Source organism: Alligator mississippiensis, chromosome 2 (genome assembly GCF_030867095.1).
Source record: "Alligator mississippiensis isolate rAllMis1 chromosome 2, rAllMis1, whole genome shotgun sequence".
NCBI classification, from domain to species: Eukaryota; Metazoa; Chordata; order Crocodylia; family Alligatoridae; genus Alligator; species Alligator mississippiensis.
In genome coordinates, this window is record NC_081825.1 from 238979298 (window position 1) to 239117239 (window position 137942).

Consider the following 137942-nt stretch of genomic DNA (forward strand, 5'->3'; position numbering starts at 1 on the left):
TAAGGAGTGCTTACTGCATCTACTGTGTTATTTGGAGTAAGACAGGGATTATCCGGGATCCAGAGGAGGCCTCCATACAATAGGGGATTGAAAGAAGCTGTTATAATTATGGCTCTCAACATATATTAGGGCTGCTATGAGTTCCTTCAGGAAGATATTTCCCTTATAGGGAAGGGCAGGAGAACTCTCTTTCAGTTTCCATACTTGGACTCCACACCAATATCCCTCTTCTGGAGGACCCAAACATACAGATTCCTATTCAGAAAGCAGTTTTTTCACCTTACTGTTGGAACAAAAACATTAACTGAAGTTGCTACTGCCCAGTTTCAGAAAATTATGTCATTGACAGAAAACACCTTTGATTTCACTAGCAAACCACCCTAGTGAAACACCTCAGACTCAGCTCAGTAACATGCGGCTATAAAGAGTATGTACAGTGATTAGACCACAGTTAAAGAGCAGACTTCTATTCCTGGCAGTGCCGTAGTAAATGGGGGGGCAAGCGTGCCAACCACCCCGGGCGCCGAAGCGAAGGGACGCCAACAGGCACTACCCAGCCAGGGCAGAGCATGGGACGGAGCCGCAAGCAGATCGTTTGGGGGGCGCGGGGATGGGGGGTGGGCAGCTCCTGCCACTACGTGCACTCCTGGGCAAGCATGGGGGGAGAGGGGGCATGTGCATGGGGTGAGGGTGAGCTGCCGCTGCAGGCTTTGCCCCAGGCACCAAACTTTGTTGCTAGGGCACTGCCTATGACTTGGCTCCATAACCTTAAGTAGCATCGTCTTTTCATACCTCCTTCCTTACCTGTACATTAGGCATCATTATCTCTACCTCACATGGGTTGTGTAAAACCTAATCTTTGTAAAGCCGTGTGACGTCCCTAAAGTACATGGTAGGTGTAAATTGTTAAGCATTATAAAGTAGTTACAATTAAAGGACAGGATCCTTTTTATGCCTGCACCTCCAACCAAGTGAGCCATACAGAATCAATTGAGAAGTATTTTAGCTTTAGGGTAATTTATTTACATGGGTTTGATGGGGTGGTTATAATCAGGAACAAAAAATATGAGGGAAATTCAGATTCCACTAAAGTCAAGCACAAAACTCTTACTGACTCAGTGGGGCTAGGACTGCATCCATGCCCTATCTCTGGCCACATGGATGAGCACACCATGCCTGAAACAAGTGTGCTTGAATAAGCTTAACTGAAGACTAGATACCCTTCCAAAATAATGGACTAACTCAACCATAAGGCATTAGTGTGGCACAGACATTACTGGATAAAATTCCTTGTCCTATGTTATGCATGAGGTCAGACTAGAGGGTCACAGTGGTCTTTACTGGCCTTAAAATCTACAGCAAACAGAGAAAAGGATTCAATCTTACTGGCACATGGTCATCTAGCACATTAGGTTTTTAGCATGGATGAAGCCAACTGCAGACGAAGCCTAACTTATTGTTAATGCAGAACTCGTTGCAGAAGGACCTCCAGTTTTATGCAGTTATTTCTAGGCAAGTTAGTATCCATTTGTTTTCAAATGATTTAAAGATAGTATTTGCCTCCTATCGGTTGTTTCAGCAGCTGGCTTCCTTTGCAGTTGCTGTCCTCACAGAAAATACTTTGGGTCTGACAGATATTTCTCTACTGATACTTTTTTTTTATTCCAATAACACCCATAAGGGGATGTGCTGTCTCAGAGCAGTTTGGCGAGTGCCTAACTCTGGAGACATAAGCTCAAGCCTTGCTTTAGACTTGTGCCACAGGCTATTCTCATTTGGACCCAGCTGTAAATGGGTGTCTGGTCAGTCATTCAGCCAGAGTCAAAGGCAGATGGACATGATTCCCTTGAGTGCAATTACCTACAGGAATTGGAGCTCCTGAGGCCTGCTAGCCCAGTGGGCTGCAAGATTGAGGTGGAGCTTCAAGCAGTTTGCCCAAAAGCCTCAGCTAAGCCCGAGTTCCCTGGGGAGTGGCACCACTCCCCTGCTGCCAAATGTCCAGACTCATGGGAAGCCCTGGGCTCTGCGCGCTAGTTCTGGTGCATAGAGCTGGGAGGGAGCAGCCAGCCCCAGGGATCAATCCGGGACTGGAAGAGAGCCCTGCTGGACCCCAGGATCCAATCCCAGCATGTAGAGGCAGTGCCAAGCCCCAGGGCCCAATCCAAGCATGTGGGGCTAGGAGGTGGCAATGCTAGACCTGGGACCCAATCCCAGTGTGTAAGGGGGTGCTGGCCCCTGGACCCAACACAGACATGTAAGGCTTGATCCAGGCTGTCCCCATACTGCCCACAAGGCCAAAAGCTTGAGCACACTGCACTAGATCAGTGGTTCTCAACCTTTTTAGACTCAAGCCCCCTCCCCCACTTGGAAGGCACCAAAAGTTCCTTTTCACTTATTTTTTGACCATGCAAAAATAAGAGAGCAATTTCTGTTGCAAAGAGCCCAGAAAGACCACACCAGGTCAGGTTCCTTTTAACACAGTGGATTCCTATTTGAAATCCCTGGGTTTAGTTTTAACTTGAGAATCGTGTTTGCACACCTAACATTGTAGTGCCCCACAGCACCCTTGAAAAGATCTCCCTACACCCCAGGGAGAATCACTATATTAGATACTGTACAAACACATATGAATGGGGCCCTTGGACAAAGGATGACAAGTGGCATACAATCGAGTAGACAGGGAGTGTCTACATGTTGCCCTACAGTGACGTTGTTACTGCACTGTGCTTTAGTACTACTTTTTGGAAGTACTAAAGCACAGTGCAGTAACTGCCTGTACTGTGCCGTACGTGTGCTGCAAAATTATTTTTAGCAGCTACTTCACTATGATGACCTAGCATCACATGTAGATGCACCCACAGTCAGTTATATGGACTTCTTACCACAGATATAATCCATCTAGATATCCCTGGAGCAACCACTCTAACCTGTCCTGCCTTCTGGAGGTTGAAACAATTAATTGACTACAGATTGGTCCAGGGAACTTGTTGCATGCACAAGGAGCAAAGTGGGAGAAGGAACAAAGACACTGGAGTGAGGTATTGAATACATGCATCTGTGCACCTTTTATAAAATCCAATATGATTGTTTTTAATTTAAAACCGGAAGCCCTGGCACACACGGCCTCGGTGCTTGCTGGTGGCCTCCACCTTGTGGTAGATTTTTAGAACTACAGGAACAAACATCAGCCTTTCTACTGCTTTGTTGCCTTGACCAGCCCATCCTGTATTTGTTCAAGAGGCAGTGCGAACACACAAGATAGACAATGCCTACATGCTTGATTGAAACTGGAGTTCTACGCTCCCTTTCCCTTTGTTTTGTGTAAAGTTGTTTTGGTTTTTTTAATTTCTCTACACCCTGCAGACACACTAAAACAGCTCCAGCCTTGTTCTTGAGTCTATTTGTAATTTCCCTTATTTGCAAAGGTGTATATGCAACCTAGAAAGTTTATTCAACAGTGGAAGCAGCAATCAAAGAAAGCTTGCTAGGGTGCGGTGCATTGGGCAAGATAAACTATGATGGAAACTCAACCCATATGGATTCAGCTTCCTGATTGTTTGGAATCAGGTTTTACACAAGTCAATAGCACCCCTTTCTTCCCAGGTCCCCGAGTCTTGCCAAGATCTTTCTCTATTTCTGTCTCCCCATGTTTCCATGCAAATTGTTTATCCCCAAGGGCTTGCCTACAAAAATTGAGGTCTGGCACTCTTTGGCCTTGTTGACACTTACCTGCATTTGCCAGCAGACATTCTGGCAACAGACAGCAGCTGCCAAAAAGGGTGCATGTCCACACAATCCTGGGGGCTCCATAGGACTTGAGACAGCAGCTGCATCCACAGAACATCCTGGAAAGGCACCAGACTGCTGAAGGAACCGCTGAAGTTGGCAGAAGGCGTAGGCATATCTACATGAATCTTCTGCCAGGTGCCAGATGGCAGCAAAGGCATTACTTTGCTCAGTATGCCCCGCATAACTGCTCCCAGGCGAGCGTGAGGGTGGTTACATTTTAAGTTTTGTGAGAACTGAATGTAGACTAGGCTGCAGTGCTAGGCTAACTGCCTGGTGTAATGGCTCCTTCACAAAAAAAGCACAGAAACCTAGGACATTAACAGCCAGACTTTTAAAAACTTTGGCTATTTAGATTCCTACATGAGGTGGCCTCAAGCTCAAAATTACTTGGCGCTAAGCGTATCCCAGCTTCTTTAATGGAAGCCACAGGGGCAAGCTCTCTAGATGCTCTAATCCAGAGGTAGGCAACCCCTGGCACAGCTGCCAGTGTGGCATTTTGCTTGGCATTTGTGACTCAGGGTGGATGACAGGAAAAGGGTTGGGGCTGTGCTGCCCCAACAAGAATTGGGCCACTCCTGACTCCCCTACCGTCTGCCCCTGGTACACCAACATCTTACAAATTGAAGTTGTGGGTGTTTTTGGCACTCTGCCCAAAAACATTGCCGAGCCCTGCTGTAGTCCCTTAATTCTGGTGCCTAAATGGGAACTGAGCTCTTTTAATTAAGCCAAAGTATCACAACCTTGCAGTAGGAGATAAAACTGAGCCAGTCCCCAAATACAAGGGCCTTCCAGCTTCACAGTGTGCATCAGTTTCTGAACTCTATCCTCAGCACCCTTGTCCTTCCCAGAAGCAGCTAGCCATTTCCCTTAGAGTGGAAGTGATCGCATTTCATAAAAAAGAGGATGTTCAGAACAACTGGGTTGGTGCGGCAGGAAGAGAAGGAATGAGGGATGTAATGTTACGGGAAAATTTCTTCTAGTGCTGTGCCCTGAATTTTTTAAATTAAGCCTCTCTGCCCCCACCTGCTCCCCAATTTTAATCACAGTTTAAATCATCTCTACACTATAATACTAAGTCAGGGATCAGATGCTAGCAAAGTGGCTCACTAGAGAACCCATGTATAAATTAGATCAGCCTGAAAAGGAACCACAACTCAAGAGCAAAATATACCTACCACAGGGGGAAGTTGTGGGTCACACTTTGTTTTTTAACGGACTGTCCAAGAATTTACAGATAGTTGGCAACCCTGTCTTGGATCATCTTCGTCTGCTCTGTGGACTTAAGGGAGCATAAATACTAACAAGATGCGGGCTCTAAGCATGTAAGTGGAGTTATGACATTCATCTCATTCCTCCAATCTCCTGACCTAGCAAAAAACTACCAAACCATCAAACTATCTGGTTTGCAGAGATGGAACTGAGGAACAGTCAGTGTTCACACTGTGTTTTGAGGACCTAACGGTTTTGTAGTGCTTTTTCAACTATAATTAGATGCCATCTCCTGTCCAATCAGATTTTTCCATGAAGAGCCAAGGTTAGTGCTGTTTAGAGCATTCTGCTACAGGGATGGAAAAGAAATGGGTCTCCAGTGACAGTGCAACTTGAATAAACCACACACTACCATCACACCGTAGACCAGAGAAGGTAGTGTTTCATGCAAGTGCCAGAGAATCCATACCACTGAGTCTAGTATTTGCAACTAACACTTGAGATCTGCAAGGATACCTTTACTGCCATTTCAATTAACTGCTTTCTCAAGATCTTCCCTTCTGCACAGAAATGGATTTTTAAAAAGGGAGACCTCTAAAGCAGTAGTTCCATATTAACGAGCAGTAACCATGTGGTAGATAATACTAGCAAGCTTTTACAGAACATTTTTTGTCAGGGGTCTCTCAAAAAAACCCCTGCTTTTGGCTTTATCTATATGTCAGGATGTCAGGAGAACGAAGATGGAATTTTCACGCACAATTTGTTGCCCAAATTAAAGGGAAGACTGTACAAGGAAGCCTCACAGGTAGCACTCAGCATAGAGGGTTTAATACAGGACCACTGTTGAACTGGCAATAGGCAATCAAGAGGCATGAATGCACTGAACAAAAACACAGCTTCTGGAATATTTTCCATCCAAGTTTCTTGACTGAAAATAGCGCTGTCCATACTGCAGAAGTCTTCACAAAATAATGGCTATTTTGAGGGGAAACTCCACCCTTCTCCTAAAAAAACCCAACCATTTTCAGAAAAATCAAATGTTTCAAAGACCTTTTCTCCCCACATGAAAATGATTTCCCAACCAGTTCTAATAAATAATATGGAGAATAAAAACTGACCTTCCCATATTTTGGGATGGTAGCTCCCCAAATACCTTTTAAGCAATGTCTGCTCCAGTAGTGTTTAAAAGGTGACAAATGTGTAATTAGATTATGTATGAAACAATGAATTCTAGAATATTACTAAATAACTTATTTGCATTATGTTTAGTCAAACTTGATTTTCATTTTTTGTACAGAATGAGTTTTTTCTTCTTTTAGAAGTTATTAAAACCTTCTTTTAGAAAAATAAGGTATTAAAACCTTCTTAAGATGACTAGAGAGACCTTTAAATCTCAACCACCAATATTTGAACTTTTGGAAAGGATCTATCAAGAACTGCTCAGCTGTTTCTATGGGCTTCTTCATCAGTCACCTTGAGATCCATGTCTGAGTTATATAACGCTTATTCTGCAGAGCAGAGGTGTCTGCCAAAATCTCCTACAGAGTCTTTAATCTGTTGGTCCTGGATAAACTATCATAATAGAAGAAGAATCTGAAGTTTCTCCTCCAGGGTCACTCCAAAAGAATACCTCACTTGAACCCTGGAAGGCACTGAAGGACACCCCATCACAACAGCAAAGTTAAGTGGCATTTGCCTGTGCTCAGTTATCATGGGTCTGAATTCTAGATAAGCATGAGACAAGATGCCCTGCTCTGCCAGTATGGCAAGTCACAGAGCCAATGACTGACCAAACCAACCCCCCCACCCTTGGCAAGAGAAGGAAGACTTGTCCTAGCCTTTGCAAAGGAAGGGATGGGAAAACAAGAGACAATAGGAAAAAGAAAACGATGCTAAGGTTAAAAAGTAGTACATGACAATAAGAATTGCTAACAAAGTATAAGGAAAAAATCTCTCTCCATGTTTTAGTATCCTGTGTTTTATCACATTTTGCAGGTGGGGGGGAATTAGAACTGTTTAAAGGGGCAGGGAGGCTCCCCCTGTAAGACTGAAATCAGTCTAAACCAGCCCCTTTCAATTCCAACTTAGGTTTCACTGTGTGTATATATAACACACACCATATAAAATATATTGGGGGGGGAGGGGGGGGAAGGAAATCCTGAGGACAGAGCACAATTCATTCTACTGCCTGGCATCTGCTGAAATGGAAAGCTATCTGTCCATGTCAGCAAGAAAAACACAGTCAGAAAGGTATAAAAAAGATCCTAAAAAGTCTCTCTCTAACCCCAAACTATTTCTGTTTTCAACATAAAGCTTTCCAAGCAGGTCCAAACCTCCCCCTCCTCCCACCATATATACTTAGATCACAGGTAGGTACACCCCAGCATGGACGCCAAAGTGTGGCACACAAAGGCAATTTGCTTGGCATGCACACCATGGAACGGATGGCAGGGAAGGGGATGAGGCCCCTTGCAGCTCCTCTGTTCACCCCTGGCACGCCAACATCTTACAACCCAAGTCTGCAGGTGTTTTTGGCATTCTGTCCAAAAATGTTGCTGACCCCTGACTTAGATGATTGTTCTCCTGGGTTAAGACCTGATGGTAGATGAAGCAAAGCCTGAAAGCAAACCTGATCCAATAATTAAGGCTCACACTAAGGAAGGACACTCCCTTCCCCCCCCATTATACATGAAAACCAGATTTTTATTTGGAAACCCATATCAAATGAAGAGTTGCAAGCTCTTTGGGAAATGGACTGGCTTGTGTTCTAGCTGTAGGCAGTGACTAAATCAATTGGGTTCTGGGCCATTACTGGCAACAGTACAATACATGTACGTACAGAGTATAAAATGTTATTCATTCAAAGTATAGATAGACACTGAAATCCTTCATTGTGCTATGCGTCACCACTAAGACAATTCTGTACTATACATCCCTCCTTCCATCCTTCGTGCCCAGTAATGAGCTTCCAAAGTCAGTTTCTGGTTGAATTTGATTGGTTTATTTTAGTTTTACACTTTCTCCCTCACATACAGTCATTGAATAGTCTGTATTGTTAGATTTCTACAAAAATATCCATTTTTCAAAAGCAGAAAAGAGGGAAAGATATTTCAATATATAAAAAGGGGGGAAAAAAGCTAAATCTGACATTTCATTATATTCTTAAAAACATTCCAGGCTATTTACAGATGTATAAAAAACAAAACCAAATCTCCAGGGCTCTTGGTCTAGTGAGAATATGCTCCTTGCTGGGGTTTCCATTGTTCTCCCGATTCCAAACCCTCTTGCTACACAAGTCACACATCCTTGCATTACTGTCTCTTAAAATTGTGTACATGATTTCCGAAAGATTTGTTTCAAACCAACAGTGGCAGGGGTGGCGTCAGCATTCAAATTCATAACTAAACAAAGCTGCAGAGATGGGAGGTGAGGACTACAAAAAGCAAAAGACTGATGATCATTTCAAACAGGCTTTGTTGCTAAGCAGAACCTGCCAAACACCTCTCCTGGAGCTGTGCCAAGTGGTTCTTTCCACAGTTCAAGTCGGGGTTTGTTCCCAGTTGATTCTGTGACACCTTTGTGAAATAAGGCATGTCACCTTTTATCTCAACTGTATGCCTTTGATACAGCAGGAATTCCTGACTGCCTGCTGCCAAATCATAAACATATCCAGGCATTTTCCACCACCTTGATGATTGGCAAGAGGTCCCTCAAGGCAGGGAGGGCAATTCTAAAATGAGTGTATGACTTTAATATACCTGTCTTACGAAATGCAAAACTTTTTTTTTTTTTGTGTACAGAAAATCATTAATGCACCTTTCTGTAGTTAAAATTAGCCACTTTGAATCATGAAGGGGGTGGGGTGCAAAGAAGGAGCAGCAGAAAGGAAACGGGGTACTGCACATTAGATAGGTTTTTCAGCGTGCTGTCAGCTGCTGTTTCATGCAAAGCAAAAGTGGAATTTACTGGCAAATCAAACCGTCTTAGGCAGAACAACAAGTAACTTCAGCCTGTTAAAAGATGCCCCAAACCAGGTTCCCAGGTAAATCAATTCAAGTCTGGAGTAACTCCACTAAGGTCAGTATCATTACTCCAGATGATGTCGTGGGGTTAATTTTCTTCCCTTAATATCTATGCACTGGGTATAAAATGTATTTAGGTACTATTTCCCTTTTCTAAGGCATTGCATGACAGCTGTACACAGCTTTGCATGACTCTCATGCCAACCCAAGTCATCTTCTCAAAACCCTCTAACGCAGGAAGGAGATTAAGCATTTATGACACAAAATGAAGTTAAACCATTAAATAAGCAAAGGCAACAGAAGTGATATCCAACTGTCCGACTGCTTTACAACATGCCAGTTAGCATACTGAGGTGAGGAAACCTCCATTATTAGGCAGACTTTGGAGTAACTTTATGTATACATGTTTTACAAACTCTCTATTTGCTCTGCAGCCTAACAGAAAATTGTAATAAAGGAAATAAACCACAAGGTATCCATATCCCCTGACAAAGCCATTCTAGACACAGATCCAAAGGATTTAGCTTACTGAATACGGCATACAGTTCTGCTAAATGTACACCGCTTGACACTACTCCCTAACAGTGGAAGAATCTCACAGCCCCGGCAGGTAAGTGTCGCACACACACACAGGCACAACCTTGGTGCTGGGAGAGAGGAAAGCTTTTGTATTAGTGCATCACAAAGGGGAGGGGAAGAAATCCCAACTGCTGCTGTTGGGATATCGGGAATATGGAATTACATTCCTAAATACAATTCTGCAAGAAAGGCAAAATGCATCAACTATTTCCCAGATTCTATTCCATGTTCACAGCAATGATTTTCACCTCATAGGAGCATCTAAGAAGCCCCTCGAGTGCACCATAATTCCTAGTATTTACAAACTAGATAGGAAAATTAATTTATACACTCATTAACAAATCTTCTCTCCTAGGCTGAAAATGTAATTCTTCAAAGAAGCTATGAAAACAAAATTTGTGTACAAAAATATAAATATCTTTACAATCTGCAGGCCCTTCACATCCAACGGCTTAACAGTGAAGAGTATCTACAGGTTATTGAGTAAATGGTGGCAGAGGAGAATAAAAAATACATCTTGTGACTCAAATACTGCCCTATTTCCCTGGTAATGAACATATCTGGGGGGGGGTTTTGCTATACACATCTTGTGCAAATGCAGTGAGAAACCTCTGAGTACCTTTCCTGAATTCATACAGAAATGGAAGGTTTGGAAGGATATATTTACATAAACACATACATATACACCTCACTTATCTTCATTTTTGGGTTATAATAGGCCTAAAAAAAGTGTAACTTTCTTTAAAAAGTAACATTTCCTGTAAATGTATCAGAAATCTCTACATTTGTGAGAACTAAGGGGAAGGGAGGGAAAGGAAAAAGAGAAATGAGAGAAATTAACACAAGTTACTTAAGCAATACCTTTTAGATGTTTGGACTCGGGTACTCAAATGCATTTCTCCTGTCTGAAGAGAACTTATCTCCCTTTCTCCCATCTGAAGAGTTTTTTTTCTCATCCTGGATGCTTACTCAAGGAAGAATATCATGTGGTTTTATTTTATTTTTTAATTTGGAAAAATGTTCTTCTTTATGTAAGCTTTAAGATTTATTGTGGAAATATTCTAGAGAAGAGTTTTGGCAGGAGACTAACTCTCTCAGCAAATGGGAAAATTCTCACTTCAGCCTTCTGGATAACCTACGCCAGCTTTTCCTTCCTTCATTTAGGGCAACTTGTGTGAACAAGGTTATTTCCATCTCCTTTCCACAGGTTCACCACAGGCTGTGGGCTCTTCAAAAACTAAACAGGTGAACAACCCTACTTCTGCATAGATAATTTGACTGGTATAAAAACTAGCACCCCTGATTCCCTTCATCTAGAAGCAGCCTAGTCTGTTCAGAAACAAACATCTCAACTGTCTGTGCCCATCAAATCTCTGCTTTCCTAGACAACATTGGAAGGATACCACACGTCCATCAACAGTTATAGATCAGCTTCCTTCTTTTCATTGGGGGGGGGACGGGGGGGGAAAGCAGGGTTAATACCCCAAACACAATACTGAGGTAAAATATGTTAATGCAATTAAAGTTTCATAGCACTGATGTTTTAGTCTGGGACCTGCCCTCATTCAGAACAGAATGCTGATGCCATACTTCCTCTGCAGAACAACAAGAACAAGTTGTGGTGACACGGGAAGTGGTAAAACTCAGACACCAAATTCCTGTTAAAGGCCTAACTGCTCCAGATTTCCCTTTCTGTCTCTGAAAAATCCAAGCAGTCATTTGCTTGCAGTATTTGGAGGCAAGGTCCCAGTACTGTTCACTTTTGCAACCACAGGTGCCAAAATGGGCATTGCTTTGTTGTCTTGTCCTTCTGGAACACCCGTAGGTAATGCAGTTTTTAACCCAACTGGTGTCAGTTTTGCAACCACTGGAGCCAATAAAGGCATCACTTTAGTTCCCTGTCCCTCTGAGTCTAATGGAAGATTTGCTGCTTTTAATCCAAGTGGTGCCAGCTTTGGCATGGGCCTCCACAAAGTGTCAGTACCAGCTTCTGAATTAGTCTTCATCTGCAGGACTGGAGGAGTCACACTGGGAGGCTCTGCCATAGGTTTTAAGGTTTTACCACTTCTACCACCAGCCACTGAGAGGTTAGGAAGTGCATCCTTCATTCCAGAGCCTATCACTATTTTCAAAATGTCTGCTTCACTTGAAGGTTCTCCAGAGTTCTTCTCACCATCAGTTATGTCATCATCTTCCAAGTGAAGCAGCAGAGGACTGATGGAGCCACTACCCCCTCGAACTTCAGAAAGGTCCGAAGGTCTGAAACTGCCACCCAAGTGGCCGAACTGGAAGGATGTGCCATCTGCAGCGACTAGATCACTGGCTGCTCCTCTTCGAGTTTCTAAGTCTCCTGGAGAAAAGTCTGTGGTCAGGGTGCTAGGCAACTCTGACATGCTCGAATTGTCATCATTAAGCTGCTGATTGAGAAAGGCAATTTCATTGAGAAGTGAAGTGAGAGTTTCATCAGTGTCATCACTCTCCTCAATGCCACCCAGTATCTCACTTGGGTCCAGTTCTGCTTCCTCTATTGCAGAGGCGACTTTTCTCAACTCCATTTCTATCCTGGAGTCTTTGAACTCTTTAATCTGCAGTTTACGGAATGGAGAATCCTTTGCCTTCAACCTTTCTCCTCCCTGATCAGCATTCTTCCTTCTCCCTTGGCATCCAATGAACTCTCCAAGGCAGAGTTTTGTGGTAAAGGGCTCTTGAGAGTCCTTTGCAGAAGATGCATTCCGTAGCTGTGAAATGCTGCTGTCTTTATTTTCAAGAAAAACTGGTGTGGGTCCTTTGGCACTTTTCCCATCTCCAGCGCTACTGCCAGAAGATGCCTTGGCTTTCTCTTCAGAAAGAATGCCTTCACTCTGCTTGCTTTCACGAAGTCCTGTTTTCAAGGGCTGCTCAGAAGTTTGGGCACTTGCACCAGGGGTTATTTGAGAACTCTTGTTTCTATTGAGGTTTAAACTCATGCCTCCTTCACCAGCCAATGATGTCACATTAACAATTTTTGGCATCATGAACAAATCTTCACTCTCTATGAAATCAAAGAAGCAAAACCCATCAGGATCAGGGTGACTCCAGATAATTTGTCCTTTCCCATATCATCTGCCCCAAACAGTCTCTGCCATCCTACAAGGTTTAAGGCATCTGACCAAACAGAGTTTTGAATTTTTACCTTATTTTACTTTTTTCTACAAATCTGGAGTTCAGTTCTATGCTGAAAACCAAGTTGGTATAAACAACATGGAACCCCAGTATGTTGGCAACTACCTTTCATAATTATTTCTCTATTAAATGTGTTCATGTGAAAAAGCTGCTCTCCCCACTCCCAGCTGTGGCCAGACCTGCAGTTAGCTTGGCACTCTCTCTCACATTGTCATCAATAAGGGTTCTTTTAGAGCAGTTAAGCCCTCAGTTACACCTCTGGAAGCCCAATAGCTTCTGGCTATGCTCTGTGGCTCTTCTACAAACTTTTGCTCTCAAGTTCTCTGCTCTGGACGGCAGCAGGAAGTACTACTAGTGTAAACATCCACTGCCTTCTGCCTAGATCCTATGCAAAAAATCTTTTGTTAAGCCTTTCAGCAATAATCTGACACTGTAGTTCCAAATCAAACTAAACTTCGAACTATGACTTAATCAACAATAGGATGCATTCCTATTTTTGTATGTCCCCCTCACAGCTAAGAACTGTGAAAGTAAAACTCAATGTTAGTTACCACCCTGAAGAACACCAGAACCAAGTTTTGTCTCAAAAGTATTTCACATGCCCAAACATGAGGGTCCCTGAGTATAAAACTTACCTGAACTGGGCTCTACAGCTGTTACTACAGCTGGTGGTACTGCGTTTCCAGCAACAGCTGACAGAGCAATGGGAATGGTGGAGTTAGTAAAGATTCCTTTCACTTGAACAGGAACTGGTGAGCCAGGTAGCTGAATCATCACAGAAGTAATACCTTATCCAGGAAGAAAAGCAATCTTTTTTAATGCTGGCACATGAATGGGAAGTAAAACATTACAGCTCCTAAAGCAGTGGGGGCCAATCTTTTTTTTGGCAGGCATGCCACAAAATAGCATCTCCCCCCCACCAAGTAACACACTGATCCTCCCTCCTCTGCCTGATGTGCTCCTTGCCCAATCTTTTGCTCTGCTTTATTTCCTGTTTCCTCCCTGATCTGTCATGTGCCACACAAAGGCTGCCCATGACACTTATGGCCACCCTTCCCTTAAGTTATGGCATCATTTGAAAACAGTAGAAATATTAACAATAAGATAACCTATTTCTTAATAAGATCATCCCTATATTCTCCCGTTTACACTCAGTTTCACGGATTTTCTTGCCTCTCTTATTTGGGATAATTAAACAGATTCTACATTCCTGATGATAAAATGGTAAATGGTTTATATTGCATTGCTTAATATTTTGGTTATGTCCTCAGGTGTTTTTGTCATTTGTATCAGATTATATATACACTGCAGTCAGATCCAATCCCATTCATCAATTACAAACAGGCAAATGAATATAAGGATCCTACTGCTGAGGACAAGTGTTATTTTATAAGCCAAAACATACAGATCATAGCATCATAGTACTTGGGGTCAGAAGGGACCTAAACAGATCATCAGGTCTGACCTCCTGCCCCGGGCAGGAATGGGTGCTGGGATCATATCAACCCAGCCAAATATCTGTTCAGCCTCCTCTTGAAGACCCCCAAGGTAGGAGAGAGTACCACCTCACTTGGGAGCCCATTCCAGAGCCTGGCAGCCCTAACCGCAAAGTAATGTCTCCTGATATCCAGCCTGAACCTTCTCTCTAATAATTTGTGATCATTATTCCTAGTAACCCCAGGTGGTGCCCGGGGGAACAGAGCCTCCCCCAATTCCCACTGGTCCCCCCTGATGAGTTTGTAAACAGCCACCAGATCTCCTCTCGGCCTTCTCTTGTGGAGGAGGCTGAGTAAGTTCAGGCCCTTTAGCCTCTCTTCATAAGGCCTGCCCTGCTGCCCCTTGACCATGCAAGTGGCCCTCCTCTGGACCCTCTCAATGCTAGTCACATCCCTCTTGAAGTGTGGTGCCCAGAACTGGACGCAGTACTCCAACTGCGGCCTGACCAATGCCGCACAGAAGGGAAGGATCACCTCCCTGGACCTGCTTGTGATGCATCTGTAGATGCACAACAAGGCGTAGTTAGCCTTACTGACCGCTTCTTCGTATTGGCGGCTCATGTTCATCCTGGAGTCAACAATGACTCCAAGATCCCTTTCTGCCACCACATTGACAAGAAGGGTGTTACTCAGCCTATAGGCATGTTACTGGTTCCTTCTCCCTAGATGCAGTACCTTGCACTTGTCTGCATTGAATTCCATCCTATTCTCATCTGCCCACCTCTGTAACCTATCTAGATCTAGCTGGATTCTGTCCCTCCCCTCCAGCATGCCCACCTCGCCCCACAACTTGGTGTCGTCAGTGAATCTGGACAGTGTGCTTTCCACACCCACATCCAGATCACTGATAAAGATGTTGAACAGTACAGGCCCCAGGACCGAACCCTGGGGGACTCCACTGCCCACATCCCTCCAGGTCGAAAACGACCCGTCCGCCACCATTCTCTGGGTTTCACAGTTGATAGGGTCGGAAGGGACCCGAGCAGATCATCAAGTCTGACCCCTGCCATGGCAGGAAAGAGTACTGGTGTCAAATGACCCCGGCAAGGTGTTCATCTAGCCTCCTTTTAAAGTCCCCCAGGGTAGGAGCCAGCACCACTTCCCTTGGAAGTTGGTTCCAGATCCTAGCCGCCCTGACTGTGAAGTAGCGCCTCCTGATATCTAGCCTGAATATACCCTCTGCCAGCTTGTCACCGTTATTTCTAGTCACTCCTGGTAGTGCTCGGGGGAACAGGGCCTCCCCCAATGCCTGCTGGTCCCCCCTGACTAGTTTGTAAATGGCCACTAGATCCCCCCTCAGCCTTCTCTTGTGGAGGCTGAACAGGTTCAGGTCCCTTAGCCTCTCCTCATAGGGCCTGCCCTGCTGGCCCCTGATCATGCAGATGGCCCTCCTCTGGATCCTCTCCATGCTGTCCACATCCCTCCTGAAGTGCGGCGCCCAGAACTGGATGCAGTACTCCAAACGTGGCCTGACCAATGTTGCATAGAGGGAGAGGATCACCTCCTTGGACCTGCTTGAGATGCATCTGTGGATGCATGACAAGGTATGGTTGGCCTTCTTGACCGCGCCCCCACACTGTTGGCCCATGTTCATTTTGGCATCAATAATGACACCAAGATCCTTTTCTGCCTCTGAACTGATGAGAAGGGAGTTCCCCAGCCTGTAGGTATGCTGCTGGTTCTTCCTCCCCAGGTGCAGCACCTTGCACTTGTCAGTGTTGAAACCCATCCTGTTCTCATCCACCCGCCCCTGTAACCTGTCTAGGTCCAATTGCAGCCTATTCCTCCCTTACAGTGAGCCCGCTTCTCCCCACATCTTAGTGTCGTCTGCAAATTTGAACACGGTGCTTTTTACCCCCTCGTACAAGTCGCTGATGAAGACGTTGAACAGTGCAGGCCAGAGGACCAAGCCCTGCGGAATCCCACTGCCCACCATCCCTCCAGGTTGAATAAGACCCGTCCACCATCACTCTCTGGGTGCGGCACTCCAGCCAACTAGTGACCCATTTGACTGTGTAGGTGTCGACACCAGAGTCTCCTAGTTTTTTAATGAGAATGGGGTGAGAGACAGTGTCGAAGGCCTTCCTAAAGTCCAGAAAGACTACGTCCACTGCTACCCCTGTGTCTAAGGATTTTGTGACCTGGTCATAGAAAGACCCCAGGTTGGTCTGACAGGACCTGCCTCTAATGAACCCATGTTGGTTGCCCCTAAGCATAACCTCCCCTGCTGGCTCCTCGCAGACATGCACCAGAATAATTCTCTCATGGGTGCAACCATCTAGCCAATTTGCCACCCATCTGACTGTGTAGGCCTTACCTGGTTGTGCTGTCACAGTGTTGCTGGCAGTTTGAGGCTTTAGCTCAGCTTGCAAGAGTGTGGAAGGAACAGCTGCCATCTGCCCCGGCATTAGGGGGCTCTTCAATGTGAGTACTTGCCCTTGTGGAGTCATCACTAGGCTGGCAGTAGTTAGTGTCAGAGGAGGGGATGTGGTTTCCTCTGCATATAAATAATGAAAATAAGTCATTTGTGACACTGAATTCTTGAAGACCTTCAACCAGTCTACTAATGCGAGCTGAAAGCTGATCTCTTTTGGATGGATGGTACTATCAGTATAGGTGGACACAATCCACTTTCTTAATTGATGACCAATTTTCTTGGATCGAATGTGTTAATAACTGACAACAATGATTATGCTCTAGAGTACCTGTACTTCCTTTGAGATTTGGTGGCCAAGTAGGGCAGGCCTATACCATAATTTAAGGCTGACAGTAAAGGTTGCCTCTATTAGCCTGACTCACAAGCCACCCCACCTTCTGTATTAGCAAATGCTGCACCCAAAGCATAAGTAGGAAGAGAACTGATTCCTAGTAGGGTGTCTTTCTAGGAATCTGCTTATTGTCTACCTCTCTTTCTGTGCTGTGGGATGTAAAGGGACAGATGTCAGACACAAGTTGTAGGATTACTGTGGGTAAACGTCTTGTTTTTTTGTGGCTGAGAATACCCAGGAACGTTCTGAACACACACTGAGGAGAGCCGAGCAGGAAAGCTCAGCCACATGAGACCTTCTGGGGGCAGGCTGGGCTGCCGCCAGGGAGCATCCTTAGCACAGATGAGGGCTAGTTTGAGCTAAGGGGCAGGACAAAGTAGCATTAAGTGGTAGATAAACCCATATATTCCATTTTTGGTGTGCCTGTGCCCCACCGGTGACCTGATTCATCTGAAAGGCAGTGTCTGTCAAGGCCATGCCTGTGCCTTGCAGCCAAGTGCATGAAGGAGCATGGCACCTACAACTATCCTTCAGTTCCTTCAAAACCGAATCCAGGAATTTATGGGGAAAGGATGACAGATTGTGAAGTACATCTGGACAAACTTCTAGAAAAAAAACCAAACAATTACAGCAGGATGAGTGAACACTCCTTCAAATGATTCTACTTATGGTACCTCACCTGCAGTAACTTAGGTCCTGAAGCATTTGCTCTGGATTTACCATAGCAAGGTATTTTGCACTCCAATGAATGACGACAGAATGTGAACTGAATACCTCCTAGCCTCTATGAACTGGAGGGACTGAAACACCTTTCAGTGAAGTTGCAGACCCTGCCTGAGCTGCAGTGAAGTGGGGTCCAAATATATGAGATACTTCAATTTGTCCTACCTGAGCGCATATTCTAATCCAAACCAAAATCTATTTATGTACACTCTGCGTGGGAGCAGGCTAACTTTTCATATTATCAAAAGATGAAAAGCAGTCTAACTGAATTTCTGAATGGTTTCATTAGGTTCAAGTAGTGTAAGTGTACTCCCTACGCACAGAGCATGGAGTCTAGCGTCACCCAATTGAAATGCAGCTTGGGGTAGAAAACCAAGAGGTGGATCACTCAATTTAAGTGCAAATCCAGGACCACATCAGACAAAAGGTAAGAACTTCTGTTGACATCATAATGTCACTCTGTCCTAAAGGGATACTGGATATGGTGAATCTGCAAGGAGGGTGCATATTTCTTTTATGTTTTTGCCTGCACATCTTTGTTACACTCGTTCCTGACAAGCACATCTCTTCATCAATGCAGACTTCTTCCTAACAAGCTAGTCTCAGCTAAGTGTGGTCACTGTTTGTCTGGCGACTGCAGAAAAGTACTGGATTTGACAGCAGCGAAGGTCTACCTACCTCAAGACAGGCTCCCCACCATGCTGTGCCTTACTGATTGATGTCAAACTTACTCAAATACATCAATTAGTATATATTCCATGTGGGGGACACAGCAGTTTGCTAGACTTACCCTGTGCTCCAAACAGGATTGTCTGAGATCAGTATATAAACAAGATAGATACCAAAAGGATATAGCCCCTCCTGAAGTATTTTCTTTGTTAGATTGGTGGAAGAACTCTGTAAGGATGCAGCAGACTACCATTCTCACCTCCTCCTTCTATCAAGATATCTATAATGGATCCATCCACCCTCTCTAGCAGAGTGCATTGCATTTCGGCCACCTGCAGTTGCAATCTTAACTATTTTAAGAACTGTAGCTGCACCTAACTGAAAATTAGATTCAGGTAAGTGTACAATTCACAGAAAGCAGAAACTAAAAGGGTTGCAGCTTGCTGCAATAGGCTATAGGAAGGAACTGACAGGCAGCTGTGGACATCCTGCCCTCTACATCCCTGGCTCTGGGGCACTAAAGGGATTACAGGAACAAGCACAACAAACACAGCTTTTCAAAAGAACATAATCTTGCATGCATGGAGTACATAACCAGGAGATATGCAAGTCACTTGGACAATCACACACTCAAAGAAGAACCCAAAATCACCTTAATTTTCCCGTGCTGAGGGCTCATACCCAATATAGCTACTTCAATAAGAAGTGACTGTCATTTATGTAAGTTGCCCAAATGTGACAGAATTTATTTATGAAGGTACACCATATACCTTCTTGTTCTAACAATTTCACCTTTATTCTGTGGGATACTCATGAATTTACAGCACCGAGAAAGCTACATAAGCAAGACGCACCCCTTCCCCCGACTCAGTATTATCCAGTAACACTTTTTTCCTTTTCTTTCTTTTTTTCGCAAGTAGATCATACATGCATATTTCCCAGCTTACCTGTTGCCTGGTTTCCTTTTCTAGCAAGTATCAGCGGCTTCCCTCGCCGATTTGTTACAATCATTTGTCCCAGCTCTCTGGAGGAAGTAATGGATCCTTCTTGCTGTCTATTGGGCATGGTGGTGACAGAAGACTCCTTTGGTTCTACTTGTTTCTTCTTTTGCGCTTCTACTGCTTTTTGTTTGGCATAAATATATTCTAGCTTCTTCAGGACCACCTCCTCTGTTTTACCTACAGACAAGTTAATGGACAAATAGCACCAAACAGGCTTCAAATACTGTTTGCTCTCAAAACCAAGACTTGGAAATGGAATCAACTAGGACCCAGCAACTTACATGCTGACTGCTGGGCCTGAGAACATCATTTACCTGTGACTGAGAATGCCTTATTTTACACAAGGTGTGTTATAAACTAACCTTATTTGAAGAAAGGCAATTTTGGAGTAAACTAGTAATTTTCAAGCAGCACAGAGCCACAGACTAAACTATGAGACCAATATGTAGCTATAAAGAGGAATCATTTATATTATATCTGAAGAAAAATGAACTGCGTTCAAAAGCTTGACTAAATCTATCCCAAAAATGCAGCTGGCCCAATAAAATACATTACCCACAAAAATCTTTGTCTCTCATGTAAAATATAACCAAAACTAAAAAAAAATTGCATTAAGGCTCTTTCTTGATTGAATAAGTCTCAGTTAACAGCAGCCTTCCAACTGAAATTTTCAGGAGGATTACCAGTTTTAATGTATTTCTAGAAGAATGGAAAGTACCATATTTACCTTGATCCCACGATGAGATTTCCCCCCTGCATTTAACTGGGGGGGGGGGGGGGAGAAGAGAGAATCCCTCATCTTGGAATCGAGCATGAGGTGGTAGGAGGAGAGGTAAGCTGCAGCTGTGGCTGCCCTTCGCCTCTGCACCCCCTGCTTCTCTCATCAGCTTCATAGCTGGCACTACTGTTACAGGGCTGGGCTATGGCCATGCTCCAGTGCAGATGGTGCCTACCAGTGCAAGAGCCTAAGCAAAGGTAAGGCAGGTGAGGGGCACAGAGGCAGACCCTACCACTGTTTTCCCTGCTGCAGTGGTGGTAGGGATTAATTTGAGACAATCCTCCAATAATTATAATGATTGTATACATGGAAAACTATAGTAAATTTATACATTTTCCATTTTCTAATTGTTGGGGGGTTGTCTTAGGTTCAGGTAAAATATGATAGTCTTTTTACCCAGGCTTAACAGAACATAGAACTGACTTTGCATAACTACATGAATACTAGGATCATCCTAAGAACAAGTTATTCAGCATGGAATATAACAAACTTGTGTTTGCTGGACAGAGCTAAATTAATTTTCTGGCTGATGCAGCTACTCTCAAAGTTATGGGGTTAAGAATATAAAAGTTCCTCAGGAAGTTGAAAGCGTGTAATGGAAGGCAACAACATCAGACTTGTGTCCAAAGAGAATCACAGTTTTTGAAGACTTAACAGGCTATCTGAAGATGGCTCTATGCCTAGATGAAATGAAATATTCTTCCTTCTAGATGTTCTCAGTACATCAGACACTACAGTCCTAGAGCTCTCTAGCACGGAGACTTGTGTCGCCCTCTCCTTTACCTGTGTAGGCAGAACAAATGGGGAAGACTTCAGAAGGATGACTGTATTCCTATAACCTGATGACCAACAGGTCTGAGTTCTGTCGTCAGTCCACTCCACTACAGAATTCATAGACTTCAGTTTGAAGCATCTCCTCACCCTTTTTATTATGTAAACACTGAATCCGTTTTCCCAAATACATTTCAATCCTATCTCTGCCTTCTAAACTCTAAATCTAAGATGACCAGTCTCCCACTCAGTTGAATGTCTACTGAGGTCCTTTCTTTTTAGTATTTCAGCCACTTTATCCCTAAAATGATCTTACCTGAAAGAGTGGATACTTTGCGGATCAACGCATCCTGTTTGCGAGTCAGTAAGTTCTTCTGTCCAATCAGTTTATCTGCCTGATCAGTCAACCCTTGAATTTCTTCATAGGCCTAGAAGAATACCGAAGCACCAATTTAGAGACTAACCTTATGCATAATGCAAAAAAAAGGCAGTTCTCCTGTCCTCCAAACCAGGGATTCTCAACCCTTTTAAGACTTGGGGCATCTCCTGGTAGACTGAAGGCACCCTTGTTAGACTCAAGGCACCCCTCAGCAAATGCCAGCTCTTTTACTTGTTTTTTGACAACAGAAAAATAGAGCAGTTTTTCTGCTGCAGGAAACACCACAACAGGTCTGAATGTTTTTAACACTATGGATTCCTATCTGAAGTCTGTGGGTTTATTTTGCGAATCATGTTTGCACACCTAACAGAGTTAACATTGTGTGGTACCTGCGGCACCCTTGAAAAAACTCAAGATACCCCAGGGAGCCATAGCCCCCTGGTTAAGAATCACCGCTCTAAACAACAGCATTTAAAAAAAAAAATCTCCCTGCACACATTTTTTACCGATATTATTTTGAGAAACTAGGACACAGTTGAATGCAAGCAATGCTTTTACTTCAAATCTGTGCACTTCTGTAAAGAAAACAGCAAAGTCCTATGATTCTAATGTAGGGATATACATAATTATCTATCCATGCAATTAGGCTGGAAACCGTTATGTCTGTGTGCCACCATAAAAATTATGGTGGCACACAGCACAAGCAAGACAACGTCCATACCCCTTGTTAAGCTACAAATGCTGAAAAATAATTGCGGGTGCAACATATGCCGTATAAGCGTGTGTTATTATTTTGCAGTGGACCTCTGCTTTACACCAGAATGCAGGCAGCCCAGGACTGCCCACACCCTCCAGCTGCCCTGTGCACACGCCCGGTCCTGCATGCCCTGGGAATGGGAATACCATTTGCAGACATGGAAAGGGAATTTCAGGGGTGTATAGGTTCAGGCCCTAAAGCCTCAGGGTGCCTGCCCAGGCTCCTGTTGGCAGAAGCATAGCTTGGGAACCACCTGGCAGGGGAGTCTGAGCACATATTGTGCTGCTGCATCCAGATTTGGAGTGCCCCTGTGTAAACTGGGGAACCGTGGGTCCCCTGCTTGCAGACATATGCCCTGAGATTCCCCAGGTATATAACATGCTGTCGCACCTCAATTTGGGGTGTACCTCTGCAAACAGGGAAACCCGGAGTTTCCCCATTTGCAGAAGCACACCCCAAGTCAGATTCTCTGGACACACATCTGGACAAATGGAGAAACCCAGGGTTCCCGTTTGTAGAGGTGCACCCTTAACACTGTCTCACAGGATCAGGCCCCAGCCACTCCCAGAAGGATCCTGGCCATGCAGGATAATGGACATCTGTTTTACCCAGTGAAGTAGAATATCTGTGCCAGGACACATCCCCACACAGCTGTTCTGCTTTATTTGGTATCTGTTTATAGCCTTATGGTCCATTTGTTTCTTGCCATGTATGCTGTTCTAATAAAATCCTATGCTGAAATATAACATTTAATGAAGGGAAATCTCTTCCAACATCAAACAGGGATAATTCTCTTTAGTATACGTTAAAATGTCCTGGTTGTAGAAGTTAAAACTTTTATCAACTTTATTTATTGTATTGAAATCATGAAAGGAGTAATGAAGAAGGAAGCTAAATTCTTCATACTTTTATCGTGCGAACTGATCTAGAGAAGACATACATTCACCATTACCAAAGGATTCTTATATCCTTAAAGTGCTTCTAAAAGACAATGCCACCTTGCCTACTACCCCAAACTACAGGGGTTTTTTCTCCATTTGCGTTCTCACTTGTAAAATACTTACTTGTTTGAGGATGTAGCACTTGGAGACCTTTGGAATGTTGTGCAGTCCCAAAGCTCCCTTCAGCTTCTCAAAAAGATCCCTCATTTCATTGCGGCGTCGACGTTCATTTGCTGTGTGCGTCTGGCGGTAATGAGCAAAAGCCTCTGCCTCACTCTTTTGCTTTCTGTTCCAAAATTGAGGTTTCTGTTGGAACAGAAACTATGTGATGAGATCAAATAAAACACGAATTCAAGAGCAAATGAATACACACCAAACTTACAGTCGCTACAGACACGTTTCTAGGGTGTCTGTGCACAAAAGCTTGCAATTAAAGAAATTTTTTTGCAAAAATCTTGTTAGAAGTTATATCTTTTATTAGACCATCACGAGCCCCAATTGCTTTTTCCTCTAGACCAATACAGCTACAACTTGGATACCTAGATAACCGAACACACAGCAAGTCACAACATTGCTAAATAAAATCATAACATTTAGCTACCAGCTCTTTACAAATGCTGATGCATCCTGAGAATATGACATCCTGTAGTAATTGTGTAATACAGTTGAAGAAACCAAACCTACATCCTTCATGGAGACAAAGTTAAGAACCTGAGCAGCCATTACTATTTACAGCAGGGGCGGGCAATTATTTTGGGTGGAGGGCTGCTTACAGAGTTTTGGCAAGCCATTGACGCCTGCATGACAGCAGCCAGGAGCAGATAAATATTAATTTTCTTAATTTTTTAGGGGCCCCGCAGGCTGGATAGAATGGCCTGGTAGGCCGCATCTGGCCCGTGGGCCACATTTTGCCCACCCCTGATTTATAGGCACTCAGTATATTAAAGAACCTCTGTAATTTACAGACACTGCAATACAAGGCAATATGCCATGGTTTTAATAAATACCAGCCAGCATGCGCTTGTAACTTATCCCTTTTACTTTTTTTTTTAAACTCCCCCCACGCAAAAAACCACAATGAATACTGAAGCTACCAAATCAAACTTTGGACAACTGAACTTCTAACTGTTAAACCAATTTAATTTATATATAGTTGCAGGAGTATGGAGGGAATGGGGGGCAAACAGACAGCTCCCATAAAAATAAGGGAGCTCAGAGAACATATTAATTTAAGGTACAGATAATTTAATTAAAATTGTTAAAAAGCAGGCTCCGATTAATTTAGCTGCCATGAAGTAAATATATGGCTAGCTATATTTATGCTAGTAAATTTGTTGGTTTTATTGTTATTTTGAAAGCTTTTGTATGCAAACTTTTTCATTCTGCAATACAGCATTGCATCTCCTTACAGACCTCTTCAAGCCAATTATGGAAGTCATTTTGAGTCTGTTCCAAAGCCCATGAAAAGAGTCACACTGATTTAAAGGCCTTTTGATTTAAAGCCCAATTAAGAGTTCTCTACCTTAACACAGTATAAGCTATTTAAGATATCATTTTCAGGAATCCAGATTCCCTTTGCCACTTCAGTAGTCTTGTCGATAAACCATAAATCCCTTTTACCAAACAAAGGAAAACCTAATTCCAAAATGTATTACATTACACACACAGCAAATTATATATGCTATGAAGAGAAAATCTGTGACATCTTAAGAGTTAAAAGATATAAGAGCAGTAATTTCCTACTATATATTTAAACTTAGATCCAAAGCCCTCAAAAGTTAAGGTCAGGCTTTTCACTTGAATGGGATTTTAATTGAAGGATCAACCCTTACCTGGCTTCCAGCCTTGTTAATTGTAAGTTTACATATCACATTTATGTTTCCCTGGTTATAGAAGTCTATGTTTAAAATGGGAGATGTGATATTAGAAGGGAAAAAAAGGAGTAACTGTATACCTTAGTAGACTTTTCTGTTGTTTTCTCATCTGAAGAGCTGCGCATATGGTATCTGGAAGACAGCCAAAAAGTTTTTCCCAACGCTAATCATCTCATATGCTCTTTTGTCATTAACTACCCTCCCAACAGACTCAGAGTTACCTGCATTTATTCCCTGAAAATATGAGACAAATGTTTACCGCTAAGATCTTTTTCAAGAAAATAGGCTACATTTTGGATATTGTCATACTTACAAAAATCCAGCTTTCTAAAAAGTGTAAAATAACCAACCATGCAATGCAAACAGACAAGCTTCTATTTCTCCATATTAAGAGATTGAGCAATAAGTGTCTGTCAGCAACATCTTCAAATACGTTAAATGTGAACTGCAAAGCCAAAACAAATGGTTTGTACTAAAGAAAAAAACAAATTCATGAGCAATTGAATACACACCAAAGTTACTGTGTTATTATAGTCTCAATCCTAGATATTAAAATAAAAATACCCACACAGTTCCCCAATATTTTCTGAGAATCTTTTTGCTTTTAATGTATTCACATCTAGTAATAAATCATATCTTGACTTCCCTGTTTTTACTGAAATATACTTCTCAGAACGGGGAGATAAAGTATATTTTCAGATACGCCAAGTGATCACCAAGATTCTTTACAGATTTTGCAAAAATCTTTCATCAAAAAAAGGATGAGCTACTGCCAACATAGCACATAAAAAGGGGAAAAATATAACTATTTGGTCAACTAGTTCATTTTCAAGCACCTCGCTAGGAAAAAAACTGCGTTAATGCTTTCCATTAGTAAAGAAAAAAGTGTACTTCTGCTTGGAAGGTCGAATATTAGCAGCAGTGGCCTTCAGACGAGCAATATTAATCTTCTCTGACAGTTCTTCCACAGTTTCAATGTCCACCTGCTCTTCATCCTCGCTGTACTCGCACGAATTCTGGAATAGTCATTTAACAAAATAAGTATCTAATTCTGGAACAAGAGTTCAAGTCAAACACTTTTTTCACTTTAGACTCAAGAGATTATAATATTACAATAGGAAACAAGGCTGGTTTCTGCCAAGAAACAGAGGTTAGACAGGGTTTTTTTTAAATAATCTTAACCATGACTTTCAAGGAAAACAGCTCCCTCCCACCATTTCAGAGCAGACTGGGAGTGATGGCAAGGCCAATTTTTGCTCTTTATTCATTTAGTATAAATTACACAAAGCCTGCACGGAGGTAGTCTTCTAATTTACACTTTCAGATACAAAATCAGACTGTCCTTAAGATGAAGCCTTATTCATTTTGGACCTTTCCCACTGACTTATTCTTGCTCCAATTAAAATTAATGCCAATTTGGAAATCTATGGAACTAGCAAAAATTACTATAACAGAAAAAGAAAAAAAGTCATTTTTTACACTGTGAATTTAACTTTTCTTAATGCTTAGATTCAGTTTTACTGTTTTTTTGGAGGCCCATGACATCTTTCTCATGTCTCTAATTCTCCTACACTATGTGAGGAACTCATGCACAAGCTTTCTTCAGTTCATGCAAAAATGAGTGCTTGACCAGTCACTCTGGTGCTCTTAAGAACACTGCCCCTACAGTTATTTTTAAATAAAACCAACTCCAAGGCAGATATGCTTTAAGATTATCCCAACACAGTGACCTAAAAAATCCTATCCCAGTTGTCACTATAGAGATTAAAAAACTGTGTGCCAGTGCTTAGAATGCTAGAATAGCAAAGTCTTATTCAGTGTCATACATAAACCTCAAACTCTAACAATTTACAAAAACAGTCTTTATTCTTTTACATTTTCATCACTAATTTAATTATACACTAATATTTCCTTCCTTTTTTGTGAGAAATATAATTATGCCTCCATTCTAAACTTCATTTCACCGAAGTACCCTGAACCACTCTCATCTTGCTCTCTTCCTGGTCTTCTCTTATCTCTCTCTCTTTTTTTCTTTCTTTCTATCCCTTCCTTCCTTATAGGGAGCTGCTTCCTCTCTTCTTTGAATTGTATACTTACCTAAAACCAATACAAACATTTAATTACAGAAAATAAAATAAAAATTAAGTAAAAAGACAACATGCATTGATAACAGCAGAGAAAAGCGAGAGGTTTGCAAAAGATACTGCTTTATTTCAATTGGCAACTTATTCTGCCTATTACTGTGAATACACAGAGCAGTACTGCTATTTTAACCAAGTCTTCCAGCTGAAAAGGAAAAAAATGATGTTGGATTACATACTCGAGATATTGGTAACTGGCTGTAGCTCAAGGTTGGCTGGGGCAGCAGAGGACAGTCAATATGAATACAGAACCATCTATAACTCCATAACCACTTGGTGCCTGCTAATATAGTATTTCCAATTATCAGTAAACCATAAACTAAATATAAACCAATGGTATGCTCTTGTTGGAAAATAAATAAATAAATAAAAAAGCCAACAGCATCCTGGGTTATATTAACAGGAGTACCATTTGCAAATCAAGGGAAGCGATTCTTCCACTCCATTCAGAACTGGTGGGGCCTCACCTGGAGTACAGTGCCCAGTTTTGGACCCCACACTTCAAGAAGAATATGGACCACGTGGAAAGAGCCCAACATGGATCAACAAAGATGATTAGGGGCCTTGGACAAGCAAAGACTGAAGGGGAATTTGACAGCATTCTTCAAATACCTGAAGGGAGATTGATTACAGAAAGATGTAGATGGGCTTTTCTCAGTGACTGTAGGGGAGGGGACTAGGAGCAACAGCCTCCAGCTTCAGCAGGGAAACTGAAGTTAGAGACTAGGAGGAACTTTCTGACTATGAGGGTGGTCAAGAACTGGAATAGTTTACCTAGAGAAGTTGTGGAAACTCCATCCTTGAGAGTTTTCAAGAACAAGTTGGACAGAGTTGTCTGGGATGATTTAGTTAGGGATGATCCCGCCCTGAGCAGGTGGCCAGACTAGCTGACCTTGTAAGGACCCTTCCAGCCCTACTTTTGTATGATTCTATGAACTTACGCTAGGGGAACATGGCACTTAAAGTGATCTAACTTAGAACAGGCAAGGGGAAATAAAAATAATGTTTCTTAGGTGGTAAAGTCCTTTCTTTTAGCAGCATCTCCCACAGTAGTGTACTACACAGGTTGTGCTTCTGCAGATTGCAATACAAATTCAGCACCACTGCTAGTTTACTGTATACTTGACTCCCCCATGCTGCTCTACCACATGAGTTAATGCAAAGATTTTTATACATAAAACTCTCAACAGGATATTATTCAAATTAAGTAGCTAGAAACTCTTGCAACTATGCACAGAAACACTTCTGCCATCTCATTTACTGACAGTAAGTTTCCCTTTGTTACTGAGATCTTATATTGATGGCAAAATTGTGGGATACATCGCTAGCAGAAAGGAAACCAGCAGTATATGTACTTCAAACCATTACAAAGCACAGCATCTCCCTTAATTTCATAGATTTCATAGACATTAGGGCTGGAAGGGACCTTGGAAGATCGAGTCCAGCCCCCCGCCCAAAGGGCAGGACGTCAGCTGGGGTCATAGGATCCCAGCAAGATAAGCATCCAGTTTCATCTTGAAGGTGTTCAATGAAGGCGCTTGAACAACCTCCGGTGGCAGGCTGTTCCAGACCTTGGGGGCTCGGACAGTAAAGAAATTCTTCCTTATGTCCAGCCTGAAACGATCTTGTAGCAGTTTGTGACCATTCGTCCTCGTCATCCCTTGGGGCGCTCTGGTGAACAAACGTTCCCCCAGATACTGGTGGTCACCCCTGATAAACTTCTAGGTGGCCATCAGATCACCCCTGAGCCTGCGCTTTTCCAGGCTAAAGAGCCCAGGGCTCTCAGCCTGTCATCGTAGGGTCTGCTTCCCTGACCTCTGATCATGCGCGTGGCTCTTCTCTGGACTCTCTCAAGCTTCTCCACATCCATTTTGAATTGTGGAGCCCAAAACTGGACGCAGTACTCCAGCTGCGACCTCACTAAGGCCGAGTACAGGGGGAGAATGACGTCCCGGGATTTGCTTGAGAAGCATCTATGGATGCAAGCCAGCGTTTTGGTCGCTTTACTAGCCACAGCATCGCATTGCAGGCTCATGTTCATCTTGTGGTCAATGATGACCCCCAAGTCTCTTTCTTCCATAGTGCTAACCAACATAGCACTGCCGAGCCTATAAGGATGCTGCGGGTTTTTTTTCCCCAAGGTGGAGAACCTTGCATTTATCGGCGTTGAACACCATCAGATTCTCATCCGCCCACTTGCTGAGCCTGTCCAGGTCAGCCTGGATCATCCGCCTGTCTTCTGGTGTGGATGTTTTGCCCCAAAGTTTGGTGTCATCGGCGAACTTGGCCAGTCCGCTTCTGACTCCAGTGTCCACATCATTAATGAAGATGTTGAAGAGTATGGGTCCAAGGACAGAGCCCTGGGGGACCCCACTGGTCACAGGACACCACGATGAGTGACTTCCATCAATTACTACCCTCTGGGTCCGACCCCGGAGCCAATTTTCCAGCCAGTGGATCGTGGGGGACCCAAGGCGACAATTGGCCAGTTTCTCCAAGAGACGATCATGGGACACCAGATTGAAGGCTTTTTTGAAGTCAAGATATATGACATCAATCTCATCTCCCTTGTCCAGGTGATAGGTCACCTGGTCGTAGAAGGAAATTATGTACCCCCAACACGAAAGACAATAAGCAGAGATATTATAAGGGACAGGAAGAAACTGAAGAGAGATGGTCCCTCTTCCTAGAAAAAATGAGAAACAAAGTTTAATTCTCCATTACGGGACACAATCACACAGAACAACTGGAAGAAGAGCTGTAGTTTGATTAAGGGGAGCCAGAATGAAGCTACATGAGGAGATCCTCCACTGCTTTCTGCACCTCCTTTGGTCATCTCAATCTCTGTACCCAGGCAAAGTGCCTCACAACCACTATTATAACCATAGGGCACAGTGCCTGGTCTGGCATGTCTATGACTGCTTGGAGCAAAGTCCCTGCCACTGTCTGCCCTTCAGAAGCAAGGGCTGAGAAGGCATCTCTAACTTCGGCTGATTGGTTAGCTGTCAAAGTTATTTATATGTTTCTAAGCCAGAGCCTAGTAAATTGATAATTTAGCTTAGAGGCTTGTAGGAAAATAAGATTTTCTTTGTAACAGGTTCAGCCACTTCTCTTGAAGGGTGGACCTAAATAGCTTTGGTTTTTTATTTATTCAGTAACAACCACCGAGGCAAGTGGAAGGTGGATATAAAAATATTATGGCCCTTTAGGAGCAACTGAGCACTTTCTATTAATCTTCCATTGTGGCCTCATTCAAGGGCAGAGACAGCTTGGTACAGCCAGATTGTTGCAGGATGCCAACTTCAACCTTCTGCCCAGGCTGAAGTGGAATATTTTGTTTACAGAAGAATAGAGGAGCCTGGTTTCTTGAGGCTCATCCAGTCTCTAACCTGAATATGGAGAATCCTCTTAATTGAGTCAGAAGAGCAGGACCACTTGGCAGAGCAAACTATCTACTGCATGCAGAGTATGGCTAGAAAGGCTAGATAAGAACCATGTAGTTACTCAGCTGTGAAACAAGGGGTCTGAAGACCAGAAAAAGTCTTTGAGAGGAACCTTTAGCCCTACAATGCAGTTTCACAGGCAGAACTGTGCTTCATATCAAAACCAGATGAGTACCTCAGCCAAGCCAACTTTTGCAAGCAACATTGCGAGGGCTAGATCTGAAACTGAGGCTATGGGCTGAATGACAGACAGAGGGTAGAGTACTGGCAAGCCTACACATTAGTGGTGAAGGGATGAATAAGGTGCAAAGATAGTGCTTGCAAAGAAAGCACCAGATCACTCGGAGCCATAAAAGTTACTGAGGTTAACTGGAAAGGAAGTGATGCTGAAAAAAAGATTCTGTGTGCAGCATCCCAGGATCACTTCCTCAGGAAGCCTGGACTGAAGATCCAGAATGAGCAAAGAAGCTGACATCAGAACTGCAGAGGCACTCCCTGTTGGAAATAATAGGCAATGCCATTCAGTGCTTAGGGTGCTTGTCCTGGTACCTTTTCTGAGCTGACAGAAGATGGCCAGTGGAAGATGGTGCTGAAACGTCACTGCCAGATTCTTGATGAGTTTAAGCTGGATCCATTTAGAGCAATGAAGACTTGGAGCAGGAAGGATGAGACAATGGAGAAGCACATCTCCTCATGAAGCCCCATGAGGACAGCCTACTGCAGAAAGTAGCCTTAGTTTCACAACCTTCTGTAGACTTGACAAGACAGAGGGACTGCATGGAATCTGCTCAAGGGACACCTGGGAAAGTCCTAAAATGAGAGGATTTTGACCTCCTCTTGACCCAAATAAGGGGAAGATTGCAGTGCCTCATGACACAAACAAAGATGGGGGAGGGGATGGTGACTGTGACAAGGCCCCGTTAAATTCAGGGATGTGTTGTAGACACAGAGAAATCTCTCCCTCTACCCATTTTTTGGAAGAAAAACAAGGAAGAAAAAAAAAGGCAACAATAATAGTTTCTCAAAAGAAGAGCTCCAAGTGATCTGCGAGTCACAAACAGCATGAGACAACAGGAGAGCACTGTTTCAAGCCAAGGAGATTGAGAGAAAATGTTACCATTTTTTTTGCTTTTGGTGCAGAGCACAAGGAAAGATGGGGCTAGATGGGGCTACATGGGTACTGCAACAGCTAAAAGTTTTCAAGTTTGAGGCACATATGTACCTGCAATGAGGACAGGCACATGGGCAAACAACTGAAGGAGAGTGCTTATGGCTGAACAGCAGCATTCTGCATCCTTTTCAACTAAGACATTGCCTGTCCCTCTCCATCACTAAACTAACTACAACAGAGCCCTAGCCCTCTAGAAGGGATCTCTTTAGCAGTCACCTTGGATGTTAATGATAATAACTGGGTTCTCAGGTTCCTGAGAGTTCATCATGAACTCAGAGAGCAACTCAACCAAGCAAAGCCATGTGCAGAGTACCTAAAAGCGTTTGAGAAACCATGTGAACTTCACCAAACCAAACAGAGCAACAGAGTCAAACTGCTGTAAACTACAGGAGGTTCACAGGCTGAAGAAAGGAAAGGGTAGCTATTAATGCTCCTTACTTGCTCCTCAGCCCTTCCCCACCTACAAGTCAGATCTGACTGGTCACACAAGTTTTTGACCTGTACGGAAGAACATTATTTAATACAGGAGGTGAATGGGCCAACAAGGGGGAAGGCTTTGATGGATCCGGTTCTAGCCAAAGAGGATGTCCTAGTGGAAGATCTGAGGACTGGGGGTAATCTGGGACTATCTGTCACAGAGCAGGGAAATTAGCCAGTAGGGGAGAGATGCTTGACTTCATGAAGGCTAACTTCAATGAGTTTAGAGAAATAGTAGGAAACACTCTATGGGAACAGGGACTGGATGGGAAGGGAGTTCAGGAAGAGTGGTCGTTCCTCAAAGGAATGATCCTCAGAGCACAGAAAAGGTCCAATCCTGTATGCAGGAATGGGAGTAAAGGGGCCAGGAAGCCCTCTTAGCTTACCAGAGGAGTCAAGGAGTGCTTTAAAAAGAAAAAGAAGGCTTACAGACAGTGGAAACAAGGGGTAGTCAGCCAAGGAGAAATATAGGGCTAACCGGACCATATTGTGCATCCACAGGTGCATCTCAAGTAGGGCCAAGGAGGTGATCCTCCCCCTCTACGCGACACTGGTCAGGCCACAGCTGGAATACTGTGTCCAGTTCTGGGCACCCCACTTCAAGAGGGATGTGGACAACATTGAGAGAGTCCAGAGGAGGGCTACCCGCATGATCCGAGGACAGCAGGGCAGACCCCACAATGAGAGGCTACGGGACCTGAACCTGTTCAGCCTTCACAAGAGAAGGCTGAGGAGGGGACCTGGTAACCATCTATAAACTCACTAGGGGGGACCAGAAGGGTTTGGGGGAGACCTTGTTTCCCCTAGCGCCCCCTGGGATAACAAGGAATAACAGCCACAAGTTGTTGAAGAGTAGGTTTAGATTAGACATCCGTAAGAATTACTTCACAGTCAGGGCGGCTAGGATCTGGAACCAATTTCCAAGGGAAGTGGTGCTGGCTCCTACCCTGGGGGTCTTCAAGAAGCTGCTCGATGCCTACCTGGCTGGGGTCATTTGAGCCCAGTTTTCCTCCTGCCCAGGCAGGGGGTTGGACTTGAAGATCTACAAGGTCCCTTCCGACCCTACTTCTAGGATTCTATGATAAACATACATCCCATATTTGTAGGGAGAGGATAAGGAAGGTAAAGGCTGCACCTACGAGATCAGGTTGGCAACTGAAATCAAGGACAATAAGAAGTCCTTCTTTAGGTATATAGGGAGCAGGAGGAAGACCAAGGGGAAATGTGAAGCCCTTGCAGAATGGGACGGGACAGCTGATAACCAACAGTTAGGAGAAAGCTGAAGTCTTTAATGAATACTTTCCATCAGTGTTCCTGCATGCAAATGGTGGTCACCCGCCTGGTGGCAGCCAACGGTCAGCGTCAAACTGGTGAGGGAGCACTTGGAGCGGATGAAAATCGGTAGGACTGGATGGACTACACCTGGGAATGCTGAGGGAATTGGCTGGAGTCATTGCGGGACTATTGGTGAAGGTATCTGAAGACTCCTGGTGCTCAGGAGAGGTCCCGGAAGACTGGAAGAAGGCCAACGTGGTGCCAGTCTTTAAGAAGGGGAGAAGGGAGGATCTAGGAAACTATAGGCTGGTCAGTTTGACCTCAATATTGGGTAAAATTTTGGAAAAAATTATCAAGAAGTCCATTTGTAAGAGACTGGCAGAAGGCATGATGCTGAAGAATAACCAACATGTTTTTGTTGCAGGCAGGTCATGTCTGACCAGCCTCGTCTCCCATGACCAAGTAACAAACTGCCTCGATGTGGAAGACGCATTTGACGTCATCTACTTGGAATTTTAAAAGATCTTTGATATGGTCTCCCATGACACTCTTATAAAAAAACGGGGGTTGTGGGCTGGCAGAGTCTGCAGTTAGGTGGGTTGGGAACTGGTTAAGGGGTCAAACCCAGAAAAGTGTTAGTGTTAGTGGACGGGTCTGTACTGTCTTGACGGAAAGTAGCCAGGGGTGTCTTGCAGGGTTCAGTTCTTGGCCCCATGCTGCTCAACATCTTTATCCATGATTTAGATAAGGATGTGAAAAGCACGCTGGCCAAGCTTGTGGATGATACTAAGTTATAGGGGAAAGTGCTCACACTAGGACTGGGGTGGCCAGTCAGTGGCTCTGGAGCCACATGTGGTTCTTCAGAAGTTAATATGCATGTCCTTGAATCTTTGCACAAGTACACGGTAACCAGCTTCCCTAGCCGTTATGTCACGTCATTACATATTACTGGGGCTCTTTGGCAATGTACACTGCTAAATTCTGGTTCCTTCTCAGATTTAGGTTGGCCACCCCTGCGCTAGGGGACAGGATGCAGATCCAAGCTGGAAAGGTGGTTGGAGCAGAACCAGATGCAGTTCAATAAGGATAAATGCAGAGCATTTCATCTGGGGAAAAGTAACTAGCAACATGAATATAGTTTAGGAGATGTACTGGGCCAGCACAATGGCTGAAAAGGACCTTGGGGTTATGGTTGATCACAGGATAAACATGAGCCGCCAATGTGATGCTGTAGTCAACAGAGCTAATAGCATACTGGGATGCATTAGCTGATGCATTGAGAGTAGGGCTAAGGAAATGATACTTCCTCTCTACTTGGTGTTGGTGAGGCCCCCAGCTGGAGTACTATGTCCAGTTCTAGGCGCTGCACTTCACAAAAGACATGGAGAATCTTGAAAGGGACCAGAGAAGGGCCAGAAGAATGATTAAGGGCCTGAAAGACAAACTTTTTGAGGAAAAACTAATGGATCTGAAACTGTCCAGCCTGGGGAAGAAAAGACTCAGAGTGGGGCTTGGTGGCCATCTGTAAGTATGAAAGGGATGAATATCAGAAGCTGGGAGAAAAAAAGAGTGTTCACTAGGGTGCCCCAAGGGAGGACAAACAGCAGTGGCCATAAATTGTTAGAGGATGGTTTCAAGTTGGATGTAAGGAAGAACTTCTTTACAGTAAGGGTGACCAGAATCTAGAAGAGACTTCCCAAGGAGGTCATGCAGTCCACAACCTTGGAAGTCTTCAAGAGGAGACTGGACGGACACCTCACTGGGATCACAGAACTCATAAGGTCCCTTCCAGCTCTTAATTTCTATGTTTCTATGACAAGCCATTAGATATGTGATGTGGGGATCACGGGAGAAGAGTACAAAGCTACGGAAGGGCATGTCACCATGGGGAGCATAAGTTGCAACGTTGCAGAAAGGAGTGAGGCATTCAGGTACAGTTTAGAGCACTGGTAATCGACCTAAGCTATGGGGAGATGACACAAAGCTATGGGGAGAAGTGGACACGCCGGAGGGCAGGGAACAGCTGCAGGCAGACCTGGATAGGTTGGACAAGTGAGCAGAAAACAACAGGATGCAGTTCAACAAGGAGAAATGCAAAGTGCTGCACCTAGGGAGGAAAAATGTCCAGCACACCTACAGCCTAGGGAATGACCTCCTGGGTGGCACAGAGGTGGAAAGGGATCTTGGAGTCCTACTGGACTCCAAGATGAACATGAGCCGGCAGTGTGACGAAGCCATCAGAAAAGCCAATGGCACTTTATCGTGCATCAGCAGATGCATGACGAATAGGTCCAAGGAGGTGATACTTCCCCTCTATAGGGCGCTGGTCAGAACGCAGTTGGAGTACTGCATGCAATTCTGGGTGCCACACTTCAAGAAGGATGCGGATAACCTGGAGAGGGTCCAGAGAAGGGCAACTCGTATGGTCAAGGGCCTGCAGACCAAGCCCTACGAGGAGAGACTAGAGAAACTGGACCTTTTCAGCCTCCGCAAGAGAAGGTTGAGAGGCGACCTTGTGGCTGCCTTTAAGTTCATCACGGGGGCACAGAAGGGAATTGGTGAGGATTTATTCACCAAGGCGCCCCCGGGGGTTACAAGAAACAATGGCCACAAGCTAGCAGAGAGCAGATTTAGATTGGACATTAGGAAGAACTTCTTCACAGTTCGAGCGGCCAAGGTCTGGAACGGGCTCCCAAGGAAGGTGGTGCTCTCCCCTACCTTGGGGGTCTTCAAGAGGAGGTTAGATGAGTATCTAGCTGGGGTCATCTAGACCCAGCACTCTTTCCTGCTTATGCAGGGGGTCGGACTCGATGATCTATTGAGGTCCCTTCCGACCCTAACATCTACGAATCTATTTAGACTCCAGGCACCCTTCAGAAAAATTAGTTTTCACTTATTTTCTGACTACTAAAAAAACAGTAGAGCAGTTTTTCTGTTGCAAGGAACTCAGAAAGGCCACAACAGGTCTGAATGCTTTTGACACATGGTTTTCACCTTTGAAATCTCTGGGTTTAATCTTGTGAATCACGTGTTTACAACAGTGCTAACATTGTATGGCACCCAGTGACACCCCTGAAAGGATCTAAAGGCACCCTAGGGTACCTAAACACTTTAGTTGAGAATCACTGTTTTAAAGATATTGGATGGGAAAACAGAAAGGAAACACTCACAGTTCTTCCCTCCTTCTTCTTCAGCCAATATACATCATGTCTAACAGCAGTGGGGCTTCTCTCTGATGAGCTAAAGGAGACCTGAGCCAGTCATGAGGGAAGAGAAAACTGAATGAGATGTGGATTCTGTAGAAAGGAAGAATTCTCAGGTAGAGTTTTCCCTCTTTCTCTGGGCCTCCTTATTTCTACAGTAGAAGACAACCCCCATTTCACACCATCTTTAAAGCCTCAGGTTTTCTGGTTCCCTCATAAGCCTTTGATGAAAAATATTATCTTTTTTCCCCCCACTGAGAAGTACTTCTCTCTAGTGACTGGGTTACACTTTAGGCTTTTTTTTTCTTTTTTGAGAAGTAGATAGAGATGTACTTATTTAAAATTTAAGCTTAGTTCTCTATATATCATGCTAAACTAAGCTCGCCCAGGCAGACTTTTCCCATCAGCACTATTAACAAAAAATTGCACAGCTTTTGTAATTCTACGTTAAACTAAAACTTGGTTACACATACCAGACCTTAGGTAGAAATGTGAAGCAAGCAAGTCCTTCTTATAAAAAGGACAAGAAATGTCCTTTGAAATTTGGGTTAAATACGGCTTGCTTTCTGGGTACTGTTTTTCACGATTTTATTTCCCAAACAATTTCAAAATTTGAAGAAAAGTTATATGGTTTATATGAAAGTAAAATAGTAATCTTGAAGCAGATATTACTTTTCTGTGATTTGAAGAAAGCAGGAAGAAAAACAAAATATTTTTTATTTGAAAATGAATCCTGAAGGAATGATAATGACTATCCCAGACTTCAGCAAAGGATCTCATAATAGTATAATAAGGAAAGTAAAACCAAAAAAGGCTATATTCCAAAAGACAAGATAATTAAAACTAAAAACTTGTTCCTGCTCCACCTCGTATACCAGTACATCTGCAGTAAAAAACAGCAAGTACAGTTTTGATTGCAGAGATCCTTTCAAAATATACACAATTCAAATGAGTACTTAAAAATCTTTAACTTTCTAGAATGAACTAAAACTCAGGGGGGAGGGAAGAGGGAAAAAACAAATAGCTTATGTGACTAGGAGCAAAGTACCAAACTAGGTAACACATGCCAAAGAGCCACTGAACTTACCAACATATAAGGATTTACAGGTCTATGGGCAAATCATAGGAGAAAAAGGCCTGGAAGGGACCTCAGGAGGTCCCTAGTTCAACCCTTTGCTCAAGGCAGAATCATCCGTATCTAAACCATCCTAGACATGCGTTTGTCTAACAGGGGAGTCAAACTCATTTGCCCCCCAGGAACCAGTCCACAGGCCAGATGAAAGGCATGGGGCTGGCCCCAGGGGCTGAATCCAGCCCTGTGCCACACTCTGGCTGGTCTAAGATGCACATGACCGATCTAGTACCTGCAGCACACTCCAACCAGTCAGGGACATGAAGTGATTGTGGCACCCATTTTGGCTAGTCCAGGAGAGGTGCAGTGCGGATTCCAGCCTAGCCAAAGCAGGCACTGAATCTGGCATGCTAGAGATGCAGGGACATTCCTCCCCCTCCTGACATGCCAAATCCAGCACCCAACTCTAGCTTGTCTGGAACTGCGCTTCAGGAAGTGCTGCATGCAGTGTCTGCCTTGGACTGGCTGGAGTGGGCACCACACGTGGCATTCTCAGACTGGCTGGAGCAGGAGTTGGATCCAGCATGCAGGGGGAGTCCAGGACTAGCCCTACATGAGTGCCACGTACAGCACGCATTGTGAAAAACGCTGTGTGTGGCATGTATCCCAGGGCCCTGCATGCAGGGCTGGTCCAGTGCCTACTGCATATGGCACGTGGATCAACCCAAGACCCAAAACCAGCACTGGGGGCCAGATGACTATGGGCTGCATCTTTGGCATCCCTGGTCTAACCTGTAAAACTGCATGAACAACCCAATCGCACAACTACCAGGCATCATACCCAAAACAACCTCTGCCACAACTTGCTAAAGGTGAAGCAGAGGAAAAAGGCACTATCAATGTCCAGCCACAGCAAAGAGTTAAAAACATGCTCAAGAGATCCAAGGAAGAAGACTATAGCCCCCACTACAGAGGATAGCTAGTGCTGTGGGGTTTTATTGCTTATCTGGCTGAAGGGTAAAATCCCTTCCTGATCCCAAATGTGGTGGTCAATCTGACCCTGAGCAGAGAAGCAAAACCCTTTTGATCAGAACCTCTAGGTTTTTTAAGTCTCAGCAGAAGCATTGGCAAACCAGTCTTAAATCCCAGCCTTGGCAGCAGCCAACAATCAATGCTTCCATGGAAGACAAGCAAAACCCTGGCTTCTGCAGCAACAGAAAAGGAAAAATTCCTTTGTGGCAATCAGCAAAGCTCAGAAACAAAAAAACCAAATGCCCTCCACTCTGTAACCTGGGGACCTTGAGCACAAATTCACACCCTGATGGACAGCCAGAATTTCCCCTTCTATCGCCCTATGTCCTCCATAAACTTATCCCAGATCCTTTAACCTTCTTTAATAACCAAGCTGATTGTAAAGGTCTGCTTTATTCTCCTGTGCTGAGTACACTCCTCTCCAGCTTCTGCTTTGGACTGTAGAGCTCTTCCCATGATCTCTGGGCAATGCATATAGAGGTATTTTTAGTTTCCACCTACTGCTCTTCACAGCACACTCCAGGCATTGCTACTTCTAAAATATCCCTGACTATGGCTATTTAACCTCTTCTTGAAAACATCCAATGAAGGAGACTCCGTGAACACCCATAAGCAGCCTGTGCCTCACTTTTCTAACCTCTCTCATCTTCCCTTGATATCCAATCTAAACCTACTCTGCTGCATTTTTAAACCACTGCTACACATCCTACAGTCCTTCAAATATCATGTCCCAGCACATAATGGCAGTAAAAAATGAATCAACAGGTACTCAAGTAGGTTAACAATCTGAGTGATGTTGTTACTGGCACAATGAACAGACAACCTTCAGGAAGTACTTCTCTGTATTTTTACAGAGAGGACAACAGATATCAAAAAAAATACTAGGCCTGAAAAAAAATAAAAACAAAATTTATCTCATGCAGGCTTTCTAGGGGTTTTCAGAACTATGAAAACATGTTTGATGAATGACAGCAATGCATTTCATACAATTTAAAAGGTTTACAAAAGTAGCAAGCCATCTAATGATAGGACTTCACTTAAGTACCTACAGTGGTAATTAATTAAATATGCTTGACTACTACTAGTTATATTGAAAGCTCAGCACATAATTTATTGTTTACTCAGGTAGGGTTTTCAGCCTATGCTGAGCTCTGTGTTGCTGCAGCTTCTCTGTTAACAGTAGCTAAAGCTAGTTATATCTAGAGGAGCAGCAGTGTGGATATACAGATAAAGTATTTCACAACTCAAGCCTGTGAAAGAATTTTGCTCAAGATACTTAGGCAAACAGACACTAAAGAGGGAGTTCAAAGATCCTTCATATTTGCTTCTAGAAATGAGGAAGGGTCACCATGAGAAGGCAGGAAGATGGAAATTGATCAAAATACCTTTTTCATGGTCCTAAAAATTGTTATGTTCTAAAGTGAAAAACTGACTTGTTTGAACCAATATCAAAGGGAAGGAACGTACTGTGTTTCTATCACTAATCTGTCAATGTATCCCATTTCCTTAACAGTGAAACAGACAACTCTGCCTACAATCCTGTCTTTCAAACAGAAGCCAAGTACTGTCCAGAGTTTGTGTAACTAGCCTGAAACCAAGAACTTTTTGACCTGTATTCACATCTCCCAAAGTAATAAATGTCTAGCCCATTAAGAGCTTATTGAATTTCTAGGCTTGCGTACCTTGACACATCATTAGCATGTTGTTTTTCAGGGGGAAAAAATATTTCACAAATCAAGATGTGGCAGTTTACAGTTAGGTACCCACCAGTTTTTCAACATCCACTTCCTCTTCACTCTGGAAGTCAGAAGCTCCATCCAGCATCTCATCAGCGGAATCATCAGTTTTTTCATCATCCTCATCCTCATCATCCTCTTCCAGGTAATCAAGAGCAGTATCAGCAGTGGGTATATAACCCTTTTTGTGATGTTTGAGTTCTTGTGCTCTCTCTTCTGCTGTTAGGAGATAATCTTTAGCAGATTTCTCAGTTTTATCATCACTCTCTGCACTACTTTTATTTTTGGAAGTGGTTGCATGATTAGATATTTTGTTCCCAGAATCACTGACACGTTTTGAATCAACCTTACCAGTTCTTCCTTCTTCCTGAAAATCAGCAGTGCCTTGCCCTTGGTTAGGTGTGCCATGGCTTTCTTGGATTACCAAACTTTTACAGCCCTCATTACTTTGTACATGTTTCTCTCCTGAGGTCGTATTCTTCTCCCCTGTGTGACTGATCTCAGATTTATTTCCTTGTTCTTCCCTGATACTCTCTGCCTCTGTAGATCCCTCACATTCTTTTTTGACCTCTGGCTCTGCAGCATTGTCTTCAGGTTCTTTCTGGTTGTCAGGAGGCTGAGTCTTCTGCTCCTCTTTACTCTCCAACTCTGCATAATGCTCTTGCTTCTCCTGTGGACTCTGTGGCTGTGCAGCATCCACGGTGTCCTTCCCTTTGTTCTGTGACTGTGCATTTTCCTCCTGATTAGTATCCGGGCTCTCTGCCTGTTCAGAGTTCATTTGTTCCACCCCACAGCTCTTTAATTCCATAGCCTCTGCAGCCTCTTCCTGCTTCCTGAAACTCAGTGGATATGTAGTATTTGTAGGCTCATCTGCTATCAGACTGGTTTGATCTGATACTTGCAAAACAGTTTCAGCATTATCTGAAACCTCCCTTGATGCCTCTTCAGAATCTACAGGTATCTCTTTCTTCTCAGTCACAACTTTATTTTTCTCACTGATGTACGAGTGGTCTGATGATATCACATCAGCAGACACATCATGTTGGAAGGTGGAAGTGTCATTTGAGTAATCCTCCAGCATCTCTGAATCCCTGTCAGCTGTTTCAGATGCAACAGAGTTTCTGTCAGATAACATCATACTAGCTGCTGACTCCCCAGTACTAGTTAACTGATCTACTGACAATTCATTTTCCTCTGGTTTGCTGTCTGAAACGGTGACCTCCGATTCCATGACTTCAACCTCTTCTGGCTGTGAGGTCTTCTCATCCTCTTGCTGCTTAGTAGGAATTAGCTCCTCTTCTTTCTGGCTTACATTCTTGGAATCCTTCTTTACCTGAAGGGATGCCACATGATGTAGAATGGAGTTAGGAACAGACTTCTGTCCTGGGAGCTGAAGCACAGCAAAACTGCCAGACTGAAGTGGTATGAGATTGGCAGCACTAGTTGGCTGACCACCTGAGCTTTGGGTTACTTTAGTTTCAGAGCACGTTTGACCTGCCATGGTGCTGGAAGCTGGAGGTGAGATCCTCAGAGTCAGAGTGCTTGCTTGTGATACAAAACAGGGCACTGGTGGTAGGATGGATGATGCTTGAGTAACCAGATTAGCTGCTTGTGGAGACATGGATCCCATAGTCTGTACTACTGGGCTTGTTACAGGGGAAACAGAAGACACAGGAGTGGAGAGAGTAGGAGATACAGGCGTCTCAGGAGGCTTAGAAGGTCCAGGCAACCGAATTCCTACAACAGATCCTATGTGAGAGATATTAAATATTAATTACTATTTCCAGAAATCATTCTGTCTTTGTGGTTCCAGCACATGGTGCTATATAGTAAAACAAACAATTATGGACCATAAACTTGGGTATAAGAAACCTGGTGCTGCAGAAGTGGTACACTGCTATACAATTTCTGTACTAGGTTTCCTTTTCACAATTTTTTTGAATCAATACACAATACAATCATAAACACAACTCAAAAAAATGACATAATGAAAATATTTTTTTAAATCTTAGAGTTTCTTTTAAATCAGAAATTTCAAATTAAAAGTTCAAATTTTTAATTTCATGTTGGTAAGAAAAACTCCTTCCTCCCTACAATTGTTAGGAGAAGAAAAGTGGAATTCCACACCCCCCATGTTCCCCCCAAACAGACAAAAGGGAAGTTATGGACAATCTCATTTTGAAATGTTATAAAAATATGTAATTTTTATGAAAATGTGTTCAATTTAAGTTAGTATATGAAATAGTTTTGAAATAAATTATAACCAGACTAAGAGATTACATTAATTTTTTTTCACCTTACTCAACCTTAGTAACCTGTGCACTTATAGGACCCCAAAGAGACATTTTTAAAAGAGAGATGCCACCATAAGCACCAATTTTCTCTTGCTGTTGTTGGTGGTATGAGGAGTCAGCAAATGCAAAACACTTTAAAAAACCTCCCCCTTGCAGTATTTTTGCATTTCATCCCTTGCCCAGAATCTTTTGAGGGGCCAAGGCCTATCCTTCCGTGCAAGTAACTTTCTGGCTAATTACAGTAAAAGCTTTGTTATACAGAATGTGTGGGGTAAGGCGAGTACCAGTTATATAAAAATTCTGGTTCCCTGAAGGCAGGGGGTTTTTGGCCAGAAGTGGAGGGGGGGGGGGGGGGGGGGGGCGGCGGCTGTACATGGAGCGGAGGGCAAATGGAGCAGCAGCAGTGCAGGGTGGTGGGTGGCAGCGAGCTTTCCCAGCCATGTGCAAGCTTCTCCCCCCAAACCCCCATGTCTGGCTGGCTGGCCAGAAGTTCTGATTAATACAGTGTTCCGGTTACTTAAATGTTAGTTAACACACTTTTACTGTACTGCCCCTCCCCAACCAATTTTACCAGGGCTTGTGCTTGCTGTTCCTACTTTGACCGGTAGATTTTGTTTCTCAGTTTGCCCACCAAAGCTGCATTTGCAGAAAAGGGGGCAGAAAAGGAGAAATCATGTTGTGCATAAACAGCATTCTTGAGAAGCAGCAGGACACTGCTTCCTGTCATTTGTCTGTCTAGTCTCAATTTCCAAGTTGTTAAGAGAGAACTCTTATTTATAAAAGTGAGAAACAGACAGACCTGTAAGATTTACCCTCTGAAAAATACACTTAAATCAGTCAAGAACAGCTTGGGCTTTTTACCTGGATTACGGACCATTACTGGCTGAACATTGGGTTGGGTGCCAGCAGCTCGGAGCTGATGCAGTGGGACAAGCTGGATGATCTGCCCATTAGGATGTCTGAACAGGTTTACCCCACCAGGGCTCCTGAGAGGCTGCAAGACCATCCTCTGCCCCTGAGCAAGCTGCACATTATGGAGGGGTCGCAAAGGAGGAGCGCCTTGAACTGGAATCAGTAGCAATCGAGGTCCCACACGCTTTTCTGTTCCAGAAGGCAGCCCCTGGGGATTTGCAGTTGTAGTAAGAGGAGCAGCATCTTCTAAAAAGTTATGTAACAATAATAATAAAAAGACTGCAAGTTACAACACTCTTTCACAGAAGGAAGGCATTAGGCATTGGTTATTACAGATGTAGGCAAACAAAAATTTCAGGGACAAGAGTCACTTTTAAAGTCAATGTCCCTCCAAAACTACTTTGTAAGTAATGTCATTAAGTTTATCCACAAAACATGTAACAACATGAAATTCATACAGTACAATTTTCTCCACACTGTTCTAGTAACACTATTCAACCGTGATGCAGAAATATCAACCCTAGGAATGGTAGTTGGGGTGACATTCTAGCTGTGGTGGCCCTGGAAAAATGCAAAAGGCAAGGGTTTTTGTGGATTTCTTTTTTTTGGACCAAATATATAGTTGATAGGGACACAGGCAAGCTTTTTGTGTTTGACGTACCCTTCTTCTGAGATTTAATATAAAGATACCACCCACAAAAATCTAATCCTAGGAATAACATTTAATTATTTCCATGCCAACTTTATCCTTTTTGCCAAGACTGCCAATGAGCACACCAGTTCGTGGGAACTGTGGTGGTGATGGTTTTGTGATATGGACATTTATCAGCTGGGAAAACATCTTGTAATGTCTAAGCTCATTTCACCTTAGCTGCTGAAAAATCATGAGATAGCTATTTTTTGTTCACTATAAGCCTTGCCTGGAATAATACCACCAACTTACAAGTGAAGCTCTATATCCTACTACTGTGCTCTTTATTTTTTCCTCAGACTGAACTGGTTAGTTGCAGATTTATTCCACCTAGGAAGACAGAAACAATAAGTCTTTATACTAAGCATCAACCCATAGAGCCCAAGACTTACCCGGTCTTGGATTCAGTGAAGGACCTGTATTAATCCCCGAGAGTATAATAGGAACAGAACCAATAGATGAAGTTGGCGTGGTCACCGTGGATGTCACTACTGCAGTTGTCGTCACAACTGTGGAAGTGGAGGTGGTGGGAACAGGATGAGTAACTGTTGGTGATGTTACTACAGATTTAGGAAATGATACTGTTGCTACTGGTGTAGCCATCTCAGTTGTTTTTGCTACGTTCACAGTGTCAGTAGGTGTGCTGGGTGAGGCAGTAGTACAGGCGGTGGTTCCAGATGTTCCAGGAGCACCTGTAATGGCAATGCCGGGAGGAGAGTAGGTAGATTCATTAGCTCCTGTAGGGCCAGTTGTGGTCACAGTAGTTGTTGCCACAGTAGATGGTGCCACAGTGGTAACACTTTCTAACGTAACTGGAGAGGTGGTGGTAGCTGCAGTGACCCCAGAAGAGAGTGTGCAGTATACCGGAGATGGCCTTGAGGGAACCACGGGACTGACGACCATTAATGGTGTAGGCCTGATATTGAACTTCTGTGGCCCTGTCAGGGGCTGTGGTGTGCTCACTCCAGGAATCTTCTGTTGCAGAGCTCCAACTTTACTCATCACAAACTGTGTGAACACACCACCAGGTGAGGGTCGAGCAGCTGCAAATAAAAACTTGCAGGTCAAAATTGCAACAGGCTCCCTCTGCCCTCCATAAGATGCCACAACAGCCATTTAGCAAGAATTTAGCCCCTAGTTTTCTTAAAGACACCTTGTATATAGATTGAAACTTGAACAGAATTTGCATTACATAAAAATGTATATATATCTTGGCCACGCAAAAGAATCCAGCCTTAAGGGATTGCTCTTTATTGTGAAAATACTAAGAGAGAATTGCACTTTCAGGACACAAAAGTATAAACTAAATGGTACGGTGTACTCAAAAGGAATTTCCTAAGTTTTAAATCCATCTTATAAAAGCTTGTTTTTGTCCTATCACTGCTTCCTGGTCTCCTTCCCCTTTCTATTGCATCCAGTCTTTTTAAAAGGTAGACGCTGTTTGTTTTTTAATTTGGAATAGGGTCCAGCATAGTCCCTTCAAACTGCAATCACCTGCCTACAGTTGAGGGCAAATGGGATAATTTTTAACCAACTGGAATGTGTCACTTTTGAGAAGCTTCTTCCACGTACATTTCACTCTTCACAGATCAGAACACTGATTCCATAGTACTCTAGACCCTATAAACTGGAGAATAAAACCTGGATATGCAGGAAAACAGTGCACGTGCATTACTATTAGGCAAACTCAGTGGTACCATCTTAATTACTTATTGACGTACATGTGCGCATGCACACATACCTGCCATTCTTTAATTCAGCATGTCAAAACACTTTGCAAAATTAGATATGCACAAATTATTTCACCCACCAAAAAAAATGCAGCCATCTCTTTAATGTTGCACAGATATACAGTACAAATGTTAATTACAAGAAAAGGAAAACAATATATCCTGTTTATACTGTAGAGAAAATTTAGATAGGAAGAACTTTAACCAAAAAATCAGAATTTTGCCAGGACACAGGTTGACATCCCCTTCTCTTGCAAAAGAGTTTCTTGGAATCTTTAATAACCACGTGGTTGGGCCTCTTTGTTTTTCATATCCAAAAGATAGCACTTCTAACAAGCAGTTTGCTCATGCCATGCTGGGGCAACCATTTCATTACCAATTCAGATGAAAGAGCAACACACTTCTTTTAGCACCCGCTGTTTACCTTAGAAGGTCTCCCATCCAACTACTCACAACTCTGCTCAGCTTGTGAAACCCAATGAGATTACAGGCTGGGGTGGTATGGCTGCACATCTGTAATTTTCTTAATTCGGATTTTGCACCTCTTGAATTCCATGGTTTCTCTTTATGCTTCTTTGTTATTTTATACCTCCCAGTTACGTGACACCAGAGGTTCAAGCGTAATGCCAACATTAGAAAAATAACAATGCCTCAAAGAACCACAAACTAGACTAATCCCATTTCTTTCAACTCTTTGGTTTGAGAAGTTCTCACCATAAAGGCTGATGACAAACAATATTAAAGGTTCACAATCAGAAAAAAATCCCTGTAACAACAAAAGCCCAAGCATAACACCGAATCAGTATTTTTCCATCCAGTTTTTGTCTCTACTGTTTGTTTGTTTTTTTTAAATCAATATACTAGGGTATAGTTTCAACATTTGTAAAACAAAATACTAACCTAAAATAAGGCTGCATGTTTTAGGTAAAGAGGTTATTTATTGCAGAGGCAGTTTAGGTAGGCAACTCCGAGAGCCAAACGCAGCATGCACTGTTGGAGAGAAATCAACAGCAATGCTGTACACTCAACTCTGCATTTTAGCGTCAGGCAATTTAAAAATATAGCAAGTAAGTTCCAACCTACCTATCTGTCTCTGTGCTGGGACATGAGCTTTCAGAGTCGTCACAGTGGGGGTTGAAGTAGTGCTGGTGGAGGATGTAGTTTTGGGAGCTGATGTTGTGGGCACCTGGACTGATGGTGTCCTGGAAGCAGCTGCCTTAGCATTGGATGCTACCTTGGAGATCACAGTACTGAGAGTTGAGATATCAAGTACTGTGGGTCGCAGCCTGCCTGTGATATAAGCAGCTAGCCGATTGGCTGGATGCAATGCCCCCATCTGTCCCAAAAGCAGTTTGGCCTGAGGGTAACTTTTACCATTAACCTGAAAAAAGTGGAAAAGGGAAATTCTGTGAAAAAAGTTGCTAAATTCACCACCTTTGGACAAGGTGTTTCATTCCCTGGGATCTTCAAAAGTGCTTCTGAGTGTAACCTTGTTATTCAGAATGGGAAGGGTTCATTCGCTTTCTGTTCAGGATAATTCCAAGCAATTTTTTCACATATTACCCAGACTTTAGATGTCACTCAGACTCTAGGAGACGGGACATTCACCAAAGGCCTTGGAGTCCAGGGGGGCACCAGGAGATAGAAAAGGAAGTGCCAACTTCACTCAACATGTCATCCCTGAACTCTGGATTTTGCTTCAGACTTCTCTACAGAGGATTTTTCAAACTCGATGGCAAGGGAAGTTTGGAATATATTCACTCTTTAAATCCAATTACTTTTGGTGGCTGTCAAGAGCCACAGAAGAAAGAATACCTGTTGTCATGCACAATGGGACAAGTCTTTTAAAGAGAGATAACCACCAATTTATTTTCATAACATTTTCCCTTATCATCCCTAGTACCATCTGATACAGTTATAGGGAAGGGACCTACTGAAACTGCAAAATTCAGCATTGCTCACAAAAACAAAACAAAGCAAAAAACAACTTACTGAAAATAAAATGCTGGCTCCGTACAGGGAGCCAGCCATCCTTATGGTGCTACGGCCCTGTCACACAGCCCACTGATAAGAGGGGCTGCTGGTGCAAAGGGGACCCCAAGATGGCTGCCCCCTCCCCCACTGTTGACTGGTTGCAAGGGCCGTCATGTAGCCCTCAGCCAATCAGCAATGGGGGGGTGAAGCCATTGGCCCCTTCAGCCAGAGGCATGGGGGCCCCCCACTGCAATCAGTGTGTGAAAGAACCAGCCAGCCCTGCAAAAACATCAGCTAGCTGCCTCCTCTCTAGCTATAGGTGCCATGCCATGGGAATTAGCTTGTACTCTGTATGCATAGGATTAAAAGAATGGATTATAACAGCAGCTGCCTGAGAAAGAGAAGGGATAAAATGTCTTGAAGAAGGTTACAGTAAATGCTTGTGGTCAATGGATTCTGTCAAACTTCAAGCTGCTAAGTTTTACTGGTTACTTTCATACAACATCAACCTCTACAGTTCCAGGATAAAGTTTAACTTAAGTAGGGTTTGTTCAATATTTTAAATAAATGATTGGCAATCTTGGGTGCACAACCTGAGACACCTTAAAAAGGCACTGATCTGCAAAATAAACAGAGTACTTATCCTCTTAAAAAAAACAAACAAACCAGGTATCAGAGTGGGTCCCCAAAGCTGAGGCACCAAAGATTGCTTGCCACACTTGAAAAGTCTGGTCTAAACAGCTTTCACTGATGACCAATATTTTTGGTCATCAGTGAAACTAGATATTTTTGTCCAGCTTCTCCTTCGTCTGGTACTGCATTTTTAAGTCTCCTGAAATTCTCACCTTCCTTTCATCCCAGCCCTGCCTTGACTAGCCTTTTCTAAAAATGTTCTCACAGCTTTCTGTATCAAATAAATATATATATTTATTAAGGGGCATCACCCCACACAACTACTTCTTACAATTAGCAGAGGGAATCCGCATCCTACAGCTAATTCATAACACTGAATTTATAATATCAGTTTCCATGGAATAGAGGGATTTCAAATTTAGGTTTATGAAATCTTAAGATCAAATACCTGATCTGAAAGGGATGAACAAACAAACTGATGGTATGTATTAATGATAAGGCATTTAAAAAAAAAAAAAAAAAAAAGGTTAATTTCTACATAGTCTCTTTTAAAAGATCTGCCCCAGTATACATCTTCCTCTAAGCTGGTTTCTCCTGTGGTCCCTGGCAGCCATCAATTAGCAAGAGAACCAACCTCTCTAACAAATCTTCTAGAATGTGAGAAAGACCTTAATAAAAATCTGGCCCCTCCCCCCAATTACTTAATCCCAAACACAACCAACAGGACTTTCTAAAACTATTATGTTTCAGATTTTCAATCACCATACCAGACTTTCTGCTATTTATTGACTCTTAACTAGCAACCTCCCCAATACCAAGAATGCATGTGACAGATAGTCAAATTTAAAAATTTCTGGTTTTGCTCCTTGAAGGAATTCAGGGACCTCAGAGGAAATGGAATCTACTCTCCACAGTAAAGGCAGAGGGACCCACCTGAATCAAGCCTGAGGGGCTCATATTAGCTTTGCGTTTGTAGGCGACCAGCTTTCCTGCAGGAGAAAGCCCTGTATAAAAAGGCAAACCTTTGCCCCCATGCAACTTCTCTTGTTGTTTGTCCAAGGTGTCTGCCTGCAAGAACTTTAGATTCTCTGTTTTTTTGCATGATGACACTTCACTATCAGGAGTCTCCAAGACAGGTGTCTCGGGCTTCTCTCCCTTGTCCTGGTAGGATGGCATTGAGATTTTCACTCTGGAGGAGTAGCTGGGAGGACTCTTCTCATCCTGGGGTTTGTGTTCTGAAGCCAACTCAATAATGAAGCTACCCACTTTGATTGACTGTGGCATGTTATTGTTGATATGCTGTGAAAGGATGCTCAATATCTTATTGCGATCCTCCTCCCAGTTGCAGTCAGAGATAATCTCGATAAGTTTGGTTGGCCCACCTGGAGTGGTTTGATGAACATAGGAGGTGGAGGAGGATTCCCCCTCACTACAGGAAGACCACCAGCTTTTCTCTGAGAAAGAATTGAAACAGGTTTCTGCAATACTATGGCATTTTATCACCAGGACATTCAACATAGTTTTATTCTCCCCACCTCCACCCTTGTGTTAGCAGAAGGGAAACTGAAGTCAAAACACGGCTCAGAGCACCACTCCCTCCCTGCAGTGATACAAAAAACCCAAACCCCAAACAAACAGTACAGACACACCTTCAGTACAAAACTAACAATGACAAAGTTCTTATGGTTTATCCCTTGCAGCCATACCACCGTTTATTACAATCCCATCATGTTCCACAACAAAGCTGGGTTGCTTCAGTACAACATGGATGCAAGACCTCCAGGCAAACACCAACATGCAGCAGGAAGTGGTGATTCAACAGGTAGCACTTTTCCCTTACAGTCAAAAAAGAACTTATGTCCCATAATGGCTTTAGGGGGCAAAGTACTGCTAATGGTGCTGGCTTCAGCAGTCTTTAATCTTCTGTTGTCATTAGAGATCCAATGGCACTCTTTGCAAACTTTATGGATGTTGAGCCCTGTGTCCTGGCCGAGTTTTAATTCTGGTAATTATTTCTGGCCTATCCAAACTCAACATAATTTTCAACCGGATATATTATTTTTCACTTGCCATCCTTAAATGTAGATTAATGCTGTAAAAAGATGCCACATTTCACTTCAAAGGTAGCTCTATTTTCGTGGTAAATGACATGGTCCCTCTAGTTCATTGCACCCTTTGGGACACTTTGGGTTGAATGATAACACATGAATACAATATACTATACCAGGTATCTATTTAATCTAATTCTTTATGAACTTGAAAAACCAAAATGCAATAAATACAGTACACCAAGAAAGCTTAGTTTATTTTAACCTTTCAATCTGAACTAAGAGGTTGCTGTGAAATAGCTCCAAATATGCAGATACAGGTTACCCATAACTGTAGTTGGAGTATTGTAAGGGATCTCACCAGCCTGACATTATAACTTGGGTACCTGGGAGTGTAATTTAAAAAACCCTACATGTGTCCCATTGTCACTGGTGCACAATATATGTGTGTTCAAAAAAGCCTTAGGATGCTAACCATGCCACTATAATAAACTGCCATTTTAATTTTAGAGCAGCACTCAGTCTGAAGTAGATACTTAACCTGTTTCGTTTCCCATGATACATTTCATGCTGCTTGGCAAATCAGAAGACAGCAAACACATTATAAGATTATTTTATTAAGAGCTGAAGTGTTGAACATTACAGCTGAAGTACCCTGGCATCCCTTTTAAATGTACCATACCAGATAAAGTGGATTTCAGATGGCCTTATAAAAGTTCTAGGCATATCACCTCCTTTGACTCACCCTGCAAAGCAGCCTTCTTTTTCCATCAATATCTACAGGGGGGGTTTTTAAACCAGAATTGTATATGCAACAGATGGTTAAAACTCAAGACTTGACTCTTACCTTCTGACTTATTAGTATCTTTCTCCATTTCACAAGTTTCTCTTTTAGGAGACTGATGCTCAGAATCATTTCCTAAGCTTTCCTAGGAGTTGGGGTGGGAGGAAGGAAAATTAAGATTTTAAAATTAGACATTTTCTTCATCATTAACAATATGCTCTACATAAATTTAGTTCCCAACATTTCAGTTCTAAACTCAGGATGACTCTATTAATGAATATTTAAAGCATAACAAATTTCACACCTGGCTGCAGGAAGACAGAAAATTCTTACTGGTACTTCAGAAACAAAATTCAAAAAAATATTTAAGTGACTTAGGAATGCAAATCCTACCTATACAAGTAAGTTGGGTCTTTGAGACCACACATACTTTAGAAAAACATGTTAACATGAAATGAGGAGGCAGGATTGTTTGCAGACACCAACCTTTACACTACAATTCTTCAAATTACTGATGTTCTGGTTCTTCTGTTGTTTTTTCTCCTCCACCTTGTGTTCATATGCTCTGACCCGAGCACAAGTCATCATACTCTCAAAGTACAAGTAGACAGGATCCTTGTCCTCCTCTCGAATCTACAAGCCAAACAGAAGGGAACAACTTCATTTAAGACAAACATCAGAGCTGCAAAACTGCACATTCTAACAGTACTCCTCTCCTCAATATCCATGTCTCACTGAAAATGGCAAAGAAAGCTCCTCCTTTTAAAAGCCAACTTTCCTTCCTAGTACCATACCACAACCTGTTTTGCTTCTGAATGAGGTTTTCATCTGAATGAAAAATGTAAATGCTGTCAGTTATTCAGCTTGGCCAAGTAAGTGATGAAAAGCATTCTGCTTTAAGAAAACCTACTGAATTCTGATCACAGCTGAAAAAACTTGTCCACCTGTGTATCTGTAGAATGCTTAACTTTTCTCCATTTTATAGTTTAAAAACCACAAAACAGGCTCTCAATACTTGAACACTAAAAAGCAAGTTTTTTTCTGACAGGCTAGGAAAAAAGCCCCCAAAAACCCAAAATTAAAAAGTTATATCCTAGTCTGGCAAGTCATTAATTAGATGAACTACATTAAGTAGCTAGCAAATGGCTTCAATATTTATGTGACCAGCATTCTTTTTATTTTACAAAATGATGGATTTATGTGATTTTATACACAAGGTTTAAAATGAAAAAACAAACACCAACAGCCCTTTCCATCTCTCTTTCCACTGCTGAATTAGTCTCAATACTGAACTGACACCAATTTTAAAACTGAAAAAACTTGTTTAAATTACCTCACCATATGAAAATTGTGTGTGCAAAAGCATCTCTTTATGGACCTAAATATCACATGATCTATTTCAAATACCGAGTATTGCTGTTTGCAGTTTTTTGAGAAGAGATGGCTTGTTCCATTTAGAAAGAAAGAAAGAAAGAAAGAAAGAAAGAAAGAAAGAAAGAAAGAAAGAAAGAAAGAAAGAAAGAAAGAAAGAAAGAAAGAAAGAAAGAAAGAAAGAAAGAAAGAAAGAAAAAGAAAAAGAAAGAACGCTTCACGAATTTGCGTGTCATCCTTGCGCAAGAAAAAAAGAAAGAGAAAGAGAGAAAAGTTTTGCTCGTTTACTTTGAAGGTAGAGCATTTTCCTTTCTTACCACTGGGTTGGGTTTGGGAGTGTACACTCGTCCTGGTTTGACCGTACTGGAAGATCTGCTTCGACTGCAGGGCAAAACTTCTGGGTTAGGCAGCACCATAGGTTTTGCTGGTTCAATGACAGATGGTGTTGGGATGTAAATAGGTTCTGGATCTACCTCACCTTCAACTTTTACCCACAGTGGGCAGTTCCTAACAGGCTGCTCTGGTTCTGTATCACAAATAGCTGAACAAAGAAAGAAAAAGTGTTTGAAAACAGCATGTTTTTAAATGAGGAATCTAATTCAATTTTACAGCTATTAGTTCACACTGGTTGTTTTTTAGAGCTCACTCTTGCCTAGAGTGACTGTAGCTTGTCCACACCAAGTAGAACAGGGACAAAAGTAAGAGTTATGTTTAACTACATCTTTATTTACCAAAAGTCAAAAGCAGGAGACTGCTATCACTATCTAAAAGGTGAAACAAAGTAAAAACATGACAGAAAAAAAGAAAGTTCTACACACTGTATAATTTTCCTTGGTGCTGTGTAACAGAACTTAGATATCTAAGACTCCAAGACATTTCTTTGAAGCTGGAGAATCAAAAGTGTTCCATAAACTAAGGTAAGTGGGATATTACACAACACTGCCATCAAGTTTTAAGAACAGGAACATAATTAAGACGCATCACTTCCATGCCATTTTTTAGTGCTTAAGGAACAGCCAATTTCTTGATCTCTTATTTTTTATTGAGTATACCTTAGGAGCCAGATCATCAGCTAGTGTAAATATCAGCACAGAACTACTGATTTGAATGGAACTACACAAATCTAAATCAGCTGAAAATATGGCTGCCGACATTCAATTATTCAGGGGAAGAATGCAGGAATATGGAGCAAAGTAAACAGGACAGCAAGTAAGTACTGATTTCAGCAGTGACAAATCAGTATGCCATGACATCACAACCTGGGTCTTTCAACAGGTAAAGTAGGCAAGTGAATGACTTTCTTCAAGTGCTTTGAATAATGCCTTGCTCTATTACATTTCAGACAAACAAAAAAGCCAACAAAAAATTGACCATAAATAAAAGACTGACATATTTCTAAGATCGACATAGTCAAAAGTAGGACTTATTTCTGGTTGGTGTCAAGGTAGGTGAAAGTTGCATAAGTCTACTGAAACTCTCTGTAGTATTTGGACTCATCAATCTATTTAATACTAATATAAAATCCTGCAAACATGCACAAAGTTGGTACTCACTGTATTCCACTTTCTTTCTCTTCTTCCTGTCTTTCTGTTTCAGCTCATCTTCCCCATCACGCTCCCCTTCCACCTCCTCTTCTTCTTGATGGTCTTCCCCTTGTGTTCCATAGAAGACAAGGCTTCCACGCACAGCCCTCTTCAAGATTCTCTTGTGTTTGGAACCACCTTTTACCAGCAACACTTTTCTTTTCAAACATATGCAGCCAAACATGCAGTCTGGCCTGCGGCAATGGGTAGGCTGACGCTTCTCCAGGGCAAGACTAGCACAGATGCAACCCAGACGGCAGAAATCATTGTTGCAAGGAGGTGCTCGCCTTCTGATTATTTTGTGGATAGGCTTATTTTTAAGAGAAGCCTAAAGATTAAAAATACATCTGAAATGTTAATGAGACAAACATATGCATGCACACCAAATCTGCTTACATAACATTTATTTAGACCAGTCTTGCAACCACACGATAGAATGTTTGCAGTTTATATAGAATGACAGGACAGAGAATAGCTGCATTAAAGTCTGTTGAGAGACAGTACCCGATACTATATGCAAGACACAAGATGCAGAATAACTTAAGTTCATACTTAATGGTATATCAAGGAAATGACAAGATCAGGGCTTATTTTCACTTGACTGAATTAAAGCAAAACTCATCATTCATTCAACCAAAGCAGAAAAGTTGACTTCAACCACAATGAAGAGGACATATTGTCTTATAACAGCATCATGGCTACACATCCAATGCCATTATGGGCTCTGTACCTTCAAAGACAGCTAAAATATTATAATAGTGTATTACAGGTCAGAATTTCCTTCAGCAGACATAAGGGTAACATTAGGAAACCCTGATTTAAAAAAAAAAATTGTATGTACACCTGACACTCTCCATCGTAACTATTAAAATAATATTATTCTAATTTAAATTAATTAAAACTATTTCTAATTTTAATTATAGGTCTCATTTTAATCATACCCCTGAAAGTCATTGTAGGGTGTACCAATAAACTTGTAAGTTTTCCCTGTGAATCTTTTTTTCCTGAAATGGCAAACTTTTTCAATAGAGTCTGAATGAGTGAATTTAAAATCAAAGTCTCAAATTACACTGCCTCCAAGGACAAAATGAGAATATTCTCTAAAAAAGAGGCCAAGAAAAGTTGAACTAAAGAATGTAAATGCTACAAAAAAGCTATTGCTTACCCAGGAAGTTATTAGCACCAAAACCTTACTGTTTAACTTTAAGCATCAGGGGACAGAACAAGTTGGTATAATGGAAGTAATGGAAAGAATGAGAGCAGCTTGCCTGAGCAGTGAGCAGAGTTGCCAGAGATATGTCCGCTCTTTCTTCTGTGATATAGGTCCGTGGTTTTCCATCCCAAAGTGCACAGTCCTCCAAGTCCATCAGCTTCACTTGAGATTTGGACAAACCTGGTAGACGAGCAGCCTGTTGCTGCTGTGCCTGACGCAGACTAATCTGCTTTGGCAACATGTTTTCATCTAGAGCTGGCACCATAAAATTATCTCCTTGATTAGCAGCACTGCTACTCGCTGCAGACTTAGTGACCCTCTCCCCTGACCCTGAAAAGCCATGTTTCTGCTTCACAACAACAGGTGAAGGCAGTATAGGTTTGTAAGATGGTTTTGAGCGGCTGTTTGAAGCAGCCTGTTTATTCTGAGTCTTTGTCCTCCTAGAGGTAGAAGACACTGATAAAGGCTTGAAAGTATAAGATGTTGATGGAGTTATGTTGGATTGCTTCTTTAGAACACTGTCCAGAGTTCGTACATAGCTAGTACTCTTAGTTGGAAGTTGATAAACCACAGGAGAGGTGGGAGCACTAGCAGAGAATCCCAGGCTTGTTTCCATCAGTTTCCCTTCGTTTTCCAGGTATTCATCCAGTTTGTCACTATAAAATGCAGAGCGGTTCTTCAAAGAGCCCTCTGAGCTACTACCTATATTAATACAGAATTCAAATACATATGAAATAATCCCAAAGAAAGTGTATCACCAATTCTCCTAATAAATAAAGTAAATTAGGCAGCTAACAGATATTAAAGGCACAATGGGATCTGACATGCAATCCCAACTAATCAAATCTCTTACCATGCCACACATGCACAGCAGGAAACGAGACTGTGGGATCAAGGATCAGATCTCAACTAGGTCACACTGCCAGTGGAGAAGGACCCCAGAATCATGATCCCAGGACTACCCCCGCACTGGCAAGTAGTAAGCTTGGCTCCCATGCGTTTCCCCAGCTTGGAGCACAGTGTGACTGGGGCTCCCAACCAAGGAAGCACATAGGAACCCTCCTGAAGCTAGGAGCACTGGCCATACATTCAAATTTAAGGCACAATGGGAACCAGCCACAAAGTTATTATACACATTTTGTGTAATAACTTGGTGGCTTAATCCCAGTTTTATCACACCATTAATTGAATGACTGTGTTAACCAGTCAACCACATTTTAAGCATAAAATCTGCCTGGGGCCTCAGGGTCATATTCCTTTATTCCTGTTCTAAAATTTTTATACAACCTTAAGGTAAGAAATGGATAATCACAGTCTAACATGCATAAAAAATAAGGCATAATGAGTCCTACAATGCAGCTAGCAATCAGTAGAATCTTTGATATGAATGTGTGTGGTTTTTGGAAGCTTCAGACCTTGGCATACAAAATGTTACTTCACACTCTGAGAAGATAGCTAAGACAAGCTATCTGGAGTACCACACACAGATATGCAGTCTCCCTAAGCTACATGTTTACATTGAAGATGATGGGTGGTGGTTCCAATCCATTATAAATTGATACAAATTCAGTGGTAGCCCTGTGGTTTCTAGCAGGTTTCCAAATATGACCACTTGTTAGCCAAACTGTCAGGGTTCCCAGTTTATGAAGTCTCTTGCTCAACTAAGGATGTAAAAGAACAATCCAGAAAAGAATTGCAACTTGTTCCCTCAAAGCATAACACAAGGTATTATTCAGGTAAGGGCTTCCTCTCTTTCAGGCTATTTATTCAGAACTTAAAACAACAACGAGCCTATTATACTATTGGTTTTAGCCTGCCTCAGTCATTCACAAAAAATAATATACTTTTTTATCCTATCCCCAAGTGATTTACTCTACACTGGAAAGTAATTCTCTATTCAGACCACAGCAGTACGATCCAAATGTGTTATGGATGTACCAGTGATATCGCTACAAAATAGTGAATTCTCTGAACACAAGTTTCTTTTCCAAAAATTTCCACTAAAAATTAAGATAAAGCAGTTAGAATACAAATGCTTTTATCAGGACACAAAGAGAGCCATAATTACTACAGATCTACAAACTAATGTATTCCTTACCTTCATTTCTAGAAGCACCATGAAACTTCCCTCGCCAACCCTTGATCTTGGTGAAATCGTTTGTCTTCCCTGTCCTGGAAACAAAGGGAAACGCACCATCTGGAAAAGAAGAAAGTCAACCTCATCTTACAGAAGTCAAACAAGTCATAGAGAAGTAGAGCTGGAAGGGACTTCAGAGGTCATACAGTCCAACCTCCAGCATGATGCAGGACCATCCCTATCCCAGTCATGCCATACAACCATAATTTCAACTACATAAGACTATCCTCAACCCTGACACGACACAGACCTAACATCCTAACCAGCCACAGATAAAAGCAGGGGAACCACAGCAACCGATGTCCTGGTTTTATAAAATGTTGTAAATATCCACCAGGCTTGAAAAGGAGGGAACTTTTCTTGAAAAGTTACTTACTTGCTATGGCAGATCTTCAAATATAAAGAATGCTGGATTCTGCATATTCATATTTGTGGGATGTGTACCTGGGGTTGACACTTTGGAACCTTAAATTAGCAGTTTTAATTTATGTCCCTCTTATGATTAAAAACAAGAACCTTGCCCCAACTAATAACAACTGACATCCAACTTGATTTTAAAATCCTTACCATAGGTATACAGTTCCCCTCCATCATTTCAACTATCAATAATACAATTTAAAAATCATACATTACCCACCTGGAGAACTTGGATTGACTCCTGGGTAGTTCCACAAAGAACAGTTTGAATAGGAAAGTGGCAGCTGCACACCCAAGTATTTTAGGTCAATGCTCAGTGTTGGGTCCACAGAGTTCAACTTCAGTCCCACTACATGAAGCAAATAGCAGTGAAAAAAATCTCTATACAGCCACATAAATCAGGTGTTAGTTCAAGTTAAGAAATTTAAGAGATTCACTGTCTTTAAGTAATAAAAACGTTGCAGGTTTGAATAGCCCACATTCATTCTAGGTTTTACCAGTTTTAGAAATAGAGACAAGACCAGGAACAGAGGTATAGTTTGTGCTGCAGGTGGCGGCTGTGGTGCAACAGCACCGGCCAGATCACTGGCTCTGGCTTGACAGCAGCCATTATTTTTGTACACCACTCTCCCCCTTTTTTCCCCTGCATCCAGGAAGGCATCCAGGGTTGGTGCCCTGCTCAACCCCCTTAGTTACACCACTGATCAGGGGTTTCAGGTTTCCCAGACTTCAACTCGTTTACAGTCTGGATGCTGCATATCCAAAAGCATGCTACACTATTAAAAAGTTAATTGTTTAGGATGAAACAAAAAGAGAAACAGATGGAAGCAACTTCTATTAGCTGTGCCCAACAGCACTTGAAAGTTCCCAAGGCAACTTAAAAAGACAAAAGAATTAACATCTCTTTTTCCGGCCAACATTCCTCATCTTAAAAACTGACAGGTGCCAATAACCAAGGGTGCATGTAAGACATTGATAATTTTCCTGCTGGACAGTATAGTGCTTATTTCCAAGATACACTGCTATGCACCACCGCACCGCACACTTGTGTAAACAGTGACAGTGGGAGATATATATACCCATAAATTCTAATGCACTTTTTATGAGAAGTACTGTAAAATGTAAGACAATTTGTTATTATGGCCAATACATTTATAGTCACTACACTATCGGTGTCTTACTGCTGCCTTGCTCATTCCATGGTAAAGCATTACAGATACCTCCAATATGAGAAACACACATTAATTTATTTTGTAGTAGTTAAACAGCAAAAGAAATTTAAAGGAGTTAATTATACAGAAGAACAAAGAATCTCCTCCAAGAATCTTGCCTTACCAGATATAATGTTGGGCAATAAAATAAAAAGTATTCCATATACTTTCACTGAACTGTAAACAAATTAAATCAACTGGGGGGGGGGGGGAGGAGGGGAGAGGAGAAGTTACAGTAATATGTACAGGCAGAATGTAGGCCAGGCTAGCACCTTAGAGACTAACTAGCTCAGAGGCTTGAGCTTCTGTAGGAGACCGCCTTTGTCAGATGCTTCTGCCTGACTTTGAGCTAAAATAGCTAAATACTTCTCATGACTTATAAGATGTACCCTGGAATAATTCCAGATTTAGATAATTAAAGTGACCTGACATTTGTGCATGACTCTTTATATTGGAATAGATGCATATTAAATTGTACTGTGGATTTTTTCTTGTGAGAAGTTCCAAACTAAACAAGCAGAGACAAAGAACTATCATCTCAGTCCAGAACAGCATGCAATTTCATGTCAAAATTAAAAGAAATCTATATATATAAAACTACAGAGAACAACATGTATAAAATAAAACCCACTTCACAAGAGAATAGATCTCCCTTCGGATGAGCAAACAAAGGAAACATCTCTCTCAGAAAGTCTTTACTATGTGGTGCACTATTCATGTGCTTCCAAGTTTAAGCCTGAAAATCTGTATGTATTTTAGAAATTAAAGTGTTACAAAGACTAAAGCTATGCCCATACAAAGTGGCCTCTGAGAAACAGTAGTCAGTGTTGACCCCTGTAGATGAGCATGTACTTCATGCACATAGGATGGAATACTTAAACAGAAGTTTTTCAGGGCCACACACGTGCCTCTACTTCTCATGTTTCTAGACAAACGTAGAACAGTTGTGACCATCTCTCAGTTCCCTCACAATCAGAAACCTACGACAGCTACAGACTCCAAAAAAGGTGGAATACAATGCAATTACAGCTCAAAAAAAAATCCAGCAAACTTTCCTCAAGCAGAAGGCAGGGTAGTATTGCACCTTAATAACTGAAACCAGTCTTCAAGTTTTTTTCAAATGTGCACCCCACCGCAGATGACTGGCAAGAAATGTTCAGCATGGCAAGGAACAAGGGAGTTCCAGCTGCATTAGTTCAACATTAATTGAAGAAGCACTTTCCTGGACTCAGCAGTGGACCTAGCAATGCTAAACACTGAATAAAGGTCAATGGGGTTAATTCACTTTGCTGTGCTGCAGTTTCCAACATGGATACATTCCAGGTAGCGAATGTTAGGCTTGCTCTGGTGCACTGTGGTTTAATACTGAATAGGTCAGGTACACCAGCCAGCTAGCTAATGTGGGGAGATATCCTAAAAATGGAAAACACCGTGCATGGACATACAAACTAATTTACTGCAGGGTAAAAAGGGGAGAAAGGCTTTACCATACAGCAGCTGCTCTACAGTAACTACCTATGTGTATGTACTTACCCTATGGGAAGTGGAAACAACTATGCTATCTTGGCACTCAACCAAAAAGGCGTAATCTCTCATGGGCTATATCTCCAGTTACCAAAGGATGAAAACATATACTGACAGTTGCTTTGGAACAGCTGATGCATAACAAAGGCCTACCCCACTTTCATCCTCTGGTAAGTTGCTTGTATGTCTACATCCTCAACATTCTCTATAAAAATGCATCTTAACCTAAAGGTATAGCTAGAAACGATGAAGAGTTTTAATAATTTCCTATCAATGTAATAAAGCTTACTTCTGCATAACTGATTCATGCAACTCCCCTTCTCCTGGTGTGGGACGTAGCTTCAGGATAATGACTAGTAGATTTTAGATTAGATGAATTTTGGAGATGAACATTTGAGGATGCAATTTTGGTGACAGCTTAAAGCTGCTTTATTCTTATGGGCTGTTACATAGCAAGATTCAAACCAAATGCTTGAAAACTCCCTTACTCTTTGGAGCAGAGTACTAGCCACTGGAAAGACTTCTTTCCAGAGTTAGGCGAGGTAGGGAACATTCCAAAAAATGGTCAAAGGGAGAAGAATCCAAGACTCTAAGAAGGACCATGCTGAGGTCTTAGGTATGCAATAACCCTTTGAGGATATTTAATGTTGGCAGAGGGGAGAGGTGGGGAAAGGAGAGAGAGAAGAACTGACTGACTGTACGGGTAGACAGGAAACTAACATTAGTTTAAGATAGACCTTCACAGAACTGAATGAAAGATCAATCTGTTGCAAGTACAACAGGAAGTTGAGAAATTTCAATAATGAGCTCTTTACCAAGGCTAGGTAAGTACTGGACTTTCCATACTGTGAACCCCTTCCCATTTAAATGAATAAATCCTCCTACTCTTTAACAGTATTTTTTGGCCTTTGGGAACAGCTATCCCTTTGGGGCTTTACAGAGACTTACTTCCTACCATTGTCAATCCCAGGGATTCCCCCATTTAAGATATATCAATTCTACGATGGACTCCACAACCACTCTTACAGTGATAGCATATTGACAGTCTTGCTGCCCTAACAAGTTATTGCAGACTCATGGGAGGAGAAGTGGCTGCAGCGACTGGCAGTTGTAGGATTGGCCCTGGGGGGATCCCACCCCAGCTGGCAGGATTGGTCAGCGTGACTGGTTGCAGGGGGGGCACGTGTCCCCCCGGACTAAGGAGGAGGAGGCACCAGTCGCCCATGGGTATGAACTAAGCAGATAAGTCATGCTCAAGCTTATTCTTGCCTGGACAATCCCCCGCACCCCTACTTCCCAGCCCCTTTCTAAAGTGGTAAATCCTGTGAATTTAGTGTTTGAAATTAAGTGGCACTCAATTCACAAAGTTATGGAAGGGTGCTTCTGATCCAAATAGGCTGAGAACCACTGGCCTATATAGAGTGACATGGAAATACTGCCCAGATCTGCAGTGGGTATTTTGAAGAACAGGGAGGAAGCCCTGGTATACTAGCTTGAACATTCCTAAAGCAGTGTTATGGAACACCATGCTTTCATGGAACCAGAACCCTTAAGTCTGACAGTGGTAGGTTCCCTAACTTATTTTTAATGTATTAAAATAAATAAATAAATAAATAAAATCAGAAGAGTCTCCCCCCATATTTTTTTGGTTCTTTCCATCGTTTTGGTTCTGCAATAACATGAAATGAAACAACCACCTTCACATTCATTTATTTTGCTCAATAAAAGACCAAATCTGACTCTCACTGGCATGGTCGGAGATTAAATCTGGCAAGTGGCATTATTTCACAGGTATGCATACTAACTAGGACTTAGTAGTCTCTCCAAGTACTAGATTGCAGCATCACAGCTGAACTCATTTCTATCCCTAGAAATGGCAATTGCATCAGCAGAAACTAGCCTCCAGGATGCAGCCCTGACGATGAAGAACTGAGCATATACCAGGGTTTACTCCCATACTAAAAATGCCAGCAAATGTTTCAAAGATCCAGAAAACACTATTTTGGCAGGGACAGCCCTACCTAACAAGCTCCAAGAATAAAGGGATGGAAATGGAAAGAGACAATCAAAAGAATAGATATGACACACACCAGTAGGAAACCCTGGTTAACCATTCACAAGCTGAGTAATGACCCAAAGAAATTACAGCAACACCAGAACATCACAGCCAACCAGGTGGTTCACCAACTTCTGCTCAATGGTAAAGCTTTGAACAAACAGCCTAAAATACAGATTAGACAACAAATTGGTCTGGAAGAAAACCATTTTAGCATGCCATACACAATGAATGAACTTGACGCCGGAATAAGTCACTTGAAGAATAGCAAAGCAGCTGGACCCGATGACATGCGTGCAGAGCAGATCAAACACTTTGGTTCTGCCACCAAGTTATGGGTATCACACCTTTTTAACAATTGCTTATCGACCTTTAGAATATCTAAATTATGGTAACCGGCCTGTGTAATAGCTCTATTAAAGCCAGGGAAGGATGCCTCTGGCCTACATACCTTTAGCCCAGTGTCGCTTCTGTGCCATCTTTATAAGCTTTACAAAATGCCTTATTCTCAATCATCTTTCACCTCATATCAAACACCTAATACCAGAAAAAGCTGGATTTAGATCAGGCAAATCCTGTACTAGCCAAATACTAAACATCACCTAGCATATAAAAGATGGATTTGAGAAAGGGATGATAGATAACAGGTGCTGTGTCTGTAAACCTATCAGTGGCATACAACGCAGTCAGCCACCAAAACCTGCTTGCTAAAGTATACCGTATTGTAGACAACTACCACATAGTGCAGCTCATTCTCTCTCTTTTGGAGAATAGATGTTTTTATGTAGAACTGTGCAAGAAACAGGGCCACTGGAGATTACCTGATGAGAGGCCATTTCGTTATGTGCTAGCACCAATCGTTTTTAACATATATACCAATGATCAACCCATACAGAGTAATACAAGGAGCTTCATACATGCTGATGATCTATGGACCACATTGCAAGAGAAGGACTTTGCCACTGTCAAGAACAGACTGATGCGTGCACTGAGCAACCTCTCCAATTACTACAATAAGAACCAACTTCATGCCAATCCAACCAAGATGCAGGTTATAGTTTTTCTGCATACCCCAGAGAATCAAAGTGGAAATTAATCATCATCTGGGATAGAATTCTACTGATTAAATCACCTGAACCCGGTGTGCTTGAGGTTCCATTGGACTGAACACTTACCTTCAAAGCATATGTACAGAAGACAAAAGGGGAAGCCAGGACTTGCAACAACAAACTTCAAAAGTTGGTCGCCACAAAGTAGGAAGTGAAACCTGTTATGTTATGAACCATTACTATTGCCTTGTACTACTCCACTGCAGAGTTTGCACGCCTAGTATGGGAATGATCAGTTCATGCCAAGAAACTAGACCCAGTTCAAAGTGATGCTGTTGTGAAATAACAGGATGTATAAAGCCAACACCAAAGGATAGCCTGTACTTATTGGCTGGCATTACACTACCTGATATCAGAAGAAAGGTAGCAAAGCAAAAAGAAAGATCATGGCAGATGGTAGACACCAGACATCCATTCTATGATCACACAGAAGTAACTAAACAGCATAAAATGCTAAAGAGTTATGACCAGGGTTGCACCATTGGACACAATGGCTGACAGGGAGTTACTGAGATTATGGAAGGAAAGATTATATGCAATCAGGTGCTCTGAAACAGACCTGGACCCCAGGAGGACCTTCCAAGATGGGTGGATCTACATTGGCCAACATGGTGATGCTGAATTGCCTGCACACACGAACTGGAAGATCAAAAACAAACATGATCAAATGGGGTACTCCAGTAACATGAATATATGCGAGTTCAGTGAAGTGCAGACTCTGGAGTGCATGCTCATTTGTCAACTCCTTGGTGAGATCTGTACGAAGGAGGACATTGCTGCACGACTGAAAAAAAAATCTAGGTTTATGACAAGGACACTAGAGAAGAACAACCAGCCTGAAATCAGAGCTGCTAACAGACTGCAACTGAAATGGAATATGGTTCTCTTGTGATGTTCACTGGGAAATTGAGTAGAAAAAGAGAGCGAAAGGGCTTATTTCTAAGCATGCTATTATCGCTTGCTGGGGTCTGCCCTCGATCAGCCAAGCATCTATTTTAAGGATATTCTCATCTCCTCTTCAGATGCGCTACTAAACCTGATGCAAAAACACCTGGGGCACGGAAAGTCTAAACTGCAATACCTTGTACTACTAAGAATTGGGATAAGATGACTTGATAAGATCTTAGGAATTTCTTGTGGACCAGACACGTGACTTTAGAAGTACATACCCTAGAAGTCAAGAGTCTCATCTAGTCTTGAGCCTTAAGAGATGAGATGGAAGCAGGCATTATGATCCTGAACCACACAGCACATAGATAAAATGAAGAGAGAGAATAGGTCTGAGATCCAAAGACCTGCTCTCACTTGTACAGTGTGAAAGAAAAAATAAGAACAGAAGCCTTTTCTCATCAGAGAAAGATACTCCTTGAGTACAAAGATCACTTCCATTTGTAGCATGCTCTAATGAAAGGGGTCCTCAAAAGAATGGAGAAGAGGAAACAATGAAGAAGAAAATATTATAAGTTGGGAGAGCTTTGAACAGTGATGTCTACAGCCCACGTGTCAGCTGCAATGAACACTAGGCCTGTGCAAAGCGGCTAGTATTCACTTAGGATTTGGCCGCTTCCAGGGACAGCGATTCAATTCGGTGATTCAAATCACTGTCCTGAATAGATCAGCCAAATCTGATTCGGAGATTCGGCCGCCACCGAATCAGCTAAATCTCTGAATTGAACCGGCCCCACCGCGTGCCTGTTCTCCCAGCCCCGTCAATGGCTGCCCTGCCAGCCCCCCAAGTCCAGTCACTTAAAAAAAATATTAAAAAAGCCCTGCATTCACGAGCTCCTGCCAGGCCAGGGGGGAATTCCCACTGCCCCTCACTGCTCCATACTGCATGAGGGGGCTCTGCCATGAGCCCCCAGATGCCCCAGCAGCTGCCGGTGAGTGTGGCACTTAAAAAAAAGCGCCAGGATGCTGGGGCTGGGCTAGGCAGCAGGCAGGGGATAGGGTCCCATAGTCCCCTCCCCCCGCACACCACTAACCAGCATGGAGTCCGGATCCCACTCCCTGCGGTGGAGAGCAGGGACTGCCCGAATAGCCGAACCTTCTCTGAAGCTTTTCCGAAATGATTTGTAGGCTTCAAACTGATTCAGACCTTTTTATTGGTCTCCTGATTTGGTTCAGATTTGAGATTCAGTCGCTGAATCAGGTCAAATCTCCTCCAAATCAAAAATCAGCAACGAAAGTTTTGCAAAGCCCTGAAGCTTTGCACAGCCCTAATGGATACTGAATGCCTTACAGAAAGAAAAAGGGTAGCTGTGCAAGGTAAAGACAAGTCCATTGACCCCAGTTTGGCTCTCAATGCCCCTATCAAATTAGTTGCCTCAAGATCGGCTGGCCAAGAAGGCTGGAGACAGCTATGTACTGGAGTCCACTGTATTTTCTTTCAATCAGTAGCCTGGCTGCTGATCCCAAAACTAGAACAGCATGCTCTCCTTGCCAATACTTCTTTGGTCTTCCAGTTGCCAATACCTGACCCATCTTTGGCTGAAGTCTTCCAGGACCTCTATAATGGCTCTTATCATGTGTCATATGAAAGAGGTCTGAAGCCACAAGCAAAACCACAGCCATTATAACCAGGCAGTATCAAGAGGTGCATGCAGAGTACCTCAGTCATATGGGCCTTCTTGATTACTTCCTTAAATTCACCTTTGTTCTCCTTTGCTGTATTAAATGAGATAGAGCTTCCTTCCCAACCTTGTTAACTGTATTTGGCAAATAGTGCCTGGTAGTTTGTCACCTAAAGAGGCTAATGAAAATGCCTTCCGTCCAAGAAAGTTCAAATTTTAGACTTCATCCTTAGGCATGCCTTTGGGGGACTTTGCAAGGCAATAAAGACTGCAGCACCCTAGATTTGAATGGCTGCATAAGTAGCCAAAGCCTTCCAGAAGCACAATCTCTCTTCTATGCTTATTCACAAGTTGGAGCAAAAAGTGCTGAGGTTTGGAGCAGACTAGTAGTTAGTTCCAGGATCACCGTGTTAATAAGGAGGACAATTCTTGCTGGCTAGTTTACTGGATAAATGTAAGCACAATATTTAGGCTCCCTACAATACAGGACAGTCCTGGAAAGCTTTGTAGTCACTCACCAGTGTAGAATCTGATATCACAGCTTCATCTGGCAATTAAGATGTAGTAATTCCTTCACTGTCTCCAGCTCAGAGGGATCTATATCTGGTCCTGGGTAGGCAAGCCTGGTTAATGATACCACTAAAGAATAGGCTCTTCTTCTGGAACATGGAAGGAATTGCTCCTGGATGTAAAAGATAATGGTCCTCAGTAAGGCTAATGTGACTAAGATGGCGTGCCCTGCCATAAAGACATTGACCCGGCTGGAACCAACTGATCCTGTCCTACTCACAATCCATCTGGGGCAGATGTCTAAATGGGAGCTACATGGTACTTGGCTTATGGTAGACAAAAGGGATCCTTGCTCAGCACTGGCAAAAACATCTCCTCTGAACAGCGGCTTTGGAACCCAATATGCTGGTTCTGGTCTTCAGTGAATGGAGCATCCCTGGAGGGGATGTACATTTTTCCATGGCATTTCAGGACCCTGTAGATCTCCACCATTTTTATTAATACCAAGGTCAGGACTGGATCTTTTGTTTCCTGTGCCTTGCCAATTCCAATTGAGGACTTCAAGAACTCAAGTCCAGATGCTGAAAAATGTATTGGGGTCCCAACTCCAACAAAAATAAATTTAGGCACTTTAATACATTTGAGAATCTGGACCAATGTTTTGTGAAGACTCCTTCTTATTGGGAGGCATGTTTCAGCTCTCTCAAGCTCCATGATTTGGCACTGCCTTCATGTATGCGCACCTGTAGTGATCCTAGCACCTGGCCAGTCAGGCCATGGACAAATGTAACATTTCAAATGCTCCAAATGTCTCTAAAGTGCTCCAAGAAGAAGAGTACTGCCTCATTCAGGGTTAGTTTGAGCTGCTTTAACTTTATTTGTATAATTCCCTGCTTCTGCACACACAACTGTTAGAACATAATGGCTACTGTTCTAACAGCACTGTTGCGCCCCCTCCCCTTCTGAAATTGATTCAAGTGTATGGTTGTTCATGCCCTTTGAAGCACTTCACTGCGAAACATTCATGTTAAGGCTTGGGCCTGCCACTTGGACAAGATAGGGAACTGCTAGATCCTCCAGCATTCCACAGTACTATGGCTTTTCAGTCTGTGTCAGGAACATTGATCCTAAGATGATTGGCAATGTTGAGGAGTTTGCTAATGTTGAGATGATTGTCATAAATCCCCTCCAAATATACACACAGCTCTGTGAGAAGAGAAGGCTCTCCATCATCTTTTTGCTGTCCAATCCTGAGGTCCATTATATACTCAAAGAAACACTACCAGAAACTGGTATTTTTGGGTTTGTTCTTTTACAGACCCAGAAATTATGGTTAGAAGTAACCCTCCAACTTTAGCACACGTAGCTTAAAGCAAGCATCTTTGGATTTTCAGATCCTGGGAAAAAACAACCTAGATACAGAGCATCTACCTAGAATGTGACTACCTGCTAAGCCAAAGATAAACTAGTTATGTCCTCCCTTAGCACTGAGACCAAGCAAGCCTTAAAACATGGGGAATAGGTATCCCAAGTATACCTGTATCTGAAGTACTTTCATCCTGGTACCAAGGGCCTGCTAACATTATACATAGTAAGTTTAACTTGCTTTCCCTTCACCAATACAGTAACAATAGGTGCTACATAAACCGCAAACAGTACAATATTTTTTGTTTATTTTTAGCTACCACATGGATCATACTTTACACGTAGCATCTGCTTTGATACTTGTAACCAGTGATCCTATCAAGTTCCAAAATCACAAGTTTGGAAAGGGTCCCAGAAAGTAATACTGCAAAATTTTTAGCCAATTTACAAGCCAGCTATCACACTATTTTACTGCTTTATTACCTAGATACACAATGCAGGCTGGATTTGGAAACTGGTGTCATGACAAAGGTGAAAACGCATGTTTATATAAAAGTGGCCAATGTTCTTTTTCTTCTTTTTTAATTTTTTTTATTTTTGGAATGAGGTTGTGTCATGAGTCAGGGCAGCAGGCAGGCTCAACTGCCTCCAGCTATCAAGTGTGCCTGGCTGTCAGCAGCTTAAATACTCCCAGCAGGCCCCAGTCACATGCATGGACATGGCTGCCTGCTCTTTCAGAAGCTCTTTCAATTCCCAGAAGGCTACTCAGGACAGATGCATATTTAGCCCTGGGATTCTGACTCCTAGTTCTTACCTTTGATCCTCATGTCCTAGTTCCTGTCTGTTTCCACAGTCCTATGTCCTACTTGTTTATACCTGATTTCCTGTTCCCTGAGCCCTGGTTCTTGGCTTCTTCCTAGCTTTATCCATGTGCCTGATTCCTGCCTTGCTGGCTCCTTCCTCCAGACCCCTGTGATTCCAGACTCCTGTTCAGACATCCAGCTCCTAGGGCCTGGCTTAGTGTTGCTTGGTGATCACCCATCTCCCAGGTCCATACAGCTCCTGCCTCCTGTTCTGAACCCCACAGTCAGCTTTTGGATTTATCCAAGTGATGACCTATCTCCTGATCCACTAACTATTTGGGAACAGTGATTCCCTGACCTTGTCTGTCCCTGATCCTCTAGGCTGTGACCTTCTAGGGTTCAAAACTGACTGTTTAATGTCCCAGTCATACCCCGACAGGCTGCTTGAAAAACTTGATGTCTAGGGAGAAGTAGTAAGTCAGATACTCACTAGATGCCATCTCACCGCTAGAGATGGTAAAAAGAAACTGAGGAAGGGCTGCACCCAGTTTTGCCCTCGTACAAGGGACCAAGGCAGTAGGATCCACGCTTTTGGCCTCTTCAGTGCACCAAGGTCAGGTTTCCACTGGGTTAAGGCAATAGGAGGAAAAAAGTCCCTGCCCTGAGAGGTGTAACATACACACACACAAAAAACAAACCTTCCTGAAGACTAGGATGTATCACTTGCTTGTGCCTCAAGGACTTTAGATCTTCCATGAGTTCTTTTTCAAGCTGGCATATTCGTGCTTCGCAATCTGCTCAGGGATTATATTATGACACAAAAAAGATGTTATTGCATGTACATGAAATAGCACTTACCATCTCATGTACACACTACATTGTTTATTTAAATTAGCAATGGCCAAGTGCCCCAAAAGTCCAAAGCATAAGACAGTCTCTCTCTACTAATCAGCCACTGCCACCCAGTATCATCAAATCCTATCACCAGTGATATGCAACAATAATGAATTTGGCAGCAGCTCCTGTGGGCCAAACCTGTGGAGCCAGCACTAAGCCCGACTCTTGCCCCTTGTCCAAGTGCCGCCACAACTCCCATCACCAGTGCCCCCTTTAACTCTGCACCCAAGGCTCACATACTAAATACCCTGGCTGCTTGTGCCACATGTGGTCATCACTGATTTAAAGAATCCTCTATGTCCTTATACATTCCTCTTAGTATAAAATAAACAACCTTCTCCATTTTCAGATGCGAGAGAGGTACCTGGATCACTTGAAGTTAGCATGGGGGTCCGTACACTCTGTGACTCTTCTCCTCCAGCTCTATCAACAGTGTGAATATCAAGTGCTTCCTACATGCAAAGAGAACTTCAAATAAATTTAAAGTGCCTTAAGCTAAAAACACTAATCGAGAAACAGACTGGAACTTTATGACACTGAAGGCTGAGTACTAGAGACAATTTGCAATGCCAGCACTGCAATTTTAAAAACAAAAAAATCCCCTGACCTGAGTTCAGGGATGCCAAAAAGATGAATTTTCAGCTTGTGACCATTTATAAGCTAAGGGAGCAATTACCCCATCCTTTTTACATTAATTTTTATGAAGGAGACTGAAGGAAGAGTAGTTTACCTTTGATGCAAAGGACACAAAGAGAACTCCATCCACATCCTCAAGATCTGGCTTAACATCTGGAAGGATATTTCCTGGTCCAAGAGAAGCATTCTTGCTTGTCACTGCGGTCTTTCCCAGGTTTTTAGGGGGTCGTCCAGCCTTGGAGATCTTCAGCTTCCGCGGCCTTCCTCTTCTACTTGGGCCTGATGACACAGAGTTTTGATTAGTACCAGTGCTCTTCTGGGACATGGAATTCTTTAATACTCTTGTTTTTTTTCTTCCAGTGACATGTTTAGCTGAAAAAGAGCTACCTGCAGAGCCCCTGGGATTGAGATTAGAGGATTTAGATATGGTCCATTGTCTCTCTTTGACTGAATAGTATTTCTGTAGCACTTTGTTTCCAGGAGACATTTTTCTCACAGCTACTTTCTCAGTTTCCATGGCCATGCCTAAGCAAGAACCCTTGTGATTTTCAAAATAGGCAGGCAAGGAATCTAGTATTGCACTCAAAGAGGATTTATCTTTCTTACATGAGAGCATGGTCTCTGGCAGCTCAGAGATTTTCACTGTACTCTTAGTGACTGAACAGGGCTCCAAATAAACTACTGGCATCTTCCCACTATCGAATTTTAACATTTTGGCTTTAGCAACACCTGAAGGGCTGGTTAGTATCCGTTTCCTGGACCTGGCGTCTGCTTCTTTTCCATCGAGCTCGCTGTGTTTCCTTAGTTGTTTCTCTAGTATGGGGTCATCATCACTGTTGGAATACTCATCAGTTTCCTCATCTGTATCTTCCTGTTTCACGGTTACTCCTTCTATGCATGCACTTGACCCATAATCATAGTCATCCACTGGCTCCTCTTTAACAACTACATTGAAATGTCCATTTGGGTCCACCGGAGATGCCACTCGGGAGCTGCTTTCATAACTGCTAGCGATGGGACTGGAAAAAAGGAGTAAACAAGGAATTTGAAACACACAAACATAAGACACAAAATTCAGAAGTTATCCTCTTCTAGTTGTATTTTCCTTCGCTAAAAGGAATCATTCAGTACTACAAGGTTATTGCTGTTGGATCCTACTTTAAACAGGACAGTTTCTTTTCTTTTTTAGGGTATCACCACCTCCCATAATCTTCAAATCTCTTTTGTACTTCAGAACAGTACCAAGGTTGGTAGAGTTTGCTAGTGACCTCCAAGTAAAAGCTGGTGGTTAGGAAAAGATTTCATTTACATGTTTACAGTTTTTGAACAATAGCAAGCATTCAAGGAATATTCTTAGTATGTCACCTTGTTTAAGGTTTTTCATCACCAAGAATGCAATAACTGTTCCCTTCCCTCCTATTGTTAAAATCACATCTAAACTTTTCTACATGGGAAGTTAAGAAACAATTAAAACTCTGAAGTCAATGCAATGTAACTTATGTGCATTAAACATTAGTGTTAGGGCTATGCAAAGCTTCGCTAGCCAATTTGATTTGGAGGAGACAGCCTGATTCGGCAGCCAAATCTCTGAATCCTAATCAAACTGGGAAACCAATTAAAAGGTCCAAATCGAATTGGAAGCCTCCAAATCGATTCAGAAAAGATTTGGCACTGCTTTGGAAATGTGGCCATAGACTAAACAGGCAGCAGTCCTCACCATGCTGGACACAGCTATCCCAAGCTGTTAAGTCTGTTGTGGTGAGTGGAGGGGGGAGGGAAGGGGCATGGAGAGCAGATCAACGGCCCCTCAGCAAGGGAGGGATTAGGGTTGGGGCTGGGACAAGCTTCCCAGCTATGACAGGGGGGCACGAGACTCGGGGGGGGGGGGGGGGGGGGGGGGGGGGGCAGGATGCGGACATGACAGTGCTGGTAGCAGGGGCTATGCCATGCTGCCACATGCCCAGCCAGAGGAGTGGGCGCGATGCAGGTGTGGTTCGCTCCAAGCAGAAGGGGACAAGCGGCAGCAGAGCACAGCCCCGCTCCCAGCACTGCTGCACCCATGCCCCCCTGCCCTGGCTGGGCAAGCAGCAGCAGGGCATAGTGTAGGATGCAGGTGTGGCAGTGCTGGGAATGGAGGCTATGCCTTGCTGCCACTTGCCCCTTTCCGCTCTGAGGAAGCTGCGCCTGCATTGTGCCCCCCTTCCCTTTGCCCCAGCTGGGCAAGCTGCAGCAGGGGATAGCACTGCCGCACCTGCATCCCACGCTTCCCCACCTAGGCTTGACGCAGCCACAGCCCCAATCCCTCCCTCGCTGTGGAGGCGCTGATCTGCCCCCCACCCCCACACCTCTCCCCTCCCCTTTCCACCTACCACAGCAGACTTAGCAGCTGGAGGCAGCTGTGTCCAGCATGGTGAGGACTGATGCCTGTTTAGTCTATGGCCAAATCTCTGAAGCAGCACTGATTCTTCGGATCCGATTCAGCCGAATCGAATTCGGACAGTGATTCAAATCTCTGAATCAAATCACTGTCCCTCCGAATCGACCAAATCTGAAAGAAATACTTGCCGCTTTGCACAGGCCTAATCAGTGTGAACAACTTTATGCAGAAGTGACCTTCCTTCATTGTGCTCATTGTGCCATTTTATTTCTGAATATAAGCCTCCACTTAGGCATAAATTAGTGCCTTATGTGCATTAACTTCAGTTTTAGTTCGCTAATCTTAACTTTGAGTGTGTCCTTGCAGACAACCCCTAAATGTAACTGGTGTTTTAACATTACCCATAAGAAATCTCGCACTACCTGCAAGTATGAAAGCCACTGGGCTACTCTCAGTTCTACACTCAGTTCACCAATGCAAGTTTAAAGTAACTCAAATGATGTTGAGCTAGAGATTAAGTCAACTGACTACATGAATTTAACCAAGTGCCAGCCAGAGACAGAAGTATCTGGTCCACAGTTAGACATTACAAACCTAACTGTAGGTGCAATCCCACCCTTATCCAATGGGTTGTCCTGGGACAGACAAATATTTCTAGGGGTGCACCGATAGAGATTTTTGGGAATGATAGCAATAACCGATTTTTAAGGAAGCATATTGGTCGATACCGATCCCATTTCCAATACAGCATGGAGAGCTGTGTGTAGTTGGTAAGTTGGTTGTGGTGGAAGGGGAGGGGGGAGGGAAAGGGTGTGGGGGCAGATCAAGGCCCCCTGCAGTGTGGGAGGGAGGCAGGGGCTAGGGCAGGCACTGCCCAGCAGCGTGGAGCACGCATGGGACACAGCTGTGACTCATCGGGGGGGGGGGGGGGGGGGGAGGAGGTAGGGAAGCTCCTGCCACTGCATGTACCACAGGAGGGCATGGGGGGGCACATGCCCCCAGATCTATACAGGGTGGGGCCATGCTGGGCTCTTCCCAGCAATAGGGCAGGGGATGGGCTGGGCTTGAGTTAGGCAGCAGCAGCACTAGAAAGGGGCTACGGGTGGGGGAGGGGTGTAGCCACCCCAAAATTTGCCATAACCCCAACTCCTCTCCCAGCACCACTGCTGCCTGCTCCAAGCACACCCCGGCCGAGCCCCCTGTTGGGAAGAGCTCAGCACATCCCCGGCCCACAGCTGCAGCCTGCCCTGCCCTGTGCAGATCTGGGGGCACATACCACCTCCCCCCGCAGGGTGTGCGCAGCGGTGGGAGCTGCCCCCCCCTCCACACTCCCCGGACAAGAAACGGTTCCCTCCTGCACCCGCCCAACCCCAGCTGGGCAGCGCCTGCCCCTGCCCCAGCCCCACTCCCTCCATCACTGATGAGCCCCTGATCTACCCCCCACACGCCCCTTCCCTCCCTGTCCACAACTGACTTACCAGCTGGATGCAGCTCTCCAAGCTGCGGATCTACGTTCCTCGCCGCCTACATGCTGCGTGCATACACGGGCTGTTTATTGGCCACATCAGGCTGATTTCCAATACAGCAAATTTTCATTATATCAATACCAATTCGATATCGGACCTGTGTGTCTGTACACCTCTAGATATTTCATCCATTTTGCTATTACTGCCAAAATCTGGCAGTAAGCTATGGAAATGAAGCATAGCTGAAAAGCATATGCAGGAGTGGAAACAGATATTAAGCAACATAAATTTCAGAGAATAATATGCTGAACTTCATCACTAAACCTAGCCCGCAATTATTTATAGCCCAAGACTAATATTTAGTTTCTTTTTGTTTTGTTTTTTAAATGCATTTTCAGGGAAAATGGCAGTGCATGGACTTTTCAGACCCAACTTTTCTGGGTATAAATAATGTGTTTATGTAGCCCAGCTTTTTATGAATAATAATTACTGCTTAGCATCTTTAAAAGATAACAAATTGATGATTTTTCCCTGCAACAGTTTCCCCATCCCAATTAAGGATTAGCACTATGCTCTACCCCAGGTTAATATCGTAACCTAAAAGTGTACCACATTTTTTAAATTCCTGATAATGCACCACAAGGGGTGAAACAGTCATCATCTGAACACACAAAAAAAAATGGTCAATTAATTTATATGCCTGATACAGAGCAATTCTCCCCCCCGCCCAATAAACCCTCAATATTTTGCTCTTGCATATACGCCATCAAGAATGACTGCTGTAAAACAAGTCCAAATTACCCCCAAGAAAGTTAAGGAGAAGCAGGAGTGACACCATGAATGAACTGGTGGGAAGTAGTACATGCAGGAAAAGAATTGAGCATGGGGAATCATCATCAGAGAAGATGACCAACTGACTACTTCAGTAAAAGGATGGAAAAAGATCTTTCTGAGCAAGTAAAGTTAGAAAAACAAACACGAAGAAGGAAAAAACACCCCACAAAAGGATGTAAGGGAACATAAGGAAATCAAAAAAAGCATGTTCTACAAACAATAGGAAAAGAGAGTCAACATAACCCAAGGCAGAAGGAAGAGAAAACATAACAAAACTACCCTCCTGTTGAGTGCTTTAAGTCAAACAGAAACATGATTGGCAACCCTACAGTAAATACCAATACACCATCACTGTATTTGTTAAAAAGTATGCTACAATGTTTTTGGCAATTGGATGGTATTTGGGTTGGTATGCTTAACTGTTATTAGGAAAAATTTCCAAATCCTAGATTATTATTCTATTACCAGAAATTGGCATATACACACCCTTAAACAGAAAAAAAAAGACTTCTTTCTAAAATACACTGGATGTACTTGCCCCCCATTAAATATATTAATTAAAAAAATTGTTTATGTTCCAGGTCACATCAGCCAAATCAGTTCCAAAACATATCAACTGAGCAAACCCAATCGTTCCAAAACCCACACTGATTGAGTTCTGCCTGCTCAAGCATTCTAAACACCACGTATGGCGCTACAACCGACAAGTATCCTTTGTCCCAGGCTCTCACCCTGGGACTTCAGATACTCCCAAATCCATTAGCACGCATCCTACATGCAAGCCCAAGCCCAGAAGTCTTGGGGATGCCCCCACGAGATGTTTCTCATGCATTTCTTTATGGTCTAATATTACATTTCCAAATTCCTACTGCCTTGAAAAAGCATTTTCAACCAAGATGCAGCAAGGTACCCTCAAGAATGCCATGGCAGAAGTGGCCACATAAAACTGCCCCACACACTCCTCCTGCATTAAGGGTCTCTAATCAGAGTAAAGCAGGCAGCAAAACTGCGTTGTGCCATGTAGCCCTTCCTAGTCCAGCACCCCCTATATTACTCCTGGAAACAGAAGCATGGGTGGATCTGTCTGGTCTGCTTGTTTCCAGGAGGAACACAAGGGGCTCTGGAGCAGGAAGCATAAGGCAGTGCCTGCTTTAGGCTGATTTGAGAGCCTTAACGTAGGAGGAGTGCATGAACATGGCGCAGCCTTTCCCAGGCTGGCTATGCAGCAAGTACGCAGCACAGTTTCATCTGGAGATACCAGAACCTGGTTGAGAAGCACAAAGCTAAGATGAGGCAGCAACAACAGTGGTTCTCAGTGGGGGATGCTCCCACATATAAGTAAGTAGAGGTGGGTGCCATGGCCCTAAAAAGGTTGAAAACCACTACCTTGAAAAAATGAGGAGTCTTGTACAAATATAAAAAGCAGCTATTAAAGAACTCTTAAACTGTGATTAAAATCCCCCACAAGAAAGATTCACTTTCTAGGAGAGACTCTACTTTTCACAAAAGTGTACAGATATTTCAACCCCCTGACTCCAATCCATAAGAATTATACATGGTTCCAATAATACCTTGATTTAAAATGCCAGTGAAGGACTGATCTTAAATTAAGGCCTTGTCTACATAAGAAAACTGTACTCATTTTATGTAAATAAGTACAACTTCCTTAAACTCTAAAGAACTTTTACTGAGTCAGTGCAGCCCATTTTATGTATAGTAAAATCAGTTTAAGTGCACTTTATATCCAGTTTAGCTTTTAACAGTAAGAAACTAATACAAATTAAAATAAAACCCTTTTCTAAGCAGAAATCATTTAACTATATGCTCGTATAACATGTTTATAAACATCCTTTAATGTTGATATGATTGATAAATGCTATCCTTATATTTGATTTTACTGTGCCAATTGTGGACCTATGTACACTATTTTTTATAGATTCATGATTTGATTTATCACTATATTTATACTTTAACCATTTATACTATATTTATACTTGATTACATTAATTCTAGGAGTAGGAATAATGTTTGTATAATGGTTGGCTTTATTTTATTATTATATTTGTATTTCTGTTATTTTTGCTTAAATTTATTTGTAATTACAGTTGTATGTTTGTCCTTTGTTGTTTTCAGGAGCAAGGCTTTTAGCCAGAATCCTTACTAATAAATTTAACTGAATGTGTTTATAATCTGTGCACTAAAAATAATATTACTGCAAATTAAGTAATCAGATTATATATAGAACTCTCATGTAGACAAGGCCTTACAAAAACACATTAGAAAAAGTTTTAAATCATTAGGTAGATGCAATTTTGTAACAATCATCCCTTTCAATGTATTTACTATACTTTTGAAACCAAGATCCTACTAGATTTGACAAAAAAGATGACATTCCTTGTATACAGCTAGTAATTGAAAGAAAATCTATGGAGATGCCAATTACAGCAACATACCTCAAGGCTAAATCATATTCTGAATTTAAAGGAGATTCAGTTAGGTATAAATTAAAACATCTTATTTTATCATCGCTTACTTTTTATATACTAATACAACCTGAGAATTTACAAGGAACTCTTAAATAGTTTATTAAAGTTATGTTCTTCAGGGAATGTAGTAACATCTGTGTCAGCTTTCTTTGGCATTAAAATAAAAGAATTCCACTGACTCTGCCTATACAGATAAAATTTAACTGAAATATTATGTACATGCTGTACTTGAAAAAACTAGCTTAACTAATTACAGTCCACCTCTTAAATTCAGGATGAAAAAACTATTCCAAAAGTATAGATGATATTTTGCTCTAATTGTCTAGGCTAAATACTTTTTAATACTTAAAGAGACTTCTACTACACAACTTCAAATGATTATAAACAATGCAAACCAAGATTCTGTTGGGGCTTGTACAATAAATTAATGAGTGACCACAAGTCATCCATAACCCACAATTTAGGAATCGCTACTATACAATATCCCTTTTTATATTATTTTAATGATAAATCAGACGTGTGAGTCATGCCGAAGGAGAAAGTTTTTAATTCTTTCTTTGGAAAAAAGGTTTCCGTAAGTCAGCATACGTCACCTACTTCTATAAGTAAGTTTATGTTATCTGTTGTTGAAAAAGGATCCATGTCAACTTCTGTCCCACAAAGATGAAACAAAGTTCCGGGTTCCAAAATAGTTAAATGCCTGCTCTGCTTAGACTACTAGAGCGAAATTCTGTCTATACTTTTAGAATAAGTTTTTCATCCTAAATTTAAGAGGTGGACTGCTGAAAAAAAAGTGTTAAATTTGAACAAATCTTCAAACAATTTTTCTAAATGAAAACCCAGTCTGCATAAAAACTGCATGAATGATATCATTTTGATAAAGGCCTTTCAGATGCAAGGGAACTTAAAACTCCTTGAGAGATGCATTTTGGATGTTCAGGCAATTTTCCTTGCAATTACACAAGACACTATAGCTATGGCCAAAGCAAAAAAAAAACCAAAAACCGCCCATAAATCCTTTGTGCCCGAGTGTCCAATCACAGGCCAGAAGGCTAAAATGTAGAGACATACATTAAAATATTTGCAACACCTTGCTCATGTTAAAATTAAAATCTTCTGAGGTTGATATTGGCCTAGGAAAGGGAGGAGGGATCTTTTTTAAGAACATTTTTCAAAGTCTGAACGTATTTATCTCAAAAGGATACATTTATTTTTACATGGATTTTTGACAAGCAATACTGAAAATAAAGCAACAAAATCTATGATGACAAGAAATATCTCTAATTAACATCTTCCCATTTCACCTAGAAGTACTTTTAAAAAAAAATAAAACAAGTACTTTACCAAGAAGATGATAGATCCAGGTCACTTGACCTAGGGGCTTCTCTCAGATGTTTAACTTTAAAACACACATAAAAAGTATAGGGCAAACTGTATCAAGTCTGGAAAAGGCTGTAATGAAAAGAGAGCTGTTTCTTAGCCCTCCATGTAATTCCAGTATTACTACAAAATATCACCACAGAGCTCAAAAGCTACCAGTCTGACAGTTAAAAATTCACTCAGCGATACCCTAATAAACAAAGAAACAGCCTCTGCAAGAGCAAAAAAAGAAATTGTGAAGGGACACTCAGTGTTTGGGAACCTTTCCTTGCTCTAAAAGTCAGTAAAATCCTGCTGGAGTGGCTTTACCAATACACTATACATTGAAAAACTCTTTTCTACAAAAGTGGCTTTTTACAATAGGACTACATGCATTTTGGTAGTCCTATGGTATTGACTCCATGAACTACTAGGCCACTTACTGTTGCACTGTCTTACAGAAATGTACCAAAGAGTCCAGTATGCTTGGGATGACCATCCGTCCCAGTTGGGCCTGGACACTTCCAAATTCTATAGGCCAGTCTCGGCCAGTTGGTCAAAAGTCCTGGGCTAGAGTCCAGTGAGGAGGTGAAGCGGCAAGGTGTACTGGGCAGGCAGAATTCAGGACATATGGTCACCCTAAGTATGGTAGCACCCTAGGTGCTAGCAAACACCGCAGGAAGCTTGTAAATAAGGAAGAGAAGAAGTTACTTTTTCCTACAGATTTCAGCTCCTTCGAGTGATCTGTTGCCACAAGCAGACTGGTAGTATGTACAGACCACTCTACAACATTGCTTAATGAAACCAATGCGAAGCAAAAGAAACCAATGGGAGGCATGGAAAAACAGGGGGGTTAGACAGACTGTACTGATGCACACATGTAATAGGAGCTGGTAGGAACACAGGTCCACTGTTACAGGCCACATAGCTAATGGAAGACAGTAGAAGGTGCAGGGAAATGGTAGGTTGGGTAAAACCACACTAACATGTACTCTGATGGACTTGGAAGGAAGGCATGTGCAGCACACAGAAGCCTCAAGCAGACATCAAAGGAAAGTCAATAGGTATAGGGTGATAGGTTCTGACCTCTAAAAATCTGATTTATCTGAAGCACTGGGGAAACAGAAGTATTGAGACACGAAATTTTCATCCCCTAACTTTACTGAGAGGCTTATAACCTAAAATCATCCTGGATTATCAGGTCAACTAAATTTTCAGTATAAGTCCTCCCACCACCAAACCACATCACATTTTACTGGGTTCCCAGCCAATGACCAAAAATTAAATGTATTCCTACCTTTCAGATACTTCTTGCTTTAACTTTGGGACACCACCAGAAGGCATGTCAGCATCCAGGAAGCCTAGGAAGTCCCGTTCTGCATTAAAGGAGTCTTTCTCCAAGTCCATGTCCGATGGATTCTGACCACTGAATGAAGACTCTAGATCCCTCTGCTGTGAATCTAATCCATCAGCTTCCATGGAACGACCACGATTGCTGGGAGAGCTGGAAACACTACCTCCCTCCTGTTCCGAGTTATTATTTTGCTTTATATCACGCTGAGGTCTACTGTTCAGTCCATCATCTCTGAATCCTTTAGCAAAAGGGTTGTAGTCTATTTTCAGCTGTGTAATCTGAATGTTCTGATAGGCTGTCACAGCGAAGAATTCGGTCTGTGGGAAGGTAAAGGTGTGGACATCAGGGCCATTTAGCTGGATAACTTCTGTGGCTTTGTCTGCTGGTACCAAATGAAGTCGTGGCAGATAGCGGTGCATGGAGTGCAAAATAATATGTCCTTCCTGGTCCAGAGTATTGTTGGTAAGCTTGAGTTTGTAGAAAGACACTGGCTGGTGCATCCAGTACTGACCAGTAGAAGGTGACTCTGGATGAATAAACACTCGCCCCAGAACATGGGGCTCAGCCTTCCCACTGGGCTCCCACCAACGACCATTCCATTTATAGCGGTGATTGTCCACAGGAGAGATGTCCATGACTAGAATGTATTTCTGGTTGGAATCTAGGCCTGTAATCCAGTACCGGCAGTATGGGAACATACGCCTCCCCTGCTTGGTCAGAATCATCTCAGTGTTGCGATGGTAGAACTCATTCCACATACTGTTGTTATCCAAGGTGACAGTGATGCCCCCTGAGACACAATCAGCTGGAAGGCAGGTCTTGACTTTGGATTTGACTGGATTTGTCACACTGCTGGCAAGAGCACAAGCATCGCGATTTGCTACCAGAATTCCTTGATCAGCTTTCCCATTTCCTTGCTGCTGTTTCAAGATAACAAAAAAAGTAGGTGCTGCACCAGACACAGTCCCACTTTCCCGGTTACCCAAAACAAACTGTTGTTTCTCCATGATGGACACAATAGTAAATTCTCTTAATTTAACAGCAAGTTTCTCACAGATTTTCTGGCAGTTCTCTTCCTGTGCTCACCATCCTGAAAACAACAAATCAACCTAATTAATCAAAGTAAATGGAATACAATATAATTCCTCACTAAAGAAAAGGAACTAAGTCACAACAGAAAAGTACTCTTCATGATCTCTCACTTCACCAGCTTTATCAATTAAAAGAACATTAAGCTTGCAAATTCAAGGACAAAATTAGAAATCAAAGTAAGGTTGCTTGTACAAACTTAATTTGGACCCCTTGTACGCATTATGATAACCTTTAATTACATGTTCACATACTGTTTTCCCCTCAGAACTCCTGCCTTTCAATAGGATATACAGCTGACTTCAGAGAAGAAATATGACTATGTAATGAATGTGGCTATTATCTGTAAGACCTCTGCTTTACATGCTGAAGTTGAAATGCTGGTGTTGAACAAGGCAAGAGTGTGTCGAAAGAGAAAATAGTTTTGTGGTTAAGGTAGTTCACTGTTGTCCAAGAGACTAGAATTTAAACCCCAGTTTCTACACGATTCTACGCAAATACATCTAAACCAGACTTTACACAGATGGTCACTACTTGAGTATTCCTTATTTTCTAGGTATCTGATTTAAGACTCTGGATTCTGATTTACAGAAGTGCTGAGCTTTCAACCGAAAATGAAGTCAATGGGAGATGCATTTGAACACAAAGTGCAATTTAAATGATATCAGGTTCTAAAGGTCACAAATGGAACACCCAAAATTAACAGGTACTTTTGCTTTTCATCTCTCCGCTTCACTTTCCCATCCACCCCCTCATCTAACTCGAGTCTTTCAAAAATAAATCCATTAGTGTCTCTGAAGCGCTTGTGTATTATAGTGAAGAGATCCACACATAATCACTTATTTCTTTACAGGATTTCCTATCTTCAGATCTGGGTGTCAATATTATGCAGTGAAGGCAACATGAGGCCATACACTGAACAATACTGAATAGCTGTTTGGTAAATATTGTCTGTCTTGTGCACTGAATGAAGAGGGTCCTCTGGAAAAGTAGAATACGGTCATGTAACTGTCCTATCAGAGTTGCATAGGCAGCCCCCTCTCTGGAATTTTCAGTTTCTATTTTAGGGTTTGATCTTACTACAGTAATGTTGTTTTAATGTAGGGGCTTACCATGCAATTTTGAAGGTTTTCTTGGACTTTTGTGTTTTTAACAGCAAACCAGAACATTCAAAAGAAAGTCCATTATGCAGAATCATTTTGACACCCACCTGGGCCATCACCAGATTTGGAAATTTTAGAACCTCAGAAGAGAGTATCACTTGTGGTATCATTAACTACTAGCAATGGCAGCTCATCATCCTCTACGTGGGCTGGCCACAAGACGGGTGGAAGGAACACACACACGAATCTTGGATTCCATTCTTGGTTCTGGAAGACAGTTTTGGTCTAGTGGTCACAGACCCTTCTATACAGTCTCATCCAGCCTGACCCCTTCTGCCACTATCTGTGCATCAGTTCCCCCCTTCCCAGCTGTCTCATTTCAGTCTTTGCCCCCATTAACTTAAGAGCCCCAAACTGCACTCTTTCCTCCAGGCTCCCATCCCGAAATCTATCCCTCTGCATTGATTCAGCTTTTCTCTGTTTTCCTTAGAGGCCAGAATGTTTCCTCCTCCAAGTGGTCTGGGTGCCACCAAGAAGGTTGATATCACAAAGAAGATGGTCTCTCTTCTCTCACTTTCAGTGCCTTGTACCAGGGCAGCCACAAGCATACAAAGTGTAAACAATGTATTCAGCTACCTGTCATTCTTGGGAATGACTAAATCATGTGTTTTTCCTGGAACTTTCAAAAAAGTCAGCCCAAGGCAGGTATTAACATGGAAAACTTCATTCCAAAATGTACTGAAACAAGGTTTTACAATGGGAAGCTAGAGAAGATAACTGCTTCACCCATAAAAAAAAAAAATGTAACTGGGACCTTATGAAGAGTAATTATGCAAATGAGAAAAATCAACTGTATTGTTATAATTATCTCCTACCAGTATAAGGAAAAGAGGAGACTGAACATTTGTCTACCTGAATATACAAGGTTTTAACCTTTTATTCCTCTATGAAGAAGCAAATGTCTGTTCCTTTGCACAACATAACTGAACAGCTGCGTAATATTGTTCTGGGAATTGACTTCAATTCTCATAGTCCACACAAAATATCGAGACCTTTCCACTCCAAGACTTTACCATCATATTTTCCTTGCATATTACTTGAATTGAATCAATATAAGTCTATTCAACACTGTGTACATGCAGGGTGGCCAGGTGTAAAGAAAACAAAGGGCTGGACGTTGAAGCTGCTGCCACTATAATATCGCTTGAAAACAGCGGTGCCTATTTCTAAAGATCCACCTTAAATCCAAACAATTTATATGCATTAGATGTGTTACTCCACACTGACACCACACATAGAACCTTTTACAGCAAAGCAAATACAAAATAGTTAAGTCCACTTTTCAAAATGTGACATAACAGCTACATTAAACCAACTTTTAAGACTAATAATACACTTTCATTTTAGCTGCATTGAGTCACGAATTCTTCTGGTTTTTATTTTGTTTTGGGAAGAAAAGGAAGATAACATTTTTTCATACCTTAAAATATTTCCAGATGCAGTTGGAGTTCAAATTACACAATGCTATATGTAATGCTCACAATTGTGTTTTGAAAATGTTGCCCCAACTCCGCAATAAAATCTGTGCAGGTGGAGACCTGCAGGGACAGAACAAGATTGGGCCTTTGTAAGACTATTTAAAATGTTTTATATGATCGATGCTATTGAAATGCAGGGAGTGTTATTAAGGTCGCATCCTTAAAAATAATAATCAATTAAACAAACAGGCAGTTACACTGACTGGCTGTCTGCTTATTTAAAAAGACACCGTGTGCTAATGAAGAACTCTGTATTTTATCATTAGATATATCATTATTTTTATTTATAGACATACATGCCAGTAACAAACAATACTAAAATATGTCATCCAAATATATCTTGTATAAATGACATAAAAGATGCGATGCAGATTGAATTATGCTGTGATGCATTAGCAAGTATGTTGGTATCAACTCTGTAATTTGGTTCTTAAAAATGTATTAAACCTATAAACACAGTAAGGCATCAATTATACATTGGAGATCCTCACTACATTAATGAGAAGCAGGCTAGTGGGAAAAGGGACAGATGCGCTTTTCTAAAGAAATAGAATTCAGACTTTTAAAGTGTGTGTGTGTACGTACACATATATACACAGATGTACAAACAAAAATAAAAAAACTGCAAGTTTACATAAATATACCTACATATCTAATATAAAATATGGAGCTCTTCATTTTAGCACACAATGTCCTTTTTAATAAGAAAAATACCATTCAGTCCAAGTCCCTGCATGTGCACATATATGCTCGATGTGTTTTCTTTCATCTCTCATCTAAGTGTTTGCAGTACACAACCACCTTAACACTGTGGATTTATTTATTTATTTACAAGCTCAATAACAAATGATTTTGCTACCAAAAAAAACAACTTGTTACTAAAAAAAAAATAAAATAAAACAGCATCTTATATTTGAGAGTTCACATCCCAGGTGAGGAAATTCATAAGTTAAACTCTTCGCCGCCACAGCTGCTCAGACGCTCTGCACAGACTAACAGAGACAAAACCCAGTGGTGAACACATGAAACACGTGTGGAAAGGGCCTCGAATGGAATGGCTGAAAACCAATTTCCCCTAGCTTTCAGGAAGCCAGTATGTGGCCTGACTTCTGCTGCCACTATAAATAGCGGCTTTAAAAAAATTCAGCCAGACCACCAATGAAGAAAGACAGAGGGGAGTGACCTGCCCTGGAAAAAGGAGGCCGTCGGAGTGCCTGGCAGCTGGCTCATAGCAGCTGCCCACAGCATCCAGTCTCAGGTGCAGCGCAGTCAGGCCCACGCGGAGGCAGAGGCAATAAGTTCCCACCAGCTTCAGCAGCAGCGGCTCGGGGAGCCAATACACGAGGCGGCCTCGAGTGCGTTCGTGCGGCCGGGCCGAGCTCTAGGAAGGGGAGGGGCAGAGACGGCGGGGCTCACCAGTACCAAAGACAACCGCCGCAGCCGGCACGTAGATGGAGCGAGGGGGGGGGAGGGGCAGAACGCGGCCCCAGGGCTCAAGGAGCCACCCTCGCACCGACCCCGGGCCGGGCCCCCGCCTACGGCTCTTCCGGGCGCCGCCCCTCCCCCACGGGACCGCTGCGCCTGACCCCGCCCCCCCACGTGACCCCGCGGCAAGGCGCGCCAAGAAGACCGGGGGTGGGGAGAGGGGTCTCCGGGCTCGCACGAAGCCGGACGCGGCAGCCGCGCCCTGAGCCTCCGCCTCGCGCACTCCCTGCGGAGCTGCTGCCACACGCATGCGCAGCCGCGCCCGGGCCCTACCGCCTCGTGGCGGTGCCTGGTGTCAATTTTCGCGGCTGCCGCGGCCCGCTGGAGGCGCGCGGGGCCTGCGTGCGCTGCGGAGGGCAGCGGGGGCGAGGCGGGGCCCGACGCAAGCGGGTCCACCGCGCCCCCCGCCCCGCCGTTACCGTGCGGCCACCGGGCCTCCGCGTCCCGCCGCCCGCGCGGACCGTGTGTCCGCCAGCTGGGGAGAACGTGCGTGCGCACCGCCTGACGTCATCGCGCCGCCGCGCGCGCAGGCGCGCCGCCCGCCCGCGTCCCCCTCCCTCCCGCCTGCCGTCTGTCACGTGCCCGGCCCGAGCCCGCGGCCCGCGCCCCCTGGCCGCGGCGGCGGTTGCGCGGCGCCGTACGGCCGCAGCTCTCGAGGCCCGGCTGCCGTTGCCCTCCCTTCCCCTCCCCGTCGCCTCCCCTGCTACGCGGGGTGCGGGCGGGGAGGCGGCGCTGCCTTCGAAGCCCCGGCGGGTCCCGGTCCCGGCCGCAGCCCGCAGCGGCAAGGGGGAAGGGAAGAGGCCGCGCCGGCCACCGGTTCCGCTCCCCGCGCAGGGGTCCGGGCAGCGCCTGCCCCGCGGCTCGCCCGCCACCGCCGAGAGGGGCCAGGCCCGCCCGCGCCGCCGGGCTCGCGTCCGACCCCGCTCCCAGCCCCTCGCGGCCGCGGCGGCGGCAGGAGCCCTTAAATCCCCCGCCCGCTCTGGGGCTCGTGGCTGCCGCTGAGGAGGTGCAAGCAGAGGGCGGCCCGGCCCCCGACTTCCCCGCCAGGCAAGCAGCAAACAAGCAGGTCACCCCTCCATGACAAACACGAGAGCCTTCCCGCTCGCTGCAGCCCGCGCCGGGCCGGCCGGGAGGAGACTGCCCGCAGAGCAGGCGCTCGGGCTTAAAGGCTGAAGCTCGACCCGTTCCCGAGGAACTGAAGGCAGAGGCAGCTTTTGTTAAATCACTTCCTGAAGTCACTGAACCTACTAGAAGGCAGACAGACAGACCGGGATTTACCCTCTGCACCGGGCCAGTCACACTGCATTAAATAAATCGGTTTTCTCTGTCAACTGAGGTATTTAATTAGAACTCTCATAAGCTCTTAGATTTCCTCTCAACAGAAAAGTCTCCTTGGCCTTCTCTGGGCTTGGAAGCTCCTGTTCATTTTTCCTAGATGGCTAACAAGTTGATACGCAAGGACTTGAGTGTAAAGCAAAGCCTACTGAAGCTGGTCTAATAAAAGATATCACATCTACCTAAAGAACCTTGTCTGCCCTAATCCCACTGAAGGAGAACAGGGCTGTGCGCAAACCTCCCCAATGTTCCCATAAATACATACAATCTTAGCATTAAATGCAGGGGAAGGAGAGGAGGAGGAAACCCCCGCAACGAGCAAGGAGTTTTCAACTTTATTTCATCTGCCAACCTGTGGACAGAACTCCAAAAAAAAAAAAAAAAAACCCAGAAAAAAGAGCATCAGTTTGGCTTTTACCTTTTAAAACCTAGCCACAATTTCGGGAAAACATGATTATTTATCAGGGTGCCAAAATGCCCAAATTAATAAATACTGAGAGGCCAAGCTACCAAATCAGCAAACCTGAAGCTTGAGATGGATAAGAGGCCTACTATAAGAGGGTAGCCACCAAAGATTCCTTCAGTTTTGGTAGCATAGTTATCCCATCATTGTAAAATAATACTGAGGAGCTGGCCGATTTAGGAAAGGCCAGCCCACCCATGATTTTATAAACAACAAAACCTTATCTATGTGCTTATGGGCACATCCTCTGGATTCCAGGAACATCACAAAGAAACTGCACAAACAGCCCCTCCTCTCCCGACAACAGATGGATATGCATCAGAACAAGGGTTGTTTAGTTGTAGCAGTGTTGGTCTAAGGACACAGGCAGAGAAGGTTCTTTGGATAGATGCTATATCTTTTATTACAACAACTAAATAGTTAGAAAAACTGTTCTTTGCAAGCTGTTGGACAGAACATGGATATACCTTGACAAGTAAAGAAATATTTATGTTTTAGATTTAAAAAAAAACAAGGAAGGACCAGTGAAGAAATAGTGAAAGGGAAAGTGCGAGCAGACTGAAGATTAAACACATCTCTGCTGTATACAGATTGTTGAAGTACATGTCATATTATCACTGCAGGACTCAAATGTCACATGCTTGTTCAGGTACTATAAAAAAAAAATGGACCCTCCTCTTGCTCTACATTACTAAATTACTGTTTATCTTCACCAGGACCACCACCCCCAACAACTTCTAAGATAAGGCAAGGTATGTGAAAAGAATCATCCAAACCACAAGAGGCTACTATTAGTTACATACCCAACATTGAGTTCAGTTTCTCCCATGATTCAAAACCACTCTTAAAAACTACCAGAATTATTTGCACCAACAATTATTTTCACTTAGTAACCAATAAAAACAGCAGTGTTATTTTTCCAAAAGGCAAAGGGGGGGGGGGGCAAGAAAGTGTTTCAGCAACTCAGATGTACAACAAAGAATTTTAGCTCATATATATATATATAAAACCAAGCCACTAGGTCAGGACTTGCAGGTCTCCTTTCTGTTATCTTAAAAAAAACCCCAAAAAACATTTCCCTCTAATATTTTATTCCTCTCATTTTTTTTCTTTCGTGTGTCCCATTCTCTACCCTTGAATATTCCCCTTCAGCCTCATCTCATCTTTCCGCTTCCTAGCTGTTTCACTATTTTCTCTTGTCCTGGTCGATCTTTCTTTAGTTTTCCCACACTTTTCAAAATATTTCTGCTTCCCTCAAAAGTTGTAACAGAGTAAGTCTAAGGCTTAATTTAAATTAGCAAGCTGCATAGCATAAATTCCTCACTAGTTTTACTTTACCTGTAAGAACTACAAAAGGAGCAATGAAGACACCTCTCAGCTATTTTTGCCATTACTGTATTACGTGGTCTCATCCCCTTACCTACACTACAGCTCCCCTTACCACTGCCTCCAGTGGTGAAATGCAAGTAAAAGTTTGCTAATGTAGAGACAACATAAGGGTCATGCTATTCTAATCCTTCCTTTGGTAAGGAGGCAGTCTAAAGCAATACTGGAAGAAGCAGCAAAAGTGTTTAGGGGAACAGGAGTAAAGGAATGAGGAAACAGGCCCCCTTATAATGTTAGGGCCTGCTGACCAGGGAAAACTCCATAGTCCCCTATACTAGTGGTGCCCAACTTTTTTGCCTTGTGGGCTCTATGGGCACTTCCCAGTCTATCCTGATCTGGCACATGGGGGCAGATGAGGCCCAAGCCCACTGGCTGCATGGGAGAAGGTTGGAGGGCGGGGGAGAGAGACCCCAACACCTGATCTCATCTCCTCCCTCCACTCTCCGTGCAGCCAGTGTGGGCCTGGGCCTCACTTGTCCCAGTGTGCCTAATCAGGATAAGAGGAGGCAAAAGCCCAGCCCAGCCCAGCTCTCATCTGGCTGGGTGGCCAGGGGGAGATGCAGGGAAAAAGGGACAACCCAGGCCTTATCCTGCCACAATCAGGACTTGGTCATTTGGCCAGATACCATAGTTTAGAGGGCTGAATTTTGCCCTCAAGTCAGGAGTTGAGTACCCCTATACTATACCTATTTTACAATAAATTGTTTTGTAGATAATGTTCCAGGAGGACTATTCTGGAGTAATGATTTTGCTTCAGAAATAAAAGTCACCGTCTGCTCAGGGGAGTTACATTGGAATAGCCAAGTAATATGGAATAACTCCACTTGCTAGTTTCACACCATGTGAATAAGGCTTTACCATAGGAGTAAGGCTTAATGTTGTAATTTATGAGTATTTTGAAAAGTTACAGAACCACCTCTCAAATCAGTACAGAGTTGTTAAAGATGCTTTAGTGAAATTAGCCCTCCCTACAATCCATGTTTAGCAATTCATATGGTACACCTGAAAGGCAGATAAAGCAATTCATCAATAAAACAATGCAATTATTGTTAAGTTCTCTACATACTTTTATATGAAGTTTTAAGGCACAGCCCATAAACAAGCATCCAAAGTACAATTACTTGAAAAGCTCCATGAGGAAAGCATCTTAATACTAGTATGACAGCTTTAAACTCATCCATAAAAAGGTGTAGGGTTCTGTCCATTTACTGGACATCAATAACAACCAATATTAAAATATATTATCCAAATACATCTTATGTCATTTATACAAGATGTGTTGCAGCTTGAATTATGTTATAAATGTATCAAAATGTCTGCTGTTATCAATTCTGTAATTTGGTTCTTAAATTATTAACTTATAACACAATAAGGCATGAATTATACACTTGCGGTCCTCACTACATTAATGTGAGAAGCAAGCAAATGAGGAAAGAAAATCACATCTGCCCCTATATAAATACTCAGAACTCAGACTTTAAAAGTAGAAATGCTCTACGTTGATCAGATGCACAGGACTTTCACATTTGGGCCAGAAGGGAGTTACTGAAAATAAATGCTACCCTCCAGCTAGTTGATGTCACTCAGTATTTTCCAGTTTTCATGTTGCATGCATCTTACCAGATACCATCTCAACCAGACACGTTTCAGAGAACTGACTTGTTTCTGAAATGTAAACTAACTTGGGGAGGGGAAAGGTATTTTTGTTTGTAATGGTTCAAAATGACTTTTTCTTTTTTAACAGGCCTATTACCACACCCAGGCTAGAAACAAGTCACATGTTTAACACGGCTATCATGACATGTGACCAAACACACACACGCACACTTAAAAATTAAGCTTCATTTATAATGAAGTGGACCTTAAGTATTCAGTTACTGTGGTACATAATAAGCAAGGGTTTTTTGGCAGTATCTTTTACTGGAAAAAAAAAAAAACTCTTAAGTTGGGAGAGATGTTAGACAAGCTTTATGGCACAAAATGCCCTTCCTCAGGTCTGATAAAAAACAAACAAACAGGTACAGCTTAATCTAAACACCAGATAAAACAATGGCTTGTGTTTATACTCCATACGTAAATGGAAACAGTCACTTAAAGGAATGGAAGAGGGCTGTATACATGGTACACAAGAAGATCTGTATTCATCTTGAAGCAACATTGCAATTGTAAGGATTTACTTATTATATCTTACCCTGCCCAAAAGGACTCAGAGCAATTTACATCAAGCCAAACTACAAACACCCCAAAACCCAAGAATTCCACCCATCTCCCTAATCCTAAGCACATTTTCCCAGTCCCACCCCAACCTTAAAAATCACCATAGCTGTATCCTTTACAGCAGTGGTTCTCAACTTTTTGTCCCAGGACCCATTCGCAAACATCAGTGGCCAGTCCCAACCCAGTGCCCCTCACTCTCGACATGCTACCCCCGCCCCCAGCCTCCAGAGATCAGGCGGGAACTCTGCCAGCCTGCAAGGAAAGACCCATGGTTTCTCACATTTTTCTCCTTTAAAGGAGAATCCATTTTAAAAATCTGTTTGAGACCCTTTCATATATTCATGCGACCTACTTTTGGGTCGTGACCCATGGGTTGAGAAACGCTGCTCTACAGCCAGGGTGTGCTGGAAGAAGCTGCAGTGGATCTGCAGGTACACTCCCCTTTTCCCCCTGCCCCAAAGTAGGGAAGAAGACTCAACTGTTGATGCCACACACCCTGGCCTCAAGTGCTAGAAAAGCCAGAGAACCCAGCAACCGGATAGTCTGGCAGGCTGTGGAACTGTTCATTCAACACCCTACTGAGAGTCCCCTCTCTGTTTAAGAAGTGCTTCAAAACAGTTCAAGAAAGACTATTTTTAACACTTCAGAGGATGTCCAGACAAGCGCATACGTGAAGTATGTAGTGCCACAGATCCAACTGTAGTGCCACACACACTGCACATGCAAGCGTTCCTACAGCGAGGGAGATTTTTTGGCACTGGGAGATAGATCCTGGTGTCAAAGAAAACCAAAAACACAAAACCCTGTAGCAGAAAAAAGCAGGGCAGTGTATGTGGTGACAGCATGCACCACCACCTGGCCAGCTGGAGCTACACTCCACTGCCAGCCAGGCTCCCTGTTGCCAGATCGCCACTGCTGGAGCCCCAGGAGGCCCTCAGGACCCCATTGTGCACATGTATCCCTACAGCTAGCCTTTGAAGCATTTAAAAAGCATTTGAAATGCTTTAAATATTACATCTGTCTGCTGCCTGGGTCAATTAAAGCTTTAACTCTATGTTATTGGATAACTTAAATCAGTTTTTGCATTCCTGACAAGCAAATGAAGCATCTCTGCATGAATGCAAAAGGCATTTACAATGAATAACAATTATCTTGATTTGTCCAAGACAGATATCTTAAGAACACCTTTGGGGGACCGGGAGGGGGGGGAAAAACAGGAGGGGAGGGCTAATACACTTTAGTCACTTATCTTTGGTCACTTTGGCATGCTGCAAGCAAGGTTCTTATACTGACACTTCAAGTTCAGCTATTTTATTCACTCATGTTTTGCAATATATTTGTAATATAAACACATTTAAATTCTACTTCAATTTTCCCCAGGAAGTGGCACTGATTGCAGCAAGGGTGTAAAGGCATACATAAGCACAGAACATAGCCCAGTACATTTAGCCAATGAATCTTATCATTACACAGACTCTGACACAAGAAACTGAAAACCATACAGAAATTAGAGCAGAAAATTGCAAGGGAATAGACAAATCTAATGTCACCTCAAAAGTCTAATTTAGATGTAAATTAAACTATAAAGCTTTTTAGGCAACTGAGAAGCTTCAAAAATGTTTTGTAATGAGGCCTACAGGGAGACATCACAGCTGTGTAAGCAAACTTACAGAAAAACATTTTTCATTTAGAGAAAATATTCAGCAAGTTGAAAACTGAAGGCCTTTACTCCTGCCATGCAACAACAGATTTTTCAGAGGAAGGGGACATTTTTTAGTGAATTTAGGACTGGTAAAAGGTCTGAGATTAACAGTCCTGAAGCACGGAAACATCTTGCATCTTCAGGCTAAATACAATATGGCCGTTGTAATCAACTGTCATAATTACACGAGCAGTATCACCTCCAGCAGAATCACCACGCCTCTTAAATAATTGAGCTTTGTACATCCAGAGCCAATAGCAGTGCTTTCTGTTACACTGATTTGTGGACCCCTGTACACTGGAGATCAAAGTGAACTGAATTACTCGTTTCATATAAGACTACTCTATAGGTTTTTTTTCTCCCAACTTCTTTGTCCTTGCCATCTCAGTGGCATTTGCACACTGACCTAGAGATGAGGCAGCATCTCTTTAAGAGTATCCTACTCCAGAAGTACTGAACCTGCAACAATGTGGAGGCACTTCTCAAGCATGAGCCCCATGGATGTTAGTGAAGAGATTTAGATCTACCATAAGCAATGCAAATTATAGGGCTGGGGTTTACAAAAGTGTACACAAGGAGATGGACAAGCAGAATGCTGGTTTTCACCCAGAACACTGGTGTTTGGTAGTTTCTTCTTCTTTAAAAAGAAAAATCTAGGGGTATGTACAGAGGTACTCCACGCACATTTTACAGTAGTATAATTTAGAGCACTTTTTATAGCACTATACAGTTACAGTTAAGTATGACAGAAGTAGAGTGTTTGGTTGGGGGGTGGAGAGGCTCTGATCCTCCCTGCACTTTCCAAGCTAGGAGGCAAGGTGCACTCCATAGCCTTCTTGGGCTTCTCCACAGATTAGAAATTTGACAAGCGTACAGAAGTTATTTAAAACACTGTAGGTTGCTAGAGGGACCTGACAGATGTACAGCTCCCTGCTTTAACTCATGGTGCTTCACAGAATGTGCCATGAGTTAGGGTGACCTCTCCCCTCACCAGGCAGATGTTCACTGTTGTGGGAGGAGAAGGGGGGGAAATTGAGCTGCATTCCTTCACTGGCTTAGCTGCAGAGCTGCCTGCCTGCAGCTTCTCCCGGTTAGCCCTGCCCCACCTTCCAGCTCCAATGCTATCTGCAGGAAGGGAGGGGAGATGAGGGGCCTGCAGGCTGAGGTTTGCCAACCTGAGCTGGAGGCAGGGGGAGAGGGATTGGGATGGGGGGGCGGGGGGGGAGGAGGGACATGAGGCAGTGGGGCTCCAATCCATCCTTCCCCCTCCAGCTCAGGCTGGGGAAACACCAGCCTGCACCTCCCTCCCCCTTCCCTTGCTACAGACAGTACCTGGGTCAGGGCTGCATCAGCCCAGCCCCAATCATGCACAGGGACTAACAGAAGTTACCCAAGATGCTCCGCTTTGGAATGCCTTCATCTGATCCCTCATCAGATGAGAGTTAATTTGTCATGTAATCAGCCACTTTTAAAGTGCTCTGCAGCTGTGCACTTTTGCCAGGGCACCGCTGTAGAGCACTTTCAGGGGGCCGATCACACGACAAATGTCACTTGTCAGCAACCCAAGTACAGCACTTCAAGTTTAATATCTCATTTAACAGGGGCTAATTAAAGTGCTGTACCTATTTTTGAAGTTCTGTAAAGCTATGCACTTCTGTTAAGTCATGTCAACAAAGCATTTTTAAAAAGTGGCAGAAAAAGCAACTTCTGTACACACACTAGTTATCTAGGTGCTCTTTTAATTGTGACATTTACAAATATCTTATATTGTTTTCAACTATTTGATCAGAAATCATATGATTTCTGCTCAGGAAGTCCACGCGATTTTTCAATAAGTTCTCTCCTCTCCATTTTAAAAATTTCAGAACAGTGGAATAAAACAGGAGAGCCATGCTGCTTATGCTGCTGTGGCAGGAAGTACAGTGGCACGTCACAGACAAAAATGACACAATTCTCACACATTTCAGACTCTTAATAGCTGGTTCCATCAACAAGAATGCACTAGGTGCACGCGCTCTGAAGAAGGCTCATTCAGAAAAGTACTGTCTGAATTGAAGAGAGCAGACAAATTGAAATAAAAAAACAGGAAGGGGACTGTGACAGGGCACCTAGCATGACTGTCACTTTAATAAGACAGAAGGCTTTAGAAACAGCTCAGGCAACAATCAGTGAAGACACCTGACTGGAAGGGGGCTGGGCTGGGCTTCAGGTATATAAAAGCCAAGAGCCTGCGGTAGGTAGGCAGGCAAGCAGTCTTACTCTGGGCACTGACAGGGAAGGAAATCCTGAGCAGGCTGTTGAGAGAATGACTCTGGCTCACATCAAGCACACCTGTCGGAATATGGCCTTAAGAATGGGGGTTTGGCTTTGGAGACAACAGACCAGCCCCCATTCAGTATGCCCTTGTGCTGGGGAGCATCTGGAGGTTTGTGAAAGGGACTAAGGGCAGGTAAAGAAGTCTCAGCTGGCCAGGGAGAGAGGGGCTAGAGGGCCCACCCAGACAACAAAGGGCCAAAGGACCCAGAGAGAGAGAGAGCAGAAACGAGAGGGCTTGAAAACAGAGCACAGGGCTGAAGGGTCTGGGGAGCAGGTAGGGCCAGGCTGCCCATAAGTCTCACTGGCCTAAGAGTGGGGCCAGGGCTCAGGAGGGGCCAAAGGCCAAGAAGGGCCACAGCTGGAGGTGGGCAGGGCTGTAGAACCCATAGGTCTCAACTAGTCTAGGATGTACCAACAGTCAGGAGGGCCACAGCCAGAGACTGAGGGGACCAGAGTCCCTAAAACCCAGAGGGCCTGCTATAAGGATGAACAGAGCACAGACCTGACACACGTGTTCAAAAGTGTGAGACCAGACTTGGGGAGCCATGAGGCAGCCTCCCACTTTCTAAAAGATAAATACATCAAGGTGTGGCAGGAAAGTGAAAAGGGAAATTGCTCAAAGAGAGCAAAGTTGATAAGGGCTGAGAGGGCTTCCAGGGGATCATGCTACCTGGAACGGGAGTCTGTTACAGAGATTAACAGAAAAATAGCTCACTGGTATTGAGGACCAAGTAACCATTCAACAAACTGTTGCTGTAGAGTAATAAACTCAAGCCCACTCAAAAAACCCTCCCCCCCCCCACCAAAAAAAAGGCTTTGGTAGGCTCTCTCTCTACCACTCCTTAGCTGATGGGAAGAGAGACTATACCTTGTTAGTGTGATTGGAAAAAAACCTGGAAAAGCAGTCTTTTCATGAAAGCCCTAAGCTGGTGTCAAGAGATGAGAACTGTACTTTCTTCTTCCTCATCATCATCACTGATTTATTCCTTTTAATTTCAGAGCAGTCATTTCCACATCTGTGTTTCTCCTTCTATTAAACAGAGATAATGAGGTGTAGTGTTTGCAAAGCACTTGCAGATCACTAGATGGAAGGCTTTCAGGAAGGGTAAAGAATTACTCTTGAAAGATGTGTCAGATTAGGACACCGTTCCAACATAGGACAGTTTAATTCAGCTCTCCCCTGTTGCTCTACTCCTCACCTCCAAAATTGGCTTTTTTGGAGGTAGGGGTTCTTGCGATGGACAGCAGATTCTTTTCTACCAGAAACACTTCATTTATTTTCTCCTTGTCTAGCCCTCACTTTCTGATCTTCTCTGTTCCTTTTCCTTGCTGTTTTTGGGTGTTCCTCTTTTTATTTTCTTCATTTTCCTTAATTCATTTCCATACATTTCCTTCCAAAGCTCAACTCAGAAAAAATGAACATGATTCTAAGGGTTGGACTACCCAGAAAATTCACAATCACAGGAACATGATAGTTCAAGACAATGAGGGGCCAACTTTTTTGGCAGGGCTACCACAAATTAAGCCCTGTGCTCTCCTTATGTGCCATTCTGATCTCTTTTCCCCCTACTTGTGCTGCTGCTCTGCTTTAAGCTCCCTGCCCTATTGGCTGTGTGCTGCCTGCTCCCTCCTGATCTGGAGGGTGCCATACACAGAGGCTGCCCATGCCACGAACTGGCCACCTCTGGTCCAAGACATGCCACCCCCCACTCTTTGCTTATCCCTCAAAATTTTATGGATAGACTACACCTAATCATCACTTGTGACTTTTTTGTGACGTAACTTAATAAGAACATCCACCCCAAATACAGTTATAAAATTGACCCAAGAAAGAAAAAGTAGATAGAATCATTGGAAATGAGGGTGGAAAGAACCTCAGGAGGACATCTAGTCCAACCCTCTGGGGCTCAAAGCAGGACCATCCCCAATTAGATCATCCCAGCCAAGGCTTTGTCTAGCCAGGTCTTAAAATCCTTCAAGGATGGAGGTTCCACCACCTCTCTGGGTGACCTGTTTCAGTGTTTTACTACCCTCCTAGTGAGAAAATTCTTCCTAATATTTAACTTAAACTCTCCTTGCTACAACTTGAGACCATTGCTCCTTGTTCTGTCATCTGCCACCACTGAGAACAATCTAGCTTTAGCCTCTTTCAAACCCCCCTTCAGGTAGTTGAAGGCTGCTATGAAATCCCCTCTCCATCATGGTTAAGAGTTAAGTATCTAGTCCTGTATGTGCAAGATTCATGGTTAAAAAAAAAAAAAACAACCTAAAAAAGAACAAGGTGCAGGTGATCCTAGTACAGTCTGTGCCAGCCCCTGAGTGCCTTCGAGGAGGCAAGAAAGCCTCCTTGTTGGACTTGCTTCCCGCTGACTAGGCACAAATCCTGCACAGAAGAGCTCTAGGTGCCACTGCGTGGGGAGGAGGGGGAATCCCCACCGACAACTACTGTTCCCAGATCCCTGCCCTTCCCCACGGCGAGGGAAAAGGAAGGGACAGGAGCAGGGCAGCAAGCTCCGGTGGAGCCGCCCCGCGTTGCCGGAGGCGGACCCACCCCCGCGCTGCTGCGTGGCGGCCACACCCCTGGCTCCAGCCTCTGCAAGGGAAGCAGCAGGGGGCGGCGAGAAAGCTGCTGGAACGGCGCCCAGGCGGGGCGGAGCCGCCGCACGAGCCGAGACCGAGGCCGAGGCCGTGTCGGGGAGCGCTGCCCGCGAGGCGCGTGAGGGCGGCCCCGGGCGCTCAGGCTCAAGCGAGGCTGCCAGTCCTGCCCGGTCGCCTACGCCGCGAAGCCCCGCGGCCCGGAGCGACTCCTGGCATAGCCACTTCCCGGGGTCGAGCCCACCCCCGCAATGCCCGGATACGGCGCCGCTCCAGCCCCTTGTCCGCCCCCGCCTGGGCGCCCGTCACGTGACCGCCGGCCCCCTGCTCGCGAGAGGAGAAGGCGGGGCAGGCCCGGCCCATCCCGTGGCCTCAAGCGCGGCGCGGGCAGGCTCCCGGCTGCGGTCACGTGTGATTGGGCCGCCGCGGTCACGTGACGCGCACACTGCACGGCGCCTCCTCGAATAAAACTTCAAAATGGGGGAGGAATGGGCTGGGCTGGGCTGGGCCGGGCCCCGCCGCCAGCACCTACCTGCTTCCCGCCGCCGGCTCCACGCGGCGCCGATCCGCCACGCGGCCCGCTCGCAGCGCTGGAGACCCTCGCGTGCTGCGCGCCGCCGCCCGCTCTCCTCATTGGCTGCCAGGTCCGTCACGTGGCCCGCCCCCGGGACCCCGCCCCCACACCGCGGGGTGCCGACGCGACGCAGCGGCCGGGCGGGAGGAAGCAGGCGGCGGTGACCGGCCGGCGGGCCGCGAGGCAAGGGGCTCCGGGCGCGCGGGCAGGCTGGCCTCGCGACGCCCTGGAGAGCGCGCTCCTGATTGGCTGTGCAGCTGCGTGACGTGCGTTCCGGCCCTCAGATTGGCCACGCCCTTCCTGCCCTTCCCCCGCCCTTCGCGCGAGGGAAACACGCTGTTCTCGAGTGGGCCGAGTAGGCGCGCGCTCCTCATTGGGTGGCTGCGGCTGCGCCTTCTCGCTCCCCCTCCCCCTCCCCATGAGCGTTGCGTGGGGGCGGCGAAGAAGTAGCACCGAAGCCTCTGACCCTCCTGTCCCGTCTGAAAGCGGCACAGCCCTCCCGCCGGGCAGGGGCACTGCGCACGCGCCGGCCGCCCATTGCCGGCCTGACACGGCCCCGCAGCACCTTTCCGCACTGAGCCCCCCCCCCCAGGCAAGAAGCCTCCTGCCATGCCAGAGCCGACAAGATGGCAGCCGTGGGGCAGACACCTGTACCCACTGACACAGCCACTTGCGTGTGTGGCGTCAGCACTCAAAAGGGCCTGTTTCATAAGAAGAATGAATAATCCAGAGAGGCCAGTGTCCAACAGCAAACCCTGGCGTGGCCCAAGCCACAGGCAGCCTCTCCACAAGCTGCACCAGCTCAGCAAGCAGAGGCGCCATTTGCATTGACTCTCTGGCATAAGTGTCCAGGGCGACATTTGTTCTCCGAGACAAAGAACTTCTTAAACACGGGCTGGTTCACGTATGACCAGTCACTTCCATGGAAGAATTGCGTGGATAGACCAGATACCCGTCATTGTGTCTTTTGAGCGTTTTAGCGGATTATTTTTGTAGCCAGAGAACTAAGTGGCAAAGGTTACAAGATACAGGATGAAAAAAAGAAGAAAATGCCCACTATATCCAACACAACCAATTAAATGAAGACTTCTTGGTATAAAGAATGCTTTAAGAAATGTCGGGTATCCACTAGCCATATTGATATAAAGGAAAAAGCAATCAGATTTCATGGTAGAGGTGATATCTTTTATTCGACCAACAAGATTTTTGCAAAAATTCTGTAACTGCAATTAAAGACAAATTTTGTGCAAAAATCTTGTTCGTCTAATAAAAGCTATCACCTCTACCATGAGCCCTGATTGCTTTTTAACCATTTCTTAGCATTTCATTGAAGATTACACCCAGCTTATGTTCGCATATAAGTGCGAGGAAGCTCAAAATTACTACTTACTAATAAATCCTGGCATTTTTTGAGCAAAAAATGTAATGGCAAAGTGATTATCATATGTCTAAAATGGAAATAAGACCAGTTTCATTATATTAATTAGCAATGTCTTTAGTTGTGAAACAGACCTACTGACAGGAAAACCTGGAGATAGGACAAGCTGTCTTCACCACTATTTGTCATTGCAGTCAATGGAAATCACTTTCAGACATCCAGGTGTTACATGGAAGGAAGAACACATGTTCAAATTTCTTAAAACGTGGGCATAATTAAGAAAGGGGTTTTCAATAAGGATATTTAGAAACTCATTTCTCTTTGCCTTTGTTTGACATATGTTGTTGTTGGGAGTCCTTCGATATGAGGATGAGAGTCTTCCAATAAATAGGGAAGCAATCAATGAGTCTGTAGGTGATTGAGGAAGCTGATCTGAGATCCACATGTTCACCTGTAGACATGGCAAATAGGTCTGAGAGGAAGGAGTATTCCTGGTGATGTCAGGTCACAGCTCTTTGCCTTTGTCTCTCTCATCCATCCACTTCCATAGCGTGGCAAGTTTGCTTAAAATGATTGATGCCTTGTACATCGCAGTGACACTGGTGACAGTTTAGTACTTGAGTCCCCAGGGTGTTGATGTTAATATAGCATTTCTTCAGATTAGCTTTTACAGGGTCTTTAGATGCATCTACACAAGATGCTACATCACAGTTGTTACTGCGCATTTATTTAGTATTTATTAGCAAGTACTAAATAAATGCACAATAACTGGAGTTACTGCGCAGTAGCACCGGCAAAAATGTTTTAGGTGACACTACTGCACAGTAGACTAATAATACTGTGCAGTAGCGTATTAGTACTGTCTGTGCTGTCATGAATGACTGGTGCCTCCTGAGAGTGGGGGTACCATTTGTAGGTGGCAGCAGGGACTGCCCGCAGACACCGGCAGAGGTGTCAGTGGTAGCGAGTGGGGACCGCCCACAGATGCCGGTGGCAGTAGGGGGGAGGGGTGGCGAGTGGGAACTGCCCGCAGCTGCATTGGTTGCGAGTGGGGGGCAGGTGGCGAGTGGCAATCTGCCTCAGAAGCCATCGGCAGCTTTGGCGGCGGCCAGTCTTGGAGGGCACATGCCCCGTGTGCCCTCCCTACATATCACCTAGCTACTGCGCGGTCAGCATCTCATGTAGACATGCCCCTTGAATCACTTCTTTTGCCCACCTCTAAAGCAGTGACCATCGGTGAGTTGGGAGTATAATCCTTGTTTTGGGAGCCGGTTGTCAGGAATCCTTATAACATGTCCGGTCCAAGGGAGTTGGTGTTGCATAAATGTGGCTTAAATGCTGGCAGTGTTTGCATGAGCAGAACGCTGCCATTTGTTCTTCTGTTCTTCCAGCTGATATGGAGGATTTCCAAAGACATGGCTGATGGTAATGCTGTATAAAAAAAATTAATAAAATATGTAAAAAAGGGTAGAGTGCATTAAAAACCATGGAGAAAATTCCAGAGGTAACCAACATCACAAGTACAGCCTAATGCATGCTTGCATTAAAAGCCTTACAGTCTCATTTCAGCATTTTTGATAACTAATTGAAAAGATGGGTCTGTTTATATTGGAATACTATTATATTTAGATGATAAATTAAGGAAACTTTCTTGTTATGAAAAAACTACCATATCCTGAGCTAAATAAACTTAAATGCCAAATGATGCATTTTTCTATAGGCACCCAAACCTAAAACACCTATATACCTGCTTAACTCTATACCCATGAGGAATCTCATTGGCTTCAGCAGGACTACTCATGCATAAAGTTAAGTCTGTTTTTTAAGCATTTGCAGGTCAGAGACCATAGTTATTAGTCGATTAACGAGAAACAGATGCCTGTTATTCATGTACTATGATGTCTAATAATTACAGGCCATATCTTCAACACAAGAAAATATATAAGAATGATATATTCTATATTGTGAATTATATATTTATTTTTGTTCTTACAATATATATTTATACATAAAAATAGAATGCTGTATAGCAAGTAAGGAAAAAAGATTTAAAAATCTGCAAAATTCTAGTGGAAACAGAATTATGAGTAAGAAGCAACATGGTTTTATAACCAATAAATCATACCAGACAAACTCAATTCCTTTTCTAAGAATGAAGATCAATGGGCAAAGAGAATGCTATTTCTCTATCCTGATTTTAGTGAAACATTTTATCATCTTGCTAAATCTTACCTCAGCACTATTTCAAATTGGACTGGCCACAAGCAAGATCACATGGAATGAAAGCTAGCTAGAAAACATGAAAAGTGATGACAGAGGGTACTGAGTTCTAAGAAAGTGTCTGTGGTTCTGGGATAAATTTTCAAAAGTCACTATGACACAGTTGTGAAAGATATTTAGATGTTTGGCTTCAACCTTCCATTGAAATGAATGGGAGTCAGGGTTCTAATACCTTTGAGGAGCCTACCTTAGGAGCCTGAATCACAAATTTTCAAAGGTGACTTATGTACCTAGTGGTTGCTTTAAGAAAACTGGCCTTTAAATTCCATTTCACTCCCAATATGGGACTTTAGTACCTTTGAAAATTGAACGTTGGCTCCTAAATCACTGAGACGCTTTCAGAAAAAAATTCCGTAGCCTATACTATAAATACAGCTGGGTCAGGAAATATAGCTGTAACACGTTGCCTAAACTAGCTGTATGCGTTGTTTAAACATTTCGTATAGACTGGACCTTTACTGGGTTTAGCAATCAGGTTAACATCTTGGAGGCACCTCTGACTTCAGCCTGGTTAAAGAGCTTCAGAGGCTTTAGTCCAGACTGGGTGCATCTACACGTGTGCTTTACTGCAGTTATACTAATTAGCTCTGCAGTAAAGCATCACTATCTGGACGTGCACCGGTGTTAGAGCACAGTAAATAAGTTAACTCTGCGATAAGATAGTACTGTTGGGGACACTACTATTTCATAGTGCAGTTACTTGCTCTGCCAAAAGGCACATGTAGGTGGTGATGGGCTGGCTGGGGCATGGGGATGCTAAAGTGCAGGGGGCTGCCTGACACTTAGCCCCTCATTTTAGAACCCTCATACCCCAGCCAGCACTTCTGCCTCCCGATGCTGCCACCCAGAGCCTAGGGCTGACCCGCCATGTCCCTGCCAACTCTGCCCCAGCTCAAAGTGCTGCTGTCCCAGGCACACGTGGACGCTTTGCCTGGGAGCAGTATACTATGGTGCAAAGTGTGCCAGAGTTTATTTGTTTGCATTAATTGCATGTGTAGATGTACCTGCTGAGTGCTACATTTTTGGAGCTTTTAACTTTTCCTGTATTGCAAATTGGAGTCTTGTTTGTAACTAGGTTAAGAAAAAGATATCCAGATCTAACCAGTTCTTTGACACAACTGCATCTGTAGTATAAATGGAGCCTATTCCACAGGGAATAGATGTTAAACTCAATTTTATTTAACTCATATTTTATGTTATCAGGAAGAGCAGGGGAAATAGCATATTAATTACATTCACAGATTATGTTGAACTGGAAAGAGCTGCAAACCCCCAAAAGGACAGAAAAGTAGGCCTTACAAAAGCTAAAATTATTGGCAGAAAATACACTTTAATACAGTCTGTGCGAGTAAAAGATATCACTAATTTTGGGGGGGAGAAAACACCTGGAAAGCGGCAATGCTGCAGGAAATCTAGAGAACATCACAAGCAACACGTTAGAAACTAGGTTGCAGTAAGAACATACCAAGTGCCATAAGCCCAATATTCTGTCTCCAACAGTGGCAGGAATGGATGAGAGAGAAAGAGCATTAAACTGGATCTATAGAGGGATCTATCCCCTATTCGTTACCCTCCTTGGCATCCACCATTATTGGTTTAGAGATGCCAAAGGAAACATTTCCAACCCTTCTATTCAACGGCTATTAATAGATCTATCATCCATGAATTTGTCTGTTCTCTTTTTGAACCTGACTATGCTATGTACCTCTACCACCTCCTGTGGCAATTAATTCTACAAATTAACTATGTGTTGTATTAAAAAAATCCTCTCTCTTTTTAATGTTAAACCTGTTTCTTGTTAATTTCAATGGGTACCCCCTAGTTCTAGTATTCTATGATTTGGTGAATAATAGATCCCAGTTCACTTTGTCCACACCCTTCATGATTTTATAAACCTCTATCATATTCCCCCTCAGCCTCCTCTTTCCAAACTAAAGAACCCTGGCCTTTTTAGTCTCCCCTGTAATGGCAGTTACTTCATACCCCTAATTATTTTAGTCATCCCTCTCTGGACTTCTACTACATCGTTTTTGAGATACAGAAACCAGATCTCTTCACCATGTTCAAGAAGTGGGTGCATTATGGATTTGTATAATGGCATGATAATGTTCTCTGTTTTGTTTTCAATTCCTTTCTTAATAATCCCCAATGATTTATTGACTTTTTTGGTTGTCACTGCACATAGAGCTGATATTTTTAGTGAACTATAGTGACTCCAAGGTCTCTTTCCTCAGTGGTAACTGCTAGTTCAGAACCCATCATTGTGTATACATGCAGTTGAAGTTATTTTTCTCCATGTGCATTGCCTATTACTTGTCGACATTGAAGTTTGTCTGCTAATTTTTGCCCACTCACTCAGCTTAGTGAGCTCTTTCTGCAGCTTCTATCTATCATTTTAGGATTTGACTACCTGGAATAATTTGGTGTCATCTGCAAACTTAGAGCTTTCTCCAATGTGCACCCCCATTTCCAGATCACTTATGAAAATGTTGAAAAAAAAGGGGTCTAGTACAGATTCCTGCAGGATCCCAGTTTGACCTCCCTCTACCCTGAAAAGTGACCAATTAGCCCTACCCTTTACTCCCTATCTTTTAATCAGTTCTCAATACACAAAAGAACCTTCCCCCTCCAATCCCATGGCAACTCAGTTTTTTTAAAAGTCTTTGGTGAGGGACCTTTATAAAAGCTTTTCAAAAGTCCAAATATATAATGTCAACTGGATTCCTCTTGTCCACGTGCTTGTTAATAGGGCTGTGCAAAACAGCACTGTTCCATTTTGACTTGCGTTTCGATGTTTCGATGGAACAGCATTTCATTTAGAATTTTGTTTTGATTCAAAACTGCTATTCCATTTTGTTTCATTGAAACAGTTTTGCTCTTTTGATGCTGTTTCAGCATTTCACCCATAGGCTATAATGGAGAAGCTCGAAACAGCCTATAACTTTGACATTTCTGGCCTGATTTGGATGAAACTTGCAGGAATGGTCGTCCCTTCTGAGGGCAAAAAGCATACTAAGTTTCAAGGAGATAGGTGCAGGGGTTTCAGGGAAACTGTACCTCAAAGTCTTGAAAGCAAAAAACTCATGTCACGTGTGTATGTGTTAAGCCACAGTGGGGTCAAAACTGCAGGCATGCTAGCACTGGCTGATGCCACAAAGCCTGCCAAGTTTCAAGGAGATGGGTGCAGGGGTTTGGGAGAAACTGCAACTCAAGCTGCGGACCAGCAAAACTCATGACATGGGTGACACTGTGTGTGTTAAGTCGCAGCAGGGTGAAAGCCGCAGGTCTGCTAGCCCCTGCTGAGGCCATGAAGCCTGCCAGCTGTCAAGGAGTTAGGTGTAGGGAGGTTCTGGGGCCCTGCACCTCCAGCTGCTGACAGGCAAAACTCGTGACATGGGTGCTTGTGGGACTGTGTCTGTCTTGGGGCACGGGGGTGAAAACTGCAGGCCTGTTGGGCCCTGCTGAGGCCACGAAGCCTGCCAGCTGTCAAGGAGATAGGTGCAGGGGGGTTCTGGGGCCCTGCACCTCTAGCTGCTGACAGGCAAAACTCGTTACATGGGTGGGTGAGACTGCATGTGGGTTATGGTGCGCCCCCACTCAACTGACACCAAGGCAGAAAGCAGGGCAGTTCAATGCTGCCTTCTTTGCAGTTTTTGCATCCCTCCCCCAGAGCACTGGGATTGGAAGGGACCTCAGGAAAGATGACAGTCACGGGCCAGCTACACAGTCACTAATGAGAGCAGTCCTTCCCCCCCCTACCTTCTCCCTCCCTCTCTTTACTTTAGTTTCTGTTTCCCTTCAGGCAAGCCCAGCTTGAGCTTCAAAACTCGAAACATTTTGAAAATTTCAAAACGTTCTGACTTGCCTTGTTTAATTTCGAGGCTGTTTTGAATTTCTCTGTTTTGTTTTGATTTTGCCATTTTGAACTTGAAACTGTGCGGGCCGGGAGCAGGCCAGGCCCGTCTTTGCGCACCCGGGCACACGGGGTCGGAGAAGACCGGGGGCGAGCTAGAATTAGTCACGGACGCATAGTGGTTGATTTAAAGATTGTTTACTTACCAAAGATGGTCGTGGTGTAAGCTGGACAGTTTTCCAGGCACAGCTCCGCTTAAATCCTCGTTTGAGGATTACGACAAGTTCGCTCTCTCCCACGGAGTTGTTGAAGCTCCGTGGGTCCGTTTTTTTTCTTGCAGGAAGGGATACATCTAGGAATCTATTGGCGATGGGGAGAGGCCAGAGGCTGGTCAGGCCCCTGTTGCCTTTTAAGAAATGCGTTAGGTCCGTAAGGATCCGCAGCACTTAGAGATCTTCACACAGTGTGAAGTCTCCTCCTCCTGGTGTTCCAATTTCTCTCCAACTTGGGCGGAAACCACCCAAGCTCTTTATACGGCTAGCAAGCCAATCGCTAGCCACCATATATGCATAATTTAACGTGAACCAATAATGTGGCTCGAATTTGAATACAAATGGCAGGAACTCTTTGCACCGAGCATTTCCTAGATGCAAAAAGAAATGCACCATGCAAAGAAAGCTACAAATTGGCGGGAAATTCTCCGTTGCACCGGGGTTCTCTTCTGCAGCAGAAAACGCCACCGTGCAAAGAAGCTGCAATTTAGTGGGAAAATAATTTAGCAGTGCCGAAGCACACACAAAACACAAAATCACAACTTTGGGTTGTGACAGAAATGAGTCAAAACAGCATCGAAATGAAACTGCCAGCAAAATTTCACACAGCCCTACTTGTTAATGCAATATGGCTGCAAAAAAAGTTAATTCAGTTTGGGTTTTTAGGGGCAGAAGTATCCCATCTCAGAGAAGGAAGGTCCTTATATTTTTCTGGTGTAATAGTTCCTAGAAAACTGCATCCAGTTCTGGGATATTAAATTCTAGATGTCTCTATAAAAAAACATGATTATGCCCAAAATGAGTGGTAAACCAATGCAAGAGCATCCTTCAGTAAAAGTGTCCCCTCTGCCCATTGTTCATAATCTGTCTTTCCTTGTAAACTGATCATATTTTCAAAGCAAAAAAGAGGGAGCCATGGAAGGTTTGTGTCATAGGACAGTTGGGAGGGACGACTACAACGATTGATAGGAAAGTGGGGAAGAAAAGGTGCACCTCTTCTCCCATTCCTGTCATTTCAAAATGAGACATCATGGTCAAAGATAAAATGAGAGGAAAAAAAGTATTTCTGTCTCTATGCATTCAGCTTCCTGGAGAAGTTAACTGCAGCAAACAGATGTGAAATGAGCACAGGCCTCACTAACACTGTGTAGATGCTGTGCAATAATTACAAAGCTCACTTATTCTACTTTGAAATGACACTTTGCATGTTAAGAGTGTTGCTGCGAGTAGTTAGTGTGAAGTAGCTGGAATATAGGTTTCCCTCAGTTTATGCTGTGCATGCGTTCCCAGAGAATGGCGCACAAATCAAATTTGCATAAAGTGAACCCACTTTACAATGTAACAAATAGGGATAGGTTCCCATGGCGGTAAGGGAGGGAGGGAGGCTGGGACTAAGGAAGGGGCAGGGGGAGAGGTGCCACTCCTGGGGTTGTACAGGGCAGCAAAGCAGAGGGTACAGAGCAGCACTCACACCAGCCCTGGCTGCAGCGGCCCCAGGAGTGGCCAGCGCCAGCAGCCTGCAGCTGCTGGTCGGCACTGTGGTCCACCTGTCCCCACTCACCTCTGCTCCTGGGCTACGCCGTGCCCTGATGCAGGCAGCTGGTGTCAGGGTGATTGCTGCACCCCATGCCGCCCAGGGCTCCGCTTGTCCACACTCACCCTAGCCCATGCTGGAGCGGCCCTGGGAGCAGCCGACACCAGCTGCCTGCACCACGGCACGGCACAGCCCAGGAGCTGAGGTGAGCCCAGGTGCGGGGGGACAGGCAGAGCATAGTGTAGCTCAGCAGCTGCAGGCAGCTGGCACCAGCCGCTCCTGGGGCCGCTGCAGCCAGGGCTGGGGTGAGTGGAACCACAGCCCTTTCCCCTCCCCCCACAGGCTTACCTACTTGGGCAGGGGGTGCATCTATGCTGATCCCATAAGAGCGAATTTACCTTGCATATAACGAATTATAGGGCTAAATATGCTCATTGCATAAGAGCGAATTCGCTTATAAAGAACCCACATAAATGAGGGAAACCTGTACTGTAAATTCACACCGTAATTTACTGCACAATAAATTCCCCTTTGATGACAAGCCCCATGACACCTTTGCTGTCTCAGTTATGATCTGTTCTCTTCCCTTTCTTTGCCTTTGCAAACACCCTTATCTCCTGTCCTCTCCATTCCCCTCACTTACCCTTATTTGCAACACTCCCATAGCTACCAGTTGACCTTCCCACTTCTCCCCACATAAATTCCCATTTATACTCCAATTCACTCGTTCACCCAATATCTTACAGCTAATTTTCTATCCTCTTCTACACACTTCAACCCTTTTAACCCAACTGACCTATCTTATCTCTGGCTCACAATCTATGCAGGTCCCTTTAACTCCCTCTTAACAAAATAGCCAACTTCTCAGAAATTCTCTTCCACCTGAGGCCGCTAACCCCAGAAACTCTTCCTGTCTTCACTCAAAGCCCTTCCTTTCAGGTTTTAAAACTATTTTCCTTACTACAAATGTGCTGATATTTTTATATTTGATATTAAAAAGCTATATAAAACAAACACACACACATATATATGTATATGTTTGTATGCATTTTATACAAAAGTTTATTTTAAATATCATGTCTATGAATTAACAGCATGATCGTCAGGAGCCCAGAAGAAGCACTGGTCTCACTATATTAAAATCCAAAAGGAACAAACAGTGCATCTGAGAACTGAAGTATGCTTAGTGTGGGGGCTAGCTACATCAGCTTATAACGTCAAATAACTTGTGCACTGAGCACCAAAATTCATTAAGTGTTGGTAAGCATGTTCTATGAGGAGCAATAACATGATGAAAATTAAAATATATTTTAGTTAATGATTCTGTACAGGCTGGGGGTTTCAGGATTCTTGACCTAATGCATTTTAAAATCCTGTGATTCTATACCTACTAGTAAGTGGGCAATAAGTCCATTAGGGGAGTTGTATTCTGGGTGTTGTTTGGGAAATAAAGGCAGCTACTGCGAAAAAACTGAGCAGAAACCAGGACATGCTTTTAGAGGAAAAATGTCACAGATGGTTTTGAGTGGGTTGCTGAGCTGATAGAATAAGTGGGAGAAAGGAAGTGTGGTTCAGTGGAAAAGGGTGCTAAATCTAGTCTTTGCCTATGGCTGGCATTGTATTGCCCCTAGTTTGTTATATGGCGTACTTATTCTTGATGCTGGCAGAATATGAACTTTGACGAATGTAGATTTTTTCATCAGTAATGTCCATTTATAATTATTCACAGTATAGAAATAACTGCATTTTTAATATCGTACATTTAAAGAATGTTGTTCAGGTTGCAAGGACAAACACTCAAAAGTTAGGATATACCAAAATCAAGGTTGCCCATGTAGCTTCTGGTGTACTGAATGAGTCAAGATCTTATGGGAAAAATAAAGTGTGATCATTTAATGAAATCATCTAAAGTGCACACACAAGGGAGTCAATAAAGGATGCACAGGAAACTTTAAATCTGACATTTTCTAACTATCATGTGCTTGACTTCGTAGCCTCAATGATGTCATTTTAATAATTTTTAGTATATAATTCCCTAGGGTTTTTTTATTGAACAAGTTTTGTTTTTAAAAGGTTAGTTGTATAATGTGCAACTATAACAGCTGCCATTGCATCATTGAACCCTGAGCTCTCAACACAGACTTGTATCACCACAGCTCCGACTAGCTATATTAATGGCCAGCTCTGGAATCGGGCTAGTCTGGAAAGGTGCTTAGGAGGAAAGCTTGCCCACAGTATGATAATCTCTCCTCTCTGCCCAGGAATTAGGATACTTTCTGCACCATGGAGTGGGAAATAGTGTCAGAGCCATATGCTGGGTATAAGGTGTGGTCAGTGGGAGTTCAGCCTAGTTCATTTCCTGGCTACCACAGGTGCTGCTGCTTCAGTCATGACGTAGTCCCAGCCATACAACGTTCATGTGCTTAGCTATTATTCTGGCAGGCTGCTGAAAATTCCCCACAGACCAAATGTGAAAGGAGGGATTTTTTTTAACAATTTAGATTTCAACCAAACATGAACAAAATTTACATAGGTCATGTCTCTAGTCCCTAGATTTTGTCCCTGCAAATTTCAAAGGCCTGTTGCTAACACTGAAGATGTTACACATGGAGACGTCATGAAAAATGTTAGATAATCTATAGGAGTTCCCCTCTTCCTCTGTAGCAGAGGTGTCAAAGATATGGCCCATAGACCGTATCTTGCCCAATGGGTCACAGCCCTGAAGCAGCTGGAACAGGATCAGTCTGTGTGTGATGCCCATTTCTACTGCTCTAGGACACGTGTTGGATCTGGAATGCAGGGCCAAATGAATTTGACACCCCTGCTCTATAATGTAACTGAGGCACCAAGTAGTGGTGGTAGTCCCAGATTAATAATCAATGCACAAGTCTGGGTCTAGGAAACCAAAAATACATTCAAATTATTCAAATTCTTGTGACTATACTTTCAGCATACCTATAAGTCAAGAAAAACATATATTTTATTCTATCAAAATTAAATAAATGTGTACTTAAGATCACCCTTTAACTCTTAGGATTCCTCCCTTACCTCTTTGGGGGTTATCCAGTTTTGTTTCATAGACTCAACAAGCCACATTTCTCCAGAATACTACTAGTAAGATTTTGCAAAGCTACTTATGTCATTTTCTTATATGGGTCTTCTTGGCCAGCCAGCAGAGATGGGCATTATAGGATCCAATCATAGGAAGCAGGCCAGAAAGAGACCTCATACAGTCATCTAATCCAGGCCCCTGCTCAAGGCAGTATTGACCCTGACTAAACCATCCCAGCCAAGTGTCTGTCCAACCAGCTGTTGAACACTTCCAGAGCTGGAGAGTCCACAATTCCTTGAGGTAGCCTGTTCCCAAGCTTGACCAACCTCATAGCCAGAAAGTTCCTTCTGATCCCCATCTTAAATTTCCTCTGCTGCAGTTTGAGGCCATTGCTCTTAGTCTTGTCTTCTCTAGTCTAGCTACAGAAAAAAGCACATCTTTATCCTCTTTATAATCACCCTTCAGGCATTTGAAGACTGTTTTCAAAGTCCTCCTCAGTCTTCCCTTCTCCAAACTTTATAATTCTACTTCTTTCAGCTTTACCTCATAAATCAGGTTTCCAAGCTCTCTTAAGTAGAAAAGATGCCTTTCATACCCACATCATCTCAGATTGCCCTTTGCCTGTCTTGAGATTCCCAATATTTCCCCCTCTTTTATATAAATTCATACACAACCTGGTATGGTTTCACATGGGAAAGAAAGGTTCCAATGAGTATTCCCCAAAATTCCCTCTGTGGGACAACTGTGATCTTTGAACTCTCCTAAGCATAGTGATGACCCCCAGTTAGTTCCTTCCATAGTGCTTAGCCACATTAGGCAGGCTGGACTATTTTTGTTTCTCATACACTTGTTAAAACTCCACTGGATGCAGAGAGGAGAATAGGGTACATCATTCAAAAGAAGGAGAATTAGAGGATATGCTACTCCTTTGTGCTGGCTTGCTCTTAGAGACATTGGGCACGTATTACAAGATGCTAACTGCGCAGTCGCCTAATTCTACTGCACATTTGTGTGCAGGGCAAAAACAATGCTAATACACTAATGCACAGTCGTATTAGGCGACTGCGCAGTTAGCATTACTAAAAAGCCATGCGCCAGCACTACTGCGCAGTAGCACCAGTTACTGCACATTGATTTAGTATTTGGTTATACAAGTACAAAACTTAATGTGTAGTAACTATGGCGTATTAATGAATGTGTAGATGTACCCACTGCGCCTACTCAAGGTCCAAAATCTTTGGGAACTTCCTGAACAGTGGCAGAGCTTCTGATGATGGCCATTTCCTAATAGCCACAAATCATCTTCACTTTATGAGTAAAGATGACTGTTTCTTGAGGCAAAAGCCTAAGCAATAAGGTGTAATCCAGTTTCTCACAGTTTATCTTTCGCCCTTCATCAGCTGTATTTAGTACTTCTTCCTACAACTTATTTCTCTGTCTGTTCTCTGAAACAGAATTTCCCAGCTACTATAGGATCTTTAGATCTCAGCATTATTTCTTCTTTTTTGTGTAGGAGGGGCATCAGCCAAACATTGCGTTTTCTGTCTGAATAGCAGAGAGCAAGAGAGAGCACTATGTCCATAGGATTCCATGAAGCTGCTCCTTAGTTAAGATGCATGGTAGATCTTACAGATGCAGGTGAAACCTTCCTTCCCTACCCTAATCATAATGCAAAACTATAAAAATGCTTATGTTTGTTTGCAGGTGTCAGCAGATTGTTATTACTGGTCATTGTGAGATGGAGAGAACTGCTCAGATCTGAAACCTTTTTATAAGTCAATGGAAAACTACCTTTCCAAAACTATATTGCAGCGATGTTCAATTCTTCACAATCTGGGAATAGTTTCTTGGCTAACCTTTCATCATTCAGGCTGTGTAATACACATACATGGCTTTTAAGTTCAATCTGCCACATGGTTATTGAGAAATGTTTTTAAATGGCTTTTCCACCATTTTGATACAAGCACTCCAAAATCAGTATTAAGCTTCTCTTTGCTTCTCTATACCAGCAACAGTCATCAAACTAGCATTGTTCTAACAGCTATGCACATGCCTTTTGACATCAAAGTGAGTACACAAACAAAATATACAGTTAGTCATACATTGCCTATTGAAAAGATACAAAGGGCCAAGTCACCTTTAGTAGATCTCTACTGAAATGAATGGAACTGCCTTGGTGTTAAGTGAGAAAATGAAATTGTTCAAGTTTAAGCCAGCTGCATCCCTCCTTTCCCAGCAACCCTGGGTTTTTTATCTGAATATTTGTATTTCCTCCTCCAACCATTCTGACATTCATTAAGAACAACCGAATATTTTTCTAGGAATACATTTGACAGTGTCTTTTAATGTGTGAAAGGTGCCAGCTAACAACATAAGCGTTTCCAAATTCAGGTGATTGTTTTTCTCATGCTAGTTTATAATCGCTATGAGAGATCATGCAGGCTTCTAGCATGCAATAATAACTCCTTTACTTCATCATCCAGTCTGTTCTTGCTGTTTCAAATTCCACATTTAAGCCACTAGGGGCGTTCATGATGCCTGGCAGCTTCTTTTCTTTACAGTTATGGCTGTTTCTTCCTCAAAGCACACTGTTCATTGGTGCAGAAGATGCAATTTTTTAAAGAAAACCTTGCAGACGGGCCATGGAAGTTTTGAGACAGTTAGCTTATTTTTCTGACATGTTAGTGGCAATCCAAGAGAGTAGATCTTTGAACATTTCTCTGGTGCGGCATGCTTTCTGCATCTCAAGCAGACTGGTACATTTAGATGAGCCTGCCTTTGTTTTTTAGCAAGGCTATGTGTTGAACGGACTCCTACTGTATTTATAGACAGCATCTTGAAGGTTTCAGCACAGTCTGAGATTTTTTACCCTTCACAGCGAGCTTTCTTTTTCAAATGAGCACAGCGGTAGTATTTCTTCTTTGTTTAGGGCAGCAAAAGGGACACAAACACAAACCTTTTCCTCATACTTCGCTTTGCTCCAAAATGAATGAGGAGATGTAACATTGATTTAGTTTGAAAGAGCAAACAATAAAATCTCATATAAGTGTTTATTCTTAGCACTAGTTGATTTTAGTGCAAGAGAATCCACCTGCATATTCACAAACATTATTTTCACACTCTCTACTGGCCTCCGTTTACATACTGAAGGTGCTGGTTTGGTTCTAGAAATATTTCCTGTAAATGATTTTTTGCTGATTTCCCAGAGATGTGAAAATTAATTTATAGCAAATATTTTTAGTTCCATAAAAGCTATGGTAGTAAGAGCACTGGAAAATATACTGACTTATCTACATAGCTCCTTAAAATAAAATTGATCCCTGCTCTTTTGCCCTCTTGAGCTGGCTGTATGGGTGAAAAGGAAGCACTGGATAGGCATTACCCCTCACTTTGTAGCACTGTTTCCCTAGCAAATAGGCTCTTCAGGAGTCAGAGATTTGCCCTTTGATAATCCACATGCCAGCTCAGCAAAAGTAGCAGTGAGAAAGCTGGTAGCAGGAAGAGTGACCAAAGCGCTCCTAAAATCTAACAGTGTTCTTCTTCAGGATTCTTGAGTTTACAGATAAGAAGCCTCAAGAATACCCAGAGATGCATGGCTCACTTTTAAAATTACTGAGAAAAACACCCTGATGCTTATCTAATAAGAAACAATTGTAAAAACACAAAATCTACTCTTTTTATTCCTGGTTATAACAAAATAAGTGCCGACAGAGTCTGGTTTGCAGAATAAAAATATCGAATTGATTAGGCATCATCTTTGGCATAACTGTCTTCAATGACAAGTTGATCATCCAAATTCTCTCATGCACAATCAGCTGCTCTTGTGACATTTTTTATCATGGATAGAAATAGATCTGGATCACTCAACCCTACAGCTTAGCATGAATCACGGGCATGTTTCATGCCATAACTGGCACTTGCTGGCATTTTATGTAATACGTAATGCTCCACACGTGCATCAGGCAGATTGTGCAACATATCCATGACCACAAGAGGCCAGAATGGTCCTGTATGGATTAGTGGACACAAAACTACTATGGCAATTTAACTGCAAAAAGCTTGCCTCCCCCACAGGCATTATAAAAACCTAGACAGCCCAAAACATCCAGACTGGCAGAAGATTACCTGAAGGAACCCCCAAATATCTAAAATTGGTAAAAAACAAAACAAACCAACCCCCCCCCCCAAAAAAACCCCAAACCCCACAAAATAACCCAACAAAACAAAACAGAAACACTCCAAGAAGTGACACTTTTCACCCTCCTACCAACTCTGTGCTACTACACTGGCTTATGTGCAGGGTCTGTTTGTCCTCAGGGCTTTTATAACCTGTGCCAGAGGGGTTAAGGCAGCCTCTTGACAACCAGGGATACAGGGGACAGTAGAGCTTGTATTAGGATGAGTTTGGGCCCATTTTGTCACCTCCTATCTTCCGTTGATAGGTCTTGGTTCCCCAGGCCAGGACTTAAATCTACCTTCTGTAGGCAGAATTCCCATGAGGCAAATCACCTCTTTGCTGCAGCTACCACTGTAAGAGCAAGAGGTGTGCCTACAGGCTCACAAGTGAATCTTGTACTGCTTGTTGAATGATTTAAAACTGAATTTTAAATAAAGGATAATAATAATTTCTTATCTCACAGAGGTGATGTGAGGATAATTTAAAGTTTGTGAGATATTGCTAAGAGATTTTGCGCACAGGTTTTTCATAGATTCATGGACTATAAGGCTGGAGGGACCTCAGAAGATCATTGGGTCTACCCTGTGCACCAAGCAAGAAAGACAACTGGGGGTCATGTGACCCCCAGCAAGGTGAGTGTCTAGTCTCCTCTTGAAGATGTTCAGGGCAGGTGATTGCACCACATCTGGAGGGAGCTTATTTCAGAGTCTGGACACCCTGACTGAAGAAGTTTTTCCTTATGTTGAGCCTGAATCGATCTTCCAGGACTTTGGGGCCATTACTCTTGGTTTTCCCCTCAGGTGCCCTGGTGAACAGTTGCTCACCAAGCCCTTGATATATTCCCTTAGTGTAGCGGTAAGCTGCTACTAGGTCCCCTCTCGGCCTTCTTTTCTTCAGGCTGAAGAGTCCTAGATCTTTTCCTCATATGGCCTGCTGTGTAAAACTTGGATCTTAATACATAAACTATGTATTAAGATCCGAGCCCACTCAGATTTTAATACATAAAATAATTATTCTGTAGATATTTTGGAAAGGAAACAAAGTAACCACATCACAACTAAAATAGCTAAAAAACATACTGAGCGACAAATAACAGGAAAACAATGCTAAGAATTAAAGGTAGACAAGGTTCCTTGGGTGAATTTGATATCTTTTATTAGACCAACCCAAATAGTTGGAGAATAGTTATTAAGCAAGCTTTCGGGTTCAAAAACCCTTTGTCAGGCTAAGGAAGCTTCAGCAGTTGACGTGTGCTCTTCCTGGATGGAATGAAAAGTAAAGAAGCCAGAGGCTGGGCTGGGGAGTCAGTTGCCAGGCAGATTGTAATGTATCAAAAATCCAATGTCTATGTTTAGTCCATGATCTCTAGTATCCAGCAGGTTGATGAAATGGAGCTCATAGGCTCGTCTCTGGGAAGTGCTGTGTAAGTTTCCCTTGAGGATCAGGACTGAGAGATTGGAGAGAGAGTGGCCCTCCTGTGAGAAATGTGCCCCCACCGGTAATTGTGTGTTTCTGTCTTTGATGGATTTCCGGTGTGCGTTCATTCTAGTGCGCAGTTGTTGTCTGGTCTCTCCTACATATCTTCCATCAGGGCATTTGGTGCATTGGATGAGGTATATTACATTTCTGGAGGTGCAGCTGTAAGATCCTGGGATGCTGATGGCTCTGTTGTGGGGTGTAGTAATTGTGGGGGTGGTGGAGATGTGTGGGCAGGTTTTGCATTTCTTGTCCTGGCACGGTCTGGATCCTTTTGGTGTGTTCTGGGCTTGAGGAAGTTTGCTTCTGGTGATGAGGTTGGCGAGGTTCGGTGCTTGTTTGAAGGCTAGGATGGGTGGCTCTGGGAAGATCTTTTTTTAGAATAGGGTCTCTTTCTAATATGGGTTGCAATTTTTTGAGGATTTTCCATACAGGTTCAAGGGAGGGGTGATAGGTCATAACCAGTGGTGTGCGATTTGTGGGTGTTTTTCTTCTGTACTGCAGCAGTTCGTCACGTGGTATCCAGGTGGCTCTTTCAAATGTGCGATCTGTCTCTCTGGAGGAGTGTCCTTGCTGGGTGAAAGCCTTTTTAAGATTGGTGAGGTGGCGATCCCAGGTGTTCTCTTCAGTACAGATGCGGTGGTATCTGAGGGTTTGGCTGTATATCACAGCTTTTTTGGTGTGTTTAGGGTGATTGCTGGTTCTGTGCAGATATGTATGTTGGTCTGTGGGTTTCTTGTATACTGTGGTCTGTATTTTACCCTTCTGGATACTGATCAATGTGTCTAAAAAGGGGATGTTGGTGCTGGAGTATTCTAAAGAAAGTCGGATGGAGGGATGGTGAGTGTTGAATTTCTGATGGAACTCAATCAGAGATTGCAGGTTCTCACTCCAAATGATGAAGATGTCATCGATGTATCTTAGGTATAGTAAGGGTTTGATGGTGCAGTTCTTAAGGAAGTCTTCTTCCAGGTGGCTCATAAAAAGGTTGGCATACTGTGGGGCCATTTTAGTGCCCATAGCTGTTCCCATCATCTGGAGGAAGTGTTGATTATTAAAAGTGAAATTGTTGTGTGTGATTACTATTCTATATTGTTGTGTGTATTACAATTACTACACCCCACAACAGAGCCATCAGCATCCCAGGATCTTACAGCTGCACCTCCAGAAATGTAATATACCTCATCCAATGCACCAAATGCCCTGATGGAAGATACGTAGGAGAGACCAGGCAACAACTGCGCACCAGAATGAACGCACACCGGAAATCCATCAAAGACAGAAACACCCAATTACCGGTGGGGGCACATTTCTCACAGGAGGGTCACTCTCTCTCCAATCTCTCAGTCCTGATCCTCAAGGGAAATTTACACAGCACTTCCCAGAGACGAGCCTATGAGCTCCATTTCATCAACCTCCTGGATACTAGAGATTGTGGACTAAACATAGACAGTGGATTTTTGATACGTTATAATCTGCCTGACAACTGATTCCCCAGCCCAGCCCAGCCCAGCCCCTGGCTTCTTTACTTTTCATTCCATCCAGGAAGAGCACACGCCAACTGCTGCAGCATCCTTAGCCTGACGAAGGGTTTTTGAACTCGAAAGCTTGCTTAATAAATATTTTCCAACTATTTGGGTTGGTCTAATAAAAGATATCAAATTCACCCAAGGAACCTTGTCTGCCTATGTCCTTAGACCAACACGGCTACAACCTAAACCCCTGCAAGAATTAAAGGTGGCAGTTACAGAATGTGTTTGGTAATTACTCTTTTTGCTTCCAAGTCTGTTTCAGTGATGACCTTGTAGATGACTCAATTGATAGTTTACATTGTAGAATTCTCTTTAGATTTTGCCTATATAAAGCAGAAAGCAACAGCCAAATCAAATGACCTCCTGTTGCTCCAGGAAAGCCAATAGGGTAACAGAACAGCAGCCAGGTCAAAGAAATAGAATCTCCCCATTTCAATTGGAGGACAGGATTTTCCCATCTAACAACAGTTATACTATTATTTCTTTACCATTTTTTTCTTGCTATATATATAGAATTCTGTACATGAACGTCATTATTACAATTCTCAAACAAGCTTCTGCTGAACAAAACAGTCAGTAAAATTGGTTTGGACAGTATGCCGTCTAGACTACCATGTTGAACAAGGAAGTGGGAGATCTGTATAGACCCAACACTACAGCTGGATCATGATAGGAAAGTTCTTTGATCAGTCACAGTGCTGAAAGCTCCATCTGGTCTTGCACGGGCTGCTGTCAGACAGAACAGCTTCAAGGGCTTGACTGAAAGCCCATAGAAATTAACAGGAGCCTTTCCAGTGACTTGGGTAGGTTTTGGATCTGGCTGAATGAAGGCTGAGTTCCTCTTTCATTTACGCTGTTACCTCACTTCAGTAACAGATCTGAAGGGGTACAACAGAGCTGGGCCACATGAAAGGTGCTAATGTTACACAGAATATGTTAAATAGGATCTAATGGGCAGAAAGCCTGGAAGGACAAAAACAAGCCTGCTGGTACGTTCAGAAGAATCTGTAGGGGGTACAAAAAAACACTTGTAATATTTTGTGAGAGTTTTTACCTCTCAAACTGCAGAGCATTTAATCAATATCTCATGATTTCTAAAAGCCTCACGCATCCAGTTGCTTTTGCAGGCATCTTAGAGGGGAGGATAAATAATGAAATGGGAAAGATTTGAAGACTGTGGGACAAATTTTACTCCTAGTTAAATTAATGCAATACCATGGACTTCTGCTAGATGAAAGGGGATAAATATTTCTAGATACAAACCCCCATACTATAGGGCAAATCCCAACCACCAGCATGAGGTAGGAGGTAACTTCTCTTTAAGGGTATGTTATTTCATAATTTTCCATAGCTATAGTTTCTTGCATCTTTCTCTAGATCAGCTAATACTGACCAGAGACAGGACACTGAACTAAACTGACTTATTTATCTGATCTGGTCAGGTCATCCTCACATTATTAATTGGAAACAGAATTGGGATAAAAAACCGTTTAAAGTAAAATTTCAGCAGTTTTAAATGTGTGTTTTTTTGGGTGAGTACGGTTAAGTTATGCCAGAACTGATAGTGCAGCAGGTCTAAGCCTCCGCTTTAAGCTTCTTGTGGTTTCTGGCTTCAAGTCTTGGGAAAAGAACTCACATCATGTAGTTTATCTACAAATGCATCTGCATTAGGAAAAAGTGGTATGTCCTTACCTCATGTTAGATAAAATAAAACACAATCCTAGAGGTACTTTGGAGCTTTCAGTGTTTCCAAATAAACCTTCATCTTCATACAAGAGAAGTCAGAATGTGATTTCAGGGATGTCTAGTTGAATTATAGATTGTGAGCTAGATTCTTCTTGCACAAAAGCTGGTTTTGATACCTGCAATTTCAGTATAGTTACTCTTGATTTCTCCCAGAATAAGGACAGAAAATACAGGCACCTTGGGCACGTCTACATGAGATGCCTTACTGTGCAGTAGACTAATCTACAATGCAGTAAAGCATCATAGTCTACATATGCAGGGCATTTACTGCACAGTAAATTAGGCCACTGTGCAGTTAGATAGTACCTGTAAATACAGGTAATAGATTAACTGCACTGTAGTTACTACATAGTACTGCACTTGTAGATGCTGACTTGAAGCAAATTTACTTCTGGTCAGCCTTGGCAGCAGAGGACCACAGAGGATGGGGAGCTCTCTGTTCCAGGTCCCAATGCTGATCAGCTCCCAACTTCCCTCAGGAGCTGGGAACTGATCAGCACCGGGACTGGAGAGCTCTCTGCCCTCTATCCTGGCTCCCAGTGTAGAGTCAGGAGCTCCAGAGTGAGCAGGGGCTAGGAACTCCCTGGAGGTCTCAGTTCTGTGCAATGCAGAGCTGCTCCAGAGTGTGGGTGAGGGCTGGGAACCCAGGTAGAGCAGCTGCTGGTGAACCCCATGCCCCGCTGCTTGGCAGGGGGTTTGCTGGGAACTGTCCCACAAGTGAGTCAGGTGCCAGTGAGCCCCCTGCTGAGCAGGGCAGTATGGGGCTTACCAGCAGCTGCCCTGCTTGCAGGACAGTTCCTGGCCAGCCCTCTGCTGAGCAGGGAGCCCACCCAGCAGGAGGGTTGCTGGTAGCTGCTCCACACCTGGGACAGATCCTGGTGAACCCCCTGCTAGGCAGAGAAACCGTGCCTGGAAGGGCACTCACTGGCAGCTGTGTGTCCTGATGTGCATGGGGTGAGGAGAGCTCTGCTGGCTGCAGCTGCAGCTGTCTCCCAGCCCCATGCACGTCAGGCAGGCCCTCTCAGAGAGAGGCCCGGACCACTTCCATTTTGAGGCTCAAAATACAATGCAATAATTTGTAATAAATATTCCTTTTTTATTTAACAAGTGCTTTTCTAGTTTTTTTCTTCTTTCAATCCTGCCAGTGTATCTCTGTGTCTGTATGTATAACCTCATTTGGAGATAACGTCAAAAGTCTAAATTTGAGGCCCTCCGTGAATGAGAGGCCCAGGCCAAATGCCCCTCCTGCCCCCCCCCCCCCCCGTGATAGGCCCTGATGTCAGGTCCTGTCCCAATGTGCATGGGGCCAGAAGACAGCTGCCACTGCAGCTGGCAGAGCTCTCCTGGCCCTATGAGCATTAGGACTGGCCCCCATACCCCTTGCCAGTTCCTGGGCTAGCACCCAGGGGACCCTGGAGCTCCTCCTGGGTGCTGCAGAGGGACAGAGCAGGGTAGGAGCAGCCCGGTACCAGGCTGCTCCCATTGGGTGAGTCCAGACAAGCACAGTTGTGCTGTATGTGGAGCCACAAACACGTTTGCAGCACCACACACTGCACAGTCCAGTGTTCCCCACTCTGCAAAAGCATACTGCCCAAGCATGCACTGTGCCAGGGTTTTTTTCTGTGTTGTTTTTTGGGTTTTTTTGACCCCTGGATATCCTAGATATCTGCTAGATATATTCAGACAAATATCCTCAAATGGTTGAATTTTGTCATTTGCAAATCAGTGGGAATGGATTACTGTAATGGAGGACAATAGTTTTGACCACTGAATTCCTTTGGAACTTCAGTGCTTATACTATAAGAAACTGTTGCTTCACAGAAATGTGACTTAAAATAAAGGACTCCTAACAGCTGCTACATAAGGGGCATGTCTACACATGCTATTAATGTGCTTTAGGCTTACTGCACAGCAAAATATTGCACAGTAAGCCATCCCTGGGAGCACATCTACATGTGCATCCTGTTGGAACCAGATTTGCTCCCAATGGGCACGTCCAGATGTGCATGGATGTTTGGTTCCCTGGGGACAAGTAGTGTTGGCACACATTGCGCTGCTACTACTTGTCCCCAGGGAATGTGCCACATACATTTTGGTACATGGCAAGTTGTCCCAGATGGGGTAGGGGAGGCTAGGGCCAGCACTGTGCTGGCCCCAGCAGCCTTACCTGGGGCCCTGGATGCCTTTTGGGGCTGCAGCTGCAGCGATTTTGCTGTGTGGAGTCTGGCTGACAGGTGCAGTGTGGCTCCAGGCAGCTGGCTCCAGAAATCCAGGGGTCAAAAAAACCTGCAGGAAAAAAAGAACGGGGCAACATATGCTCTGCCAGTGTGTGCTGCTGAAAAGCACAGCCAGGCTGTCTGGTGCTGCGCTGTGGCTGCTTGCCAGGCTCTGTGCGGCAGAACTGGTCCAAACTGTTGTCCTCCATTACAGTAATTCATTCCCACTGATTTACAAATTACAAAATTCAAACATTTGGGACTATTTGCCTGAATATATCTAGCTAGAAAAAGGAACCACCTTTGGGCAAAATTCCCTGCTGATGACTGTAGGTGCAGCTATACTAACTTTAATGGAGTTCTGACCATTTATTCCAACAGAAACTTTGGCCCATTGGGAGGTGAACAATCCTCACACACTTTCTCAGTGCTGCCTCAGAGAGATTGAATCAAAAGGTGCATTTGAGCTAGAAAACATTTCAGATCGTGAAACAAATTCATTTCAGGTACACTCATGAACCCAGTTGCACTGGTGAATTCAGCTGCCCTAGCTGAACTAAGATCCAATTTGGCACAATACTTTTAAATACTAAGCAGGGGATTTCTAGGCACACTTGATGGCAATGTCTGACCCACTATATGCAAAGGTATTTGCATGACTTTCACGGAGTTCAGTTCCAGTCCTCTGCCTGTTTATTCTTCCCCCTTATTAAAGTTTGCATTCTTCATTTCAGTAATGCATTATGGCTCAGGCACACACTCCACAACTGATGAAGAACTTTACAAGCTCACATTAGTAAATAAACAGGGTGCTGGTGGTAGATTTAATCTACATACCAGTTCTTTTTTCTCCTTTGGGGCATAGTGCACACAATGGGCAAAATATTGCTTTCATTCATGCTGATGCAGATCCACAATCATTCAAATTAAATTTGCAGCTGATTTGTTTTAGACCTATGCTAAATAACTGAATGGAATTGAGTCCAGTTGTGAACTGTGCTCTGCACTGTCACTTTGTTTTAGTTGAATATGAAGAGGAATATACTTCCTCAGAAACAACAGGCCTCCACAGTTAAAGAAAACGCATAACTGCAAAAGCATATTGCCATTCTAACCTCACTGTACTGAATTTGAGGGTTCTCAAGCTTTTCTGTAATGTAGACAACTCAATAGGGCAGACTTGCAGATCATCTCCCCTTCCATTCAGGCGTATATAATATCTGAAGGGAAACTACAGCAAGTGCTTACCTGGAGAATATATTTGGAAATGCATTGAACAGACTAGCTTGTCAGCTGAGGGAAATGGAGCTGTGCCAATTTTCACCAACTGAAAATTGGGCCCACCCTATTTGACATTCTCTTGTAAGATAATTTAACAAGTAGAGAGCACTGTGCTCTCTGCAAACCACTAGCAAGCGCTGTGTGAACTATCAATGCTACCCAAGTCTGAAATGCTGTTGACACTCTGAACACACTGTTCAATTAATAGACAGAATGCCTTACACAGTAGCTGAGTGAGCAGTAACATACTGAATTCATTGTATGCGTCATCACATTACAATTACAGCATTTTGTTCTTGTCAAAATAGCCTTCAGTTGCTCCCAAGACTTTCAGAGCTGTCAGTCTGGCTGGCTTTGGTGAAGTGCTGATCATCATTTAATACCATGGTTAATGTTTCCAGCAGGATTTCCCAATACACAGAAAACCCCATTTTCCTTCACTAAGTCCTAATAATTCATATAGCGACTGACAACAGTTGGTCCCTGTAAGATTTTTAAAACACTAAAACAATTCCTTTTAATCCGTATCATGCTCATCAGAGTTTAAACCAACAGGAACAACTAATTTCCTGGGTCAGAGATTTCTTGTAGTTACTTTTCAGCGAGGTAGCAGAAACTTGGGAAAACAAAACACTTATGATCCTTTTCAGCAGCCTTGTTAGGCAGGTTCTGAGAACATTGGACAGTGAAACTATAACAGATGCAGACCAGCAGTAAGGGTGTTCAACTGCACAGCTCCTATTAAAGAAGTCTCTGTGCTACTGTGGACAAGGCCAAAAACTATTCTTTTCCCCTGCATGACTAGATTTAGGACTGGGCCTGTTTAGAGTACCTGGAGTGAACACAATGCCAAAGCAGGATCACAGCCATTTTCCAAGCTTTTCTATTGTAAGGCTTCCAACCCCATAGTTATTAGGATCTGATTCTCATTGGCATTCAGGCCCTCTAGTCTTTTTTTGTTCTCAGACTGGAAAACATATTTGTGATGATTTTAAAATGTTATGTATGTAACAGGAGCATAATGAACATTGAATAATAAATAATGCAATAATTATTAGCTCAGGAACATATCTGTAGGTATAAGATACTGTAACAACAAGGGTCATAGATTAGTCCAGAAACAAACTTCCTGTATGAGTTCCTGAAACACTGGGGACTTGCAAATGCTGGCAGTCATCTGATGATACCAAAACAACAAGTAGCACCAGTAACAGCAAAATGGAATTGCCAATAATTATCGAAGCAGACAACTGCAAATCATTTGACCTGCTCAAGGTTCCTCTCAGGCAGAGCTGCGGTGGACTTCATTTGGAGCTTTTTTTACTGAGGAAGGACCACAAGATCAGACTCTTCAGGTCAAGGGGAAAAAAAGGTGGGGGTAGGGTTGCTTTACTTCAGCTAAGTGGCTTAGTCTTACACTTCCAGGAATATCCGTCCATGTAAATCAAATATTCCATCCCTGCCCATCAAAACTGCACTGCTCAGATGTGACAGCAGTCTCTGGGAATATGCTAGCTGTGTTGGACATGGTAGTTGTGCTCTCTAGATTCACAAGAGCCATTATCCAATAGCTCTTCAAAAGAGCTATGTATCACAGCATATCTTCCCCCCATTCCCCCTCCCCCACTGCTCTCTTTGGATTTTAGATCACAAAAGGCATCTTAAATGCAACAACAACAACTGCCTCTGAGTGGCTTGAGAAGACAATAGTGGGAAGAGGTTACTTCCCCTTTGAAAGTGAGAGTGACTGAACTTGCAGGGGCAAGGATTTCTTAGGATGATAGCTGTAACTGTGCAGAACAAGTTCCTGGGATTTTTGTCAAAACAGGCAGCTCAGTCTTCAGACTATTTGCTCAGACACCAGATGGAAAATTCAGAAAGGGTGCAAAAGCATGGCACTCGGAAAGCAGTGGCATTTTATTGGCTCTGTTCAAGAAGGGGGAAGGCAAACTTTTGAAGAGAGCCTTCCAATATGATGATAGCAGGGATGCCAAAAATCACAGATTCATAGAAGTTTAGGGCTGGAAGGGACCTCTTGAGATCATCGGGTCCAGAGCTATTAGACTGAATCTTACCTCCAGTGCTCTGCTGACAGGGTCTATATCCCTCCACCACTCCTGAAGGAATTAGCAAAAATCCTGGGTACATCTACAGGAGATGTTTACTGCCTAATTAGCTCCACAGTAAAGTCTCAGCATCTACGCATGTGGCCCTATTAGGCCGCAGGAAACAAATTAACTCCACCATAGGTTAATACTTGTAAATGCAAGTACTATTCTACACTGATATTTGTTAATGTGCAGCACCACACATGTAGATGTTGATGGGGCTGGCTGGGGCATGAGGGTGCTTCAGGGTGGGAGCTGCCTGCTGGCTAGCTGTGCACTGGAGTATCCTCGTGTCCCAGCCAGCCCTTCTGCAGCATGTTGAGCCAGGTGGGAGCAGCCCCAACCTGGTAGGATGAGCCCCAGGCTGTTGAACCAGCATTAGTTTATTTGTTTTTAATTTACTTTGCATTTGTTTTATTTTAATATTTAGTTTTAGTTAAGCTTTAGTATAAATCAATAATGGTTTATTATCAATAAAGGACTGCATGAATATAGCAGTCCTTTTATTTTATGTTTTAATGTAGTGATTTTAAGTTGCTATTATGAATTAAGTTTGTTATTGTATCTTCATCTTTTGTTATTGTGTTCTTATATATATATGGATGTATGGATGAATGAATGAAGAGTGAATGGTAAAAGCAGGGTAAGCTATATGTCAGCAAACAAGTTACCAAATGGTGAATCACATTGCAGTGGCCGAAGAATTCAGTCTGTACCAGGCGAAGAAAAAAATATAAACAGAAAAGATAAGATTGAAGACAAGGTCTGCAACATCTCAAAGCTAGAGACTCTGGCTCTAGCCCACACCAGCGATAATGGAAGGATGTTGTAAAACAGCGTGATTGAAAAGCAACACCTAAAGACAATGATGAACTGCTTGTCAGGACGGAAAAGTGCTGAGATATCAAACCAAGAAGCCACAGAATCAGGAAAGGCAGACCAGTCACCCAACACCAACTTCATAACCCCTATGAAGGAGAAAGACTTAGCAGCAAGGGTTGGATAATAGGCCTGTGTGAATAGGGAAGTATTCAATTTGGATTCGACTGATTCAGAGAACAGTAATTCAGTTCGGAGATTTGGCCATAGACTATAATGGGGAATCACTAAAATACCTATAACTTTGTCATTTTGTGCCTGATTCAGATAAACTTTTCTGGGATGGTAACCCCTTCTAAGGACATGAAGCTTGCCAAATTTCAAGGAGATAGTTGCAGGGATAGTTTTATAGTTTCATAGTTTGTAGGGTCGGAAGGGACCTGAGCAGATCTTCAAGTCCCACCCCCTGCCTTGGCAGGAAAGAGTACTGGGGTCAAACGACCCTAGCAAGGTATTCATCTAGCCTCCTCTTAAAGACCCCCATGGTAGGACCCAGCACCACTTCTCTTGGAAGTTGGTTCCAGATCCTAGCCACCCTGACAGTGAAGTAGCGTCTCCTGATGTCTTGTCTAACTCTACCCTCTGCCATCTTGTGACTGTTATTTCTTGTCACTCCTGGGAGTGCTCGGGGGAACAGGGACTCCCCCAATGCCTGCTGGTCCCCCCTGACTAGTTTGTAAATGGCCACTAGATCCCCCCTCAGCCTTCTCTTGTGGAGGCTGAACAGGTTCAGGTCCCTTAGCCTCTCCTCATAGGGCCTGCCCTGCTGGCCCCTGATCATGCAGATGGCCCTCCTCTGGATCCTCTCCATGCTGTCCACATCCCTCCTGAAGTGCGGCGCCCAGAACTGGACACAGTACTCCAACTGTGGCCTGACCAATGTTGCATAGAGGGAGAGGATCACCTCCTTGGACCTGCTTGAGATGCATCTGTGGATGCATGACAAGGTGTGGTTGGCCTTCTTGACCGCGCCCCCACACTGTCGGCCCATGTTCATTTTGGCATCAATAATGACACCAAGATCCTTTTCTGCCTCTGAACTGATGAGAAGGGAGTTCCCCAGCCTGTAGGTATGCTGCTGGTTCTTCCTCCCCAGGTACAGCACCTTGCACTTGTCAGTGTTGAAACCCATCCTGTTCTCATCCACCCACCCCTGTAACCTGTCTAGGCCTGATTGCAGCCGATTCCTCCCTTCTAGCGCGCCCACTTCACCCCACATCTTAGTGTTGTCTGCGAATTTGAACAGAGTGCTTTTTACCCCTTTGTCCAAGTTGCTGATGAAGATGTTTTACAGTGCGGGTCCGAGGACCGAGCCCTGCAGAACCCCACTGCCCACATCCCTCCAGGTTGAAAATGACCTGTCCACCACTACTCTCTGGGTGCAGCCCTCCAGCCAGTTAGTGACCCATTTAACTGTGTAGGTGTCGATGCTACAGTTCCCTAGTTTTTTAATGAGAATGGGGTGAGAGATAGTGTGGAAGGCCTTCCTAAAGTCCAGAAAGACTACGTCCACTGCTACCCCTGCATCTAAGGATTTTGTGATCTGGTCATAGAAGGCCACTAAGTTGGTCTGACAGGACCTGCCTCTAATGAACCCTTGTTGGTTGCCCCTGAGCATAATGTCCCCTGCTGGCCCCTCATGGGATCTCTGGGAGCTAAACTTGTGTCATGTGTGTTAAGGCAGATTTGGATTAAAACAACAGGGATGATAGCCCCTTCTGAGGGCATGAAGCCTGCCAAGTTTCAAGGAGATAGGTGCAGGGGTCTCTGGGAAACTGCACCTCAAACTGTTCAAAGCAAAACTCATGATGTGTGTGTGTTAAGGTGCAGTGGGGTGAAAACAGCAGGCATGCTAGGCCCTGCTGAGGCCATGAAGCCTGCCAAGTTTCAAGGAAATAGGTGCAGGAGGTCCTGGGAAACTGCACCTCAGGCTGCTGACAAGCAAAACTCGTGACATGGGTGACTGTGTGTGTGTTAAGGCATGCCCTCATTAGCACTGGGGCCTCTACATGACACTGTAGTGTGCCCCAATGAGGTCTCCTCTTCACCTACAGCCTCAGTCTGGCCCACCACTTTAAATTACAACAGGTAAGCAGTGCACTGCTGCACAGTAGCACCAGTAGCATCTCAGGCAGACAAACTGTCACAGAGCCTTTCTTTCCCTTCCTGCAGGAGCCTCTTCTCCAGCAGCTGCCATAGAACTCTCCCTGCCAGCCCCAGGCCTGCTGCTTAGGTGTGCCCAGGGCCCTGTGTCCTTCCGGTCAGCTAACCAAGGACAGGTGCTAGGGGTGTTGGTCTAAAGACATAGCACTGACAGACAAGGTCCTTTGGGTCAATCTGGTATCTTTTCATAGACCAGCTGAATAGTTACAGAAATATATCTTAGCAAGCTTTCAGGTTGCAAAGTCCTTTGTCAAGCTGAGGAAGCACCTGCAGTTGGTGCGTGTGTGTGTGCTGTTCCTGGATGGAAGGAATAGTAAAGAAGCCAGAGGCTGGCATGCAATACAGGCAAGAAAGCGAGTCACTGAAAGTGGAAATGGAGGCATCAGGGGGTGAGAGACACAGGCTGGGGTGTGGGGGGAAGGGGGATGTAGCAGGTAAAAGTGGAGAGGTACCTAGGGACTCAGATGTCCGGCAGTTTGTAGTGTGTCATAAATCCAAAATCTATATTGAGTCCATGAGTATCTGTACCTAGGAAGCTGATGAAGTGAAGTTCATAGGCCTGGCTGTGAAAAGTGGTTTGTAAATTCCCTTTCAGGATCAGGCCTGAGAGACTGGAGAGAGAATCACCTGCAGTTGGTGTGTCTCCAGTGCTGAGGCTCTCGGTGGCCTCGAGGAAGGGCTCGAGGACCACCAAGATCTGGGAGACAGTGTCCCACTCAGCTCTGTTAAGGGGACCACTGATCCAAATCTCCTCGAGCAAGGCCATCTCATGGATGGCCTTCTGTTGCTCTTCCAGCCTTCCAGCGTCAGGTATTTGGAGTTCCACAGAGTCTCCACATCCTGCACAATTTTGTGCTGTGGGATGCTCAGCTCTGCCTGTTTCTCCCACAGCATCTCCCCCATTGATGCTGTGGCGGAAGTAGCCCACTACCTTCCTGCATTTGGAAATCAGTGCAGTGGTTGTGATGGCACCATCGCTGGCAACCCTGTCCCCCTTCAAAGCGTCCCTGACTATGAGCTTATGTGCCACACAGCAGATGTCAACCAAGTTGGCATCATAGATGTCCTTGACCGTATTGACCCTGTTGTCAGTGACCATGAACCTGTGGGTGAGCTTGCCTTGCCCAACAAGCTACCCCTGCATCATGTGGTTCATGGCCACCATGATCTCTCTTGCCATGTGGGACTCATTCATCACCTTGGCTTGAAGAAACATCCACTGACAGCCTGACTGATTGCACCAGCACCCTGTGAGGGAGAGGTAGGCATGATCGCCACCCCAGCTGCTCCAAATGTCGGAGGTGAAGTGCAAGACTACCTGTGGCCCTGCCTTGTGCAGCTCCTTCCTCAAGTGCTCCCTGCATGCCTCATACAGGGAGGGCACCACTGTCCTGCTAAAGGTGGTGTGTGCGGGCACTTGGTAGGATGGGGCCACAAGCGCCATGAGCTGCCTGAACCCTGGCTGTTCAACTAAGAAGGGCTGGCCATCCAGAGCAAGCATCTCCCCAGTGCTCTGGGTGACCTGGCTTGCCCTTGCAACATGCTGCCCTTTGTCTGTGGCTTTCCCCCACTGCTCCAGGGTGGCCTGCCTCTGCTTTGGAGGGACAGGAGCTTTGGAGTGAGTGGGGGACTTCCTTTTGGGTATGATCCCACTAGTGCCAGGCTGAGGAGGAAGAAGAGCAAGGGGATGCTGCCTCCTGAGATGCAGCAGCATCGCTGTGGTGGTGAAGTGTTTCACCTCCTTGCCCTTGCTGATCTGCCTTTGGCAGTGCTGAGGTGCCTTCCTGACAAGGGGACCTGGGTCTAGGGGAACTTTGAGGGGTGTGGAACACAAACTCAGATTCTCCTTCAGTTCCCAGAATTTCTTTAGCTAGGGCACTCAGGTCCCCTGGTTCCAGATCCAGCTCCCTCTGGCAGTGGGAGGCTCACGCTGGGAGATGAAATTGGGGTGGAGGAGACTGTCATTATGCTGCTGGTGCCTATGTCTAGAGTTAGGAGAAATGGTGCAGGTGCAGGGACAGGTACTGCTCCCACCTCCTTGCTTCCACTGGCAGCAGAAGACTCATGGCTGCCAGGAAAGAGGATGCATCTTTGTTGGGAGGGGGGGGGAACTTGCAGCTCTAGCTCTTCCCCTACCCCCTCAAACCCTTCTCCCTCCCCTGCCAGAAGACCTGGCACCTGCCTTTCCAGCATGCTTTATATTAGTCTTTCCTGTGCTGGAAAATGTGTCTGTGTGTGTAACTAACTAATAATATATGTTGTCTTCTTCTCTGATGTATGGCTGTGTCTAACTTCTGCTGTGTTGTGTTTACTTGTGTGTGTGTGTAACTAAAATAATATCTCTTCTTCTTCCATGACTGTTTGACTTCTGTGTTGTGTTAATCTGAATCTCTATCTGACTTCTTCTGTGTTGCCTTTAGTCTGTATGTAACTATAACTAATAATAATAATTATATATAGTCTCTTCTTCTATGAATGTCTGACTTCTTCCATGTTGTAATAATATCTGACTTCTTCTATGAAGTATGTGCGTGAGTATGTGTGCGTGTGTGTATGTAATGTATGTGCTTCCCTGCACAGTGATGGATTACACTGCCAGAAAAAACACAGCTTTTTAAAAAAGTGTTGAGGAAAAAAAGAACAAATAGAAATTGAAAGAAATGGATTGGCTAGGGATAAGTAGAGGGATTCTAGTTGGTGAGCTATATCCATTCCTTTCCAAGGACAGAAAGTAGCAGGAAACTAACTAAGTAGGAAGCCAAGCCAGCCCAGTACCTTTCAGATGCTGTTGCTCAGGCAGAAACAGCTCACAAAAGGCGCAGAAAGCCTGCAGACAGAGACTTATATACTGTTTCTATGTCCCTGTCCCACAGCACTGTGATTGGAAGAGGACTCAGGGAAAGATCACAGTCACTGGCCAGGTAGAAATGTCAGTCTTTTCCCCCCACCTCTCCCTCCCTCTTCTCAGTTGGTGATGCATAAGGGCTGCATGTGCGTGCACCTGCACCCTGTGTGTGCCAGTGCACCCCTTGCGAAAAGGTGCTGCTGACACTGTTAACAGTGCCTGTGAGCGGTCACCGCTCGCCATTCCCCCCTCGCTGCCAACACTGCCAGTGGCATCTGCAGGTGGTCTGCAATTGCCATTGGCTGCTGCTGCCGGCGGTGTCTGTGGGTGGTCGCTGACCGCTGGTCGGTGCTCACCACACGCCTTCCCCCGTTGCTGACAGCGCTGCAGCTGCTTGCAGGAGTTCCCCACTTACCTCCACCACACTCCCGCTACTGGCAGCACCGCCACCTGTGGGAGCTCACCGTGCCCCCTGCAGCCTCCGGGGGCACATGGAGTTCATGCCTGAAAGACTGCCTTCCAAATCTCTGAATCGATTCAGAGGTTTTTTTTCTTTTCCTGATTTGATTAGGATTCAGCCTTTGAATTGGGCCGAATCTTCTCCGAATCGAATTGCGGACCAAAGTTTCGCACACCCATAGTGGGTAACACTCTGCAAACTTCACTGGAAACACAGATGTGTCTGCATGCCCTGCTTTTAAATCTTGTACTCTTTAGGCTAGCCACCTAGTGCATAGTACTGAGCAATGGCTTTTGGTAACTATAACATCTGCAGCATGATTGAGAGTGAGAGTGTGTGTGTGTGTGTATGTATGAGCACTCTTTTGAATTTCTTGATCAAAAAACATGGCATCTTGCCTCATCCCCCTCATAAGGTCTCGCTCATCATTTGAGCTAATTGGTAATCTGTGCAACAAGGCCCCCTGCCAGCCAGGACCGCTCTGACCCAGCTCAATGTGCTGCAGTCCCCAGTGCACGTTTAAATGTGGTGCCCAGTGTGGAAGAAGACAACCCCAGGCCTTAATTTCTGCTGACTTCTTTCAGCTAGTGCTTGCCTTTTCCCGCCTATTTTGCAATCTGCTCTTTCTCCCGCCCTTTTCCCTTGTTGAGCTGAGTAGGTCTATGAGGTCAATAGGTCAAACCACAATTTATGCCCTCTTGCAGCTTTCTGGTCCAAAGCAGTTTTCTGTTTGACTTGTAATATCTTATGTTTTGTGACCTGAATTGAAACATATAAAAGTTTGCTTTAACTGTCTGTTGGGGGGGGGGGGGGGGGGGGGCATGAGGAACTGATAAAAGGAAGCTCTGTCTGTTCGGTGTCCTCCCTGCAGCTGCTTGTATAATAAAAATTCTCTGACAATTTCAAAACCAAACAACAAAGTGAAGCTTGTTTCTTCCACAATTCTTGGTGCCGTGACTCGAATGGCAATGCCCGGCTGAGAGTACCAATGGGCTTGTGGACCATTCCCCTCCGAAACTCCAGGCACCAAATCAAGGTAAGAGACCTTTTTTAATCTCTAAAGGGGTTATCAGTGGAGGACTGCTCATGTGGGTCAGAGAAACCAGTTCAAGCTTACGCCATCTGAACTTTTGAAATACGAACCTGTCAGAAACTCTAAAGGGTTTGTATGAAACTGGTTTAAAATTAAAAGAGTAAAAGGAAAAGTCTAGACTAAAGTATATAGAAACCTGGGGAATAGCGTGAGTGTTTTCCACGGTGTCACTGACCAAGGCTGGGACTAAAGAAATATTCTTGAACCTCATGCCTCAGCACAGAAGTTCCCTTGTGTGAAAGAATATAAGCCGCTGACCAGGTCTGAGACTAAGGTTGACTCTAGCCGCCCCAAGGCTGTCTAGAAAGGCAGACTTGAAAGCAAGGAGGTCCAGCTGGAACCTCGTGACCCAGCGGACAGGTTTATCCTTTCCCCATCCATGGAAACCGTCCGGGTAACCGGCGGTTGATGTGACCAAATAACTGTTAGGACGCCGCTTTGTGTGCTGCCCTCGATTCAAGATTGGCACATCAAATCCCTTACCCTCTTCCCTGTGTGAGTGCCCTGTGTGAATTGAGGGATGGTGGGGCTCTGGGTCAAAAGATGTCCCAACCCCGCCAAAAGGAACCCCAGCAGGTTATATGTATGCGCATTATGGTCAAAAGTTGTGTAAGTTTTTAGATAAATGGAATTGGTATACCAGGGATAACCCTCCAAAACAATTTCCTTCAGAAGGAACTTTTGATCTTGATAAACTGATACACCTCCGAAAAGTTCTAGTCCCGAGGTAGCCAGACCCCTCAAACTCAATGGGATGTCTATTTTGACTGGTATGAAGAAGGTATTAAAAGGCAACAAGAATCCTGGGTAAGGAGTCTTAAGGACTCCCAAGAAAAACTAAAAGCAGAAATTAAGCAATTGAAAAATGGATACAGCCCTGGCCAGGCTAATCTTCCCTCAGCATCTCCTACCCCTTTATATCCCCAACTAACTCATGAGACCGAGAACAAGTCTGTAGAAGATATTCTAGAAAGTACTTCTTGTTTGGCCCAACCACCACCTTACCCCAAACACCTTCCACCTGAATTGGAAACTCCACCTTGTAGTCTGGAGGGCGCTTCTGCAGGCTCATATTCCCCTGTGGGTTTAAATAACAGTCACCCTAAAAAGGGCCCTATTATTCAAGTACCGTTGCACCAATTACCAGGCGCACAAGGCTTGGTAATGGTACATGCCCCTTGGACACCTGGAGATTTAAGAAATCTAGTTAAAGAATTTCCTAACATCAGAGAAAAACCCCAGAAGTTTAAAGACGAGCTTCAAACCATTATTAACTGTTACAACCCTACATGGTCTGATATAAACCAACTTTTGCGTGCTGTACTTTCTTCTGAAGTCCGACAATGCCTGACACATGAGGCAGACTGGCCACAGAGAGACCCTGGTCATGGGACAGATCTCGCAACCACCCAACGCCATTTACTAGAAGCCATATCTGTCATATGTCCTAAGAAAACTGACTGGGCTAAAATTAATAATTGTAAACAGAATAATGGAGAGTCTCCAGCAGACTATTTAGACTGACTCAAAGAAGTCTTTGAAAGACACTCAGGAATAGATGAAGCTACCCAAAATGCTCAGGAAGCAATTGCAGCCGCATTTGTCCGAGACCTACAGCCTAAATTAAGAGACCAATTGCGTAACGTCTGTGTGGGCTGGCAAACAAAACCATTAAACAAACTAGTTATGGTTGCTATCCATCGTTTAGTGTGTCAGGAAAGAAAGAAAGAAAATAATGAAGCCCAGTTAATGGCTTTGCAACTTCAAACTTATCACACCAGAGGACAAGGACATGGAAAAGGGAATTCATGAGGCCGAGGAAGGGGACGTGGGTGCTGGCAGAAGAATGTTTCCTCCATTGACCGTTCTTCGTGTTTTTACTGTGGTCAAACCAGTCATTGGAAAGGAGAATGTCCCAACAGACCGCCTACCTCTACCCCTTCAACGAAAAACTCTGCAAATCAACAACATCAGCAATTTTCCCTGCCTCTTCCCCAAAATTCTTTATCTCAATATTAGGACCACCTGAGGGATAGTAACTTCATCCTTTCACCACTCTTACCCATTGATCAGTCTGGACCCTTTGTAGAATGTACCATAGCAGGGAAAAGGGTAACTTGACTTGTTGACACAGGGGCAAGTCGTTCCACTTTGCATCTTTTTGATCTTCCCGATCCACCTCTTTCCGATGCTGTTGTTAATGCTGTCGGCATTTCTAACCAAGTAATTTCTCATCCTGTAACTCAACCCTTGTCCATTACTCTTGGTCCTATCTCTGACCATCATACCTTCCTTTTAAGCCCTTTTACCCCTGTTAATCTTTTAGGTTGAGACCTATTTTGTAAACTTGGTTGTACTATTTATTGTACAGTGAATGGAGTTTTCCTTGAAGTACCAGCAGAAAACGAATGCAGTTCTTGCTGCTATGACTGAACCAGCAACTCCACCTATTTCTACAACAAACCCTGATTTCAAGGAAGAAATCCTTAAACAGGTCCCCCTGCCCTATGGTCACAGCATGCTAATGAAGTTGAGCAGATACACACCGCTGACCCTGTTAAAATTAATCTTGACCCGCAAAAGCAGCTCCCGCGCATTTCCCAGTATCCTCTCAGCAAGGAGGTTGAGCAAGGAATCACGCCAGTCATTTCTTCCCTCCTTCAACAAAGTATCTTGATCCCCACTTCTAATCCTTGTAATACTTCAATTCTGCCAGTTAAGAAACCGGGCAAACTACTTATCGCTTTGTGCAAGACCTGTGAGCCGTTAATTCTGTTGTTTTACCTATTTTTCCTGTAGTACCTAACCCAGCTACCATTCTTTCTTGCATCCCACCAGAAGCTTGTTTCTTTACTGTTGTAGATTTGTGCTCTGCTTTTTTTTCAATTCCTATTCATCCAGATAGTCAGTTTTTATTTGCATTTACTTATAAAGGCTTACAATATACTTGGACTAGTCTCCCACAAGGGTATAACAGAGTCCCTTTCTATCTTTTCACAAAATTTGAAGAAAGATTTAGATGACATTCAGTTCAAAAACTGTTCTGTCCTTATCCAGTATGTCGATGATCTTTTGCTTGCTTCACCTTCCTTTGAAGCCTGTAAAATTGATTCTCTGCACCTTTTGACCTGTCTTGCTCTAAAAGGCCATAAAGCTTCTAAAGAAAAACTTCAGCTCTGCTTACCAAAGGTTCATTATTTAGGCCATGATATTTCCGTAGGAGAACGTCACCTTTCAACTGCACAATTTGAAACAGTTCTCAAAATCCCTCGGCCCACAACTGCTTCTCAAATGTGCACCTTTTTAGGTATGGCGGGATATTGCCACCAATGGATTTTGAGCTATGCCTCCGTTGTAAAAACCTTGCAAAATCTTACCTTAAAGGACACCCCTGAACCCTTGCAGTGGTGTCTAGAAGCCGAAAACGCCTTTTCTGTCATAAAGCTGCCCTTTTGCAGACACCCGCACTGGGACTTCCTGATTATTCAAAGCCTTTTACACCCTTTTGTCATGAAAAAAATGGCTTTGCCCTGGGGGTACTTACTCAATCCCATAGAGATAAACATCGTCCTATTGCCTACTATAGTATGGCCTTAGATCCTGTAGCAACCGGGTTTCCACCATGCCTTCGGGCAGTTGCTGCTGCTGCCATTCTTGTAGAATCATCTGCAAATATTGTTCTAGCCTCGCCCTTAACTGTTGCCGTACCCCACTCAGTGGCCGCACTTCTTTTAAAAACCAAAACCCGGCACCTTTCAAATGCTTAACTAAATATGAAATTCTGCTACTTTCTGCGGCCCACATTACTTTAGTTCAGTGCCCTGTACTTAATCCTGCTTCCTTGTTACCTGCACCTTCTGATGGCGAGCCTCATGACTGCCTCGCTGTTACCACTCATTTAAACTTTACCCCGGGTTGATCTTAAGGACATTCCCATTCCAAATGCTGATCTAGTCTTGTATGTTGATGGGTCCTGCCTAAGAAATTCCAAAGGCTCTCTTGTTGCAGGTTATGCTGTATGTTCCCAGCCTGAGGTACTCAAAAGTAATTTTTTACCTTCTGTCTATTCTGCCCAAATTGCTGAACTTGTTGCCCTCACTCATGCCTGTACCCTTGCTAAAGGTAAAACTGTTAATATATATACATACAGATTCACATTATGCCTTTGGTGTTGTCCATGATTACGGGCAATTATGGAAACAACGTAGGTTTCTTACCTCAAATGGCATACCCATTCATAATGGTTCTTATGTAGCCGCCTTATTAGATGCCCTTCAATTACCTGTTGCTGTTGCTATTATTAAATGTGTTGCTCATCAATCTTCCCAGGATGAAGTTATGCATGGAAATACTCTGGTTGACTCTGAAGCCAGAGCTGTGGCCCTTTCACCCCCTCAGGCTGAGCAATTGTTCTTTTCCCATACCTATGAGCAGTCTCCTATTGCAACTCTTCATGATGTTGCACTTCTCCAAGATCAGGCCGCAGATTCTGAAAAAGACACCTGGAGACTGCATGGGTGCATATTACACCCTGACCACCTTTGGTGGTCCCCGGATGGCCACCTGGTTGCGCCCAAGGTCTTACTTCCCTACTTTGCTTGCGTGTACCATGGAGTGGCCCACGTGAGCAAAGAAGGGATGATCACAGATATTCAACCTGATTGGTGTGCTCCAAATTTTCCTTCCATAGCTCAGCACTACTGCCAGGCTTGTCCTGTGTGTCAAGCCCATAATGTAGGCAAACCTGTTAAAACTAAGAAAGCCGCACATCCCCCACCTTAGGGACCATTTGTAAATATTCAGATTTACTTTATACAAATGCCGAAATGTTGTAAATATCAATATGTACTTGTTATAGTTTGTATGTTTTCAAGTTGGATTGAAGCCTAACCTGTGACAAGAGCCGATACTAAAGCTGTCACTAAAATCCTTTTAAAGGACCTTATCCTGCAATTTGGAATCCCACTTACCATCAATAGTGA

The 137942-nt window shown here is 43.7% G+C and overlaps 1 protein-coding gene across 12 annotated transcripts; it reads right to left on the reverse strand.

The window, feature by feature from the left end:
- Nucleotides 1-7976: 7976 nt before the first annotated feature.
- On the reverse strand, nucleotides 7977-99078 carry MGA (MAX dimerization protein MGA). Of its 12 annotated transcripts, none has more exons than XM_059722965.1 (29): nucleotides 86447-86517; nucleotides 84485-84602; nucleotides 83112-83271; nucleotides 80756-81902; nucleotides 71666-71955; nucleotides 71031-71215; nucleotides 70665-70752; nucleotides 70102-70197; nucleotides 58476-58604; nucleotides 57800-57898; nucleotides 55757-56403; nucleotides 54459-54816; nucleotides 53223-53446; nucleotides 52021-52167; nucleotides 51598-51679; nucleotides 49636-50156; nucleotides 47179-47476; nucleotides 44758-45408; nucleotides 43624-43920; nucleotides 40500-42217; nucleotides 36596-36676; nucleotides 25810-25934; nucleotides 24999-25050; nucleotides 23168-23350; nucleotides 21284-21395; nucleotides 19365-19595; nucleotides 16575-16754; nucleotides 13397-13549; nucleotides 7977-12630 (listed from the first exon to the last, which is right to left on the reverse strand). In XM_059722965.1, exons 4-29 carry the CDS (start codon nucleotides 81817-81819, stop codon nucleotides 11315-11317), a joined length of 9327 nt encoding a protein of 3108 aa, XP_059578948.1. In that variant the 5' UTR covers nucleotides 81820-81902; nucleotides 83112-83271; nucleotides 84485-84602; nucleotides 86447-86517; the 3' UTR covers nucleotides 7977-11314. The 12 variants fall into 12 exon arrangements, with proteins under 12 accessions (XP_059578948.1, XP_059578946.1, XP_059578943.1 ...); XM_059722963.1 differs by having other exon boundaries at nucleotides 71324-71955; XM_059722960.1 differs by lacking the exon at nucleotides 86447-86517 and adding an exon at nucleotides 98574-99078 and having other exon boundaries at nucleotides 71031-71955.
- Between the last annotated feature and the right edge of the window lie 38864 nt (nucleotides 99079-137942).

What these genes read in the sequence shown, in the direction of transcription:
- MGA (XM_019496539.2), bottom strand. Translation starts at nt 81,819, where the DNA reads ATGGAGAAACAACAGTTTGTTTTGGGTAACCGGGAAAGTGGGACTGTG. An exon ending in TGGTGCTTCTAGAAATGAAG is followed by an intron (nt 56,404 to 57,799) that starts GTAAGGAATACA and finishes GTATTAATATAG; the next exon opens with GTAGTAGCTCAGAGGGCTCT. An exon ending in ATTCGACCTTCCAAGCAGAA is followed by an intron (nt 25,051 to 25,809) that starts GTACACTTTTTT and finishes GCTGTCTTCCAG; the next exon opens with ATACCATATGCGCAGCTCTT.